Raw genomic sequence first — 144,179 nt, 5'->3', positions numbered from 1 at the left:
ATATGACTAAATAATTATTCAGGGTGATTTTTCCACAAATAGACAGGTATTTATCTCTCCATGTTAGCAAGAGCTTATCTATTTTGGCTAACTTTCTGTAAAAATGAGTTGTAGTATGTTCCTTTATTTTGTTAGGGATAGGAATAGCGAGTCTGTCCACTTCACCGTCAGACCATTTTATTGGTAAACTACACAGTAACCTAAAAGTTGTATTTTTTTAGCTATCCAGGTCCACATTGAGGTTGTGCAGGGATCCAGATTGCAGATTTAAGAAGAAATGTATGTCATCAGCATACAATGACACCTTTGTTTTTAAGCCCTGGATTTCTAGGCCCTCTATATATTTTTGTTGGATATGATTTTAATAGCTAACATTTTGATGACCATAATAAATAGATATGCCGATATTGGACAACCTTGTTTTACTCCGAGGGTCTTGGACCGAGGGTCAGGATAAAGACCCTCTGTGCCATTTTTGGAAAAAGTGGATCCTTGCCTTTTGGCTGATCCATTTGTGGTTTCAGGGTGGGTGAAAACAGATTTGGATGCTGTGGAGTCAGTGAAGGTATCCAGAAGTGGTCTTATATCAATTGTTTGTGTTTCTGCAGGTCAGAGGGCGCAGGCGCTTCATGTTAAACGAATAGGGAAAAGAGATGTGAATTGTTTTGCTCTCAAGAAAAGGGTGCCATTGAAATGACTGATTATGGGGTAGCGGGAAATGTGAAAGTTGACCAACTGAACGGGAAGATTCCTGGTGTTTGTGATGCTCTTCGTTTAGTGCGATGCAGACAGAGGGGCATGAGTGGTGAAACAGAAAAGTCATTGTCTGTTCCTTTGAGTTTTGATGTTGAGTCTTTGCCCGACAAAGGCATGTTAAGATACATAAGTTATCCCGTACAGGTTTTTGTGCCAAATACATTACATTGTTACAGGTGTCAAGCTTATGGGCATGTGGCAGCAGTGTGTAGGAGGAAGGTCCCTACTGTAGCTGTGAGAAGTGTGCAGAAGGGCATGAGACAAATTTAGCATTGGGGAAAGTAATGGTATGTGTTAATTGTAGGGGTGACCATGGGCTGGGGATCAGAAATGTCCGGTGCGAGAGAGCAAGGTTGAGGTTTCCAGGGTTAGAGTAGTGCAGAAGTTGTCGTATGCTGAGGCAGTGAGGAAAGTAGAGGAAGAAGGATCAAGGGGGAGGGATCTTGAGAGGGGTGGTGTGAGTAGTAGATCTGTACCAGTACAGAGGGATATATGCAAGTCATACATGCTTCAGTAAAATCGGATTTTTAGAGATTATAGCAATGCTTATCAACTGTACTGCAGGGATGGAATATAAATCGCAGAAATGTGAAGTTGTGGTGGTAGCTGCAGAGAGGGATTTGGGTGTACGAGACGTGATGTCAGAAGAGTTACAGGGTGTTTTGAGTGGTGGTGTCCCGTCCTTTCAGGCTGTTGACCTGAGGTAGGACTAGGTAGATTTAAATAGTGGAGTAAGGTGTGGTGGGTTTTTAGTGTAGGGTTAGATAGTAGGGATAGACAGTAGCGTTAGATAGTAGGGTATTTGTTGATTTTGTTGATCTGCTTTAAAAAAAAAAAATGTAAGCAAAGTATAAAGGAGTTGTACTCCAGTCTAGTAGGTGGCGGTAATTAAATATTTATTGGATGCCAACTGCTGTTAAACCTGGTTGAGGAAGAAGATAGAAAATAATAGAAGGCTTGTAGTTGCGTCACAAATCACCAAGAAACCGTACCAGGCGCCATGTTTGAAGACCAATGTTAACTTAAAACTATTATTCAAGGTGAACAACGTCAATATTGATTCATCACAGCTCACAATTCTGCAGTAAAGCGGGTAAGGGAATCTGCCACTAATGTCTGTGTTGTATTCTCAAATTAATATTAACTAACTTTTTGTATAGTTGTAAACTCTCCTAATAGTGTTGTTTGATTACCACTCTTTTTTTCCGGATATCAGCCATGTGAACCCATTTTGCAGCTGATAATGGAGTGCAATGCCAATACAGCCATAAGCCTACAGCAGTGGTTCTCCAGTCCTTTAGTACCTCAACAGCACATTTTTGTTGCAGTCCCAGACAAACATGCCTGATTCAACTCATTGAGAGTCTGATGATTAGTTGACAAGTTGAATCAGGTATGCTTGTCTGGGAAAACAATAAACTGTGTACTGTTGGGGGTACTTGAGGACCGGACCACTGGCCCTACAGTATGATGGCATTAGCGCAGAGTTTCCCAAACTCTGTCCTCGGGACCCCAAAGGGTGCATGTTTTGGTTTTGCACTAACACTACCCAGCTGATTCAAATGATACAAGCTTGATCTCTCTCCAACGCACCTGCTGTCTCGACCTCTGAATGCTCGGCTATGAAAAGCCAACTGACATTTATTCCTGAGTACTGACCTGTTGCACCCTCTATAACCACGGATTATTATTTGATCCTGCTAGTTATCTATGAACGTTTGCACATCTTGAAGAACAATCTGGCCTTAAATTACCATGTACTCTTATAATCTCCACCTGGCACAGCCAGAAGAGGACTTGCCACTCCTCAGAGCCTGGTTCCTGTCTAGGTTTCTTCCTAGGTTCCTGCCTTTCTAGGTAATTTTTCCTAGCCTGCTTCTACATCTGCATTGCTTGCTGGTTGGGGTTTTAGGATGGGTTACTGAAATTTTCAAACTTAATTTTGTGACATACGCCAATGTAAAAAGGGCTTTATAAATACATTTGATTGATTTATGATTAGTTGATTATTTGAATCAGCTCAGCTTTGTAGTGCTAAGGCAAAATACAAAATGTGCACCCCTTCGAGGACTGAGTTTAGGAAACCGTGAGATTAGCCTTATGGGCATTTGCAATACACCCCTTGACATTGTGCATCTGAAGCAGAGAATAGCTTAACTCATACATTTTTACATTTTGTTGAGCTACATGTTCTCATTTTAAGAATGATACCAGTAGACCAGGTATTCCCAAACTGTGGTACGCGTAATGGGGCAATAGCTGTAGGGGGTGCGCCAAATAAAAATGTGACTCACAATATATATATTTTTTATTGTGTTTTTTTTTCTTTTTTTTCTCACATTTTCAAATAGTGGATTTATATTTTCCAACGGGGCTATACATTTGAGTGAGGTTATTTCTCTCGCCTGAGTAGCCTCATTTCACTGTGAAAAATAAAATGAAACCATCTAGTGTTCAGCAAAACAGTTAAATAATTAACATCCAATCACATTAACCGTTACTTTCTCGCGGGAAGTCCAATAGTGGTCAGTATGTAGCCAGACGTAGCTGCTGCTCATTCCGTTTGCTCGAAAATTGATAAATGGTTAAAGTAAGACCTGCGTCCATAGAGACACATACCAGCTCTACTGGAAGTACTCTTACTACCAGCAGTACTATACCTGCACCTGTCGACGACACAAGTTGTTCTGCTTCCACAAACACATCCAATGCTAGCATCAGTAATTGTACATTTGTTGTTAGCCCAGCTAGCATGGACACTGACAGTTGTGAATCTGATGCAGCCGAAGAGTTACTGCCCCCTTACCCTGGAAAGTACCGAACAACAGACATGGACATGGACCATTGAAGAGATGCAAATATGATGAGAACTACATTGATTTGGGGTTCACTTATATTGAGATTAGTGCCTTTCCTCAGCCACAGTGTGTTATATGTGCACAAGTACTATCTCACAACTCTATGAAATCTTCACTCTTGATCAGACATTCAGAAACAAAACATGCCAATTTGAAAAATAAGCCACAGGAGTTTTTGAGCAAGAATTAAGAATACTTTCGAGTAGTAAGACATGTATAAAAGAAACAGATACCATTAATAAGAAGGGACTTGAAGGGTCTTATATGTTGAGCTGCCGAGTGGCTAGGACAGGGAACCCCCATACTATTGTGGAGGACTTAATTCTTCCTGCTGCCGCGATATGGCTGGGACAATGCTGGGGGAAAAGGCCCAAAAAACTATACAGACAATGTCTTCATCAGACAATACTGTTTCATGACACATCAGTGACACGGCAGGAGATGTTTTGAAACAATTACTGCTTCGCATACAAGCCAGTGAATTATATGCGTTACAGCTGAGTGAGTCAACAGACGTGGGGGGCCTGGCACAGCTGTTGTTATATTACGTTTATGGGGGATTGATTAAGGAAGACATCCTCTTCTGCAAACCACTGGGAACCAGGACAACAGGAGAATAAACTTTTATTAAAGTACTGGACAACTTTGTGACATCAAATGGACTTTGGTGGTCAAGATGTGTTGGTATCTGTACTGAATGGCGCAAAAGCCATGACAGGGAGTCATAGTGGAGTGGTAACGAGCGTTAAAGAAGTTGCTCCTGACGCCGCTTGGGTACACTGCAGCATCTACCGAGAGGCTCTTACTGCCAAAGGAATGTCTGACAGCTTGAAATACATTTTGGACACTACAGTGAAGGCCCCTGAACTCTCGTGTATTTTTTGCTGAATGCAGTAATATGGGCAGCGACCATGCAATACTTTTACAACATACAGAAGTGCGCTGGGGGGCAAAGTATTGACATGTTTTTTTTAAATTGAGAAATGTGCAAAAGGTTTTCTTTAATGACCATAATTTTCACTTGCAACAAAATTTCAGCAAACGGTTCTGTGAAAATTTAATTTAATCAGAAGCGGCTGCCAGATTTCTGCTTTGGGCTGTGCTCAGAGTATCCTGCCTTGGCCAATCGTGCTGTTAACTTCTTACGGCTGAAATCCCGTTAACGGGATCGATTTGACAACAGCCAGTGAAAGTGCAGGGCGCCAAATTCAAACAACAGAAATCTCATAATTAAAATTCCTCAAACGCACAATTATTACACACCTTTTTAAAGATAACTTGTTGTTAATCTCACCACAGTGTCCGATTTCAAAAAGGCTTTACGACGAAAGCATACCATGTTATTATGTTAGGTCAGCACCTAGTCACAGAAAAACACAGCCATTTTTCCAGCCGAAGAGAGGAGTCACAAAAAGCAGAAATAGAGAAAATGAATCACTAACTTTTGATGATCTTCATCAGATGACACTCATAGGACTTCATGTTACACAATACATTTATGTTTCGTTCGATAAAGTTCATATTTATATCCAAAAATCTCAGTTTACATTGGCGCGTTATGTTCAGTAATGTTTTGCTTCCAAAACATCCAGTGATTTTGCAGAGAACCACATCAGTTTACAGAAATACTCATCATAACTGTTGATGAAAATACGTGTGTTATACGTGGAATTAAAGATATACTTTTCCTTAATCTCCCAGTGTCTGGTGGAAAGCAGACTGAACCAGGTTTTCCTTTACGATTTTACCTGTGCTTAGCTCCATTCCTTGTATTTTTTATCCTGAAAAACTCCCCAGCCCTTAACGATTACATGCATAACCTAACTGATGCAGCCACCACTATGCTTGAAAATATGGAGTGTCGTACTCAGTAATGTGTTACATTGGACTTGCCCCAAACATAACACTTTGTATTCAGGACAAAAAAGACAATTGCTTTGTCATCTTTTTTTGCAGTATTACTTTAGTGCCTTGTTGCAAACAGGATGCATGTTTTGGAATATTTGTACTCTGTACAGGCTTAATTTTTTCACTATTTCAATTAGGTTAGTATTGTGGAGTAACGGCAATTAAACTCTGTAACTGTTTTAAAGTCACCATTGGACTCATGGTGAAATCGCTTAGCGGTTTCCTTCCTCTCCAGCAACTGAGTTAGGAAGGATGCCTGTATCTTTGTAGTGACTGGGTATATTGATACATCATCCAAAGTGTAGTTCATAACTTCACCATGATCAAAATGTCTGCTTTGTTTTTCCCCATCTACCTATAGATGCCCTTCTTTGCAGGGCCAATTATGAAACTTCAGAAGCTTTCTTTTAAAACATTTGGTCCTAGAGTCATGAAATGTTCAAAGTACATTGAGGGGGGTAAAAATAATGGCTAAAATTGAATTTGCAATGGTTGCTGCTGTGGCTAATTCTGTGGCTAATATAGACACAAGCCATTGACATTAACAACATTTTATACAACATTCTTCTTTCATAATTGCGTTTTGATACAGTTTTGGATTTAAAGTAATGGTGTTCAAGCAAAGAAAACAACATGAGCCTGGTCTTTTTGATGAGGAACAAATAAAGCAGCTAAATGCCGCTTGAGGGTAGTCGATTATTTCCTGTACAGCAGGCTGATCTTTTATTAAAGATGTGCCCCAATAGCTTAACTTCCTCCTCTCTCTTTTAGTTTGTTTAGAAAATATTTGAAAGGTGGAAACTGTATGTAAGAAACTCCATCAAACCAACCTGTGGGTTTGTGGAAAGTTTGTACACTACCGTTCAAAAGTTTGGGTCACTTAGAAATGTTGTTGTTTTTTTAAAGAAAGTGTCAGCGTCGTGTGTATAGGTGGCAGGGAATCAGGCGCAGGAGAGTCAAAATGGAGTGTAAATGGAGTCTTTTAATAAATGTCAACAGAACATGCTCCATAACACTAAAAGTACAGACATGAAAAAACATGGGTACGAGGACCCGTCGCGCACCAACACAACAAAATAACAACACTGACAATAAAACAATCTCTGACAAAGACAGAGGGTTAAATATACAACAGGTAATGAATGTGAATGAAAACAGGTGTGTGGGAAGACAAGACAAAACCAATGGAAAATTAAAAATGGATCAATGATGGCTAGAAGACCGGTGACGTCGAACGCCGAGCACCGCCCGAACAAGGAGAGGCAACGACTTCGGGCAGAAGTCGTGACAGAAAGGCACATTGTTTGTCCATTAAAATAACACCAAATTGATCAGAAATACAGTGTAGACATTGTTAAATGTTGTAAATGACTATTGAAGCTGGAAACGGCTGATTTTTAATGGAATATCTACATACAGTGCCTTGTGAAAGTATTCAGCCCCCTTGAACTTTGCGACCTTTTGCCACATTTCAGGCTTCAAACATAAAGATATAAAACTGTATTTTTTTGTGAAAAATCAACAACAACTTTTTTAACAAATCAAAAACTGAAAAATTGGGCGTGCAATATTATTCAGCCCCTTTACTTTCAGTGCAGCAAACTCTCTCCAGAAGTTCAGTGAGGATCTCTGAATGATCCAATGTTGACCTAAATGACTAATGATGATAAAGACAATCCACCTGTGTGTAATCAAGTCTCCGTATAAATGCACCTGCACTGTGATAGTCTCAGAGGTCCGTTAAAAGCGCAGAGAGCATCATGAAGAACAAGGAACACACCAGGCAGGTCCGAGATACTGTTGTGAAGAAGTTTAAAGCCGGATTTGGATACAAAAAGATTTCCCAAGCTTTAAACATCCCAAGGAGCACTGTGCAAGCGATAATATTGAAATGGAAGGAGTATCAGACCACTGCAAATCTACCAAGACCTGGCCGTCCCTCTAAACTTTCAGCTCATACAAGGAGAAGACTGATCAGAGATGCAGCCAAGAGGCCCATGATCACTCTGGATGAACTGCAGAGATCTACAGCTGAGGTGGGAGACTCTGTCCATAGGACAACAATCAGTCGTATATTGCACAAATCTGGCCTTTATGGAAGAGTGGCAAGAAGAAAGCCATTTCTTAAAGATATCCATAAAAAGTGTTGTTTAAAGTTTGCCACAAGCCACCTGGGAGACACACCAAACATGTGGAAGAAGGCGCTCTGGTCAGATGAAACCAAAATTGAACTTTTTGGCAACAATGCAAAACGTTATGTTTGGCGTAAAAGCAACACAGCTCATCACCCTGAACATACCATCCCCACTGTCAAACATGGTGGTGGCAGCATCATGGTTTGGGCCTGCTTTTCTTCAGCAGGGACAGGGAAGATGGTTAAAATTGATGGGAAGATGGATGGAGCCAAATACAGGACCATTCTGGAAGAAAACCTGATGGAGTCTGCAAAAGACCTGAGACTGGGACGGAGATTTGTCTTCCAACAAGACAATGATCCAAAACATAAAGCAAAATCTACAATGGAATGGTTCAAAAATAAACATATCCAGGTTTTAGAATGGCCAAGTCAAAGTCCAGACCTGAATCCAATCGAGAATCTGTGGAAAGAACTGAAAACTGCTGTTCACAAATGCTCTCCATCCAACCTCACTGAGCTCGAGCTGTTTTGCAAGGAGGAATGTGAAAAAAATTCAGTCTCTCGATGTGCAAAACTGATAGAGACATACCCCAAGCGACTTACAGCTGTAATCGCAGCAAAAGGTGGCGCTACAAAGTATCAACTTAAGGGGGCTGAATAATTTTGCATGCCCAATTTTTCAGTTTTTGATTTGTTAAAAAAGTTTGAAATATCCAATAAATGTCGTTCCACTTCATGATTGTGTCCCACTTGTTGTTGATTCTTCACAAAAAATACAGTTTTATATCTTTATGTTTGAAGCCCGAAATGTGGCAAAAGGTCGCAAAGTTCAAGGGGGCCGAATACTTTCGCAAGGCACTGTAGGTGTACAGAAGCCCATTTTCAGCAACCATCACTCCTGTGTTCCAATGGCACGTTGTGTTAGCTAATCCAAGTTTATCATTTGAAAAGGTTAAATGATCATTAGCAAACCCTTTTGCAATTATGTTAGCACAGCTGAAAACTGTTGTTGAGTGCCCTGAGAGTCGGGAAGCAAGTACAGGGAGTGAGTGTTTTAATAAATAAACATGAAACACAAACGCACCAACATGAAACAGAGTCAATAACACCTGAGGAAAGAACCAAGAGGAGTGACAGATATAGGGAAGATAATCAAGGAGGTGATGGAGTCCAGGTGAGTGTCATGAGGCGCTGGTGTGCTTGACGATGGTGACAGGTGTGTGGGGTAATCAGTAGCCTGATGACCTTGAGGCCGGAGAGTGTATAGGTGACAGTAGCCCCTCCCCGACACGCAGCTCATGCCGCAGGACGCTGACAAAGGGGACGAACCCAGGGATCAGGAGCGGACCGGTCACCCCTGCTGAAGCGCGGGACCCTGTCACACCGGCTGAGGCATGGGAACCTGTCGAGCCGGCTGGGGCGCGGTAACCTGCCAGACCAGCTGAGGCAGGGGAGCCTGGCGATCCGGCTGAGGCATGAGAGCCTGACGATCCAGCTGAGGCATGAGAGCCTGACAAGCCGGTGGAGGCAGTGGAGTCTGGCAATCTGGCTGAGGCATGAGAGCCTGTAACGGCTCCCAGACCAAAAGTCATTTACACTGTCACAAAAAAACACTCCCTGATGCTTCTCTTAGGTGAGGTGTTATTCTGTAATGAGTGGGCTGAGTACGGGAGTGAGTGTTTTAATAAGTAAAGAAAACAATAAACAATAAACAATAAACACGAAACACAAACAACGCACTGACATGAAACAGAGTCAATAACACTTGAAGAAAGAACCAACATATATATAGGGAAGATAATCAATGAGGTAATGAAGTCCAGGTGAGTGTCATGAGGTGCTGGTGCGCTTGACGATGGTGACAGGTGTGCGGGATAATCAGCAGCCTGATGACCTAGAGGCCGGAGAGGGAGTATACGCCACAGTTGTTCTGATTTTAAAAAAGCAATAAAACTAGACCTCTTTACACTAATTTAGTATCTGGAGAATCAGCATTTGTGGGTTCAATTACAGGCTCAAAATGGCCAGAAACTTCTGAAACTCGTCAGTCTATTCTTGTTCTGAGAAATTAAGGCTATTCCATTGCAGAAATTGCCAAGAAACTGAAGATCTCGTACAACACTGTGTACTACTCCTTTCACAGAACAGAGCAAACTGTCCCTAACCAAAATAGAAAGAGGAGTGGGAGGCCCCGGTGCACAACTGAGCATGAGGACAAGAACGTTAGAGAGTCTAGTTTGAGAAACAGATGCCTCACAAGTCCTCAAAAGTCTCAATGTCAACAGTGAAGAGGCGACTCCAGGATGCTGGCCTTCTAGGCAGAGTTGCAAAGAAAAAGCCATATCTCAGACTGGCCAATAAAAACAAAATATTAAGATGGGCAAAAGAACACATACACTGGACAGAGGAACTCTGCCTAGAAGGCCAGCATCCCGGAGTCGCCTCTTCACTGTTGACGTTGAGACTGGTGTTTTGCGGGTACTATTTAATGAAGCTGCAAAAAAGGAAGGAAGACACTTACAGGGGAAAATGTAGAGACATTGACACTGACTTTGATGGCAGACTATGCTAGCTAAGTCACTTATTGATTGCTACAAGGCTGAAACAAGGGGCAAGGTGCCTTCAACAAGATAAAACTCCTGACAAGTGCAAGGCAATTAGTGGACACACACACACACACCTGTCATTGAAAGATGCTAATAAAAGGGGATAAGGCACTGACCCACCTGTCTGCAGCGATAGCCAGCAGTGCGTTAGTGGACACGTAGAGAGACACAGTCCTGATGTAGTTGACAGAGGCACACAGCACCAGGCCATAGTCCCAGGACAACTGCTTCACCACATAGTAATCCACCAGGAACGGACAGCACACCACTGACACTATGAAGTCTGATATAGCCAGATTAGCTATGAGCAGGTTAGTGAGGTTACGTAGCTTCTTGTACCGGGCCAAAGTAGCGATAAACAGGAAGTTGCCAACACCGCAGACGAGCATAATGCAGATGAGCACCATGGCGATGACGATGGTGGCAACGAAGAAGGCTGTGCCCTGCGTAGTGTCGGGAATCTCATTGTCGGGAATACCATAGTCTGTGTCGTAGTTATCCGTAAACGGGTCCAGCTCGCTTCCTCCCAGCACGTGGCCAGGGGTCTCAGCGTACACTGCAGCCAGCTGGCTGATGTTGGGATCTCCCATGGTGAATTCCCAATAAGTTTTAGGTTTCTTGTTTTAATTTGTGTTTTCTTTCTAAATTATTTCAGTGTATTCCAGGAACCATTTCAGAAGGTTTTTGGGTCATGGTGTCAGTGTCTTGCAGGAACTATGGAGGTGGATGAGGGAGGGTCTTTTTGAGTGTAGAGAAGATCCCACTTGTCACTCAGACAGCCAAGAGAACATCTTCGACTGACCTGCAACACAGTTGTTCTCAACTTAGACTCACAGAGAGACCAGAGAATGTGTGAAAATTCATTAAACATTGATTTCAGATTCAAACATGCTCCCCGGATCAAATAAGCATGAATAAATGTAGCATCTTGTGTGTGCTGCTGTTGACATTGCAGAGCTGGTAAAATAATCATGAAAACCGCTATGACAATTTATTTTCTGTTCAACAGTTTTATTATTGGTCAATGACACAGATTCTTGCCCCCAGTCTGCTCTCTATTGAAGAGCAACCCTGGGTTATGTACCTAGCAAGTATGTTGTAAAATTATTCACTTCAATCCACATGAATGGACATTGCGTCAGAGTGATTTGTGGTCAGGAGATAGAATAACCATGACAAAGCTGAAAGATAATTAGCCAATTTACTCTCATTGTTGGAATAATAATGTGGAATAAGAGCCAGCTGTAATAACCTGGACACACACCTGGATAACACACAATAGAGTGTTATGAAACACTCAGAAAAAAGGCTTAACACTGACTCAATAGACAAGCCCTCCACAAACAACATCAACACTCTTGGCAAGGGAGAGAGAGTGTGTGTGGAGGGCAGAGGACAGGAAGCAAGTGACAGAGTGGTTGGGGGAAGAAATATCACTTGTATGAGATAGATAGATAGATAGATAGATAGATAGATAGATAGATAGATAGATAGATAGATAGATAGATAGATAGATAGATAGATAGATAGATAGATAGATAGATAGATAGATAGATAGATAGATAGATAGATAGATAGATAGATAGATAGATAGATAGATAGATAGATAGATAGATAGATAGATAGATAGATAGATAGATAGATAGATAGATAGATAGATAGATAGATAGATAGATAGATAGATAGATAGATAGATAGATAGATAGATAGATAGATAGATAGATAGATAGATAGATAGATAGATAGATAGATAGATAGATAGATAGATAGATAGATAGATAGATAGATAGATAGATAGAGGGAAAGAAAGAGATAGCGAGAGAGGGACCGAAAGAGAGAGAGAGAAATAGGAAGAGAGAGAGAGTACAATCACGCAAATAATACAATTTAAAGCTGTTGGGGAAATATAGCAACAATCATGCACACATATGCAAATCAACAAATTAAATAATCACATGTTGCAATTAAATGCATACTGAGTTTGCTAATTGCACCTTGAAAAAGTGAGGAGGTGGTATATTGCATTAAATGGTTTCTTATACAAACAGGCTCGTCTCTATTTAACCAAACCACTGGGACTAGATCATTTAGCCCTACTTTACAATGAACCATGGCATACCTGTCACCTTTGGAGTTCCAGCTGACTTCATTTACATCTGTGCTCTTCCATGATTAGACTGTTAGGCTATGTCGAATTATCAAGTGCAGAAAACATCTGATCTTTCTCTCACACCAATGGAAAACAATATGAATTAGGACTTATGCACTGTCCAATTAAGCATCACATAGACATTTAAGATTAAAGCTTTAACTTTAAAAAAGTTATTGGCCTATATAATATTTAATGAGCTGAAGCTGCACCACTGTGTTGTCAAGAGTAATCCCGACTGATAGGCTACAGACACCTGACGATGCACGCACAAGGTATTTTCCTACATGCGTTTTCAACATGTGAAATGGATTCCATCCCATTAAACCTCTTTGAATGAAATAAGCAAGTGGACGTGGGCTAGAGAAAACCAAAGAAATCCGTCACTGTGGGTACATTATTCAACAACGCAGTGTAAATGACATTTTGCAAAGATTTACCGTTGTGGAAAGTAACATTAAAACTCGTCTCTCAAAAAGATCACCAATTTGATACATAAGAAACTGAAAATATATCCAGAATACTGACTTGCTTTCAGAAGATCCCAGGAATTGTTGTCTTTTCGCATTATCAATCTCATCTTGAGCAGTTCATGTATTTAACATGTAGTCTAGTCCACGTCCCCAGGCAATGACATTCCGTAGGCTATTGTAAGAAAACAACAGGTCCTCTCCTCTTCATCCCTCCAAATGCACTGTCGCTCCTGTCTTTCCTGCTGTTCTCTCCTCTCCACCAACGTGCTCCTAGAGAATAAAAAAATATGCTTCCTCCTCCTCTCCCTCTCTGTGACACATACTGTGTCTTCTTTTCTAGCAGAGAGGCTTCCTCTCTAGCTGAGAAGATGTTATTATAAAGGTGTCCTGTCTCAATTCTTGAATGCAGGGTGAGTGTAATGTATGTGTGATATTGCTCACTCAGTCACTAGTTGGATACATCTTGTCCAGTTCCCTGTATTGACAGCTAGCACGTATGGTGGAAAATTGCAAGACTATGTTATAATACTTTTATTGCATCAAATGGTTGTTTTATGCAAAAGAATAGAGTATTCTTAACTATTGTGAGTGTGTTCTACTGAGAATTGGCCTCTGGGAGATAACACTGACAGGAGATTTATGTCTTTTGGGTGATAAAACCTAAAGAGCATTCCAGAGCATGAGTTAATGTTTCTGTTCTATACCGTACCAGGAAGAGATGGTTCCAGTTTGGAGTCAGAGGGCCAGACACTGGTCTCTACACAATGAAAACTGTTGACACAGCAGATACTGTCTGCTACGTATTAGAGGTATCTTTCATACAAATCTTAACCTTGTGACCCATTCTATATATCTGTTCGTCATGTAGGTTGAAAGGGGTGTACCTTGGCTATAAAAGACCTTTGTACTTTTGTCTCGGGGCTCTCAACGAATCATCTAAGTGTGAATCGTCGACCAGCCATGACCAGACATCATTACCGTAGAGCACTCAATCGATTCACTTTATTAATAAGTGATTCAAGATTTAGTTTAAGTATAACTCTGACTTGCGTGATAAGTTTGTCTCTCATTTGATAGTAAAGAAACTAACCACCACACATGACATCACTGGCTTTGCTAATTGAATTGTGGTGCACCTGTTATAACGTTATTGTCTACTCAATGGGGAGATTTTCCAGTACCTTTGCAGAGGTCACAGTTCGCTCACTCATGGGGCCACACTGTTTAATACGTTTCTAAAAGACAAATTCAAGACTATTCATAGGCCTAATGGGTGACTTTCTATTCTCTAAGTGACATTTTAACAAATTAGCTAGTTTGTATAATCACAAAATGTCCTTCCGATTAACACTTTGGCATTAGAGCACGCATTTTAGCAATCAGTTATGTCAATGGCCAGACTGCATGTTACCCCTGGAAGCAATTAAATTGTTTTCCATTAGAAATACATGCACTGGTGGTTGAATACATGTGAAAATATACAGATGAAGCATATACATTTTAACTCATTAGTTTTGATAATGAACATGCATCTGATAATGAATATGCATATTTAAATGTGTATGATGTGAGAATGTGTGTGTATGTTATTCTTTTAATGAAGGTGATGCCAAAGAAAAATGTCCATCCTGGATGGACAATAAAGTTTTATTCTATTCTATTGAAAGTCAACTTCCACTGTCCTCTTTGCTGAATATGTTTCACATGTTCACAGCTCATTTGTGAATGCATCTTGTTTGGAAAGCAAGTTAGTGAGGGTATTAGTTTTCCTTTGTACCAGTGATGAGAATAACTATCTTCAAAGTATTGACTCTGGACGCCGGGTTGTGAAGTGAAAGCTTCTTTTAGTAATACTACTTGTTCACGTTACATTTAACAACTTTAGATTCTACAAACAATAAAAGAAAGTTGCTAGTGAAAGTCCGGATAATCACTTGTCACTTGTACATAACTGCCGTGTTCTTCGTTTTTCTACTACCTGTCGCAAGGCATTCTGGTACTTGCAGTCAGTAGCGTAATCCAGTACTAACCAATACAACATAAATATGTATGTAGTGCTCTAAATCTCCATCACACAAATTCTAATACAATTGCATATGTAAATAACTGTAAAGAGAATATCTTTAGATACAGCTCAATGGGTTAACTTTAAACATTAACACTGTAACCCATTAAAAGTTACAACATCCTCCCCCTGATGAAAAACTGTCTTCATCTAAATCTCTAAGCAGTATATCAACTGAATAGGTCTTCTCAACAAAGTACCTGAAGCAGTACGAATTGAAAATGACCTAACTAGGCCATCAATCTTTCCTAGTTTCCAGGTTTGTCTGGGTGTGTTATCTTCTCCGATGAGTACCACGTCACCCACTTTCAGTGGGGTGGGCTGTGGTGTGTCACAGCGGTGTGCTGACTTTAGATCCAGCAAGTAGCCTCTTCGCCAGCTGTTCCAGAAGCTGGTCACAAATCTCTGCCTGTATTCCATCTGGGTGTTATTTTCTCCTTGTGTCTAGCAGAGAGGATGTAGATATCCCTAGCAGAGAGGATGTAGATATCCCTAGCAGAGAGAATGTAGATATCCCTAGCAGAGAGGATGTAGATATACCTAACAGAGAGGGTGTAGATATCCCTAGCAGAGAGAATGTAGATATCCCTAGCAGAGAGATCTGTTTTTGTTCCATTTGCAGTGTGATCATCCGGTTGTTTGCTAGTCTCACTCCAATCACAGCTCCCATGAGCTCCAGGCGTGGCAGATTCATTTTCTTGAATGGACTTGGATGCGCCTAGACTTGTTGTTGTTTCCGTGTCTTGTGATTCACCTTGTAAGTAAGCTACTGCACCGTAAGCCCATTCACTTGCGCCACAGAACACGTGTAGTTTCAGTGTGTGGCTGTTCTGTGGCCGCATGTCTGTTCTGTACCTCCTTGGTATGGTGAGCTGGTGTAACTGGGTTAGTTCTGAACACCACTGTTGCCATTCTCGTGTCAGATCAGGTGGTAATTCTTCGTCCCTGCTGACTGCCTTCTCCCATATTTCCTGGAACATGCACTTGATCCTGATGGTGAAGGGGGTCAGGAAACCAAAATGGTTGAAGATACGTGCAGACGACTGCAGAACACTTCTCGTTGTGTTTTCCTTTTGCTTTAGAATGCTCAGTAGCGGCCTGAGGTTCAAACACAAAGTAATCTGTTCCTGGTCTCCATACTAAACCTAAAACCTTCAGTACTTCTCCATGTGTTTCTAGCGCCAACGGGTGGTCAGTTGTCGTACTCTCCCATTTTGTTTTCAGTTCAGGTGAGTTGGTCATCCACTTGCAGAGGTCCATGCCTGCAATCGACAGCATTCGCTTTGCAGTTGTTGTCACAAGGTAAGCCTCTTCAACATCTCGTGAACTTGCAATGAAGTCATGTACATACAGTGACTCTCTTAATATGTCTACAACTTCTGGTTACTTTGTTTCATATTGTTTCAGGTGCTTCCTGATTGTAGCTGCCAGCAAGAATGGACTTGGGGAAGCTCCATATATCACTCTTTTTATCCTACGCACACGCAGCTCCTCTTCATTTTCTCCCCTTGGTGGGCCTGTGAGCCATTGGAATTTCATGGCGTCTCTGTCCCTCTCTGCTAGGGATATCTGCAGGAAAGCCTTCTTGATGTCTGCCATGAATGCGATCTCATGTAGTATGAACCTTATCAGAACGCTGAGCAGATCAAGATTCAGGTTTGTTCCTGTGAGTAGACAGTCATTGAGGGATGGACAGTCATCTTCATGGGACGAGGCATCAAACACCACTCTCAGTTTTGTCATAACCTTACCTTCTCAGATGGTGAGGTGAGGTAAGTAGTATTTTACGTTGTCTGTGCTTGATGCGTTGTCCTTGTGCACATCCTCTGCCTGTTGTATGTAGTCCTCTACTACTTCATTGTATCTGCTGTACAGCATCACATCCTTCTTCAGTCTTTTATTCAGTCCTTCAACCGTTTCTTGGCGATTCTATCGTTGTCTCATTTCCATGGCAACCATGTGGTATCGTCCCTCTTTGAAGGTGGTTGTTTTCTCAAACCTCTGTAGAGCCTTGTTTTCTTCTGGGTTCTGTGTTTTCTCGCTTATAATACCCAGAGACTCAAGCTCCCGGAATGCATGCAGTTGTTTGGAGACTAGTGTGTCTTCATCAAGTGGGATGAACATGCATGTTGCCTTGGCGTCACTTGACATGGACACTGGTCCCTGCACCGACCATCCAAAGGTGCTCTCTAAAGCAACCAGCGTCTCCGTCCGTCGCTCTACTCTGCCTGATACCATCTGCCAGTAGTAGTCTGCTCCTATCAGGACAGAGAGTTCAGGATCATTGTCATCTCCTGGAAAGTCTGTGAGCTGCAGTCCCTTTCTATTGAGCTCATGTTTAACCTGTTCACCGGGAACCTTCATCACAGCTGTGCACACTTGTGTGGTTTCAAATGCCTCTATTACTATTCTCTGCTGTGTGTCCCAGACATTCTCCAAGACGACTTTCACTGTGTTGCGTTGGGGCTTTGCTGAAGCAGAGGAGCCAAACGTGTGAAGAGTGAGTGCCTCTTGTCTGATTACTGGTATCATCAAGCCCTTCTCAAGGTTTTCATGTACGAAGCTTCTCTGATTGCCTCCATCTAGTAAGCAATGAGCTATCTTCCTACCCGATGAGCCTTCTACCCATACCTTTGTCGTTTGTAGCTGGTCTGTCCATCTAGTTTCATCTTCACTGAATGGGGAATAACTGAGGAAACAACAGCATCTGCAGAAACAGTAGGGGGTTGCATCTCACTCCTCTTACCAGTACACACAGCAATGCTTCCACTTGCTTCACATGACACATCTTTGAATTTAAATAATTTTGCTATGTGTTTCTGTCCTAAACATACAAAGCATCTTCCCATTCTTTAGTTTCTCTTTGCGTGTAGCAATATTGTGGTCAGGGCAGTTTGTGGTCTGCACTATCACAGAATAGACCGTTTTGTTCCTTCTTGCTGGCTGTGTGCAGTGCCACAGCAGATGGCACCTTGGGTCTTTTTATTTTAATTTCATTGGAGGAGCAAGACTTGTTCCATGGTTTGCTCTCTTTCTGTTGGTTGCATGATCTTGTCATTTGTAGTGCTCTCCCCCTGCTCTGAACCTCCCTCTGTAGGAAACTGATGATTCCATCCATCATCTACTCCCCTATGATGACTATAGTCAAGAGCTATGTCCTCTGGAATCATCAACAGTAAGATTGGGCATAGTAGGCTTCCATAGGTTTCTGACACTACACCCAGTGACTCCAAGCTCTTAATCTGAATTTCACATTCATCATATAGCTGCCTCAATGCATTTAGAACAGAGGATTTTTTCACAGGATTAAGATTCCGCAGCTTTACCATGTGAGCACTAATCACAAGATCTTTCCTTTCAAATCTGCTCTTGAGCAGAGCGATTGCATCATCATAGTTTCTGTCTGTTAACATCAGTCCTGCTACTGCCTCAGCAGCTGGTCCAGTGAGATACGTTTTCAGATAGGTAAACTTCTCTTTATTACATAGTGAATCATTGTTGTGAATAGCAGTCTCATACTTGCTCCAAAACTCCTGCCACATACTGACATCTCCATAGAATTTTTCAATAGTCAACTTTGGTAGCCTTACTGATTGTCTCTGTGATCTGTTTGAGTTAGCATCAATCACCCATGCTGATAGTGGATTGAGGTCCTGTTTTTTCTTTACCACCCATTGTGTACGGCTCTTCAGCATGATAACACGCTCTTTGTAATCCTCCATGCATGCAAACTCCACCTCCAATCCGTCCAATGGCGTTAACTGTTCAATTCCATGATCAAGTTCAAACAAGCTGTCCTCCTTAGCTGACAGCAATTCCAACAATGTACTCAAGTGATCGGTATCCGGACTTGACTGGATTATTTCCACGTCAATCTGATTCAAAATCCGTGTTGAGGCACCTCGATTGGTACCCCGCTTTCGTCTCATTCTTTCTGCATTATGCCGACGTTCCTCCTCAGCCATTTCAGCCTCTTCATCCCTATGATCTTCGTTGCAGCTCATTCTTCCCAGGTTTTGGCACCGAAAATAACTATCTTCAAAGTAATGACTCTGGACGTCGGGTTGTGAAGTGAACTCTTCTTTTAGTAATAATACATGTTCACATTACATTTAACAACTTTCGATTCTACAAACAAGAAAATAAAGTTGTTAGGGAAAGTCAGGATAATCAGTTGTCACATAACTGGCGCATTCTTCGCTTTTCTACTACCTGTCGCAAGGCATTCTGGTACTTGCAGTCAATAGCCTAATCCAGTACTAACCAATACAACATAAATATGTATGTAGTTCTCTCAATCTCCATCACATGAATTCTAATACAATTACATATGTAAATAACTGTAAAGAAAATATATTTAGACACAGCTCAATGAATTAACTGTAAACATTAACTCTGTAACCCATTAAAAGTTACAACACCTGTACAGTACTGTACGTGACGAGGAAATGCTTCCATTATTATATCAGGTCAAGTTGTGCTGGAACATGACAGTAGTAGATACAGTGAGGGAAAAAAGTATTTGATCCCCTGCTGATTTTGTACTTTTGCCCACTGACAAAGAAATTATCAGTCTGTAATTTTAACAGTAGGTTTATTTGAATAGTGAGAGACATAATAACAACAACAAAAATCCAGAAAAACGCATGTCATAGTACTTGGTGTTATGGTTACACTTGGTGTGCAGTTGTGAGGCAGGGTGGACATACGGCCAAATTCTCTTAAATTATGTTGGAGGTGGCTTATGGTAGAGAAATTACAATTCAATTATCTGGCAACAGCTCTGGTGGACATTCCTGCAGTCAGTATGCCAATTGCATGCTCCCTCAATTTAAGACACCTGTGGCATTGTGTTGTTTAAAAAAATGCACATTTTAGAGTGGCCTTTTATTGTCCCCAGCCCAAGGTCCACCTGTGAAAAAAATCATGCTGTCTAATCAGTTTCTTGATATGCTACACCTATCAGGTGGATGGATTATCTTGGCAAAGGAGAAATGCTCACTAGCTGGGATGTGCACAAAATGTATGCTAAAAATTTGAGAGAAATAAGCTTTTTGTGCATATGGACCATTTCTGGGATCTTGTATTTCAGCGGTGGTGGAAATTCAGTACTGAGAGAGACTTGGTCATTTCTTCAAACAATCATCTTTATTTAATATTGATGAATTATTGCAATAATGAGGCTGGTCAACCCCCCACCCTTGAGTGTTGGAACGAGTAACCTAACCTTTACACAAATGCATAGTACTATATATAGCTGACACTAACAATGTTCAGTCATGGTTGGTTCAACCCCCCCCCATGCAGACCAAGGAGCATCATAAGCCACTCTGGGTTCATCCTATCGTTATCTGCGCGTAGGTTGTTGTCTTATCCCCACCCTGGCTGAGTTTCCCAGATGCAAAGATGATTTTGAGACAATGAGGGATTGTTCTCCTCCTAAACTATCTCTAGTAAAACACATTATTGTCTATGTAATGCAGTCTTTAACTCACTTGTCAGCTCAAGCCATCTCTGGTGACCATACGCCCAGATTGGCTACAGGGAACTAGAGTGGAGCCCATGAAAACACAGACACTAGTAGGACAGAAATGTATTTCTATTAGTTAAATATGAATTGTTATCCATTAATATCAAATAGATCAGTTAAATATGTAACTTTTCCATCAAACAGCTCATGAAACATGGGACCAACACTTTTAGATGTTGCATTTATATTGTTGTTCAGTAATAGATTACATCCCCAAGTCCCCCTTTTAAGCAAAGCTGTATGTTTCTGATTCCTATTGACAGCAGTGACTAAACGCTTCCATTATCAGTTGTACAAATGGCACTAGGTTTGGGGATATTGTCCATTCTATTACGTTGGAAAGAATAATGACTGTAACTTTCATAGAGCCATGCAATGGATTTTGGCACTGAGAATTCTTACCTTCATCTGCTACAAGCAGAATGAGCCTCCTCCTTGGCAAAGCACTTCCAAAGGCAGCCTTGAGAGAACATTTAATGTGTGATAATGTTGTGTTTCCTGTTTACAATGATCCTTCTAGTTTTTCTCAACATGTCCTCAGCAACACAAGGTTGTTTCACAATATCTTTTGTATGCATTATTTTGATGACATGTGTTATGGACAATGTTGGTCCTTCAGTAAGAATACACTTTATATTTTACAATATTACAATAGTTCATAATGTGCTAGCTAGATATAGCTACACTACCCCATGCATGACTTCGCTGGAACGTTTCTGATTCTCTGGAGGCATAGCATTGACCAAGCTGTAGAAAGCCTTAACATAAATGTTTCTATAGTAATCCATTGTACAGAGCAGATAAACAGATGGACAGATGGCAGCTGTGGGATTTGAAAATCAATCATCATTGTCACTGTCCCCGCTTCGCTCATCGTGCTCTACCCCTCTCTCAGACGTCAAGAGCTGCAGGCCGGCTTCAAAAACCTTATTCCTTTGGATATATCGACTTTTTAAACTGAGAGTCAAGGAGGGAAAATAAATGGGTCTCTTTCATGTTTCATTTTAACTATAGAGTAAGGCATTATATGATTCCCTGCTTAGGTGCATCTACCTATTTTGGTCATCTTCTTATATCGACAGGCTGTTGTTAAGGCCTGACGCACAATAATGTAGCCGCTGGGTGTTTCTGTTCTTTATAACACCCTTAAAATTTACAGCGCCACTAACACAGCCAAAGCCTCAGGTCAAGTCTGTTGTTAGAGCCAAGCAAACCTGACGGGCAGTATAAACACAAGGCTCTCATTTCCACCTCAGACAGCTTTCTAATCTCAGGCAAGGCTCTGGATTTACGACCACTATTATCTAATATATATGAAGGACAAGTGTCCGGGAACCTAGCCTGCACCTTATCCCATTTCTCACGTGGACGCATTATGCAAACAACATAAATTCCTTCTGAAATGAATCCTGCGGATAGTTGGTGTATTTATGGCCACTTTGAGGATAGAGATCAGTGGTGTACACAGATATACAGTATATCCAGTGTAAAAATGGCCAGACTGTGGCTCTGTGCAGCCCGTTGGCTTGGATTTTGTTTTGTTCCGGGAGGCTGATTTTGCAACACTCTGTTAATGTTGGGAGTGCATGCAGAGTTTGTGTGTGTGTGCGTGCGCTATGAATGTGTCTGCAGTGACCAGTGATAGCGCATTTAAAGACTATATTGGATTGTGTGTGAGTGTCCTTCTCTGTGAAGTCCTACTTAGTGGCTGAAAGCAGTTACCTGGATGAACTGAACACCTATCATCTCTCACCTATCATCTCTCTCTCTCTGCAGGTAAGAGGTATAATGTCAGTGAGCATTTCCTTCTGAGTGCTCTGACAGGCTGAAGATCCAATGTTGAACAGAGGAGAATGAAACTGAAGCAGCCCAAACTCCAGTGGATTATGTGCAGTCCAGCCATATTTAGTTTGTTGAAAGTGCCTGTTACCATTTAGTAGACTCGCGACAAGCTAAGGGGTTAAAGCTAACCTTCACTAGTAGGAATGTATGCCTAACTTATGTTTCATTTGAACTTTTGCACAGTTTGACTGACAGCTAACATGGCAAAATATGCCATAATTAAAAGGACAATACACACTGTATACAGTATCTGTTGCCAGCAGTTTTCTTTGGAGGTTGCATTTGGCTATGGAGAATTTAAAAAAAAACATGTTTCAATGACTCCAACCTAAGTATATGTAAACTTCCGACTTCAACTGTATATTTCTCTGGTCATCCCCAAAGCCAACTCCTCATTTGGCCGCCTTTCCTTCCAGTTTTCTACTGCCAGTGACTGGAACGAATTGCTAAAACCACTGAAGCTGGAGACTTACATCTCCCTCACTAACTTTAACCATCAGCTGTCAGAGCAGCTTACTGATCATTGCAGCATACACAGCCCATCTGTAAATAGCCCACCCAACTACCTCATCCCCATGTTATTTTAATTTTTGTTTGCTCCTTTACACCCCAGTATCTCTACTTGCACATCTCCTGTACATCTATCACTCCAGTGTTAATGGAAAATTGTAATTATTTCTCCACTATGGACTATTTATTGCATTACCTCCCTAACCTTACTACATTTGCACACACTGTATATAGATGTTTCTATTGTGTTATTGACTGTACGTTTGTTTATTCCATGTGTAACTCTGTGTTTGTGTCGCACTGCTTTGTTTTTTATCTTGGCCAGGTCGCAGTTGTAAATGAGAACTTGTTCGCAACTGGCCTACCTGGTTAAATAAAGGTGAAATAAATAAAAAAATACCATCAACCCCGGACTGTCTTGTCTCATTACGCACATCAGGTTCCCATTCCCCCTGATTAGTGTATATGTGCCCTCTTTTTCCCATTGTCCTTGTCAGTTATTGTTATCGTGTCCATTAGTCTTGTGAGTACCTGTGTTGTATAGGCTTCCATGCTATGTGTTATTGTGCACTTGTTTTACAGGTCTCTTCCTTTGTATTATTTAAAGGTTTACACCTCACTCTTTTGTTTGGGTGGAGAAAATAAAAAACCCTATTACGTATTCTTGCACTTGTCTCCTATCATTATACAGTGTGGCAGTGTTATTGTAAGGTAAATCAATAGGGGCCTACAGTGGACTGAACTTGAAAATCTATAAATAACAAATTAATATATACTGAACAAAAATTTGAACGCAACATGTTCTTTCCATTTTTCATGAGTTTAAATAAATTGGCACAAAAAGCTTATTTCTCTCAAATTTTGTGCACAAATTTGTTTACATCCCTGTTAGTGAGCATTTCTCCATTGCCAAGATAATCCATCCACCTGACAGTTGTGGCATATCAACAAGCTGATTAAACAGCATGATCATTACAAAGGTGCACCTTGTGCTTGGGACAAAATGCCATATTGGAAACAAGACATTATCACACAGTAAATGTTCTCTCAAGGCTGCCTTTGGAAGTGCTTTGACAAGCAGGGTGCTCATTCTGCTTGTAGCAGATGAAGGTAAGAATTCTCAGTGCCAAAATCCATCGATATGGCTCTATGAAAGTTACTGTCCTTGCAGTTTTGTCACAACACAATGCCAAGGTGCACCTGGGGGGGGGGGCACCCATGTCTTAGCCTCTGTCCAGTCATGTGAAATTCATAGATTAGGGCCAAATGAATTTATTTCAATTTACTGATTTTCTTCTATGAACTGTAACTCAAAATCTTTGAAATTGTTTAATGTTGTGTTTATATTTTTCTTCAGTAATACTAATACTAACATATCTTTAACAGAACTCAGAGCCTATGCCTTTTTTCTCTGAACCCCTGGCTTTTCTAGGGTCAGAAGTGCTGATGTAATACATTGTGGCATGTGCTCCATTCAGCCTTATACGGGCAGACAGCCCCTCTAGATCTGTCGAGTGTGACCACCCACCACACAGGACAATGCCCTAATGCACATACACACCATTTGAACAAAATACACATACAATATATAAATACAATATATGTCAACACACGAACTGACACAGTTGGGTTAGGTCTTGAGGTCATGAAGTCATGTAAACGTACATAGCAGAGCAATGCTATCGCCCTGGAACAAGATGAGTAATTTATGCACTCAACCTGTGCTACTCAACCAACACTGGTCTGCTGCAATGTGAAGTGAGGTCACACATGCACACACACACACACCACCCACCAGACACAGTTTAAATAGCATTGCTTGAGGCACAAGCATTTATCAGTGTCCAGAGAGCCTCCCTAAAAAAAAGCTGTTGTCTGGGCTCTATTTGACATTTTTACAGTTTATGTAAACATTCAGTGAATTTCTGAGGTATTTCAGGTTGAGAGCTTTCCTTAAGGGAGCAGCAACACCATCCGCATATAAACTTAGGTGAGAGAGAGAGAGCTCTTTGGCTTTTGGTGTGTTGTTGTGAGGTGAGGGTGGATGCAACATAAGCTCATTTGTACAGATACTAGTGTTACTGTGGCTGCTCCTGGCCTTGAATTGGCTAATTCCACAGAGGAATTCACATTTTACAGTAACACCAATCCCCATATCTGAAAAAGAAGCAGGCTGTCGATTTGTGTACAGTCAATCCATTCAGAATATTCAGTAGACAAGTGGAGAGCTGTCACGACTCCGACCGAAGGACACTCCCCTTCCCGTTCGGGTGGCGCTCGGCGGTCGTCATCGCCGGCCTACTAGCTGCTACTGATTATTTCCTCCCCCTCCTTATGTGTTGATTGTGTGCACCTGTTTTGAGTTAGGTAGTAGGCTTTATTAGTCAGCCGGCCCGCAGGGTTCCTTGTGCGGGATTAATTATTGTGATCGTCTGTTTGGTGTACTTATGTGCACGTCTATTTGGGTTTTGTGTTTTCCCATTTTGTGGGTTTTCCCTGGACGGTTTAAGTCCCCCTGTTTGGGGCATTTGTTTGTTCAGTACGCCCTGTGTTTTGTGAGGGTTGGCTTATGTTCAGCGTTTGTGTCAGTGCATTAAAATAGCACTCCCCTGAACTCTCTGCTTCCTGCGCCTGACTCCTCACCCACTACACTCAGACCGTTACAAGAGCTAAACCAAACGTTCCAAGATCGTCTGCAGTTTACATAAAACCAAGCCCTTTGGTCCCATATGTATTTTTCTCATGCAGTTGATAAAAATGTTTGTTTTTTTACCCATGGGACAGTTATTCAATTGTTGTGACTCCCATCAGTGGGATTGTAATTTCGTATAATCTCTATGCAATTGGAACGGTTTGTATAATGTATGACTGACCATTTTCATTATTTGAGCTGGATCTTGGCCAATGCTGTGGGTTATTGTGTGTAATAATTTAATGTTTGCGGATCTATAAATATTCAATTCACTTGTGTGATGAATAATGTGACAGGGCTTGCCAATTTGTAACCGTTTGTATGATAATCAGTAGGAGAACAAAATAGCTAAAATCTGCTTTAGGGGTTACTAGGGTACTTTTGGCACATTAGTAATTGGCTATGGCCTGTAACAAAAACCTGCACAGCATGCTATTTCCACTTGGTCATGTGGTAAACCTAGGCCATAGTCCAAAATTCCCCATAAATCAAACCGAGATCTAGAAAAACAGTTGATTGGAAACAATGAGGCTTCTGATAATGGTCCATTTGACACAGCAATATTCTCCCTCGCCTGTCTGCCGTTTGTTTTTGTCTTTTTGCTCGATCATCAATGGCAGAGCTTTTGTAATGTCAGCCACAAAGGCTAACAAACTCTGGAAGGCCCTATGCACGCGGCTTGCGTGGGATCAGGCCAGCAGGAGATTTGTGGGGGTCTATTTCGCAGCCGGCAGGGGCCGAGCAGCCTTTAGTCTAGCATGAGACAGCCAAGGGTGAGCACCCGAGTTTTCACACACTAAAGGTGCGAAGGGGAGAACGCACTCCGGGGATAACACCAACCGAGACAGCGGGAGAGCGACAACCACCACCATGCACCAGACCAGTTACACGCACGAGGTGCGCAAGGAGAAGTATGAGCGCTCCGATGTCTTCGAGGAGCCCTACGGCCCTGACGCGTCGGCGGGCGCCTCGGCCATCCAGGGCTGGGAGAGCCTGCAGGAACTCAACAGCCGTTTCGCCCGCTACATCAACCGGGCACGCGTGCTGGAGCAGCGCAATGCCGTGTTCCGGAAGCAGCTAGAGACGCTGCAGCGGATGGAGGAGGCTAGCGGGCTCGAGGAGGCCTTTACGGAACAGATCGGCCTGAATCAGCAGCGCATCCGCGAGCTCTCCGCTGACCGTGCCAAGCTTGAGCGAGAGCTGAAGGACTCATGCCGCATGCTGGACGAGTTCACCAACAAGTAAGTGATGTCCGTGAGTTTGAAGGTGTGCGTGCTTGTATTTGTGTGCGTGCGTCAGTAAGGGTAGTGTGTTTTTTAAACTGATGTGTGGGTCAGAGAGAAGGAAAGTGTGGATGGGCCACCGCCTGTGAGTAACCGGTGCTGGGGTGAGGTGCCCTTCTCTAGACCAGATGCAGAGTAAACTGTTTGCATGCTGGTGAATGCTTAGTTTCCCAGATAATCTGACTGTGATACATTGTGATACATTGTCCACCTGTTGAAAGTCTGTCTTCAATAAAGGGGTTTATTGACATGGAAATGGCAGGTGCTGTGAATTGAGTCATGGTAAGTGTCATGGATTTCTATCTTCTAACACCAAGACAGTACTAAGAAGAATACGGCACAAGTGGTTGTGTGTTGAAAAAAGATAACAAACATCCCTTTCAAGTGCTCTCAAGGGGAGTCAGGTTGATTAAGGAAAATGAAGAGTTAATAAAAACGAAAAAAATTCTGTTTTATTGTCACACAAACATTGTAAAGCCAGATAGAAAAAAGTCGATCCTCTCAATGTGCTCAAATACACAAACTCGTGTAAATGACAGAGCAATACAAGGTAGGTCAAACAAAAGTCTTGAATTTATGTTTTGTGATTATGTTTTTGTACTCCAAAGATACAGAAATGAATGTGAGTATCAAGAACAGCTGCGGGGTACACTGGAACAACTCAACAAGGTATGTGTGTGAGTCCTATGACAATTTCACCTGTTTAATTTAATGTAAAAAAAAATCAATTAAATCCAGACAAAAAATAATTTGATGGACATTCTCCATTGGGCTTGCTTTTTAGACCAGGACTAGGCCTAATCTGTTTGCGGGAAACCTCCTAAAATGTTAAACTGTAATACAACTGCTAAACTGTCCTGCTGCATTATTTGCGCCCTAACCATAAAACACAACTTGTGAGCAAAGTTTTCTGCATAAGCTCTGTGCATGAAAGCGGCTTTGCAATGTGGAACAACAAAAATATCAAATATATTTTCTGTCTGGTTAATAATCTACAAGCTTTGTAGATTATAATTAGAATCATAATTATATTGTGTAACTGCAATCCTGATAGGACTTTGGGGCTGAGAGACAAAGCTTAAGAGGTCAGGACAATACAGTGAGCTCATGGAACTGAATTAACATGTCTTATCATATCGCTGTCTTTCTGGGTTAGTGATATCAGAGGCTTTAGACATAATGGAGGAATGTACTAGTGAAGAAAAGGCTTTGTGTGGTGTTCAGATGAATAATAACCGCAGTGTAATACTGTGTGAGGCTTTATGAGGAGTGGATATCTACCTATCGACTTGCCTCCTTCTCTCTTCTCTTTTGCTCCCATCTTCTTCTCTTCTCTTCTTTTATTTTCTCTTCCTCTCCTCTCCTTGTCCTCCTCTCCTCTCCTCTCCTCTCCTCTCTCTCTCTCCTCTCCTCTCCTCTCCTCTCCACTCCACTCCTCCTCCTCCCTCTCCTCCTCTCCTCTCCCTCTCCACTCCACCTCCCTCTCCACTTGTCCTTTTCTCCTCTCCTCTCCTAGGAGGCTGACTATGCCCTGTTGGGGAACCTGGAGTTTCAGATCCAGTCCCAGTTCCTTCAGGACGACATCAACTCCACCAAAGACAGACACAGGAAGGTAAGAGGTATACAACCTACACATCATCTGCAGTCTATTACAAACTCATTCTGCCTTTATATTGTACAATCATACAATTAGCCCTGGGGGAAGTATTTTAGGTCAGTGGAGTGTACTAATCATTAAAAAAATACTTATTGGAAAGGAAACCAGTACAGTGTGCATAGCATATCATCTTTCAACCTGCAGATGTAGGATCATAAATTGACCAGTCTCGCAACAGGAGTAACATAATCCTGCAGCAAGAGGATTTGATTATAAAAAATATTTGTTTTCATAGGCCACAGTAGGCTATTAGGTGTAGCCTAGCGCTGCATTTCTGTATACACTTGCATGTCGTACTGGAGACCAATACACTCCTTTCTGTATTTATTTAGACAGTGAAGCTACAACTTTTATTTTGACTCTATACTCCAGCATTTTGGATTTGAGATCACTTTATGTATCTATTCCCCCCATTTGAAGGTGTCATAAGTATTTGGACAAATTCACTTGTAGTGTATTAAAGTAGTCAAAAGTGTAGTATTTGGTCCCATAATCCCATCATGTAATGACTACATCAAGCTTGCGACTCCACAAACTTGTTGGGTGCATTTGCAGTTAGATTTGGTTGGGTTATGGATTATGTTATGCCAAATATATATTAATGGTAAATAGTGTATTTTGTCACTTTGGACTCACTTTTATTGTAAATAAGAATAGAATATGTTTCTGAACACTTCTACATTCATGTGGATGTTAACATGATTTCGGATAATCATGAATGAATTGTGAATAATGATGAATGAGAAAGTTACAGAGGTACAAAGATCATTCTGCCAAACTATGCTAGCCTCTCACCATTACCAGTAACAGGGGAGATTAGCATTTTTGGGGGTTATGATATTTATCCCTCTGACTTTATCACAAAGTAAAAATCCAAAATGCTGGTGTATAGAGCCAAATTAAACATTTTAGCCTCACTGTCAATATGTGACTAGTTTCAGGAAACTAGGGCATTTTTTGCATGTCACTACTTCACAGGAGAGCCTTCTGGAACATGTGAACTTTCATGTGCCTTAAAAACAAACTTGTCTGCTGTAAATACGAATAAAATATCTGTAAATACGAATAAAATTGTTAAATGACAAGCCTAGTTGGTTTAGCCACGGAAAAAGTCAACTGAGACAATGAGTGGGCTGGACATGCCGAGAGATGAGTTCGGATTGGTCTGTCGTGTAGCAGGCTTCTGTCTATAACATGAACTGTTACATGAGCTGTCAGTATGTGTAGGTAATCCTTCCAACCCAGCTTTTTTGAAAGATATCACATAGTAGAACTGCACAACTGTTGCTCTCCACTTTCTGGAGGACCGAGTGTTTAAATCAGTGGAATTAGAGTATGACAGCTAAGGAGATGGAGGAAATTCTGGTGTTTGATTGCAAATATGCAGACAGGGTCGAAAAGAGAACACACAGAAGGCTGTTGTATAAAACACCTGTTTCCGGATTACATCTTCAAAGTAAGGGCAACCATGGCATCCATGACAGAGAGGGAGAAGCGTCCATCCATTTATACAGGTAAGAGAGTCCAGCTAGCTACATTTATCTAACGTTAGCTGGCTGGCTCGCTAGCTAACCTTACATGTATGATCTGTGTAGTAATATTATTTGTTTCTCAGAGCCATTTGCATTGCTAGTTGTAGCCTAATGTTAGCTAGCTAACATTGAACCTGGTTGGTTAGCTACCTGCAAATTCATGCAGGGTAGTAACGTTATGAGTTGGTATTATGGTTTATTGTTTAGCTAGTTAGCTACATGTCTAAACAAAAGACTCCACTATGCAAGTAACCATTTCAATAGAATGTTCATGATGTCACTGTGACAACTGTCTATAGACATAGCTGCTAAATTCTCTCTGGCTATCTACTCTGATTTCAGTGCACTCTCGTCTGAGTGTAGCAGAGCGCAGAATAATAACTGAATAATTTACGAACGCTCAACATGCGTTGTGTCAGTAAATATTGGCAAAAAAGCGTAATTAAATTGGTGCCAGCAGCACAGTTGCAGTCACCAACGCTCTGGATAACATAAAAGCAGCCTAACCAGCTCTGCTAGGGTGATTAAAATGGTCAGAGTGAGCTGTTCTCTCAGTTGTGTCTGGAAGTAGCTAACAAGCTAGCCAACGTTAGCCAGTTAACTTGGGTGCTTGACTGCTGTTGTTAGGTCAGAATGCTCGGATCAACCCTACTCCTTGGCCACAGCGTCCAGTGTGATCAAAGACCAAAACGCTCTGAATTTACAAACGGACAATCTGAAAACGCTCTGAGTTTACGAATGCCCAGAGCACACTCTGGCACTCCAGATTAAATTTACAAACCCATAGTATAAACCAGCCTTTAGTCTTAAAATCTTTTGTTGTTTAGTATTCACATGTGAATCCTTAAAGAGATGGGTGAGGCTAAAACTTAACAGGGTGTGAATGATGCTGAATGGGTATAGACAAAGAAGAGCTCTCCAGTAGGTGTACTAAAACATTCAAATACCATTTTCTCAAATGTGAGGTTACAAGTTTATCAACTTTCAAAGCAGAATTACTTTCCCATTGTTCCTCAACTGTAGTGTATGATATACCATTTTCTATCTCTGATTCTCTACAATTTCAAATTTTGCTACATAAGACAGAATCGAGCCGGTCGGTCACATATATATGGGAAGGAGTGTATCTGTCTTGTGTTACTAAGCTATATAAAACAACGGTTGTCGATATGCATGTTACGAATTTTCAAAATGCATGATATCTTATGAATCCCAATTTTGTGTTGGCTAATGTTAGCTAGGCTAGGGGTTAGGGTTTAAGGTTAGGAGTTAGGTTAAAAGGTTAAGGTTAGGTGAGGGGTTAGCTAACATGCTAAGTAGCAAAGTAGCAAAAAAGTTGATGAAATTCAAACATGCAACCTTTGGGATGCTAGACGTTCGCCACCTCTGCACCCCGACCAACAACCGTACTTTTGTTTTGCCTTAAGTAACCTTCTGTCATATGTAACAATACCAAACGTAACATACTGTGTCATACTATTTTAAGTGTCCCGCGTTTACATTTACTATGTTATGTCTAGTCTATGAGACCAGGCTGGCATTTCAGGTAAACATTTTTACATTTGAATGTGGCAGTAGTAGGATGTACAGTAGTAGGATTTTTATTCTGTCTGCTGCTTTAGCTTTTGAGCGAGCAAGAGAGAAAGAGAACTGGAGGTTTTCAGTGAATTTAGGTAAATCACAAGGATTATTGGATTTTTCTGTGATCAAATTAAGATGCCACATCCGTAATGCTTTGTTTACATCCACCAGATGGACCATATAAATCCAATTAATAAATACTGAAACTAAATCAATAACTAGTGAATTTAACAACCCACCTCAATGCGTTGGTGTTTACCCTGCAAACACATTTTATTTGCTTAGGAAACATACTTAACGAGGCTATTAAATGTGTAATTGCACACATATTTACTCTTAAATTCTTAATCAGGTTAGGCCTGTACTGATGCAGGTCAGGCAGAACACCTCAGAGTCAAACAATTTAGACACATTTAAAGGCTGTAATGATGATGAGCCCAGTGGTCTACCAAACTCTTCACACCACTGCCCTCATTTACAGAGGCTACAGAGGCTGCTGGTATTGGCTAGGTCATTAACAGCCCCTTGTAAATAGACAATATTACCACTGCGTCTTTAGCCACATACTGTACCACATTTTGCTAAACCTTTTTCTAATGGACGTACCTTGTTGAAGTAGGCTACAGATGTCGGATTTTAACTTGATCACTCGTTTTTCACAGATCATTTTCCTGACTGCTCAATTTTCCTGATGCATCAGGAAATTCAAATGAGCCTTGTGATTCTCTGAAAATGAGCAGTTCTCTTTCTCCATGTGGGGGAAGTCGAGTCATTGGGATCAGAACTTGTTTTCAAAATAAGATTCTCTCTCACTCACTCAAATGCTAGGCCTAGGTCCTATTACTGCAACATTCAAATGTACAAACATTTATCTGAAATGCAGCCATACACATCAACAACCATTGTTTTATATAGCTTAATGACAAGCTAGATATTGGTCTCCACTAGGCTATGACATAAAAATGTCGAAATGAAATTAAGGTTTCAATTGAACTGTCAACATTTAGTTCAATAGTGGCCTGGGGTGGTCTAGCGGTTAGGGCTGCTGCCTTCCACGCCCACATATAGGTCTACTGTGTCGGCGTGGGTTTGATTCCAGCCATTGCCATTCTGGAACAAATAACTGGTCCTGTGTGGCTCAGTTGGTAGAGCATGGCGCTTGCAATGCCAATGGCTCAGACACGAGAGGAATGTGGCAGGATCTACAGTCAATCACGGACTACAAAAAGAAAACCAGCCCCGTCGCGGACCTCGATGTCTTGGTCCCAGACAAACTAAACAACTTCTTCTGTCACTTTGAGGACAATACAGGCCACCGACACGGCCCGCCATCAAAACCTGCGGAATCTCCTTCACCGCAGCCAACGTGAGTAAAACATGTTAACCCTCGCAAGGCTGCCGGCCCAGACTGCATCCCTAGCCGCGTCCTCAGAGCATGTGCAGACCAGCTGGCTGGTGTGTTTACGGGCAAATTCAATCAATAACTATCCCAGTCTGCTGTTCCCACATGCTTCAAGAGCGCCACCATTGTTCCTGTTCCCAAGAAAGCTAAGGTAACTGAGCTAAACGACTATCGCCACGTAGCACTCACTTCTGTCATCATGAAGTGCTTTGAGAGATGAGTCAAGGATCATATCACCTCCACCCTACCTAACACCCTAGACCCACTCCAATTTGCTTACCATCGAAATAGGTCCACAGACGACACAATCACAATCACACTGCACACTGCCCTAACCCATCTGGACAAGAGGAATATCTATGTAAGAATGCTGTTCATTGACAACAGCTCAGCATTTAACACCATAGTACCCTCCAAACTCGTCATTAAGCTCAAGAACCTGGGTCTCGACCCCGCCCTGTGCAACTGGGTCCTGGACTTTCTGACGGGCCGCCCCCAGGTGGTGAGGGTAGGAAACAACATCTCCACTCTGCTGATTCTCAAAACTGGGGCCCCACAAGTGTGTGCTCTCAACCCTCTCCTGTACTCCCTGTTCAACCATGACTGCTTGGCCATGCACGCCTCCAACTCAATCATCAAGTTTGCAGATGACACTACAGTGGTAGGCTTGATTACCAACAATGACGAGACGGCCTACAGGGAGGAGGTGAGGGCCCTCGGAGTGTAGTGTCAGGAGAACAAACTCAACATCAACAAAAGAATGGAGATTATCGTGGACTTCAGGAAACAGCAGACGGAGCACCCCCCTATCCACATCGGTGGGACAGCAGTGGGGAAGGTGGAAAGTTTTAAGTTCCTCAACGTACACATCCCGGACAAAATAAAATTGTCCACCCACACAGGCAGCGTGGTGAAGAAGGCGCAGCAGCGCCTCTTAAACCTCAGGAGGCTGAAGAAATTGGGCTTGTCACCAAAAACACTCACAAACATTTACAGATGCACAATCGAGAGAAACCTGTCGGGCTGTATCACCGCCTGGTACGGTAACTGCTCCACCCACAACTGCAAGGCTCTCCAGAGGGTAGTGAGGTCTGCACAACGCATTACCGGGGGAAAACTACCTGCCCTCCAAGACACCTACACCACCCGGTCACAGGAAGCCCAAAAAGATCATCAAAGACAACAACCACCCGAGCCACTGCCTGTTCACCCCGCTACCATCCAGAAGGTGAGGTCAGTACAGGTGCATCAAAGCTGGGACCGAGAGACTGAAAAACAGCTTCTATCTCAAGACCATCAGACTGTTAAACAGCCATCACTAACATTGAGTGGCTGCTGCCAACATACTGACTCAAATCTCTAGCCACTTTAATAAAAAAAAATTGGATGTAATAAATGTATCACTAGTCACTTTAAACAATGCCACTTTATATAATGTTTACATACCCTACATTACTCATCTCATATGTATGTACTGTACTCTATACCATCTACTGCATCTTGCCTATGCTGTTTGGCCATCGCTCATCCATATATTTATATGTACATATTCTTATTCATTCCTTTACACTTGTGTGTATAAGATAGTTGTTGTGAAATTGTTAGATTACTTGTTAGATATCACAGGTCGGAACTAGAAGCACAAGCGTTTCGCTACACTTGCATTAACATCTGCTAACCATGTGTATGTGACCAATAAAATTTGATTTGATTTGGTTAAAGATTTAATTCTCACGGGGGACCAGTATGAAAATGTACGCACTCACTATAAGTCGTCTGCTAAATTATGTAAATGTAAATCCCCCTGATTTACTAGAATCAGTTACAGATTTCAAACATGGTAGCTGGGAAGTAAGTTGCCTTGCACAAGCCTTAGTTTGGAACAGCTCATAGGAGCAGGAGCATACCTCCTGTTTTTGTAGTGTGAGGCAGCTTGATGTAGTACCCCCCTGGACAGGGAATGCTAGTCTATCACAGGGCCTAACCCCCAATCTACATTAGCTACTTAAGCTGAGTGGTTCCATGTTTACAGTTTACAGGGATTGAACTCCCAACCATGGCCAGCCCTCTATCAGGCAGGATTAGGCGGCCAACAATGGCGGCAGATTGACGAGGGCGGCATTTTCTGAGCTAAACGGACCAAGACGCACCTCCAACAAGTACAAATAAAGCCTCACGTAATTCTATCCAAAAATTTCAATTTCTCTCATCCTGTGGCATATGGGCTTTTTAGGTGGGTGCTGATGCAAACCTGTGATATGCAGTGCCCACTTTGACAAAGGCAGGGGCACAAATATTTTGCTTATCCATTCCCAGCGTGCCTCTCCAGTGTGCTGTTCTAGAGACGTATCGCTGCGGCGTCCACCAAAGTTCTGTCAAAAATATGATCTAACATACAGTACCAGTCAAAAGTTTGGATACCCCTACTCATTCCAGGGTTTTTCTTTAGTTTTACTATTTTCTACATTGTAGAAACTATGAAATAAGACATATGGAATCATGTAATAACAAAAAAGTGTTAAACTAATCAAAATATAATTTATATTTTAGATTATTTTAAGTAGCAACCATTTGCCTTGATGACAGCTTTGCACATTGGCATTCTCTCAACCAGCTTCACCTGGAATGCTTTTCCAACAGTCTTGAAGGAGTTCACACATATGCTGAGCACTTGTTGGCTGCTTTTCCTTCACTCTGCGGTCCAACTCATCCCAAACCATCTCAAGTGGGTTTAGGTCGGGTGATTGTGGAGGCCAGATCATCTGATGCAGCACTCCATCCATCTCCTTCTTGTTCAAATAGCCCTTACACAGCCTGGAGGTGTGTTAGGTCATTGTCCTGTTGAAAAACAAATTATAGTCCACTAAGCGCAAACTAGATGGGATGGCGTATCGCTGCAGAATGCTGTAAGCACGAGCCGGCGTCTTGGACATTTTTTGGGGGGTGTTTTACAAATGGTAGGCTTAACACATAGATGGGCATTCATAAAATTCATTTCAGGCAACCCTGTAGGGTACAGCTCAGTAAACACGCACCGACGCTGATGCCTTTTGGACGTCTTTTTTTGGTGCAGTCTTGACAGGCCTTGATTTCCACATCCACGGACATTGGTTTTTGATCCGGACCAAATCTGAACCAATCATAGATGTGTATGTGTTTGGTCCAGATTCTGTCCGGTCTGGGCCATCCTTGATTTTGCCCAAACATAGACGTCTATAAATGACTTATTTTCAACTTTCATTCAGAACCCAAAATTTCCCTGATTTCAACATCATGAAAATACATACAATATACTATTCTAGTTTTGTAGGGGTGACTTTTTTTGGTCTCACCTAGGGCGGCAGAATGGCAAGGACCGATCCTGCTCCTAACCTTTCGATATCAGGGCGGACCCTAACCACATGGACACTGAGTTGGTTATGGATATTGTGTACTCTACAGACCCTGGATTCAAAATACACAGTGCACGCACATGTAATACTGAGGAAAATAAAGGGATGACATACAGGGTGGGTATATTTAATAAAGTTAGGATTAGAGTACATAGACGTTGTGTACTTTACTCTAATCCCAACCATATTAAATACACCCACCCTGTATGACAGTCCCCTTTATTTTTTATAGTCCAGGATCTAATATTGTATTGGGGAACGTCTTAAATGCAATGTTTGTGTTTTATTAAAGGCAAAGTTTATTTTTCATTTGATACAGCAGCAGTATGTATACAAGATCATTTCAAGTAAAATATAACGTGAACTCATCCCCTCTCCTCCTCTATTCCTCTCACCCCACCACCCTCTCCCTGTAGAACCTGGCAGAGATCCAGACCTACGTGAACATCCTGCACCAGATCAACCAGACAATATCCCTGGTGCCCAATGTGGCCGTGGGCATCTCTGAGGTAAGGTCACCAGGCATCTTTCTGTGTCCAGGGGAAACAGCTGAGTCAGACCAGGGGTGTCAGACCAGATAACAATAAAGCCCCAAGGACCACCAGTGGAATCAGCTATGTGAGCTGAACATTGTGTCTTTGAATGGAAAATGTGTTGTGATGTGTTCCAATGTGTTAATGTGTGACATTTCTGTGAAATAATATACTTATGTTTATTATTATGACAGTTAATCCCAGCTCTGTGTGTCATGTTGTCCCTTTATAGAAAGTATGTTGATGCTGTCAGTCTGTAAGCTGTTTGCTTGTCTGTCTATGAAGTTGCAAGTAAAGCACTGTAATCTAATGTACACTGAGTGTACAAAACATGCTCTTTCCATGACAGACTGACCAGGTGAATCTAGGTGAAAGCTACAGTGCCTTACGAAAGTATTCGGCCCCCTTGAACTTTGCGACCTTTTGCCACATTTCAGGCTTCAAACATAAAGATATAAAATGTGTTTTTTGTGAAGAATCAACAACAAGTGGGACACAATCATGAAGTGGAACGACATTTATTGGATATTTCAAACTTTTTTAACAAATCGAAAAGTGAAAAATTGGGCGTGCAAAATTATTCAGCCCCTTTAAGTTAATACTTTGTAGCGCCACCTTTTGCTGCGATTACAGCTGTAAGTCGCTTGGGGTATGTCTCTATCAGTTTTGCACATCGAGAGACTGACATTTTTTCCCATTCCTCCTTGCAAAACAGCTCGAGCTCAGTGAGGTTGGATGGAGAGCATTTGTGAACAGCAGTTTTCAGTTCTTTCCACAGATTCTCGATTGGATTCAGGTCTGGACTTTGACTTGGCCATTCTAACACCTGGATATGTTTATTTTTGAACCATTCCATTGTAGATTTTGCTTTATGTTTTGGATCATTGTCTTGTTGGAAGACAAATCTCCGTCCCAGTCTCAGGTCTTTTGCAGACTCCATCAGATTTTCTTCCAGAATGGTCCTGTATTTGGCTCCATCCATCTTCCCATCAATTTTAACCATCTTCCCTGTCCCTGCTGAAGAAAAGCAGGCCCAAACCATGATGCTGCCACCACCATGTTTGACAGTGGGGATGGTGTGTTCAGGGTGATGAGCTGTGTTGCTTTTACGCCAAACATAACGTTTTGCATTGTTGCCAAAAAGTTCAATTTTGGTTTCATCTGACCAGAGCACTTTCTTCCACATCTTTGGTGTGTCTCCCAGGTGGCTTGTGGCAAACTTTAAACAACACTTTTTATGGATATCTTTAAGAAATGGCTTTCTTCTTGCCACTCTTCCATAAAGGCCAGATTTGTGCAATATACGACTGATTGTTGTCCTATGGACAGAGTCTCCCACCTCAGCTGTAGATCTCTGCAGTTCATCCAGAGTGATCATGGGCCTCTTGGCTGCATCTCTGATCAGTCTTCTCCTTGTATGAGCTGAAAGTTTAGAGGGACGGCCAGGTCTTGGTAGATTTGCAGTGGTCTGATACTCCTTCCATTTCAATATTATCGCTTGCACAGTGCTCCTTGGGATGTTTAAAGCTTGGGAAATCTTTTGGTATCCAAATCCGGCTTTAAACTTCTTCACAACAGTATCTCGGACCTGCCTGGTGTGTTCCTTGTTCTTCATGATGCTCTCTCCGCTTTTAACGGACCTCTGAGACTATCACAGTGCAGGTGCATTTATACGGAGACTTGATTACACACAGGTGGATTGTATTTATCATCATTAGTCATTTAGGTCAACATTCGATCATTCAGAGATCCTCACTGAACTTCTGGAGAGAGTTTGCTGCACTGAAAGTAAAGGGGCTGAATAATTTTGCACGCCCAATTTTTCAGTTTTTAATTTGTTAAAAAAGTTTGACATATCCAATAAATGTCGTTCCACTTCATGATTGTGTCCCACTTGTTGTTGATTCTTCACAAAAAAATACAGTTTTATATCTTTGTTTGAAGCCTGAAATGTGGCAAAAGGTCGCAAAGTTCAAGGGGGCCGAATACTTTCGCAAGGCACTGTATGATCCCGTATTGATGTCACTTGTTAAATCCACGTTAATCAGTGTAGATAGCTTAAAGATGTATTTTTAAGCCTAGAGACAATTGCAACTCAATATTAGGAAGTTCCTAATGTTTGGTATTCTCAATGTACATGTTGAATGCCTGTCTAGTTGTTCAGTGTGTATTATAACTGGCCTGTGGTCCCTTTGTGTGATCTCTATGTGTTATAACTGGCCTGTGGTCCCTTTGTGTGATCTCTATGTGTTATCACTGGCCTGTGATCCCTTTGTGTGATCTCTATGTGTTATAACTGGCCTGTGATCCCTTTGTGTGATCTCTATGTGTTATAACAGGCCTATGATCCCTTTGTGTGATCGCTATGTGTTATAACTGGCCTGTGGTCCCTTTGTGTGATCGCTATGTGTTATAACTGGCCTGTCTTGTCTCTGTGTGATCATTGTGTATTATAACTGTCTCTGTGTGAAGGAGCAGGAAAAGCAGCTGGCCCAGAGGAGAGTTCCAGCCCTGCAAAGCCAGCTGGAGGAGTACAAGAGCGCCCTCTGCCAGCTCCAGGCACAGAAGCTGCATCTGCAGACCGAGGTAGGTTCCTATCCATTACTATGATAACTTAGCGAACATCTCATGCTCAAGTGTTTGAAAGTGTCACATTCCAAATCAACCCCTAGGCCCTACTCTCTATGCATATTAGTGAGGAAGGGAGATGAGGTAGCCACTTGAATTGAGTTAGACAGTTTACATGTACCCATGGAGGAGAGGACATAAACTGGTTGTAGTTGCACAGGGGCGCCAGTAGGTGTCAGTCATCACCTTTAGATTAGTGAGTAAAGATGAAACAAGCAACAGAGAAGCGGGGAAATACAGGTGTATCTTAGAAAAATACTAGTAAAAACTAAAAGACATAGAAGGACAAAAAAACAACTCTCAATGTCTACCTCAAACTGATGCATAAGTCCATGTTTATTTTCTCCAAAAGTTGTGAATCTATTGAATCATTTCTTAAATGAGCATCCCTTCATTTTAGTTGTTTGGTCCCTACCTCTGCTTTTTTCCCAAATTATGCTTTTCACTTTGTTCATTTTCTGTAGCCTGTACCTCATGACTGTTTGTGTTTCCTAGCAAAACATTTTCAAATGGCATTCTATAACTCAGACTTTTTTAAAATTTTGTGACTATAATTGCAAGAAATCTGAATATTTTCATGAAATAATTATCATATCTCTAAAAATTCTAAAGGCTCAATTTTCAATCGGAGACAGGTTGCCATGAAGGTTGAATATGTACGTGGGTTGAACACCTGTGTAGTACTACAGTTGTCACCACAACATCCTCAGAGAGTACAGTAGTCATGATGTTCTGATTTATTCTGTCTTTTTAAAGTCAGACAGCTGGCACGTTAGCATAGTTCGATGACCAAGCAGGAATGACAACGATCACTTAAATAATAAAAATTAAGTTGAACTTTTCTATATGACATCTATTCTGTTTTTTATTTGATTTTTTTAATAAGCAGTGTACAGTAGCATACCATATGATAAAATGTTTCCCACCTCTATATTGAAATGATAATCAGATTTCTCTCTCTCTCTCTCTCTCTCTCTCTCTCTGTGTCAGACCTCAGTGTTGGAGAATTCCATCAAGAGCACCCAGGAGAGCTATGACGATGAGATCCAGCTGTACAACGAGCAAATTGAGTCTCTGAGGAAGGACATTGAGGAGGCCGAGAGGTTCCTGGAGAAATACACCAACGAGTGCCGCCACCTGGCCATGTACCAGATCTCCCTGGAGAATGAGCTGGAGAGGTACAAGAGGATCATTGAGAATGAGGACAACAGGTAATTACTAACCACAACACACCAGTGTCCTGCTACTGGATATTAGGAAGCACTTCAATGTGTTGACTCTGCGAAATCTTGTAGTAGAATATCAGCCACATGGTGGCAGTGTTGGATATTATATTTGTGTGTTTTCCACATCAGATTTGTTCAATCATGGTTGAATATCTCTTCAGGAAGGTTATTTATTTTTAATGTAATATTTAATCCCCTTTAATATGGCCTAATCCTTCTTTTGTTTACTTTATCAATACATCTTTTCTTTACAGCCTCACAATACAAAAATGGGAAAGTAATTAGAAAAAGGACAAAGGAATTTTCCTCTTAGAATTACTAATATAATGTTTAGTACCAACACATACAAATACACTATCACATGCTGCTTCTGTGGTGATGTCCTAACTGATGTTTCTTCCTCATTCTCTTCCACAGATTGAATTCAGCGATAATTGGGACTCCCATTACCTTGTTCACCACCAATTACCGCTTTACCCACACACCCACTGTGTCGAGCAGGGGCAGAGGTGAGGAAATGGCCACGTCTCATTCCACAGCTTCTTCACACTGATAGTTTCCATACATACAGAGCAGACACGTAACAACCCATCGTCATCATAGGCTATAACCACACTAGCTAGAGCCCTAATGACTGCAGCCACACAGTGATGTGATTCCCACCCAGTTAAAACAACAAACAATGGATCCTCCTGAGGTCTATACATGGATAATGGTGATCGTGGTTAGGAGGATCCAGGTTCTGCAGGAGTCCTTTCCTCCTTCGATAGTGTGTTTTGTCTTATATAAAGGTTTCTATTCATGATCCAGGTTAGGATGATACAGGTCCCGCGGAAGTCCTTTCCCCCTTCAATAATATTTTTTAGAATTTTGAAAGTGTTTTGTCTCATATAAGATGTTTATTTTGTTTATCTGCCAGACATCACCCAAGCCGTCCAGGACATCAGCAGTGTCAAGCCTCGCCAGAAGAACCTGGCCAAGAAGGTCATGAAGAAGAAGGAGATCAGTCCCAAAGACGTGATGGACAGTGGCCAGGACGAAAGAGTCGGTGGAGCTGAACACATGGAGGATGAGGAGCGAGGGATGGAGGAGGAGGAGGACAGGGTGAATAGGGAGAAGCAGAGTTCGCTGTACACGGGTGTGTCCCCCCAGGACGTCCCAGACGGAGCTCAGATCAGCAAGGCCTTCGACACGCTCTGTAACATCGTCAGAGACCGCATGAGGAAGTACAAGAAGCCAGAGCCAATTGCTGACTTCTATACTAAGGGGCGCTATGTGTTGGTGACGGGTGACGGCAGCTACCCCCACCCCCATTTCTACACCTCCAGCCCCTCTGCTGGACACGTCTTTGTCACGATCTGCGACGGCATGGTCTCCCCTTATGACCCCTTCAGCCCATACACCCCCTCCCCTGACCCCCCTCATCCACAGCCCATGCCACCCCCTTGCCCCTGTATTCCCACCCCACCTTCCGACGGAGAGGGTGGTAAGGGTGACGATAAGGGCGGAAAAGGTGGTGGGAAGGGGAAATCTAGGGACGTAGATCCTACTCCCCCCCCACAGCCCAACCCTGCCCCAGCTCCAGGCCCTGACCCCAAAGACCCCAAATGCCCCAGCAATCCCTCCGGACCCAAGGGGGGTAAAGATGACAGTCGCCGTAGGGGCCTTCCTCCCATGCCCTCCCCCCGTGGCGCTAGCAGCATGCCCCCTGACTCCATGAGCTACGAGAAGGTGGAGATGGTGGAGTCAGTGGAAAGGTTCTCCAACGACCGCAAGACCAAGGGCTATGAGGAGACGGCCATGGTGGTGGAGACCATGATTGAGAAGACCAGCAAGAAGAAGCACTGAGTCTGAGGAGATTGACCTCGACCAAAAGAGCTGGACAGACTCCTCACAAGTTCCACCTCACCTTATGCCAGCAAGAACAAACAATGAGACCAATATGAGACTCTGCTAAAGACATTCTAAAAACACTGTTCAACCGTGGATGAGACCAACTGCTATGAGCCAGTCCTCACATAGGAAACTGCTAAAGACTCCTTCCACATTCATGATACTGCTCCTCCATTTAAAAAGCTCTCTGGCTTTGTGTTCAGCAAGAGTTAGCTGGTTCCATAATGCTGCTGTTGTTGTTTCTACCTACGCCAATACCTTATGCCTTTACTGTCTGAAAACTCAAAGTACCAGCATCGAAACAACAGAACAAGCCCTCTCGCCCCCCCCAAAAAAAAAATTAAGTGAGCAAAAACATGACTTTGATGTGTGAAAAAAATGGATTACATGCTACTTGCCCTCATGGATGTTTGCCACCCTTCCAAATCAAACCTTAACCCAAACCTCCACCCAAGACTTAATGCTCAATTGAATGCCATTGACCTCCCTCAACACAGTCTTGCTGTGTATAAAACTGCTTTAATAATAAAAAATAATCACGTTTCACAAGCATAAAGCTCTCCTGTCTTTGTGTTTTAATGTTAAGACCGCTGTTATAACACACGGTTGCTTTACAAACAAACGCCCCCAGTCCTTCTCATCATCTCATGTAGTTCCAAGAAAGATGAAACGATTCATATTATATTCTTTGAATAATAACAGCTGATGTTTCATATTTGTACTTTCTATCTACTGTATGCAGTTTAAGCACTCTTTACCTGCTTTATAAAGATGATTGAAGGGTAGAGGCGATGGATGCCTCGTTTTTTATCTGATCACCCTGTTTTACTTAGATACTGGAGGAATATTAATTGCACCAAAGTGAGGACACTACACTAAGTAAGCTAGTGCAGTGTTTAGTAAACATCGGGAGTCTCCCAGCCCAGAGTGAAAGGTGTTACCTTGAACTCTGCAGCTACTGAAGGAAAGACATGAATGTTTCATCGGGGTGATCTGGAGGAGCAGACAGTGACCTCTGAACTCTGCATAATCCACTCTCCCTTAGAGGGACAGACAAGAGAGAGAAAAAGAGAACGAGAGGGAGCATGTGTGTGTGTGTGTGTGCGTGTGACAGAGAGGCAAAAGTAAGACAAAAAGGGGAGAGAAAGAGAAGCTAATAGTGTTTTATACGATATAGTCTCTTTACACAGTGTGTGATCTAAATGTCCCTGTGCTTTGTGCTCTCGAGTTAACAGATAAGGGCTTCCCATTGGCGCATAGGCTTCAGTTGACTGGCAATGACCATTGTAAGGCAAAATGACTTACCTTAAAAAGTGGAATTGGAATACAGAGGCACGTACGCAGGTTCTGACCTCTATCTCTCTGCTGGTCTTATTTCTCATCCTTATTCAAATGACAAAGAGACTGAAGACATGTCTGCTACCTGAATGTGCATTGCCGAGTGAGGCAAATCACTTTAACAAACAGCTGAATAGATTTATTATGGTATACTTTTTTAGGTGCACAGGCGTCAAAATTAATCACACGTTCCTTGTCTTGTTTATATAGAAACAGTTGCTTGTCACAAAAATATAAACAGAAAGAAGTATCACTGCTCTGATTGCAAGATATTCAACTTTAAGAATGACACAGAAAATTGTTTACAGTCACAAACTGTACAATAGTTGTTTTACCAGAGGTGGAGGGGCGGGGAAATGCAATAACACCATATAGTGGATATATTCTGTTTATATACATTTTAGTAAAGTGTAAAAAACATAGACAGAAAGCAAGATGGGATCTTTTAGTTTTCTCTATAGAACAGATTATTTGAAGGTTACACTTTTATCATAATCGGATTACAAGAAACATCTATCGAAAGTGGAGGGCTAATATAAACACAGAAAAACAAAAAGCTGAGAAAAGGGAGGGAGGGGAGAGAAGGAGAGAAAGTCAATGAGAGAGAGGAGAGAAAGGGAGGGAGGAGAGAAAGTGTGAGAGAGGGCAAGAGAGGGAGAGAAAGTTATTTGGTGAGAGAAAGGGAAAGTGAGAGAAAGATAGGAGAGAAGAGAGGGGGAGTGAGAGAAAGAAATAGAGAGAGAGAGTGGCCCGGCATGCTGACCTGACCAGACGGTGTTTAGTTAGCTACGTCAGCTAGTTTTTACTCAGCAGGCTCTTCAGGCTCCTCTCCACCGCCTCGTCCAGCTCTTCCTCCAACTCCTCCTTTTTGGACATGGCTAATTTGGACTGGTAGTCACGCACTATCTGGTCTATGTAAGGAGCACTTTGTGTTCCGTGCAGCATGAGGGTCCACTCCTTCAGGACACCCCTCTGTGGCTCGTTTCCCTGGAAGCCCACCTCCAGGACCCAGGTCCCGCGGGGGTCCTCTCCCCAGGTTTGGGTAGTCATGAAGGGCCACTTGTCGAAGCCCACCTTGGCATCGTCGTCCCGGGGCCGGCGGCTTAGTAGGATGGACTTGGTGCCCATGGGGGAGGTCATGTTGATGTTGAGGTCACCACGGCGACTGCCATTGACGGTGATCACGGCCTGAACATGCTCCAGGTAGCGGACAAAGTTGTCCTTCCCCTGGCAGGAGTCAGTGGAGATGGCCAGGATCAGCTTGTCACCCGACTGGATCTTACTGCAGGGAGAGAGGGTTGGAGGAGAAAGGAGAGAGAAAGATTAGGAAGGTGAAGGCAGAAGAAGAGTCAAGAGAGACCCAAAGGGAAATAAGAAAGTGATAAAAGTAGGACAATGATAAGGGACGACAGAAAGAGAGATGGAACGAGGGATTAACAAGACTCGTGAAAGGGAGACAGAAGACGAAAGTTCGGAAAGGGAGGGTCAGAGAATGAGAGAAACACCGGAAAATGGAGAAAGGAAAAACAGGACAGAAATAAATTAAAAGGAAGATGGAGGTAGCAAAAAAAGAGGCTAATATAAAGATGTATTAAGGAAGAGAGAGGGGAGAGAGAGAGAGAGAAAAATAGCAACATTATCAGTATTCTGGTCAGCTCCTTGAGAAAGCTGGTGTCCCTGTATCTAATTCAATCTGAGATTTAGCCTGGGGGTGCAGAGTATTTACCATAGCCCAGTCGGTCTAGTTCTGTCTACGCCTCCACCCTCAAATATCCTGCTATTACCTGACCTACTTAGCATGGACCCAGTAGACCTTGATACAGCACTGGTGGTGCCTCAAATCCTGATCCCGCACAGCAACACAACAATGACAGAATCAACGCTTTCTTTGCCATTCAATTATTAGAATAAACCGAAGCGTGCAGGTTTTTTGGTTAGACTTAGACTCATATCTTACCTTCCTGCGACCACTATCTTAGCTGCCAATCTTTATTACAGATTGAGATTCACTTGATACATCAAAATAAAGCATTTATATGTAATTCTGATGTAATTGTATGAACTTAAATACTATGGCTAGTACCTGAAATAACTCATGCATTTCAAAATGCTTTGAGGATGTTTGTCTCAAGGACACATCACTGTTTGTGTCCAATAAAATACCATCGACAACACCATTACCCTTTCCCAGAGAGACTGGCTGAAAAATACACCAATATTCTAGCCCTTTTTGAATAAGCAAGAACTGTTTAAAAATGTTAATGACTAGTGTTGAATATTGAATGGAGGAGAATGAGAATGTGTGTAGCACAGTAGAACTCCATGGAGTCACCCTGAGGCCAGCCACAGGCACTAGGACCACCCTAGAAAGAACAATACTATGACAGAGCCTGTCTCCTATTGCCTACCATGTAGTTCTAACAGATATTAATAAATGGATGGATAAACAATCTAGGTCCATTTCAGAAATCTGCCAGTCATCTTCATGATATGTAATTCAGAATAATATGTCATGTCATGAAAGCTCATGCCATTTATTCTTACTATGCTATGTAATGTTTAGGATTAAAAAAGACTTGTGGTTTATTTTCCTTTCAAATATTGAACTTGCATCCTACTATTGAACTTGTATTTCAAAAGGAACATAGATTAAAACAAGAAAAGGACAGAATAACATTTACATAAACTAAATGTCACTCTATTCAACAGTTTTTTTCTCCATCTTGCCCAAAGCAACAGGCTCTACTACACAATCACGCCCACCGCATTTCACTGTTCACTCCAGGATTGCAAGGGCCTACAGTAGCTAGCAAACTAGCCAATGTTAGCTTGGGTGCTTGACTGCCGTTGTAAGGCCAGAACGCTCAAATCAACCCTACTCCTCTGCCCGAACGTCCAGTGTGCACTCCGAGAGCGAAACGGTCTGAATTTACAAACGGACAATCTGACAACACTGAATTTATGAGTGCGCCATATTTCTATTCCATCCTAAAGGAAACCCAGAGGGTTTTTCATTTTTCATGGAATAGAAACACCATAATATTAATCAAATTAAGTAAGTACCAGTCTGGACACACCTACTCACACCTACTCATTCCAGGATTTGTCTATATTTTTACTATTTTCTACATTGTAGAATAATAGTGAAGACATCACAACTATGAAATAACACCAGTCTCCCGCGTGCCACGCATTCTGTAGTACAGACATGGCCTGCTCTCCCTTATGTAAGGAATTAGGCACTTTCCCATGTTTACCACAGTATGTATGGTAGACTGCACAGTAGCCTAATAAACAAATAAGCACATTTTGTTAATAAATAATGATAAACAAATACTCTTTCAAAATACAGATGTTGATTTAGTTATGGATCCATAACAAATTACTATGGGAATAAATATCACTGAATTACAGAAATATTGGAACAAAGCTGTCTAATGAAGGAAAACAATTTAGAATCCTCCAATCCTGTAGCCTACTCCCGACCTTCACATTGTAGAGCGCCATATTTTCCATTCCATCCTAACGGAAACCCTGAGGGTTTCATTTTTCGTTTTTCTCTGAATAGAAACACCATAATATTAATCAAATGAATTAAGCCAAATGTCTTCAAATCAATCCCATGTACTATGTTAGTACAACAAAAGGTTTTAAATTCTCTGGTAATGCCAATACGGAATACTATCAAATGCTTCTCAAAGATGCCCTCTGGTGGTCAAACTAGCAGTAACAAAAGAAATGGCTGAAAATCACATGACGGGCCACAGAATGCTGCGGCAGCACGCAAGGTCTGCCGCAGTATGACGCAACTTTTAAAGGAGGAACCACTATAGCAACCCAAAGTCATATTGGACCACCTAAGAATTATATTATCTTCCTTCCTATTCAACTCATGGCAGAGAGCTGGTGCAGGGAGATTGCCTTGTCCAGATTGAGGGTCCCAAGCCAAAGCCTTGGAGCAGGGATGTTCTGTTGCTATTCTCTGGTTCAGAGGCACACACAGGAACCCTGCTGACTCCTTGCTTTGTGGTGAGACGGTGAGGGTGTTAAGAGCTCACTCGGGCAGGGGTGGACCACTGGGTAGCTAGAAAGATGGGGAAGCTGAGCTGAGGAGAGGACGATGGGGGTAAAGTGGACCTAATGGCATTATTAGAGTCAGAGGCCAAATCTCTGGCCCATTACAGCTCTCTCAGATTAGCACAGCACACAAGAGAGAAGGACAGAGAGAGAGAGAGGGGGGGGGAGAAAGAGAAAGAAAGAAAGAAAGAGAGGTATGTTCTGGGAAGCACATTGGTTAGAATATTATCCTGAGCAGAGATGTGTGCTGAGGTCTGATGGTGAGGTGGTTAAATTAGTGGTAATTTAGTGGGTCAATGGGATTCAGTACAATACACTGTCATGTGGTTTAATTGAAAACCAGATGTAGTCTGTTACGGCTCTGACCTACAGTTAACTTCTTTGGGACTGGGGGGCAGTATTGAGTAGCTTGGATAAAAAGGTGCCCAGAGTAAACTGCCTGCTACTCAGGCCCAAAAGCTAGAATATGCATATAATTAGGATTTGGATAGAAAACACTCTGAAGTTTCTAAACCTGTTTGAATGATGTCTGTGAGTATAACAGAACTCATATGGCAGGCAAAAACCATATTCCCGGAAGTGGGAAATCTGAGGTTTGTAGTTTTTGAAGTCATTGCCTATCGAATATACAGTGTCTATGGGGTCATATTGCACTTCCTAATGCTTCCACTAGATGTCAACAGTCTTTAGAATCTTGTTTGAGGCTTCTACTATGAAGGAGGAGAGAAAGAGAGCTGTTTCAACCAGGTGTCTGGCAGAAGGCCATGAGCTGATCACGCGCGTGCCCGTGAGAGGTAGCTGTGTTCCATTGCATTTCTAAAGACAAAGGAATTCTCCGGTAGGAACATTATTGAAGATTTATGTTAAAAACATCCCAAAGATTGATTCTATACATCGTTTGACATGTTTCTATGAACTGTAATATAACTTTTTTGACATTTCGTCTGAACAAGTGATCACGCATTATGCATTTGGATTACTGCGCTACACGCGTGAACAAAAAGGAGGTATTTGGACATAAATTATGGACTTTATCGAACAAAACAAAAATTTATTGTGGAACTGGGATTCCTGGGAGTGCATTCCGATCAAGATCATCAAAGGTAAGTGAATATTTACAATGCTATTTCTGACTTTTCTGACACCTCTCCTTTGGAAAATGGCTGGACGTTTTTCTGTGACTAGCGCTGACCTAACATAATCGCAAGGTGTGCTTTCGCCGTAAAGCCATTTTGAAATCTGACACAGCGGTTGTATTAAGGAGAAGTTTGTCTATATTTCCATGCATAACACTTGTATATTTTATCAATGTTTATTATGAGTATTTCTGTAATTTGATATGGCACTCTGCACTTTCACCGGATGTTTGTTTGAGACAATGCATTTCTGATCATAACACACCAAATTCAAATGAGGTTTTTGGACATAATGATTAACTTTATAGAACAAAACACTTTATTGTGTAACATGAAGTCCTGTGAGTGCCATCTGATGAAGATCATCAAAGGTTAGTGATTAATTTAATCGCTATTTCTGATTTTTGTGAGCCCTCTCCTTGGCTGGAAAATGGCTGTATGGTTTTCTGTGACTAGGTGCTGACCTAACATAAACATTTGGTGTACTTTTGCTGTAAAGCCTATTGGAAATCGGACACTGTGGCTGGATTTACAAGAAGTTTATCTTTAAAATGGTGTAAAATACTTGTATGTTTGAGCAATTTTAATTATGTGATTTCTGTTGTTTTGAATTTGTCGCCCTGCAATTCCACTGGCTGTTGGCGAGGTGGGATGCTACCGTCCCACATATCCCAGAGAAGTTAATGAGTTTTAACAGTGAATTAGTTGAGAGCTTTTCTTGTTTTCTGATAATTCATATGATAGATTATCAACAATACCTTTAAGGCCACTATGTAATATGTAGATGCTTTGATGTAACTGTATCCTGTAGATCCATAACCCAGAATACATTTCAGCCAGGTGGCCCAGCTGGGAAGTTAATGAGTCGAACTGTGAACCTCATTGGTGGCCTCTGTCCGCCACCAAAATGTCACCGGATCACATCACATCCTGAGACAGGAGGGATATTGCATTCTGCACTGATATGACAGTATCTATCATTGAAAAGCAGAATGTGTGTATGTGTGTGTGTCTGTCTGTGCATGTGTGTGCACGAGTACATAATATGTGTTGCTCTGTGTGTGTCTGGGCTCATGAATGTGTGCAGAAATCAATTTGTCGCCAAAATGATTTTCCTGAACAGCAGGTGCAGCAATCTCATCAGATAATGTATGAGAATAATGACTCCCTATGGTCATAAACCCCACCACTAGTGCTTCCCACACCTCATCACAGCAACGTCACACTTCCTCACTTCCTCGTTGTCTCCATGCTGCTGTGCTGTTTGATGCGTCTTGGTTACCTGCAAACTTTTCATTTTTTACATTTTTTATAAACGTTTAATCCAAACTCTGCATTTAACACATTTGCCAACTTTTTGTTTTTTCCTCGCTTCACTTTTTTCATTCAACTTTTTAACCCGAACACTTTAGTACCTGGATACCAACAATCAAACCAGGCAACCAAGAGCTCCAATCATATAACGCTCTCTATAGAACTATTTCCATCATGTGAATGTGACTACAGTTGTTGGCCAGGACATGCTGTAATTGTATGTTTTGTGTTTTGTTCCCCACGACTATAGACACTGGGGACAGGCCCAACACGGCTGTGAGAGGCTACACCAAACGCTACCACGCAGCCGGACCGGTGCGTAGCAAGGAACAGCCAGCGTCCTGCCACTGACAACCGACGTAGCATCACCTGGCCCCCTGCGCTTCTCTCTCGCTCTTCACATTCAACGAGAAACCGATAACAACATAGTTGTGCGAGGCACAATGAAGCGTTGGTACGAGACAGGTATTATAGCGAAGCCGGGAAAATGTTTGTTCCCTTTGATTGTTGCCGTTCAGCAGTGAAAACTCCTTTGAATCTGCTGGGGACCCATGTGCTATTAAGTGTATAATCTGCGACATGTTCGTAGTTGTCACGGGTAAAATGTATTGAACTTCATGCAGATAAAGAAAGGATTATTACTCTTCATGAAAAAACATTTAACCAAGCACCTTGAACTGAATAAGGATTCTATGAGACTATCGGCATCTTTAAATGCTTCCAATCAAAACATCCAAGAGGATCATAATGGGACCATCCTAGACTATGATCAATTTCCCACACTGCACCCCTCTACTAACTTGAACCAGAAAACGACTGCTCATTGTTCGACTCCAGGTGAGCGTAAATGGATGCGTGTCGAAACCAGAAAGAAGTAGAATAATCGTTCTCGGCGTGCCTGCCTTCTTACCCAGCATCCGGACTTAAGACTTTCAAATCGCTTAGAGCCTCTGTACCAGCTGTCTTCTGCCGTGGACTTAGATGCTCCATGGCTGTGGATGCCCCTCCAGCAACCTCCCCCTGTCCTAGTCAATCAATTGTCTGGGCACAGCCTGGTCCACCTTGGACCCCTCCGCTAGGTTGCGCTCTCTTGATGCCTTTGGCTGTTGTGGCCTGCACGCAGCTGGCGTCTCAGCAGCTCTCTTCTCAGGGGAGTTCTGTGACTCTGGCCTCGCAATCTGCTTCGAGACACGTTAGAGGCCGGATCATTCTCGCGATTGTGATAGGAGTTTAATTGTGAGGCATATATCTGTACCTGGGGCAAATACTTGGTGTCTTCCTGGGGCAAAAGTTCAGGATATCAATAGGTTGTTCCCGAGACTGTGCGTCAGTCACCCTGGACTGATACTGTCATGGTTCATGTGGGGTTGAATGACATTATGAAGGGCAGCTCAGAACAGCTGAAGATGGATTTAAAATAACTGATTGGGCAACTCCTTGACACCAACAAGATGACGCCGGTAGAGATGGTAGCTTTGCTTCAAGTCCTTAGGAAACTGTGCAGCATTTTGTTTTTTGTATGTATTATTTCTTACATTGTTAGCCCATAAAACCTTAAGTGTTATTACATACAGCCGGGAATAATTATTGGATATCAGAGATATGTCAACTTTGCCAGCACAACCAGTACTACAACCATGAATACGACTTTCCCAAAGCGGATCCTTTGCCTGCACCTCCCAGGGCATTTGAACTGATTCCAGAGGCCGACCCAAAACAACGCCGTCGAAGGAGGAGAGGATGAGCGGATGAGCGTACACCACCCACAGCTTCCGAGTATATTACACGCTAATGTCCAGTCCCTAGTTAACAAAGTCAACAAAATTAGGGCAAGAGTTGCTTTCCAAAGACATACCTGAGATTGTAACATACTCTGTTTCACGGAGACATGGCTAGCTGGGAACATGCTGTCAGAGTCCGTTCAGCCAACGGGATTTTCAGTGCATCGCGCCAACAGGAACAAACATCTCTCTGGTAAGAAGAAGGGCGGGGGTGTATGTTTCATGATTAACGACTCATGGTGTAATTGTAGCAACATACAAGAACTCAAGTCCTTTGTTCACCTGACCTAGAATTCCTCACAATCAAATGCTGACAGTATTATCTCCCAAGAGAACTCTCCTCGGTTATCGTCACAGCCGTGTATTTCCCCCCGCAAGCGGATGCCAAGACGGCTATCAAGTAACTTCACTGGACTTTATGCAAACTGGAAACCATATATCCCAAGGCTGCATTAATTGTAGCTGGGGATTTTATTAACGAAACTAATATGAGAACAAGGCTACCTAAATTCTATCAGCATATTGATTGCAGTACATGAGCGAGTAACACACTCGACCACTGCTACTCCAAATTCCGCGATGCATACAAGGCCCTTCCCTGCCCTCCTTTTGGCAAATCTGACCATGACTCCTTCTTGTTGCTCCCCTCCTATAGGAAGAAACTAAAACAGGAAGTGCCCGTACTAGGTATATCCAATGCTGGTCTGACCATTCGGATTCCACCCTTCAAGATTGCTTTGATCACGTGGACTGGGATATGTTCGAGGTAGCTTCAGACAATAACATTGACATATACGCTGACTCTGTGAGTGAGTTTATAAGGAAGTGTATAGGAGGTGTTGTACCCACTGTGACTATTAAAACCTTCCCTAACCAGAAAATGTGGATTGACGGCAGCATTTGCGCAAAACTGAAAGCACGTACCACTGCATTTAATCATGTCAAGGCGACTGGAAACATGAACGAATACAAACATTGCAGTTATTCCCTCCGGAAGGCAATCAAGCAAGGAAAGCGTCAGTATAGAGACAAAGTGGAGTTGTAAATCAACGGCTCAAACATGAGACGTATGTGGCAGAGTCTACAGACAATCATGGATTACAAAAAGAAAATCAGCCCCGTTGCGGACATCGACGTCTTGCTCCCAGACAAATTAAACAACGTCGTTGCGCATTTTGAGGACAATAGAGTTCCACTGACGCGGCCCGCTACCAAAGGCTGCGGGCTCTCCTCTGTGGCCGAAATTAGTAAAATACTTAACTTCTTGACACAACCCATCCCGTTAGCGGGATAATTGTCAACAACCACTGAATTGCAGAGCGCCACATTCAAATAATATTACAAAAAATATTTTAGATTCATGATATCACAAGTGCAATATAGCAAAACACAGCTTAGCTTTTTGTTAATCCACCTGTCGTGTCAGATTTTGAAAATATGCTTTACAGCTAAAGTAATCCAATCGTTTGTATAAGTTTATCGATCACTAGACAAAACATTATGAACACCTAGCATCAAAGTAGCTTGGTCACGAAAATCAGAAAAGCAATAATATGAATCGCTTACCTTTGATGATCTTCGGATGTTTTCACTCACGAGACTCCCAGTTACACAATAAATGTTCCTTTTGTTCCATAAAGATTATTTTTATATCCAAAATACTGTTTTTTTTGGCGCGTTGTGTTCAGAAATCCGCGGTCACGACAACGCAGACGAAATTTCCAAATAGTATCCGTAATGTCCACAGAAAAATGTCAAATGTTTTTTATAATCAATCCTCAGGTTGTTTTTAAAATATATAATTGATAATACACTGCTCAAAAAAATAAAGGGACACTTAAACAACACAATGTAACTCCAAGTCAATCACACTTCTGTGAAATCAAACTGTCCACTTAGGAAGCAACACTGATTGACAATAAACGTCACATGCTGTTGTGCAAATGGAATAGACAACAGGTGGAAATTATAGACAATTAGCAAGACACCCCCAATAAAGGAGTGGTTCTGCAGGTGGTGACCACAGACCACTTCTCAGTTCCTATGCTTCCTGGCTGATGTTTTGGTCACTTTTGAATGCTGGCGGTGCTTTCACTCTAGTGGTAGCATGAGACGGAGTCTACAACCCACACAAGTGGCTCAGGTAGTGCAGCTCATCCAGGATGCCACATCAATGCGAGCTGTGGCAAGAAGGTTTGCTGTGTCTGTCAGCGTAGTGTCCAGAGCATGGAGGTGCTACCAGGAGACAGGCCAGTACATCAGGAGACGTGGAGGAAGCCGTAGGAGGGCAACAACCCAGCAGCAGGACCGCTACCTCCTCCTTTGTGCAAGGAGGACCAGGAGGAGCACTGCCAGAGCCCTGCAAAATGACCTCCAGCAGGCCACAAATGTGCATGTGTCTGCTCAAACGGTCAGAAACAGACTCCATGAGGGTGGTATGAGGGCCCGACGTCCACAGCTGGGGGTTGTGCTTACAGCCCAACACCGTGCAGGACGTTTGTCATTTGCCAGAGAACACCAAGATTGGCAAATTCGCCACTGGCGCCCTGTGTTCTTCACAGATGAAAGCAGGTTCACACTGAGCACGTGACAGACGCGACAGAGTCTGGAGACGCCGTGGAGAACGTTCTGCTGCCTGCAACATCCTCCAGCATGACCGGTTTGGCGGTGGGTCAGTCATGGTGTGGGGTGGCATTTCTTTGGGGGGCCGCACAGCCCTCCATGTGCTCGCCAGAGGTAGCCTGACTGCCATTAGGTACCGAGATGAGATCCTCAGACCCCTTGTGAGACCATATGCTGGTGCGGTTGGCCCTGGGTTCCTCCTAATGCAAGACAATGCTAGACCTCATGTGGCTGGAGTGTGTCACCAGTTCCTGCAAGAGGAAGGCATTGATGCTATGGACTGGCCCGCCCGTTCCCCAGTTCCCCAAATCCAATTGAGCACATCTGGGACATCATGTCTTGCTCCATCCACCAACGCCACGTTGCACCACAGACTGTCCAGGAGTTGGCGGATGCTTTAGTCCAGGTCTGGGAGGAGATCCCGCAGGAGACCATCCGCCACCTCATCAGGAGCATGCCCAGATGTTGTAGGGAGGTCATACAGGCACGTGGAGGCCACACACACTACTGAGCCTCATTTTGACTTGTTTTAACCTCTAATGTCTCCCCATCCCGCATGAGGGAGCGTAATCATCGACTGACACTAATTAGCATAACGCAACAGACATAAATATTCCTAGAAAATATTCCTATTCATGAAAATCACAAGTGAAATATATTGAGACACAGCTTAGCCTTTTGTTAATCACCCTGTCATCTCAGCGCTTTAAAAACTTGAGGCACTTCCGGATTGGGTTTTTCTCAGGCTTTCGCCTGCAATATCAGTTCTGTTATACTCACAGACAATATTTTTACAGTTTTGGAAACTTTAGAGTGTTTTCTATCATAAGCTGTCAATTATATGCATATTCTAGCATCTTGTCCTGACAAAATATCCCGTTTACTACGGGAACGTTATTTTTCCAAAAATGAAAATACTGCCCCCTAGTCACAAAATGTTTTAAGGACATTACATCAAAGTTGGATCAGCCTGTAGTGTGGTTTTCCACTTTAATTTAGAGTGTGACTCCAAATCCAGACCTCGATGGGTTGATAAATTTGATTTCCATTGATAATTTTTGTGTGATTTTGTTGTCAGCACATTCAACTATGTAAAGAAAAAAGTATGTAATAAGAATATTTCATTCCTTCAGATCTAGGATGTGTTATTTTAGTGTTCCCTTTATTTATTTGAGCAGTGTATATCAACCGGCACTGTCTCTTTTTCAGTAGGAGAGGGAGAGTCAATGGCTGCCCCACTGTGTTGTGCAAGCAAAACTCATACGAACACCCAGCTATACACTACGCGATGTTATCTTTCTCACTCATTTTTCCAAATAAAAACCTGAAACTATGTCTAAAGACTTTTGACACCTTGAGGAAGCGATAGGAAAAGGAATCTGGTTGATATCCCTTTAAATGGAGCGAAGGCAGGCTATGGAACATGGAGCTTTCAAAATAGAAGGCACTTCCTGGTTTGATTTTCCTCAGGTTTTCGCCGGCAATATCAGTTCTGTTATACTCACAGACAATATTTAGCCAGTTTTGGAAACTTTAGAGTGTTCCTATCCTAATCTGTCGATTATATGCATATTCTAGTTTATGGGCCTGAGAAATAGGCCATTTACTTCTGGAACGTTATTTTTCCAAACATAAAAATAGTGCCCCTAGCTGAAAGAGGTTAAACGTGTTAACCCCGCAAGGCTGTCAGCTCAGACGGCATCCCTAGCCGCGTCCTCAGAGCATGCGCAGACCAGCTGGCTGGTGTGTGTATGGACATATTCAATCAATTCCTATCCCAGTCTGCTGTCCGCACATGCTTCAAGATGGTCACCATTGTTCCTGTTCCCAAGAAAGCAAAGGTAGCTGAACAAAATTACTATTACCCCGTAGAACTCACTTCTGGCATGAAGTGCTTTGAGAGACTAGTCAAGGATCATATCACCTCCATCGTACCTAACACCCTAGACCCACTCCAATTTGCTTACCACCCCAATAGGTCCACAGATGACGAAATCGCCATCACACTGCACACTGCCCTATCCCATCTGGACAAGAGGAATACCCATGTAAGAATGCTGTTCATAGAACACAGCTCAGAATTCAACACCATAGTACCCTCCAAACTCATCATTAAGCTTGAGACCCTGGGTCTCGACCCCGCCCTGTGCAACAGGGTCCTGGACTTCCGGACGGGCCGCCCCCAGGTGGTGAAGGTAGGAAACAACATCTCCACTCCGCTGATCCTCAACACTGGGGCCCCACAAGGGTGCATTCTCAGCCCTCTCCTGTACTCCCTGTTCACCCATGACTGCATGGCCATTTACGCCTCCAACTCAATCATCAAGTTTGCAGATGACACTACAGTGGTAGGCTTGATTACCAACAATAACGAGACAGCCAACAGGGAGGAGGTGAGGGCACTCGGAGTGTGGTAACAGGAAAATAACCTCTCACTCAATGTCAGCAAAACAAAAGAGATGGTCGTGGACTTCAGGAAACAACAGAGGGAGCACCCCCCTATCCCCATCGACGGGACAGCAGTGGAGAAGGTGGAGAGTTTTAAGTTCCTCGGAGTACATATTGGCAAACTGAAATGGTTCACGCACACAGACAGTGTGGTGAAGAAGGCGCATCAGCTTCTATCTCAAGGCCATCAGATTGTTAAACAGCCACCACTAGCACAGAGAGGTGTCTGCCTACCTACAGACTTGATATCATCGGCCACTTTAATAAATAAATACATATCTCGCATTACTCATCTCATATGTATATACTGTATACTGTATCCTTCATTATCTATTCTTTACTATCTATTGCATCTTAGCCGCTCTGTCACTGCTCATCCATATATTTAATGCTTATATATTCTCATCCCATTCCTTTACTAGATTGTGTATATTAGGTTTTGCTGTGGAATTTGTTAGATATTAGGTTTTGTTGTAGAATTTTTAGATATTACCTGTTAGGTACTGCTGCACTGCCGAATCTACAGTAGAAGTATTTCGCTACACTCGCAATAACATCTGCTAATCATGTGTATGTGGCCAATAAAATTTGATTTGATTTGACAAATGCACCATAATATCTGTCCCTCTGCCCTCCCTAAATCGTGTCAATGAATGGTTCAAAATGGTTTTAGCCCTCCATAACTGGCTACGAGACAATTGCAGCTCTGTGGGTGTAACATTTAATGAACATTTTGATACCTTCTGGAAACAAAGCTTGTATTATAAGGAGGATGGGATCTACCCAGATCATTTGGGTTCCTGGATCTTTTCACAGCATTATAAGGCTGCGTTGAGACAATGACTTATCAATGACCCAAGTCCAGATAATTGAATCCCTACCATTGTGTCGCTGAGTTATCATAATGCTTCAGCAAATGTACATTATCCTAGGGATGTTGGAAGACACAATGTAAGGGTAGCCTAGTGGTTAGAGCGTTGGACTAGTAACCGGAAGGTTGCAAGTTCAAACCCCCGAGCTGACAAATCTGTCATTCTGCCCCTGAACAGGCAGTTAACCCACTGTTCCTAGGCTGTCATTGAAAATAAGAATGTGTTCTTAACTGACTTGCCTAGTTAAATAAAGGTCCAAATGAAAAAAATGTATGCCCCTCTTACTGCCCTGAATGCCTCTGCTGATCCTACAGCTATTGTATGCAGTAATCATGTGCCTATGAACCAGAGTTATACTGTTAGCACTGAGGTGGTGTGGGCTAGCAGGAAGTCCACTGTGTGCAGCTCACCCTGCACTAACATAAATAACCTGAGCATGTCTACCTCTGCTAAGCTTCCCAGTAAAGCAAGAAAAACAATCAATAATCCCAGAAAAGTGTTACAAATAGCACACGTTAACATATGTAGCTTAAGAAACAAGGTTTGTGAAATCAATAATTTGCTAGAAACAGATGACATTCATATTCTGGCAATCTCTGAAACTCACTTAGATAATACCTTTGCTGATACAGTGGTAGCAATACATGTTTATAAGATCTACAGGAAGTATAGAAATGCCAAAGGTGGAGGTGTGACTGTTTATATTCAGAACCACATTCCTGTAAAGCTTAGAGAGGATATCATGTTAAATGCTGTTCATCTGCCTCACCTAAAGCCCATTCTGATGGGAAGCTACTATATACCACCAAGTGCTAACAGTCAGTATCTGGATAACATTTGTGAAATGATTGATAATGTATGTGATATTTTCTGAGTGATTTAAATATTGACTGGCTTTCATCAGGCTGTCCCCTCAAGAGAAAGTTTCAAACTGTAACTAGTGCCTGCAACCTGTTTCAGGTTATCAATCAACCTACCAGGGTAGTTGCAAACAGCACAGGAATGAAATCATCAACATGTATTGATCACAAGGCTGCACCTGATATAGTGTATAAGAGGTCATACAATAAGTTTTGTAGTGATTCCTATGTTGTTGATGTAAATAATATTTGTTGGTCAGTGGTGTGTAATGAGGAGTAACCAGATGCTGCACTTGAAACATTTATGAAATTGCTTATCCCAGTTACTAATAAACATGCATGTCTGGCTGTACAAACGATTGGCAAACGTACTGCAAATTGAGAAATCATGTGAATAAACTGAATAAAAAGAAGAAGAAACTAAACTATGAAAGATAAATGACATAAGAAAGTTAAATGACAAATAATGATAGTAAAAAGCTTTGGAGCACCTTAAATTACATTTTGGGCATAAAGTCCATCTCTGTGCTACCATTAATTTAATCATATGGCTCATTCATCACAAAACCCACTGATATTGACAACTACTTTGGTGTTGGAGGGCCAGTAGGAGGCACTCTTTCCTCTGGTCTAAAAAAATATCCCAATGCCCCAGGGCGGTGATTGTGACTACACACTGCCCTGTGTAGTCTGCCGTCTTTCGGATGGGACGTTAAACGGGTGTCCTGACTCTCTGAGGTCATTAAAGATCGTAAGAGTAGGGGTGTTAACCCCGGTGTCCTGGCTAAATTCCCAATTTGGCCCTCAAACCATCACGGTCACCTAATAATCCCCAGTTTACAAATGGCTCATTCATCCCCGTCCTCTCCCCTGTAACTATTCCCCAGGTCGTTGCTGCAAATGAGAACGTGTTCTCAGTCAATTTACCTGGTAAAATAACGGATAAATAAAATGTTTTAAAAAAAGACTTTTTCATTAGCAAGATTAGCAAATTTAGGCATGGCATGCCAGCAAAAAACACTGACACTACATATCCAAGTATATCTGACCAAATGATGAAAGACAAGCATTGTAATTTTAAAAGTAAGTGTGGAAGAAGTGAAAAAATGATTGTGGTCTATCACCAATGAAAAGCCACCGGGGTCTGACAACTTGGATGGAAAATTACTGAAAATAATAGCGGACGATATTGCCATTGCTATTTGCTATATCTTCAATTTAAGTCTACTAGAAAGTGTGTGCTCTCAGGCCTGGGGGGAAGTAAAAGTTATTTCCGTACCTAAGAATAGTAAATCCACCTTTAATGGCTCAAATAGACAACCAATAGACAACCCTTAGTAAACTTTTGGAAAAAATTGTGTTTGACCAGAAACAATTTATGCTATTTTGCAGTAAACAAGTTGACAACAAACTTTCAGAATGTTTACAGGGAAGGATATTCAACAAGCACAGCACTTACACAAATGACTGATGATTGGCTGAGAGAACTTGATGATAAATGGATTGTGGGGGCTGTTCAGTTAGACTTCAGAGTGGCGTTTGACATTATCGATCATAGTCTGTTGCTGGAAAAACATATTCGATCAAGCTTTATACCCCCTGCTATGTTACCTGTGTAACAGAACACGGAGGGTGTTCTTTAAGGAAATCCTCTTCAACAAAATCTCAGTAAAATCAGGAATTCCCTCTCTAGGCCCCTTACTTTTTTCAGTCTATACTAATCTTTGAATAAAGCCTGTGTGTCTATGTATGCGGATGATTCAACACTATACACGTCAGCTACTACAGCCGACGGAAATTACTGCAACACTTAACGAAGAGCTGCAGTTACTTTCAGACTGGGTGGCAAGGAATGAGTTAGTCTTAACCTTTCAGTGTGGGTTCGAAATATCTCTAACCGTAGCTCCTGCTTGAGTTTTTTCATGCGTGTGATGTTAGAATGCTCTCACTGTTCCAAAATGTGATCGTTACGCAATAGGACAGTTACCCGTGCTGCCCTCAAACCAAGGCACGCTGCCTGCTAATTATCAATAGGCTATGTTTCAATTAGTCCATTTAAAATTATTTTCTAACAAGTTTTATTTTAGAACAACAGTTTGAATTGAGGTGTGTTCCGCCTCCTCGTTAATTCGCATGACGTAGCCCATTTCACTCTTGCGGACAATTTATGTTTGAGGCACTACTGAGCAGACAAACTTCTCTCTTCAACGAGAGCCCAAGCACTTCCCCAGTGTTTCCCCAGATCAAGTATGAAGAAATTGCAGATCTCTAGTCAGAACAGGCCTTGCAAAAACGTTTTCCCCCAGCACATTTTCTGACTGGAGCCCGCATTGCCTTCATGGTTGTTTGTCTTACAAATTGGACTTTGGACAAGTGTGCGTTCCTATCAAAGTAAGTGGCTTATTTTCAGTATAGAGTGTTGTCATTTCTGCTGTAGCACACCTTACGTATATATGGATCATAATTGATTTACTGTTTTATTAACATTTTCAAGTACTGGTGACAAATCATGCATTCCGATTCTTGAATAGATTGTAATGGACACATATGATGTGTGTAAAATACTTGAATGCTGTACTGATTATGATGAGCTAATGCTAAGCTATTTGCCGGCTATTTGTGGTGCCATGTTTCTTGACATCATACAATGCATTCTCTTTGTCATATAAGTGTCCGTCAGACCAAAGATGTTATAACAAGGGATAGTTCACTTGACTGACTTATGGTGCTTTCAAGACAACTGTGAAATGGGAATAATACTAGGTAAAATCATGAAGTCAATGATCTTCAATTCGAAAATTCGGAGCTTTAGAAAGAGGCCTGAGCTCCCCAGTTTGAATTCCAAGTTGGATGACCATTCAAAACTGTTTTTCCCAGTCGGAGCTCGTTTTTTCCAGAGTTCCCAGTTGTAACTTTGGTACCTCAGGGTTGCCAGCTCAGACGTTTATTTTTATTTAGCGTATAAACTTATAGTGTTTGCCCCCCGTTTATTGATAAATCCCCAATCATAGTAATATTCCCTGCATCATATCCCCCCACGATATCTTCCCCCATTTCTACCCCCAAGGACTTGAAACCCCCACAAAATTAAATTAACCCCCACCACAAACCGCCCTATAATGGTTTCATCCCTGTTTTGTTTCGCGCATTGCTTAGGCTAGACAGTACACTTGTATTTGATGTGATGATCTGTGAGGTGAAAACCTTTTATTTGCTTTGTGATTTTATAACAAGTACATTGACGATATGCTGAAAGTGGCTAAACTAAGTTCATATTTTTCAGGCAATGAGCACAGCCATCTGTGCACAGCCATTTGACTTTGTTTATTTACGTCTTATAGTGAATGGCATTCTGGGATTAGGGAGTTTTCGCTTGTCAAATGTAAACAAACATGGCTGCCATCATAAAGAATTTAGCTGCTGTTAGTTTAGCTGACACATGTTTATTTTCTAAACAACATTATATTAGTATCTTGTGCTTACCAGAGATGTGGTACATTGTAAACAAGTCTAGCTGTTAGGTCGCTAACTTATGTTTAGTTTTTTTGTCAGCGCCGCCTGTTATTTAGACTGGTTTATGGAATGAGTTTGGCTGTGGATGTGTTCTGTGTGATGCTTGGATAATGAAGTTCGCATTTATCTTTTACAATAAAAGGTCAAATTGAGGAATAAAGTTCAAGACCTTTATTTTCCATCAGTACAAAAGAATTTCAGATGCTGTTCAGACAACAACGTTGTTCAGACGCGTTTGTTGTGTCATACGTTCTGTTGCTACTGTTCCAATCACGTATTTGAGATCGTACGCTGCAGGGACCACTCAACAACGATCACAAATACGTGATTGTACGCATCAAATGGTTAAATATTTCTAAAACTAAAAGCACTGTATCATTCGCTAAACCCTAAACTTCAACTAAATATTGAAATTAATCATGTGGAAATTGAGCAAGTTGAGAAGAATAAACTGCTTGGAGTAACCCTGGATTATAAACTGTCATGGTCAAAACATATTGATACAACAGTAGCTAGGATGGGGAGGAGTCATGTCTATAATAAAGCGCTGCTCTGCATTCTTAACAGCACTATCAACAAGGCAGGTCCTACAGGTCCTAGTTTTGTCTCACCTGGACTACTGTTCAGTCATTTGGTCAGGTGTCACAAAGAGGGACTTAGCAAAATTGAAATTGGCTCAGAACAGGGCAGCACGGCTGGCCCTTGGAGGTACACAGAGAGCTAACATTAATCATATGCATAATATGAATATTATGTCAATATCATCCCGCCTCAAAGTAGATAGAATCCATCACTACTTACTTGTATTGTGAGAGGTATCGACATGTTGAATACACCGAGCTGTCTGTTTGAACTACTGGCATACAGCTCGGACACCCATGCATACCCCACAAGACATGCCACCAGAGATCTCTTCAGTCCCCAAGTCCCCAGAACAGACTATGGGAGGTGCACAGTAACTACATAGATCCATGACCACATGGAACTCTATTCCACATCAAGTAACACATGCAAGCATTAAAATTAGATTAATATAAACAGATACACATACACCTTATGGAACAGTGGGGACTGTGAAGCAAAACAAACACACTATAACCTACGAATTATACACACACGTACACATGGATTTTGTGTTTTAGATATGTGGTAGTAGAGTAGGGGCCTGAGGGCACACACTTAATATGTTGTGAAATTTGTTGTAATGTTTTTAAAATGATATAACTTCCTTAATTTTGGCAGCAGCTAATGGGGATCCATAATAAATACAAATACAAATACACAGAGGAGAGGAGAGGAGAATAGAGGAGAGAAGAGGTATCTGAAATGAGACACCAGGCGAGATTGTAAAACCCAAACCCAGCCGAGGACACTACAACAGCAGGACTGATAATCAGAAGTTCTGACCCAGATAGCCGGACCAAAACGCACACAGCAGTCAGTGATGTTAAGTAGTGGTGTGTGTGTGTGTCTGTGTGCGTGCGTGCGTGCGTGCATCTGTGTGTGTGATGTGATACATTCTCCATTATCATAGGGGCTATCCAGTCCTGATGCTCTGTATTAAAATTCATTCACTGTCACAATGGGGACTGCTGCACTTTGATGTAGCACTGGTACTAGATGGAGTCCTGGTTGTACTGCGCTGCAGTGCTGATTCAGAGGGGTTGGGTTAAATGCGGAAGACACATTTCAGTTGAAGGCATTCAGTTGTACAACTGACTAGGTACCCCCCTTTCCCTCTACCTCATATCAGCCCAAAATAACGTTCTTATCAAAGACCCTCTGCATTTCAAATGGTGGCCATGCCACTGTATTTGACTCAAACAACCCACGTATGAACAGAGCACATTCCACCCACATGTCTATTCACTAGAGATGTGTGTATGTGTGTGTGCGTGCATGCGTGCATGTGTGTGTGTCTACATGTGTGAGGGCAGACTCTCTTTGTGTCATCTCTCTGTGCTTATTTAACAAAAGACTCCACTATGCAAGTAACGGGTGCATATGTAAATTCAGTCTGGCCATCTCGGGGTGTTGAGCACTCTTGTCTGAGTGTGCCAGAGTGCAGAATAACTGATGAATTTACAAGCGCACAACACCCGTTGAATATGGCCGGTGTCGGTAAACGTCGGCAAAAAAACGTAATTAAATTGTTGCCAGCAGCACAGTTACAGCCACCAATGCTCTGGATAACATAAAAACTGCCTAACTAGCTCTGCTAGTGAGAGTAAAATGGTCAGTGGTGTGTTCTCTCAACTGCAGTCTAATTTACAGTAGCTATTACAGCAACAAAAACACCATGCAATTGTTTGAGGATAGTGCACAACAACAAGCCACTTTTATCAAGGCAACTGGTTTGATACATTCACCTCTGACAGTACATTCAGTAATGTTGCTCTGATTTGTCATCCTGTTGTCAATGTAGCTTTGTTTAATAAAATCCATTTTTATACCGTGTTGCGTTTCGTATGAATTCCGACTCTTTCAACATGCAACAAAACAATCTATGAAATCTAAATGGCTAAACTTTGTTTTACCCAGTCAAGTTCGGTTTCTGTGTAATCCTCAGACACTCTAGAAGGCAACCAGACATTGTTTCATCATTCCACATTAGGTATTGGCTACACAACACGTCTATTAGCTCACGAAGGACAGCCATCATTACGCACCAATGAGACGGGCGGTGGTCACTTGATTGACAGTCTCTTGGTTCAATGACCACCTATCATTTTGAAACATAGCTAGCTAGATAGCTAATGAGCTGGGCTTTACATGGGTATGGGATGTCCCTTTGTAGGAGTAATGGCCATTGATTTATGGCTGCGCGCAATGCGATTAATTCAGTTTACGTTGCGCAGCACTCGCTTTCTTCTACAAAGTTTTCTCAAACTTAAAAAGTACAACATGGCTAATAAGAGTATAAACGCTGAATCGAACTTCAAGTATACGCATTTGGATGAGATTATTGTAGAAATTGACCGGGAGAGCGACATGAGGAGTCCTGCGCGCAAGAAAGATTGGAAGGAGAAGGTAACCTTACTTTTTAATATCGGTAAGTAAAATACGTTTTTGCTTCTCGTGCTAATCCATTTTTTAAAAAATGGTTTCATATTCATGTAAGATATTTGTATTTGATTTCTATATATGTTTATATAATATATAGACCTGAGGCATACAATATATTAGTATAGTCTATGCATCTTATTGCCTATTGATCCACATATTTCATTATAGTGATTGTGTTCCCCATACTCTATATAATATATGTTTATAGATATGTGTTGTGTATTTGATGTATTGATGCAGTGCTCACCCCCTGCTAAAATAAAAAATAAAGGTTAAATAAAATAAGTAATAGAAAACTTGTGTTCTAACAGAATTGTTCTATAGTGGTAGGGAGTAAGATGACTTGTGGGAGCCGACTTCCAACACCACATTCAAGTCCATTCCCCACTCATTCAAATGTAGGAACTGGCTTCTCCAGTCTGACCCCTCTGCTCTCTCTAGCTCCACACCCACCCCACCCGGCCATCTAGAGGTATGAGTACCTTTTTTGTGGCGAAGCTAATGATCCATCAAGTATCACATTCCTGGGAGTATGTAAACTTAAATGTTTTATTACCATAATATTTTTTGTATATTCTCTATAGTTATGTACTTGGAAATGTATCAGTTGACCAATTCGGCCACTTGGGTACATTTGGGCAAACTCATGAGGGACACCTGGGAGACTTGATACAAAATATTATGTAGAGCTGTCATTCTTGAATGTATCAGTCTGAAACTTTGTACACACAATGCCACCCTCTTGTGGACAACATCTAAAGTAGTTTCCTAGGTCAATGTATGGCCTTTCTTTTGCATTTCAAAGATGATGCAAAAAACAAACAAAAAACAAGTTTACCAGATCTAATGTGCTATATACTCCTACATTAATTTCACATTTCCACAAACTTAAGTGTTTCCTTTCAAATAGTACCAAGAATATGCATATCCTTGCTTCAGGTCCTGAGCTACTGGCATTTAGATTTGGGTATGTCCTACTTCAGGCCTGCTGTGTAAAAGCAGCCTCTTCTACACTGGACTTAAAGGCTGTCATTACAGGAGCTTAGATACACACCTTATCTTCACACACACACCAGCGACTGACTCTGCCATGACTGGGCTCCTCTGAGACACACACACACACACACTCTGGTTGCCATTCTGCTGTGTTGCCATGGCCGTCCCAACTGTGGACCACAGATTAGGAAGGAAAATGAGAGGGGTGATATCTATTGAAAGGTCAGCATAGGAAGATGTGGGCAGTCACGCACACACATGTATGCACACACACACACATCGACCTCGCCCCCAGACACACACATAGAATCCACCTTCACACCCACAGACAGTCATGACGTCCCTCCACGCCTGTTACTCGGTCTTATTGACAGGGTTGCTAGGGCAAGCTGTGCCAAGCGATGTGTTGGGGTCTAATTATAGTGTGTGTGTGTGGGTGTGTGTGGGTGCTTGTGAGCCTCACACAGGGAGACACTGGAGGACATAAGTCCAAAGCTCCGGAAACGGGCTGATGCAGAGGGTACAGTGAATGAGAAAGTGGGGGGGAGTGAGAGAGGGAGGTAAGGGGAGACCAAGGGCAGACATGCAGTTGTAACAGGTAGGTATGGATCATATCACTGAGGCTATCACCCCACAGCACAGACCAGATAAACCCACTGTAACCAGCATCAAAGCACTTTGTAACACACAGGCCTATTCTACAGACAGATAGAGGTAACAATTTGAGTCTAACTGCAGATGAACCACACAGTCAGGTACTGGAGCAGACTTAGCTAAATACAAACAAACCTATCAAAACAAACTAACATCTTAGTACTAATTCTAGTTTCAGCCTGGTCGGTAATTTGCTAAGTCTGAAGAGAACCCAGTCACTTACTGGACATCCTGCAATGATCCAGCCACGCAGTGAAAACGCTCAGGGACGGTCTTCCACTCCTTGGCCATCTTGACCATGCCGCCAGCGTCCAGCACACCGTAACCAAACAGGTGGTTGAACTCCAGGCCCACGCCGTTCCTCCGCCACTGGTGCACCTCATCATGAAGCTGGTTTCTCTTGGAGGTCAGCACAGACAGGTGCTGCATGTCCCTCCATGTCAGGTTGGGGCTGTGGGGTGAGGAGGGGAGAGGGAGGGAGAGGAGAGTTAGATGTGTGTACCAGGTGGACACAGGTGTGTGATCAGGGATTATGGTTACAATATACGCGTTCAACACTACAGTACTTCACAGACAGGGGCAGTAGATGATAGCATGTTAATGAATCTATTCTATTCACCTTGACAAGCAAGCTATCAAAACCACCCATCTACAGCACAGCACAGCACAGTACAGGAAAATCCGATGGAGTGGAGCGGCAGGTAGCCTAGTGGTTAGCGCGCTGGACTAGTTACTGAAAGGTTGCAAGATCGAATCCCCGAGCTGACAAGGTAAATATCTGTCATTCTGCCCCTTAACAAGGCAGTTAACCCACTGTTCCTAGGCCGTCATTGAAAATAAGAATTTGTTCTTAATTGATTTGCCTAATTAAATAAAGATAAAGTCCAGCAAATCATGTGCTAGATCTCCTTCTAAGTCACAAAGTAAGAGAAATGATCAACACATCCAATAGAAAAGACTGAATGGATTCTGGTGCATTTTGTCATAAAAGCGATGAATGGAATGAAGGTCTGATCTCTTGATACACTTTGATGATAACTTCCTCAGATGTGTGAACATTAAAGGGTCTGCTTTGAGACGGCTGGCCGCACGTCTCTACTGCTTATCTCTACTGTGGAACAACAGCTTTATTCTGTGCTGACTCACTGAATCCTGACACCACACAGTCCAAGTGTGTTTGGCCAATAAAAAGGGTCTCGGCACTCACTAACACACACCAGCTTTATACCTCTAGCCAGTGCTAGCATCCGCTGCCCCTGACACTAACATCATTATTGTGTATTAAGCAAACAGCTTCTCTTTACACAGTCCTGGTCTGTGCCATTGGCTAATGGCATAGAGAACAAAAACACCAGCCCTTAATATGGCAAAAGGGCTGTCTGAGTTAAAAGGATTGAAAACGATTGGGGACAGTCTAGAAACCCTTGTACTTGCATCTTGTACGTGAGATAGAATGTTCAGAATATACTACTTTTATATAGTTTTTTGGTCTTCCGGGAGCAGCTGGAGTCTGGCCTAGCTCTGGTCTGAGGCAGGACTTCACTTTACATGCTTTACACTTTACACTTTACACTTTACATCCCATACTATCTAAAGTAACTATCAAGTCAAATTTATTATATTATTCAGATCAAATGTGCCATTTGACTTCATTAGCATATGTTTTACATTTTCGAGACCATAAGGACCAAATTAAGATAAGTTTTCACATCAGCAGTGAATTCGTGATGTATGAAATGAAAGACTTGTAAATGTTGCTGTTGCCACAGTGTAATCTTTGTTGAACATAATAAAACCCCAAAACAAAACGTTGCATTATTAATTATGGATTTTATCATCGTCTAAATGGGCTGAGGTATTTGTACGGTTCACTGGGCAACATTGTGACATACGCGTCCCGGCTGGCTATGCTGGGAGAACACTTCACCATCATCTTACATCACCAGCTAGCGCTGAGTTGCTCTGGTTCATGTATATGGGCCATTTGGTAATTCATAAAACATGAACGTGCACTTTGGGCCAAATCTACAATAGAAACCTTGTGTTTCAGCCATGTAACGAGGTATAAAGAACACACGCCGGGCCAAATATGATTTGTATCCCTGGCACGAACACAGAGACTTAGTAATAACTGGGCAAGACAACAAACATCTTTCCCTTTTATTCATGGAGTAGGTCTGTTGGCCTAATGGTAGCTTTGTTTAATAAATGATTCTGTGAAGAGGGAAGATATGAAGTGTTCTGGAGAGAAGGATAGAAACAGAGGGGGGAGAGTGAGAGAGAATATGGGAGAGAAAGACAGTGAAGGGAATAGGTCGTATGTAATGAGACAGCCAAGGTTTCAGTCAGTGTGGAGCTGAAGTTATGAAACACATCTTGTCCATGTTAACAGAGTTAGAACAGCCATATTCTCCTCTGATTGTAAGACCTTCAGGCACTGACCAGTAATGTGTGTGTGTGTGTGTGTGTGTGTGTGTGTGTGTGTGCATACTTGGCCTCCAATGCCAAGGCAAACACTCCGGCTGCTTCAGGAGCTGCTGCTGATGTTCCAGAGTGGCGCAGGGTGCAGTTTCCATACAGGTCCGTGGTGGCCTGGTATAACACAACCATGGAAGACTGTAATCATATCAGTGGAATAACAACATTCAATGAGAGGAGTGGAGTGGAAAGTGGAGAAGAGAAGACTTCAGAAATGCAAATGATTCAGTAAACATGTGATTCATAATGTGTAATTTAATTACAGATAATGAGAGATAATATACAATTAGTCAGAGAGAGAGAGAAGCACACGAGGGAATTCCTGTCTCTCTCAACCGTCATTGGCTTCCTGGTGAAAGTCAAAATACCAAATACAGTTCTCATATTGGAGAAAGACATCTCTTGAAAATCAATACACTGAGAGGGGGATTTATTTGTCCGAATATTCTCTATGATTGAATAGCCTTGACTGAACACAATCAAATTAAATTGTATTTATATAGTGCTTTCTTAAAAAGTTGCCTACGAATTACAGAACAACGGATGAACAAGCTACCGTGGGGCAAAGTGGCAAGAGAACTCAAAAGAGTGAGTGAAACAGAATAGTATGACCAGAATGACTGTAGTATGACCATCAAGGTCAGATGGTATTCTCTCTCTCTCTCGCTCTCTTTCGCAGAGCATTTATCTAAGGCACAGATGATTCACACATTGTCTTGTGATAACTCTGCCCGGTGACACAATTCCCCAGATAAATACTGAAATAACAACAAAGCAGACAGTTGTAGCCCATGTGTCTCTGCTAAGTCATTGTCCCAATCCTCTACTCTGATGACAGATATGAAACAGTCACAGGGTTGTTGAGCAACTGGCTTGTCTTCTAGACCCACAGATCATTTCAGGGACAGAGTTTGTTCTCGATATATATTCTATGTATTCTAAAATGAACAATAACCTGAACAAATCCCAGACCACATACAATCTACAAATGGGGAACAATAGTAAAATATACTGTGTCTTGTCTACATCTTCCTTATAGTAAAATCCTATTTTATACTTGTATGTCCTGTTTCACAGTAAGCAGAGATGAAAAGGGTTTAACAATCTCCCTCCTTCCAGTCCTCTTTTCTATCTTCTTTCATTATCCATGAAAACTAGACCATGAGGAGACATTAAATCGGGGACCACTAGATTGTGAGCTGTCTATCTCAGTGCCTGATACTTCGAGGACCCCAGATGTTCTTTGTTACACTGTGTTAGAAAGTGGGATGTATAACTAATCACACATCTGCTCCCTCAATCTCCACCTGATATGTCACACCCCCAGTGAAACCACAGGCTTATAACCTCCCCTGTCTCATCCCAGAGCTTTTCTTCTGCTGAATGGGCTGACATACATTGAAATAAGGAATAGATTGAGTGCCGTGTTTCCATCTCTGGGGATTGTTCAAATGAAAGAGAATAGAACAATCCCTCAATCAATCACAGAGAAAGAGTGCATACAACTAGGGATAGGTATTCAGTCTTCAGTGAATAGTTAATGTCTCGTAACGACACAGAACAATGGAAAGTTGGCTGAAAAGACCACATCATTATGCAACCTTGTCTTTGTAGGGTTGGATTCAGGGATAGAAATCATACAAATCTGAGCACTCAGTGTACTCAATGTACTCAGACTGAGGATAACAATGAGATGAACTTGGTCAACCACACACACATGCTCTCTTTTTCTTTTTCTCTCTTTATCTGCCATTCACACTCTTTCTCACACACTCACCACGCCAGCTTCAGGGTTCCTCTTGCGCCCATTGCTGAAGGTGGATGCGAGGGTGGAGGAGCAGCTCTCGTCGTACAGAGCTGTACGACCATCGTTGATTGCTGAGTTGATGGAGATGGTCCACATGCTGGAGGCGTAACCGTCACAGTTACAGTCGTCATAGCTACCGCCGTCTCCAGATGCCCACACGTAGATACTGCCTTTCCCTCCTCGGCCCTACGAGACAACACATCAACTGACTTCAGCATGTGTGATAGTGGTAGAAACAGTGGTAGTGGTAGTGGAAGCAGTACATTATCAGTAGTGCTGTAGTAGTAAAACTAGTTACATTATTTTACAATGTTCCAACAATGATCACAAAAACTGCTTATAATGATGACTACAATCATGCTATACTGAAAAAAGATATAAACGCAACATGCAACAATTTCAAAGATTTTACTGAGTTACAATTCCTAGAAGGATATCAGTCAATAGAAATAAATAAATGAGTCCATAATCTATGGATTTCACATCGCTGGGCAGGGGTGCAGCCATGGGTGGGCCTGGGAGGACATAGGCCCACCCACTTGGGAGCCAGCCCCAGCCAATCAGAATGAGTTTTTCTCAAAGGGCTTAAATTACAGACAGAAATACTTCTCAGCCCCACGTGGTCTGTGTTTGTGAGGCCGGTTGGACGTACTGCCAAATTCTCTAAAACTGACATGGTAGAGAAATTAACATTAAATTATCTGGCAACAGCTCTGTTGGACATTCCTGCAGTCAGCATGCCAATTGCACGCTCCCTCAAAACTGTGGCATTGGGTTGTGTGACAAAACTGCACATTTTAGAGTGGCCTTTTATTGTCCCCAGCACAAGGTGCACCTGTGAAATGATCATGCTGTTTAATCAGCTTCTTGATATGCGACACCTGTCAGGTGGATGGATTATCTTGGCAAAGGAGAAATGCTCACTAACAGGGATGTAAATGCATTTGTGCCCAAAATTTGAGAGAAATAAGCTTTTTGTGCATATGGCAAAAAAATATATATTTTATTTCCACCAACACTTTACATGTTGCGTTTATATTTTTGTTCAGTATAATTAAACATTGCCTGACTATCCCTACAACTGCTACTATGACAATTACCACTGCTACTATTATCAAATAATACAGCAAAAAAATTGCAATTGCTTATTTGTTTATTTGGATCCCATTAGCTTTTAAACAAGCAGAGCTACTCTTCCTGTTGTCCACAAAAATCACAATACATGACAAGTAACAAAACACTGATACACTGATAGACAAGAAAAGTCACACAAATTTAAAATAAAACAATATACAAACAATGAAACCAAAAACAGTATACAAACAATACAACTAAATCATAGTGTGTGTTAGAGTGTGTCTGTGTGTGTGTGTGTTTGTGACACCACCCCCCCCCCTCACAGTCCCCTCCATTCCATGAGTTGTTTTTTAATCTGTTTTTTAAAGGTTATTTTGCTGTTTGCTTGAGTAATTGGAGATGGAAGGGGGTTCCATGCGATCATGGCTCTGCATAAAAATGTAAGCTGCTGTGAATTCGTTTTGGACTTGGGGACTGTGACGAGACCCCTGGTGGCATGTCTTGTCGTGTACTGTATGTATGGGTGTCTGGCTGAATGTTATTTGATTATGCCGACAATCTGGAAATTTCATCACAGTATTAATTCTCATAAAAACTCAAAGAGAAGTTCATCTCTTGTCAACCATCAACCAGAAAAGACTGGCATGCATGTTGTTGATGTTAGTTCTGAATGTGCAGTGTGAATGAACATTTTATGTTTGTGCTTTCCAATAACCAATTCGACTGGGTTCATGCAAGTGACTGATTGACCGTGCCTGGGAGGAATCCTCGCTATCAGTGCAAGCAATTTGGCAGTACGTCCAGAACATTGCTTTGAGAACAGAACGGGATATCTCAGTTTTAAGGTCTCAGCTTTGAGAGAAGAAGCCTCGTTAGGTATTGGTCGGTCACATGCATGATCCAAAAGTTAATTTTGAATGAAGAATGAATACTGTAAATCATGCAAATATAACTTGTCTGCGTAAGCAGTTTATAAGAGAACTAATGGGACTGCCCCGACGGAGCTCCCGACCAACGTGTAATATGGTGCATTAAGTTTGTTGGAACCTCTCCAGATTGCTGTCAATAAAGAATGATTCATTTAATATTGACTTCAGGTGTCCCTGGTGGTCGTTTCCACGACAGCAGTTAAGGGAAAGGTGTGCTGCTCTGTTTTGAGACAGTTGCAGCTTTGCTATGTCTTTCTTTGCTGTACTTGACCATATTGCCGGAAAGTAATTCATCGTTTTTTTTCTCTCGCTTTGGTACTATTTTCACAAGTATGTGGTAAAATTTCACAACTATTAGTACACAACTCAAAACAGATCATCAAAAGTCTGTTTTTTTTCTAAACGTTAAGCACAACACACAACATCCTATAGTAACTTTTTCAGCAAACCTAATGAGTGTTTCATCTAGAAATAACTTTCATACAAAGTAATTGCCTTTCACAATGCAATGCTCAGAATACTTTTCATATGATTCGCTTCTCATTTGTTTAAATACATTTGACTGTCACTTAATCCAACTGTGCTTAATGGTTGGTTAATCACTTAACTGTTTGGTAAACCTATAGATTTTAAACTGGTGTGTCTACTATAAATGGAAATTGAGAACTATAGAAATAAAATGTGTGTTTGTAAAGTATAAACATCTAAATTACATGTATGATAGATGATTACCATACATAATGACTACTTGTTATTGCTAATTGACTTAACATTCTGCTAAGCACAATGGGTCATCATATAAAAGGGTCTGTGTGAACACTTGCAATGTCTTTCAACATGGAGCAGGATAGAAGGAATAAATCAAAAAGATTGTGGACAAGAGGCCCGTCAGAGAGGTGGGCATGGGACCCATCAAACAGGTGGGCATGGGCCCCATCAAAGAGGCCAAAGAGGTGGGCATGGGCCCGAGGACATTTTTTAATCAATTGTTGTCTGGTGGAGGATCATCACCGATCCTCCACCAAATTCCACAGTGGGTGCGAGACCTAGAAAGGCCTACAAGACACAGTGTCTCGCACCCACTGTGAAATTTGGTGGAGGATCGGTGATGATCTGGGGGTGCTTCAGCATGGCTGGAATGGGGGCAGATTTGTCTTTGTGAAGGACGCATGAATCAAGCCACGTACAAGGTTGTCCTGGAAGAAAACTTGCTTCCTTCTGCTCTGACAATGTTACCCAACTCTGAGGATTGTTTTTTCCAGCAGGACAATGCTCCATGCCACACAGCCAGGTCAATCAAGGTGTGAATGGAGGACCACCAGATCAAGACCCTGTCATGGCCAGCCCAATCTCCAGACCTGAACCCCATTGAAAACCTCTGGAATGTGATCAAGAGGAAGATGGATGGTCACAAGCCATCGAACAAAGCCGAGCTGCTTGAATTTTTGCACCAGGAGTGGCATAAAGTCATACAACATCAATGTGAAAGACTAGTGGGTGGCATGCCAAGACGCATGAAAATCAGGGTTATTCCACCAAATATTGATTTCTGAACTCTTCCTAAGTTAAAACATTAGTATGGTGTTGTTTAAAAATGAATAGGAATTTATTTGATACAAATGAATGCGTACTAAACGTTGTGTTTTACTTTCATTCATTTCATTTCTTACATTTGATTTGACATTCAGACAGCACACCTATGTTTCAATTCTATCTGAAAAATATATATAAAAATTGGCATGAATAATTGTCGAGGATGTCTTCAATGACCACACCTTTGATTTCCCATTGTATAGATTTTATGGAAATTATATTTTTTCTGTCAATTTTGTTGGGTAATGTAAGTGTATTGCCTAATGTGAAAATGGTCAAATTTACAGTTCTGTAGCATATTACTTTCAACACTTCTAAGGGCAATTTGAAATGTGTATCTTGCATTGTTTGCTATTTGATTAAATGATCATTAAAACGACTAAATTGAAAAGATATCATTATGTTGCATTTGTTGATTAAGACAATTTTCTCATTACATTTCACAATAAATGCATATTTTGAATCAATGGTTGTCTGGGGAGAGATGTTTACAATCCAAATGAATGCAAAATGACAGGTTTTGAATTAAAGACTGGCTGCGTTACAAATATGGCCAGTTTGAAATTTTGTACTAAGTGTTGTGAAAATGTACAAATACTTGTGAAAACAGTACCAAAGCGATTTACAAAAAAACTCAGATAGGACGAGACCAGAGCCTTTACAACTAGTAGTTGATTTTTGTGTGAAAAATTCTGAATATCTTTTTTATGACAGTATCGCTCCCCATCTTCACAACAACGTTGTCAATAACACTTGCGCATGATAATTGACCATCCAATGTTATACCTAGGAGTTTAGCTTCCTCAACTTGCTCAATGAGCACACACTTTATGTACAACTCCAGTTGAGCTTTAGATCTTAAGAGAATGTTTTAAATGTATTTAAGACCAGTTTATTATTAATCACCCATTCTGATACTGACTGTATCTCCTTATTTTGAATTTCAGTGAGTTCACTGACTTTGGGTGCTGACTTGTAGATTGTGTCATTCTAGCTTTGTGTAAGTCATTTGTAAAAAAAAAATTTTAAAAAAAGAGAAGAGTAATGGCCCAAGGAACTGCCCTGAGGGACGCCGCACTGTACATATGTGATGTTAGAGAAACTTCCATTGAAAAACATTCTCTGCGTCCTATTGGATAAATAACTTTCCAACCATGTGATGGCAGGTGATGTAAAGCCATAGCAAGTGAGTTTTTTAATAACAATTCATGATCAATAATATCAAAGGCTGCACTGAAATCTAACAGTACAGCTCCAACTATCATCTTATTATGCATTTATTTTAAGCAATCATCAGTCATCTAAGTCAGTGCAGTACAAATTGAGTGACCTTCTCTGTATGCATGCTGAAAGTCAGTAGTTAACATGTTCTGTGAAAATAGCATTGTATTTTGCCAAACACAATCCCCTTCAGTTTACAAAGAACTGACAGCAAACTGATTGGGTGGCTTTTAGAACCAGCAAAGGGTGCTTTCCTATTTTTCGGCAGTGGATTTACTTTAGCTTCCTTCCACGCCTGTGGACACACACACTCCTTTAGGCTTCAGTTAAATAAATAGCAAATAGTGGTGGCAAGACAGTCTGCTACCATTCTAAATAGTTTCCAATCAAGGTTGTCTATACCTGGTGGCTTATCATTATTGATGGATAACAATAGTTTTTCCACCTCTTCCATACTAACTTGACCATATTCAAAACAGTAATCCTTCTCTTTCATTAGTAAATCTTTTATACAAAAATCTGATTGTTAAATGATCAACGTTCTCATCTCACTTCTGAGTTTTTCCACTTTATTAGTGAAATAGTGATTGAAATGATTGGCAACATAAATAACCCATCAACTTCAACGAATGATAGAGATGAACTGGGTTTTCTGCAGCTGATATAATTTAAAGTAATCCAAAGTATTTTTCCATTGTGTTTTATGTCATTTCTCTTTGTTTGGTAATATTATTGATTCAAATTTTTGTTAAGTTCAGTCACAACATTTCTCAATTTATAGTATGTTGAGCAGCCTGACTTGTTTGCCACCTCTTTCGCATTTTTCTTTAAGCAGTTCTCACAGTTAGTTTTTGAACAGGTGCATGCTTGTCAACAATTGGTGTGAATCATTTTACAAATACTTCCAGTCCTGTATTTATATTCACTTTCTCATACACATCAGACCAACAAACTTTACATTTTCATCAAAATAATCCTGAGTAAACATTTTGTATGATCTCTTATAAATTACTTTAGGCCCCACCTTTGGCACAACTCTTTGGCTTTTCTTGTTATTTCCACAATGTTATGGTCACTTCAGCCAATGGAAATGTATTTTCCTTTGGAGCAAAGCTCTGCAGCATTAGTGAAGATATGATCAATACAAGTGGATGTCACAGATGCAACACTATTGGAATGCTCTCTAATTGGTTGAGTGATAACCTGGGTCATATAGGCAGCTTCCTCTTGGGTCACAGTTACAAGCTTCCTCTTGAGAGGACAGCTAGTTGCTAACCAGTCAGTATTCAGGTCACCCAGGAAATAGACATCTCTGTTAACATCACACATTATCAAGAGAGGCTTTAGATGTAAACTTGCAACCACAACACTTCAACGACATTTGACAGGAGATCTTCTCTAAGTTCACAGGAATAAGGCTCTGAATATATACAGCAACACCTCCCCTAAAGGCATTCCTTTCTGTAGATGTTATATCCTTGTATTGCTACTGCTGTGTCATCAAGGGAATGATTTAAGTGACTTTCAGAGATGGCAAGTTTATTAATGTTATCTGATGTTAACAAGTTAATGATTTCATTAACATCATTTCTAAGGCAACATATATTAATATGGGCTATTATTAGCCCTTTCCTTGGTAGTTTATCAGTGATAGATATAAATTGGAGACAACATAAATGTGTATGTCTGATGTAAGGCTGAAACTACCGACCCTGAGGCTCTCTCATTCCTCCCAGGCATTTGGGAGGGAATGTGGACAATGAGCCTGTCATAGCAGATGTAAGCAATGTTCTCTTGCTCTCTGACAGCTTCCATAGTTGGGTTAAGTTATTTCCGCCTCTGGATGATCATATTTTATGGTTTTTATACCAAGACCTGTAGCTACCTTGTCAGAGAGACATCCATAACGGTATCATGTAGAGAATCAACGGTGTCAAGCTTTTAGTTTGTGGTTTATTTTCCTCAATCTCTAATACCTGACACATATTTGTACTATGATAGCTCTCATCCTCTGTTGCTGACAATCAGTTACATAAAGAACGCGAGAAAGAGGTGGGAGTTTGAAGAGTCGTGCAGAGGAAAGATGTTAGAGGGAGGAAAATGCATTTTGGAGAGGGAGAGAAAGACCGTCTTTTATTCACTCCAGCAACAGTACAGATAGTGTATTTTAGTGCTAGTGTCACAAACCAACCAAAACAAATCTCAGGTTTAGTCAAAGCACTATAATTGTTTACTCATTAGCTCTAGCTGTTGAGCTAATAATGTGGAAAGATGTGGGAGGGAGCCATTCCTGGTTGTACAAACATACCAGAGCTGTATCCCACTGGGCACAAACTGGTTGAATCAACATTGCTTAATTTGTCAACGTATTGTGATGTGGAATTTATGTTGAAAATACATTGGATTTGAAAAAATGGTAACATTTCTACCACCGAATTATGTCATTATGGTAACCAAATGTCAACATACACAAACCTTATATAAAATATGTTGAATTTGTTCCTTAAAACAACGTCAGATCTTCAATGTTATATCCACTATCAGAAAAGAAAAAAAACAATACAGTTGAAGTCAGAAGTTTACATACACCTTAGCCAAATACATTTCAACTTAAAAATTCCCTGTCTTAGGTCAGTTAGGATCACCACTTCATTATAAGAATGTGAAATGTCAGAATAATAGTAGAGAGAATGATTTATTTCAGCTTTTATTTCTTTCATCACATTCCCAGTGGGACAGAAGTTTACATACACTCAATTAGTATTTGGTAGCATTGCCTTTTAAATTGTTTAACTTGGGTCAAACATTTAGGGTATTTTTAATTTTTCCTTTATTTTACTAGTCAGTTAAGAACAAATTCTTATTTTCAATGATGGCCTAGGAACAGTGGGTTACCTGCCTGTTCAGGGGCAGAATGACAGATTTGTACCTTGTCAGCTCGGGGGTTTGAAATTGCAACCTTCCGGTTACTAGTCCAACTCTCTAACCACTAGGCTACCCTGCCTTCCACAAGCTTCCCACAATTTCTTTTTGCCCATTCCTCCTGACAGAGCTGGTGTAACGGAGTCAGGTTTGTAGGCCTCCTTGCTCGCACACGCTTTTTCAATTTTCCCACAAATGTCCTATGGGATTGAGGTCAGGGTTTTGTGATGGCCACTCCAATACCTTGACTTTGTTGTCCTTAAGCCATTTCGCAACAACTATGGAAGTATGATTGGGGTCATTGTCCCTTTGGAAGACCCATTTTTGATCAAGCTTTAACTTCCTGACTGATGTCTTGAGATGTTGCTTCAATATATCCACATAATTCTCCTTCCTCCAAAAATTTAGATATTTTTGTACCTGTTTCCTCCAGCATGTTCACAAGGTCCTTTGCTGTTGTTCTGGGATTGATTTGCACCCTTCACACCAAAGTACATTCATCTCTAGGAGACAGAACGCATCTCCTTTTTGAGCGGTATGAAGGCTGAGTGGTCCCATGGTGTTTATACTTGCGTACTATTTTTTGTACAGATGAACGTACCTTCAGGCGTTTGAAAATTTCATCACTGCTCTAGAGGAGATCTGCATGGAGGAATGGGCCAAAATACCAGCAACAGTGTGTGAAAACCTTGTGAAGACTTACAAAAAACGTTTGACCTCTGTCATTGCCAACAAAGGGTATATAATAAAGTATTGAGATAAACTTTTGTTATTGACCAAATACTTATTTTCCACCATAATTTGCAAATAAATTCATAAAAATCCTACAATTTGATATTCTGGATTTTTTTTTCTCATTTTGTCTGTCATAGTTGAAGTGTACCTATGATGAAAATTACAGGCCTCTCTCATCTTTTTAAGTGGGAGAACTTGCACAATTGGTGGCTGACTAAATACTTTTTTGCCCCACTGTATGTAAACTTCCGACTTCAACTGTATATAGGCTGGGCATCACCTCCTACTGGACAATGTGCTATCAATGTGCATGAGAATAATTGTAGAGTGATCTCCACATAAAAACTCAATAGGTTTACTGTTGCTAACAAAGTCATTCCAAACGGTAGGTTTAACAGAGCAAATTAAATCTGACCATACCCTATCATTCAGACAGTATATCATCAATGATTTTATTTAGTACTACAGTATATAACATTTGCAAATTCATCAACAGCTATTGTTTCAATTTAACCTGAAAAGCTGAAATGTCTTGGGGCAATAAGTATTCAACCCCTTTGTTATGGTAAGCCTAAATAAGTTCAGGAGGAAAAATGGGCTTAACATGTCACATAAATTGCATGAACTCACTCTGTGTATAATAATACTGTTTAACATGATTTTTGAATGACTACCTTAGCGCTGTATCCCACACATACAATAATCTGTATGGTCAGTCGAGCAGTGTATTTCAAACACAGATTACCCCGCAAAGACCCGGGAGGTTTTCCAATGCCTCGCAAAGATCGGCACAGAAAAACAGTATATTATTTTCACCTTCTCATAAAACCACCAACATTAACAGTAGTTATTTCATACAGCTTCACTTCTTATTTAGGTAGATGGGTCAAAATAAAGCAGACATTGAATATTCCTTTGAGAATGGTGAAGTTATTAATTAAACTTTGGATGTTGTATCAATACACCCAGTCACTACAAAGATGCAGGCGTCCTTCCTAACTCAGTTGCTGGAGAGGAAGGAAATCGTCAGGGATTCCACCATGAGGCCAATGGTTACTTTAAAACAGTTAGAGTTTAATGGCTGTGATAGGAGAAAACTGATGATGGAACAACAACATTGTAATTGCTCCACAATACTAACCTAATTGACAGAGTGAAGAGAAGGAAGCGTGTACAGAATAAAAATATTCTAAAACATGCATCCTGTTTGCAAAAAGGCACTAAAGAAATACTGCATATGTGGCAGGGTCTACAGACAATCATGGGTTACATAGGGCAACCCAGCCACATCGCGGACACTGACGTCTTGCTCCCAGACAAGCTAAACACCCTCTGTGGGCTCTCATTCTCTGTGGCCGACATGAGTACGATATTTAAGCGTGTTAACCCTCGCAAGGCTGCAGGCCCAGTCGGAATCCCTAGCCATGTTCTCGGAGCATGCGCAGACCAGCTGGCTGGAGTGTTCACAGACATACTCTACCTATCCCAGTCTGCTGTCCCCACTTGCTTCAAGATGTCCACCATAGTTCCTGTGGCCAAGAAAGCAAAGGTAACTGAACTAAATGACCATTTCCCTGTAGCACTCACTTCTGTCATCATGAAGTGCTTTGAAAGGCTAGTTAAGAATCATATCACCTCCACCTTACCTGAAACCCTAGACCCATTTCAATTTACTTACCGCCCCAATAGATCCAAAGACGATGCAATCGTCATCGCATTGCACACTGCTCTCTCCCATCTGGACAAGAGGAATACTTATGTAAGAATGCTGTTCATTGACTATAGCTCAGCCTTAAACACCATAGTACCCTCCAAGCTAATCATTAAGCTTGGGGCCCTGGGTCTGAACCATGCTCTGTGCAACTGGGTCCTGGACTTCCAGACGGGCCGCCCCCAGGTGGTGAAGGTAGGAAACAGCACCACTATGCTGATCCTCAACACAGGGGCCCCACAAGGGTGGTGCTCAGCCCCCCTGTACTCCCTGTTCACCCATGAGTGCGTGACCAAGCACGCCTCCAACTCAATCATCAAGTTTGCAGACGACAGAACAGTAGTAGGCCTGATTACCAACAATGATGAGACAGCCTACAGGAAGGAGGTGAGGGCACTGGCAGAGTGGTGCCAGGAAAATAACATCTCCCTCAAAGTCAACAAAACAAAGGAGCTGATAATGGACTTGAGGAGACAGCAGAGGGAGCAAGCCCTTATCCACATCGACGGGACTGCATTGGAAAAGGTGAAAAGCTTCAAGTTCCTCTGCGTACAGATTACTGATAATCTGAAATTCTCCACAACACAGACAGTGTGGCGAAGAAGGCCAAACAGATGCACAATTAAGAGCATCCTGTTGGGCTGTATCAATGCCTGGTACGGCAACTACACCTTCCGCAGTCACAGGGCTCTCCAGAGGGTAATGCGGTCTGCCCAACACATCAACGGGGGCACACTGTCTGCCCTCCAGGACACCTACAGAACCCAATGTCACAGGAAGGCCAAAAAGATCATCAAGGACATCAACCACCAGAGCCACGGCCTGTTCACCCCACTATCATCCAGAAGGCGAGGTCAGTACAGGTGCATCAAAGCTGGGACCGAGAGGCTGAAAAACAGCATCTCAAGGCCATCAGACTGTTAAATAGCCATCACTAGCCGGCTACCACCCGGTCACTCATCCTTGCACCATAGAGTCTGCCGACCTATGTACATAGACATGGAATCACTGGTCACTTTAATAATAGAACACGAGACACTTTAATGATGTCTACATACTGTTTTATACATTTCATATGTATATACTGTATTCTACTGTATTTTAGTCAATGCCAGGCCGACATTGCTCGTCCTAATATTTTTCAGTATATTTCTTAATTCCATTCTTTTACTTTTAGATTTGTGTGTATTTTTGTGAATTGTTAGATACTACTGCACTGTTGGAGCTAGGAACACAAGCATTTCGCTACAACTACAATAACATCTGCTAAATATGTGTACTGTATGTGACCAAGAAAATTTGATTTGATTTAATCTCATTGATCAACATCTCAATCAAATAATACCCAATTATCCAGGTTGAAATTATGTGGTGTGCCCAGTCGGATGCTATTAGTTTTCTTGATTGCTTTCATTTTCTCCTCTCCTTACATGTATGGCCACTGAGCTCATAGGAGTGGATACAGAGAGGTAATGTGGTGGAAAAGCCACTGAGCTTGACCCCCAGCATCAAGGCCAGGGTCAGTTCCATTTCCGGTTAATGCAATTGAATATGGAATCTGTCCATGGATGTAAAATTACAAATCTGATTGAGCCCTGTTGAACCCAATCCCAATCTAATCCGAATTAGCATACTGGTTGGTCATTTCAGTAACGGGTTGAGAAAGGGGCTAAGAAAAGGGGACTAAGTGTTCCAAGAGGGCATTCTCTGAACAAGGTATTGCATTGTATTATATTGTTCCAAACCTTCGTATTTTTTCTCTCTCTCTATTATAGCGACTTTCTTCTCGACCATAACAATCAGATACGAAACAGATACACCATGTGAATTGAAAAGAGCAAACAACATATCCATATCATAAAGCAGTTTGGGGATGACAAATGGGCTCTCACTGGGCACACAATGCCATTTCAACATGGATCATTGGGTAATATTTGGTTGAGACGTTTATCACAGAGATTACAGCCTAGACTCACCCACTCAAAAAGACAGCCAAAGTTAGTTGAATTTCCAATGTGTATCACTATGCTTTCAGCCATCTGAATGCACAAACAAATTCCAGATATTTTGTTTATTTGTACAACAGATGAAAATGTCACTGTGCTTCATCTAATAGCAGAACCAAATGACCTGGATTGCAGTTGAGATTACATTAAAAGTACATGGTTCAAATGACCAATGCCGTTCAAGATTCTGCACAGATTATTGCAGCAATTGTGAAGATCCAAAGACCTGTGACGATATTTGTATGCTATCCTGAACATGCACACTTTATATGATTACATAAAAAGAAATGTATAGTTACAGTAAACACTGACTTAGTCCTCAAAAGAATAGGACTAAATCAAATTAAATCAAACTTTAAATTCCTTTTTAAATAAAGATTTAATTTAGTCCTACTCTTTAACTTGGATTTTTGGTTGAGATGGAGATGTAAATCTAATGATTAATTTGGAGACAAACTGGAATTAAAGCCAGGCTAATTATTGGCAGAGATGGAATTTTCCAAGCAGAAGATACAGATCCTGCAAATGTTTATATTTGGTTGCGTTGACAACGACACACAATTCAACATCACCAAATAGTATCACATTTTAAAGAGCTTGTAACCTTAGACCTATTGTATTGTCTATTTTTATTTGAATTCTGGGTTGAATTGAAGTGATTGCTGTTGGTGACTTTACAAATGCTAGAGGACTAAATAGCACATTTAATTGGCTCTGTTAAACCTACCCTTTGGAATGGCTTCGAAAGCAACAGTGAATCTATTATTTTTTTAAGTGGGGAGTGCTCAACAATCATTCTCACGATAGTACATTGGTAATAGTCAGTAACAAATATCATAGCTAAGCAAGGTTGGGCTTGGTTAAAACCTTGGGTGGGAGACCAAAGGGTAGATGTTGATAGATCCAGTAGGAGGTGCTGCCAAGCCTATAGTTTATTTTCTGAATGAGATATAATTTAGAAAATCTGGTTTCAAGGTACTAATTCAACAAATGTTGTAAAAGGTTTGTCTATGTTGACATTTGGTTACCATAATGACATCATCCTGTGGTTTAAATGTCATCCTCGGAACAACAGTTTACGGTGATTACCTTTTTCAAATCCAATGTACAGTATTTTCCACTTAGATTCCACATCACAATATGTTGACAAATGACGTTGAAACAATGTTGATTCAACCAGTTTGTGCCCAGTTGAGTGATATGAAATACTTAGTATCCCACTCCAGTTGAAGATTTAGCACGAGAGGTGTCTGCATCTCAAATCCCTTCTGTTTATTTGTGGAGGATCTAGGTTCACCAGAGTTACGTACGTGTCCCTCTCTCCACATCTATACCTCCCTTTCCATTTACATTGCAAAGTGCTGTTTGAAATATGGTGAGATCACCTATGTGCACGGCTTGTGTCTACGGCGCTCCAACAAGCACTCTCATATATCTAGCGCCGTCCCGGAACATTCCGTGTGATTTGTTTCCATTATCCACATCAATTTGCAAAACGAAGCCGCCTCGCTCAAGATGCAAACTAAGTGACTCGTTTAGAGTGAAGTGATTGGACCAGGGTGGGGGTGACAAGTGTTCCCTAACTGTTGAAGAAAATTGAGGAAACATGCATGGCTGTTCAATGGAAAAAATGCTAATTGAATGATTCTCATCTTGGGTTGTTGTTTTACAATGTACATCCTGCCTAACCTACGTAATGGTGTACATATTGTATATATATACATATTAGAAGGCTGAGTGAAATACTGCTTGATTAGTTGTGCTTATCTTAGCCAGGCTTAGAACACATTTTGCACCTATTCAGTAATGCTGCTTGAGATCTGGTCAGAGCAGACCAGACTACCCCTCTGCATGTGGTATTATGATTAATCAAGCAGCTAATTGTCACTGGCACAGGCAGTATGCTAAATAACGGTGTGTTCCAGGGTGTCTCTGAAAGTGTCTAACAGCAAGGCTGTTCTTGTGTAAAGCTGTTCTTTTTCCAATTTTATATATATCCAATATATATACTTATATACTGTGTGCCTATTCAAAGAACCCAGTTATCTGAGTAAGACAAGTACTCTACAACCCTGCTATCCACAGTTAGACCAGTGTTTTTGTGTTTGTGTGTGTGTGTGTGCATGTGCGTGTGTGAGTACCTTGTTGACTCCGTCAGCCATGGCCTGCAGAGTGAGCTCTCGGGGTCCGTCTACTGTCTTGCCGTCATCGGTGGGCCCCCAACTGGCACTGTAGATGTCAATGACCTGGGGCATGTGGCTGATGGACGATGCCTCGATGATGTCCGTCATGAAGGGTTGGTCTAGCATGCGGATACCTGGGGGGGAGGGGGGAGAACAGTAGGCAGGTGTGGAGAGACAGAGAGTGTAAGGTACACACTATTACAATTCTAAGCCACTGTTGACTGAATATCCCCAGCTAGCACATTTGGTTCCTGTTTTTGGTTTCAAATTGGTTGTGGGAACAAACCATACATTTCCTGACTGGTAAATCTGAATGTTTTTTAAACGTTCTGAGAATGTTTATTTTTAGTTTGCAGGGAGGTTCTGAGAACGTTTATTATGGTTCCTTGAAAGTCTTCCTGGGAGGTTTTATTAACACTCTGAGAATGGAAATTATAGGTTATCAACATTGAAATGAAATGTAAACATTTTTTAACTTTTAGGAAACGTAATGAAATACCAAGAAAATAATGTTTTTTTGTCAGGTTCCAAAAATGCCAAGCAACTATCCTGCACCATTCCCACAAAGTTGTTGGAAGGTTGTATGCAATATAACCATAAGACAACCACACTTTCATCAAGCTCTAAGTAACATATGGTTCTCAGGAAGTTATGTGACAGCTGGGAATTTTCTTTATGGCTTGACTATCATAATTATAATAACTAACATAGCTAACATAATGTCACGACTCCCGCCGACAGTTGGCTCCCCTGCCTGTTCTGGCGACGCTCGGCGGTCGTCGTCACCGGCCTAATAGCCGCCACCGATCCTTTTTCCTTTTCTGTTAGTTTAGTCTTATTAGTTGCACCTGTTCCTATTTACATTTTCTTGATTGGCTCGCCTATTTAAGCTTGTGAAGCCCGCTCTTGTTTGTGCGTGATTATTTTGTGTTCACGCTTTGAGTTGGAGGTGTTATTGTGCTCCGGACCGTGTTACCCTGTGTTTTGGGTTGGTCAGTGTTTTTCGCCCGGTGTTTGGGCATGATCATTTTGTGCCGGAATAAATTGCCATTTGTCCTTAAACCCTCTGCTCTCTGCACCTGATTGCTACCTTCCACTCCTAGTCATCCATGACACATAAATAGCATTCCTCTCTGTTTGAGCCAGATGTTTGAGTAGGATAAGTAAGCTCGCTGCATTAGCTAGCTAAGTAAGTGAAAGTGAAAAAAAATACAATGAAATATAGCTCTCTCTCGGTCTCTGTCTCTCTCTCTCTGCGGCTTCTCCTACATTTTTTAAAAATAAATACATTTGTTCAAAAAAGACCAACTATTGTCTTTCCCTCTCTTTGAGTCAACTACTCACCACATTGTATGCACTGCAGTGCTAGCTAGCTGTAGCTTATGCTTTCAGTACTAGTTTAATTATCTGATCCTTTGATTGAGTGGACAACATGTCAGTTCTGATAGGTTGGCGGATGTCCTCCGGAAGTCATCACTTGTTAAATCCACTTCAATCAGTATAGATGACGGTGAAGTGACAGGTTAAATTGAGACATTGATTGTGTATGTGTGCCATTCAGAAGGTGGTATGGTAGTAGGTGCAAGGCTTGACACAACTGTGGGAAGCATTGAAGTCAACGGGGGCCAGCATCCCTGTGCAACGCTTTCGACACCTTGTAGAGTCCATGCCCCGATGAATTGAGGCTGTTCTGAGAGCAAAAGGGGAAGGTGCAACTCAATATTAGGAAGGTGTTCCTAATGTTTGGTATCCTCCGTGTAGATAATCTTTGATCACTGTCACCAGCTATCACTAGCTACAAGGGCGGAAGAAATGGCTATGTAGCCAACTTGATTCTTCCTACATCTACTACTAAAGTTAAAAAGCATTGGATAGGTTATTATGACTGCCACTTTTACAAGTTTTCAAAGATGACTGTGATCACTAGTACTTTTACATCCAAGCCAGCTGTTATTTACCACAGTATTAGAGTAGTCTACATACCTGCCACCTTAGAGTTGTAGGCCACTCCGACTCCGCAGATGTTGTTGTTGGCTGCTGCAGACACCTCACCAGCACACCTTGTTCCATGACTACACACAGAAACACACAGATAGATTGGGGAACGGGCTAAGGTTGGAAAACATATTGGGAATCGATGTATTAGGTCAATGTACCAGGTCTTTAACCACCTATTGTAGACTTTGTGACTTCTGTTTAAACCTATTATGTCTATCAGGAATAGGATTACCGGTTGGAAGACACAAATTACCGGTTGGGGCACAAATCAATAAGAATTAGAATGAGGAATCAGCCCATTGCGCCACCTGGATAACATTAGCTTCAACAATTCCTACCACATTCATTTGAAAGAAGATTAAGAAATTGGTAGAATCTCCGATTTGCATTAAAATCCGATGTTTGGTTGAGGAGATGGCATTTTAAAAGGTCATACGAAGGCAAAATTGCGTTGTGTGTGTGTGCACATGCCTATGTGCCTGTGTGTTTGTGTGTGTGTGGGCTTCCCACAGGGTAGATGCAGTGAGCCCTCTCGGCTTTCCCAGCATGCCTTGCCACAGAAAGTCTGCTATTTATAAACAAACAGCTAATTAGCCACCGAGTCCTGCACTGCACTAATCCAGCAGCGGCGATGCTACACCACACACACACACACATACACACACATACACACACATACACACACATACACACACACACGTGTGGTGGAGAGTGGAGAGCAGTGAGGGTAGATGGTGTTCTCTATGTTTAATCGTCTAGTCCTTGAGGTGCCCTCGGCAGCAGTGGGTCATGAAGTCTGAGTTGGCGATGGGAGAAAGATACGACGCTATCGGACACAAGGTCGCCCCTGTGAGCACTGCAGACAGGAGCGAGTGGACAAATGCCAATCTAGCCACCGTATCTCTGTGTACCTCTCATACCTGTAGAAGATCTCACAGAGTGCATTGTCTAGGTAGATTTACATCACTGGAATGTAAAGCAAGGTTGCCTACTCATCCAAATAAAGAGTACATTTAAACTGTGTCTAAATACTCTACAGATGACAAGCTACCAAACTAAATGAATCCATAATTTATCAGCCAATCTTCACTTCCATTCATACAGATACGCAGGAATAAATTGCAACACACAATATCTTCTAACTCACAGTACCTACCTCGCATGATATATCTCCTTAATAACTAGTCTGGGCGGTATATGTTATGGACTGCAGTAATGCAGCAGCTATGAGTGCCCAAAGATATTAATGACTAGAGCTACGTGGCGAGATTCTTTTATATATATTTTTTATTTCACCTTTATTTAACCAGGTAGGCCAGTTGAGAACAAGTTCTCATTAACAACTGCGACCTGGCCAAGATAAAGCAAAGCAGTGTGACAAAAACAACAACACAGAGTTACACATGGGATAAAGAAACGTACAGTCAATAACACGATATAAATATCTGTATAGAGTGTGTGCAAATGAAGTAAGGAGGTAAGGCGATAAATAGGCCAATAGTGGCGAATTAATTACAATGTATTACAAATTACATTGGAGTGATAGATGTGCAGATGAGGATGAGCAAGTAGAAATACTGTTGTGCAAAAGAGCAGAAAAACAAAAACAAATATGGGGATGAGGTGGGTAGTTGGTTGGATGGGCTATTGACAGAGGGGCTATGTACAGCTGCAGCGATCGGTAAGCTGCTCTGACAGCTGACACTTAAAGCTAGCGAGGTGTTGGCTTTAAGGATGACGAGTGGAATATACCTGCTGGAGTGCGTGCTATGGGTTGGTGTTGCTATGGTGACCAGTGAGCTGAGATAAGGCGGAGCTATACCTAGCAAAGACTTATAGATGACCTGGAGCCAGTGGGTTTGGCGATGAATATGTAGTGAGGGCCAGCCAACGAGAGCATACAGGTCGCAGTGGTGGGTAGTATATAGGGCTTTGGTGACAAAACGGATGGCACTGTGATAGACTGCATCCAATTTGCTGAGTAGAGTGTTGGAGGCTATTTTGTAAATGACATCGCTGAAGTCAAGGATCAGTAGGATAGACAGTTTTACGAGGGTAAGTTTGGCAGCATGAGTGAAGGAGGCTTTGTTGCGAAATAGGTTAGCCGATTCCAGATGTAATTTTGGATTGGAGATGCTTAAATGTGAGTCTGGAAGGAGAGTTTACAGTCTAACCAGACACCTAGATATTTGTAGTTGTCCACATATTCTAAGTCAGAACTGTCCAGAGTAGTGATGCTAGTTCTTGATTATCATGGATTTATCAGTGGTGACAGTGCTTCCTAGTCTCAGTGCAGTGGGCAGCTGGGAGGAGGTACTCTTATTCTCCATGGACTTTACAGTGTCCCAAAACCTTTTGGAATTAGTGCTGCAGGATACAAATTTCTGTTTGAAAAAGCTAGCCTTTGCTTTCCTAACTGACTGTGTGTATTGGTTCCTGACTTCCCTGAAAAGTTGCATATTGCGGGGACCTTTCGATGCTAGTGCAGTTCGCCACAGGGTGTTTTTGTGCTGGTTAAAGGCAGCACAAAATCAATACAGACAAGGGGACTTGCTACACCCTGGCCAAGCCAAGGAGAACAGAGTTTATCAGACACAAAGCTCAAACTCACTCCTCTGCCTCACTCCTCTGCAAACACACATTCATGCATGCCCACACACGTATACACACACACACACACACACACACACACACACACACACACACACACACACACACAATTGAATACACTGACAGGTTGCACAGACATGCCCACACAAGTATACGCATTCACACATATATAATTGAATACACTAACAGGTAGCACGCGCACACACACACACACACACACACACACACACACACATAATTGAATACACTGACAGGTAGCACACACATGCCCACACAAGTATACACATTAACACACATATAATTGAATACACTAACAGGTAGCGCACACACACACACACACACACACACACACACACACACAAACACATACTCAAATGGAAAAACAGAAATAAAACTATAACTGTGTGATTAATTCTTATGGGGCAGATTACTTTAGAGGGGTGAGGGGCAGCTGGTTTTTACCTGTTAAACCAGTCGTCAGTGTAGCGGGGGTATGGGTATGGGTCATTGCTGCTGAAGTCATAGCTGGCCTCGGCGTTCTGAAAAGACCGAACACAAACAGTTTAATCAGACAGGCTACAAGACACAACAGGAAGAAGAGAGAGTGAGAGAAACAAGAAGGTAACGGTAACACAAAACTACAGAGCATCCAATAGAGGTGCAGTGACCTTCTCAAATCTAGTCTTGTCTTGTCCAGACCCAACCTAGACCGCTGTCATGTGTCACTTTACTAACGACTCAACTGATGTTCTTGTTGTTGCAGCCTCTGTATACTGGGTGTGGTTCACTGTGTTGTGACGTTTCAGATTCTTCTATTCATTTTCCTCTCAGTTACGCAACGTGTGAGTAAAACACTTTTCTGGACAACACTGAGTCCAATTGTTCTTAACCTGGCAGAATAATTAAAAGGTCGATTGCTTCGAGAATTTTCTTGTAGAATGTCCTCATGCAAAAACATGCTATAATGAAGACCTTTCAGTCTGATGGAAGCATGTCACGTGGAACAGATTAACACGAAGAAAATATCCAAAACGCTCACTCGCACAAACATACACGCACACAGTACTAATATGATGGTAATGCATGGTCACAGCAGGGAACAGCGGCTGAGACACTGACACACCAATTATTCCCGACATTTAATTCCACGTGGCCAAAAGTAATAGAAGCGGAATTAACAGCGGAAAAGCAGGAGAAAACAGATGCATTAGAAGCACATCTGTCGGAGAGTCATCAATCCATGCTGCGTAATCAGCAAATGGCCTGCCCTGCAGCCACACTCACTCACATAGGCACGCACACACAAACAAATCTACAAATCCACCAACCATTACAGGAACCTGATTTATTTTCTCTCTCTGTCTCTCTGTCTCTCTGTCTCTCTATATAGACCCCTCCCTATTTTCTGTAACACTTGCTTCCCTTTGAGATTGTCATTTCAGAAGCCATCTTGAAAGGACGTCTCTCTCAAACTTTGTTGTCTGGAAGCCACTCTGTTTTTCATTTTCCTCTTCCTATTTTTCCACTTTTCTCAACCCAAAACAGTCAACTAGTCACCTTCAAGTCTCTTCCCACTGGGCAACAACTGGTTTAATCAATGTTGTTTTCACGTCATTTTCTTCAACAACAAAATGTAAGCTGATCAAAATCAAATAGACAAATGTGTCACGTGCCCCGAATACAACTGGTGTCGACTTTACCATGAAATGCTTGCTTATGAGATCATAGTCTTGTGAGTGTGCGTAGAGTCAGTGCAAGATATTGTCAATGCAGATAGTCCGTGTAACCATTTAATGAACTATTTAGAAGTCTTATGGCTTGGGGTAGAAGCTGTTTCGGAAGCCTGTTAGTCTGAGATCTGATGCTTTGGCGGACGGCAGCAGATTCAACTGTCTAGGCTTGGGTGGCTGAATTCTTTGGCAATTCTTCCTCTGACACCGCGTGATAGAGGTCCTGGATGGCAGGGAGCTCGGCCCCAGTGATGCCCTGGGTAACACTTTGAGGTCGAAGGCGGTGCATTTGCCATACTAATTAGTGATGCATCCAGTCAAGATTCTCATCATGGTGCAGCTGTAGAACCTTCTGAGGATCCAAGGGCCAATTTCAGCCTCCTGAGTGGGAAGAGGTGTTGCTCTTTACAACTGTGCGGGTGTGTGTGGACCATGTTAAGTCCGTAGTGATGTGGACGCCAAGGAACCTGAAGCTCTTGGCCTGTTCCACTACAGCCCCATCGATGTGGATGGGGGCGTTCTCTCCCCTCTTTCTCCTGTAGTCCACGATCAGCTCCTTGGTCTTACTGACGTTGAGGTTGTTGTCATGGCACCACATTGCCAAGTCTTTGACCTCCACCCTGTAGGCAAGGGGTTCCCAATTTTTTTTAGTCCATGACCCCATTTTGATATCTCAAAATTCTGGCGACCCCAACCATGTGAAAACCATTATGTAATTAACAACCAATGTTTACTTTTTTAATGTGGGGCTATGATGGTCAATCTCAAATGTGTCTGACATAATGTCTCTGTCGCGTTCAAAACAACTGGAAACTGGGAACTCATAAATCTCTAACTTCCGACTTCAGTGCGTTCAAGACAACTGGAACTTGGGAGAAGAAAAAAATAGCTTTGAACAGTCATCCAACTCCAAGTCGGGAACTCGGGCCTTCAGACTTTCCAACCTGAAGATCACTGATGTCATGATTTGACCTAGTGTTTTTCTGAGTTTCCAGTTGTCTTGAAAGCATCATTATCTCACCACCACTAATGAGATGGGTATGCTTGATGCATGTCACGTCAGAGCTTCTCAAAGTCAGGGGCTGTGATCAACAGTGTGCATCTCATCTCTGCTGTCACATCCAACCTGGTTTGATATTTGGTTTTAATGCAGACAAGAGCAGTGCTGATTCCAGCTTCACACAGATATGAGCTGGTGAAGGATACAATACGTTTCAATGTTCTGAGGGAGATGGCAGGGTATTATTCCCTTTGAGTCAGGAACCAAAACAGCTCGAAAGGCTCCACTTAACTCGACCGATCGAAAGGCCCCACCGCACCCCTGAAAGTGGCCCCCCCTCCCCACCTGGGGCCCGCCCGTCAGGAAGTCCAGGATCCAGTTGCAGAGAGAGGTGTTCAGTCCCAGGGTACCTAGCTTGGTGGTGAGCTTAGAGGGGACTACGGTGTTGAACGCTGAGCTGTGGTCTATGAACACCATTCTCACATAGTTATTTCCCCTCTTGTCCAGGTGGGAGAGGGCAGTGTGATGCGCAATTGCGATGGTGTCATCTGTGGATCTGTGGGGACGGTATGCAAATTGGAGTGAGTCCAGGGTGTCTAGGAGGATGGTGTTGTTATGTTTCTTGACCAGCCTTTTAAAGCACTTCTTAATTACAGATGTGCGTGCTACAGGGCTATAGTAATTTAGGCAGGTTCCCTTACCTTGGAGTTCTTGGGAACAGGGACAATTGTGGTCAGCTTGAAACATGTTGGGATTACAGACTGGGACAAGGAGAGATTGATGATGTTGAATCAACATGGAAAACTGAGTCATCAATGTTAGGGCATTTCATCTATTTTTCATCCGACTTTTAACCTAAATCCATGGTGACAGATTTTGTTGATTTCCCATTGAATTCACATTAGGTGACAACTCAACCAAATCAAAACTAAATGTTGAAATTATGTCTGTGCCCAGTGGGTTGTCACTGTGTTTCCCCTGTTTTTATGTTAGACAGTCTCTCTCTCTAACTCTCCACTGCTGTCTCTCTCATCTTCCTCTCTCCTTCAGCTCAGTCACATTCAAAATCCCCTGTCGTTCTAATCACAATTCCCCGTCATTTCTCTATTTGTAGCTTGTCTGTCTGAATGGCATTTATGACTCGTGGAGTTTTTACAGAGCAGCGTGCCCAGACACCAGAGACACGAGGGAGATGGCGGTGAAAGTGTGGTGGTGATCATTAGAAGTATAGAGCTAAACCCATCAAATTTTACCGGGTGGACTGGCCAGGTCAGACCTTAGTAAGATACCAGCTGACATTTCCCAGTGAGGATATAGGGATGACTCAGTGAGGGACAAAGAGATGCCAAAACACTGCACCCTGCTGCTCTGCTGCTCTGCTCTGCTGCTCTGCTGTATCAGCCGAGTGGAGCAGGAAACCAGGTAGTAACAAGGTGAAGAGAATGACTTCCAGCACCGTGGCTGTAGTGTGAGTAAGATTGTCTGGAGGGGTTGATACCTCTGTATCAGTGGAGGCTGGTGGGAGGCGCTATAGGAGGAAGGTCTCATTGTAATAGCTGGAATGGAATAAATGGAAACGTTTGGTTTCCATATGATTGATGTGTTTGATACCGTTCCATTTATTCCATCCCAGCCATTACAATGAGCCTGTCCTCCTATAGCTTCCTTCCATCAGCCTCCTCTGCTCTGTATACAGAGAGGGTTGAGGCTGAAGGTTGGTGTTAGGACAAAAAGTTACTGGTGTTAATTTATTTGTCACATGCGCCGAATACAACAAGTGTAGACCTTACCGTGAAATGCTTACTTACAAGCTCTTAACCAACAGTGCAGTTCAAGAAGAGTTAAGAAAATATTTACCAAGTAGACTAAAGTAAAAAATATGAATTAAAAGTAACACAATAAGAATAACAATAACGAGGCTATATACAGGGGGCACCGGTACAGAGTCAGTGTGCGGGGGTACAGGTTAGTTGAGGTAATTTGTACATGTAGGTAGGGGTGAAGTGACTATGCATAGATAATAAACAGCAAGTAGCAGCAGTGTACAAAACGTAGGGGTGGTGGTCGACTTTATTAATTGTTCAGCAGTCTTATGGCTTGGGGGTAGAAGCTGTTGAGGAGCCTTTTGGTCCTAGACTTGATGCTCCAGTACCGATTGCTATGCGGTAGCAGAGAAAACAGTCTATAACTTGGGTGACTGGAGTCTCTGTCAATTTTATGGGCTTTCCTCTGACACCGTCTATTATATAGGTCCTGGATGGCAGGAAGCCTGGCCTCATTGATGTACAGGGCCATTCACACTACCCTCTGTAGCACCTTACAGTCAGATGCCGAGCAGTTGCCATACCAGGCGGTGATGCAACCGGTCAGGATGCTCTCGATGGTGCAGCTGTAGAACCTTTTGAGGATCTGGGAACCAATTTCAGTCTCTTTAGGGGGAAAAGGTTTTGCCGTGCCCTCTTCATGACTGTCTTGGTATGTTTGGATCATGATAGTTCATTGGTGATGTGGACACCATAGAACTTGAAACTCTCGACCTGCCCCACTACAGCCCAGTCAATGTTAATGGGGGCCTGTTCGGCTCGCCTTTTCCTGTTGTCCACGATCTTCTCCTTTGTCTTGCTCACATTGAGGGAGAGGTTGTTGTCCTGGCACCACACTGCCAGTTCTCTGACCTCCTCCCTATAGTCCATCTCATCGTTGTCGGTGATCAGGCCTACCACTGTTGTGTCGTCAGCAAACTTAATGATGGTGTTGGAGTCATGTTTGGCCACACAGTCATGGGTGAACAGGGAGTAAAGGAGGGGACTAAGTACACACCCCTGAGGGGCCCCAGTGTTAAGAATCAGCATGACAGAAGAGTTGTTGCCAACTCTTACCACCTGGGGGCGGCCCGCCAGGAAGTCCAGGATGAGCTTCGTGGGCACTATGGTGTTGAATGCTGAGATGTAGTCAATGAACATCATTCTCACATAGGTGTTCCTTTTGAGTATACGTCAGCACAAAATGTACAGATCATTCAACATAATACAAATACTTGGTGGTTGTATTCAAAACCACTCACAAAAAGTCCAACTTAGGACAGACAGAACTTAATGTGCTCGTGCAGGCTTCCGCTGGATTTCTTAAAACGCGACACACGGGAGTTTACATGTGTGTGTTATTAAAACTTGATTGCAACCAAAACTTGATTGCAACCACCCACAATAATAAACAAGGAGATCAGTTGATCTCTCGCTGTTACCGTGTCAAGTGATTATGATACTAGACAGCTGCGTCTAGGTTCTCTACTCCCACCCACAATGAAATATCAACCTATCAGGAGTATTTTAAACTGTAAAAAAAAGTATACTTATTCGAGTATAAGAATATAGAAGGAGTAGGCCTATATTTCATTTAAATGTTTCACCTTAAAATGACAAAATAATATGTGTGCTGTTTGAAATAACTTTATTAGACAGCCTTTTATTTTGAATAAAATAGATAATATAGACCTAACGCATCATGATTGACTTGATTCAATATACATTTCAAATATGGACAGTCCGGGATAGTTTTCCCCGAGCTTGATAAGTAACGACCATACTATTCAACAATAACTTTATTTTTAAAACAATATGTAATTAAAGGATTACATAAAATTATAATAAGAATAGGCAACGCCAAAAAGTAGTGCAACTGAGATCAGCTGTGTGGGTGATTTTTCCACGTATTGATGGTTTAACGAGAGATTACCTTGTGTTAGTACACTGGCTAATGTTCGTTGCTATAGGCCCCTTATATTATATAAGGTCAAAGCCCTGCTTAGATTTTCAATCCCCTGCTGTATTGAATATTACCACATCCTCAAATTAACTATGCACTAGAAATGCTCTCATGCCTCTCTCAGAGTACCACTTATGATATTCTCATTATGAACAAAGGAAGGTCGTTTGATATTAAAAAAGTATAAATATTCCAAAGCTTGGCACAAAGCTTTTGAATATCGAGTGTCCTCATATACCAGTTTGGAAACACATACTGTGAAATTTGTTGTAGACTAATTTACATCAATAGCCTACTAATTGATATTCTAAGTGTGAATAAAAAAGAGTTCTCTCTGGTTCCTTATTAAACTCATACGTCATGATTATCTTTACCACACCATCTTCGTCATGCAGTACTTGCCAATACAAGAGACTCAGAATCCCTTAACAACCTAATAAAATACAGGCACACGCACACTAAAACACACACTGTACGAGATGAACCCTTGTGATTATGTGACATCAACGGGCGTTGGCATGGTAATTTCCCTTGGAGGAAAGAAAGTAATCCTTGAACAATATAAAGACACAACATCCAATAATACTGCAGTAACAACATCCCAATGCAACATCCCAGTGCAGATATGGGCACTGAGAAACCTCCAGCTTGCTAGAGACTTCCCAAAGACCAGATAGGAGAAAAGAAATCACATTGTCAAAAGTCCTTCAGATGATAACATTGATAACTGCTTTAAGTTAGTTACATTATCAAGAGTAGGATGTCTGTCGGAACGATGCGTAAGAGGCGCTAAACAAGATTGTCCCGGCTTTACCTGACATCTGCTGCCCTTTGATAATGGCATCATATTATAATGATGACTACGGCACCGTAATTTCTTATTTCTGTTTTAAATTTTGATAAATGTGCAAAAATTTCAAAAAAACTGTTTGTGCTTCGTCATTATGGGGCAGTGTGTAGATTGATGAGGGGGAAACAATATTTGATACATTTTAGAATAAGGCTGTAACATAACAAAATGTGGAAAAAGGGAATTGGTCTGAATACTTTCCAAATGCACTGTATAACCGTGCGCTCTTGCACATACTAATGCAGACCAATCAATAGTGGCTGATTGCAGTGTTTGTAGTCTTCTGAAAAATAGGAATACATAAACCAACAACAGCTTCGGCCCTGGAAGAGAGTGAAGATGCACTAAATGAGATTATCAGCCTCCTACACACACACACACACACACACACACACACACACACACACACACACACACACACACACATAAAGACACACACACACAAACCCACAGGAAGTGTATAGCACTAAGTCAGTTTTAGATCGTTACACAGCATGATCCATCAGCCCAGTAGAGCATGCATGTCCTGCATCATCCTGACTGCCACGTTCACGACAGGCTATTTTTGGGGTAAGACTCATCCCAGTTAACAGGCAAGAAACATACACACACACACACACACACAGGCATCACACAGGAACCACAGAGCTTATGTCAAAAAGCTGAAAAGCTGAACAGAACTGCACACAGTATCAAGTTTCCTTGCCTATCTTAAAATAATTCCCCTTTTTCCAATATCCTCCGACTGAAAGGAAATAGTTTACATTTAATCATCTCTCTCTCTCCCTCACTCTCACTCTCTCCCTCTTCTGCCGTCTCATCTTTCACCTTCTCTGAAGCTCTGAAATCTTTCCAAGATGAGAGGAAAGAGAAGGGAGGAGAAGCAGAGATGAAGGGATAGAGGAACAGCACTGTGTGTATGTGTATGTGTGTGTGTGTTTGTGTGTGTCTAATTGCATCCCACAGCAGAGATGCAGCATAGCCTTTCAGTACCGTTCATTACTGTGTCTCTATGAGAGAACATATTACTGGATGGTGCTGTGTTACAAAAGACATGACTGGTTTCCTGTATCAGTATTGGGCACCCTGCTGTAAACGATTCTGTCAGATCCGATAACATTCACAACTCTCACTATCAGTCAAAACAACAGCCATTTCAACAACAGCCATTTCAGAATTTCAGCAGTTGGCCAGTTCTGTTTACCACTGAACACTGAGCTTATTGAGTACATAGTCCATAGATGTTCACTAGTACTGCAGTGTTATTAGTTAAATAATATATTTTGTAATGTGAGTTCCTTACTTTTACTCCTTAGTCTTTTTCCTGTTTCTGGCCAGCAACACTAGCAGTCTTTTGAGGTGTTATTATCAGTATTCTGGAGTTGGAATATCACAATATGCGGTGCTAGCTACCCTGGCATTATCTGTACCAGTGACAGATCGGCCTGCCATCCCGCCTGCCACAGTGCTGTACGCATTAACATTAAACAGCTTGGCTGGCCGGATGCCTGTCTCCCCGTCCTCTAAGGATTCAAGGAGACTTGCCAACCATGAAGGAAACTTGGAATACACCTGCCACTGGCACTGCCACTGGCACTCAACAACAGACCTGTGACAAGTGCCATTTCAAGGCCTGATTTATGTCAAAACAGCAATACAGGGAATTAACGGAGAGGATTGTGAAATGAGAACAAAGATTAAGCACTTACGTAGTTTGATGCAAGATCTGGGTGGAGATAGTCGATCCCTGAAACATAATTTCAACATAAATTAGTGAGATAATGCTATACATTTTTCCTCAAATGAATTTAGGTCTTGAGGGGAGGTTTTGAACTTTATAAGAAGATGTCAACCAATAAATTGTCACTTATTTTACATTATACTTATTACATTCTAATGTGGAGCTGGTCGGTACTTGTACATGTCATTTATTCAAATGGTATTTAGTTCATTAACCATGTGATACCTTGTCGTCATGAACTATAAATAACCACAATAATAAGTGGATGACTAATACCTTTAAATCTTTATAATTGACACATACTGTGTAGTGGCCACCAATTGTTATGAATGGCTACCAACTCGGGTCCTGAATAGCTACAGGTAGTGGTGGAAAAAGTACCCAATAATCATACTTTACAAACACAGTATTTGTGTTTCGTGAGTCCGCCAGATCAGAGGCAGTAGGGATGACAACGCGTTATATTGATAGGTGCGTGAATTGGACCATATTGCTGTCCTGTCTGAGCATGCAAAATGTAAGAAGTAGTAAAAAGTACAGAATTTATTTTGGAAGTAAAAGTAAAAGTTTAAAAAATATATAAATAGTCAAATAAACTACAGATAGAAAGAAATTACTTAAGTAGTACTTCAAGTTTTTTTTTACTTAGTTCCTTAACACCACTGGCTACAGGGTATAAAGTAGGGGTATCAAACACACAGCCCCTGTGGATGGTATGACAAAAAAAAGCCCTCAATCTACTGTGCATTTAAATGATTAAAACCAAATCGAAACTGTGTATAAATTACATTATACAGTCTCTTCACTCTGTCCAGCTCACTAACAGTCACCTGATTAAAAGCTAAACAGTCAGAGAGAATCAAAAAATCCCCACAAAAACATGGATAGCTGACCTTATGTTTATTGCAAATTTTGACGGTGAGGAAATATAACACATTTTCAGAGTGAACCTCTGGACCTCGGTGGAGGCCGAATGTATAGGGCTTTAGCCCAGAACTACAATCCCAGTGATGACCTCTATTAAGATACTACTCTGGACTACTCACTATTCTGGACGGTTCTGACTTAGAATATGTGAACAACTATAAATACCTAGGTGTCTGGCTCGACTGTAAACTCTCCTTCCAGACTCATATTAAGCATCTCAATCCAAAATTAAGTCTAGAATCGGCTTCCTATTTCGCAACAAAGCCTCCTGCCAAACATACCCTCGTAAAACTGACTATCCTACCGATCCTTGACTTCGGCGATGTCATTTACAAAATAGCCTCCAACACTCTACTCAACCAATTGGATGCAGTCTATCACAGTGCCATCCGTTTTGTCAGCAAAGCCCCATATACTACCAACCACTGCGACCTGTATGCTCTCGTTGGCTGGTCCTCGCTACATATTCGTCGCCAAACCCACTGGCTCCAGGTCTCAGCTCACTGGTCACCATAGAACCACCCACCCATAGCACGCGCTCCAGCAGGTATATTTCACTGGTCATCCCCAAAGCCAGCACCTCCTTTGGCCGCCTTTCCTTCCAGTTCTCTCCTGCCAATGACTGGAACGAATTGCAAAAATCATATCTCCCTCACTAACTTGAAGCATCAGCTGTCAGAGCAACTTACCAATCTCTGCAGCTGTACAAAGCCCATTGTTAAATAACCCATCCAACTACCTACCTTATCCCCATATTTGTTTTTGTTTTTCTGCTATTTTGCACACCAGTATTTCTACTTACACATCCTCATCTGCACATCTATCACTCCAGTGTTAATTGCTAAATTGTAATTACTCCGCCACTATTGGCCTATTTATTGCCTTACCTCCTTACTTCATTTGCACATACAGTATACAGCTTTTTCTATTGTTTTATTGACTGTACGTTTGTTTATTCCATGTGTAACTCTGTGTTGTTGTTTTTGTTGCACTGCTTTGCTTTATCTTGGCCAGGTCGCAGTTGTTAATGAGAACTTGTTCTCAAATGGCCTACCTGGTTAAATAAAGGTGAAATAAATAAAATAAAAAATAAAATGATAGTGATACAACTTCAACCGTAAGGTCTATACTGGTACCTACCATCGTCCATGATGGCTATGGTGATGCCTCTCCCGGTGTAGCCCAGTCCCCAAGCCTCGGCCACATTGAGGTCCAGTCCAGGGGTCCCATCAGCCTGGCCCGTGTTGATCTAATCAGTCACACAAACAATATGGAGACAGGCCGTGACGCAGGACACCCAGCCGAGCGGCCATTAGATGATTAGTCAACATGGAGGAAGATAGGGGTAAGGAAGGGGGGAGGAAGAGATGAGGTGTGGAGGATGGGAGGGATGGGGAGTAAATGTCACAGATATGGCACTTAGCTGGGATCCTACTGCGGAGCGTTTAATCTGACAAGTGGAACAAAGGAAGGCACGTTGGCCCTGGTGGAAAGGAAAGTCACGCTTGCCAGTCTAGGGTAAACACTGGGGGAGGAGGCTGACATAAACAGGGAGATGAGATGGTGTGGGCAATATTGACTGGCCTAATGAGAAGACTTCATCTCCATAGGAGGAGCAGCAGTGAATATGTCTGTGATCAGTGGTCAGTGAGTAAACAAGTATAACGGACGCTGATGACAACTCACCAGATACCACTGTTTGCTGAATAGGGGGTCGGTAATTTTGACGTCAATTTCGTTGATGCTTCTGTAGCCTCGCTTCTGTCGGCCGAAGCCCTCCTGGTCCAACACATTCTTTACCTGAAAAAGGAAATGCAAATATTACACTATGAGCCCTTTATATTCAGAGTAATCTGAATCAATATAGTCAAAATGTATCATTACAATGTACTTCAGGTGTATATGGTGACTATACAAGAAACCCACTCATAAACACTTTACCTATAAGCAATTTGCATAACTGTGCAAAGTGTACATTGGAGGGAACTACTTTTAATTTGTTTGAACTGAACATCCATTCAAAGGGAATATTAGCTGACATATGAAATTGTTTGAGATGGTCATACTATAGATTATTTAGCTATATGATTTTGAATTTTAGGACCCCTTTAGGTATCAAAAGTTTGGACACACGTACTCATTCAAGGGCTTTGCTTTATTTTTTACAAATTTCTACATTCTAAAATAATATTGAAGACATCACAACGATGAAATAACACATATGGAATCATTGAGGAAACAAATCATTGTTAAACAAATCAAAATATATTTTAGATTTTAGACTCTTTAAAGTATCCACCCTTTGCCTTGATGACAGCTTTGCACACTCTTGGCATTATCTCAACCAGCTTCACCTGGAATGCTTTTCCAACAGTCTTAAAGGAGATCCCACATATGCTGAGCAGTTGTTGGCTGCTTTTCCTTCACTCTGCAGTCCAACTAATCATAAACCATCTCAATTAGGTTGAGGTCGGGTGATTGTGGAGGCCAGGTCATCTGATGCAGCAATCCATCACTCTCCTTCTTGAACAAATAGCCCTTACACAGCCTGGAGGAGTGTTGGGTCATTGTCCTGTTGAAAAACAAATGATAGTCCGACTAAGCGCAAACCAGATGGGATGGCGTATCGCTGCAGAATACTGTGGTAGCCATGCTGGTTAAGTGTGCCTTGAATTCTAAGTAAATGAATGACAGTGTCACCAGCAAAGCAACCCCACACCATCACACCTCCTCCTCCATGCTTCACGGTGGGAACCAGACATCTGGAAATCATCCGTTCACCTACTCTGCGTCTCACAAAGACAAAGCAATTGGAACCAAACATCTCAAATTTGTACTCATCAGACCAAATGACAGATTGGTCATGTTCATTGCTCATGGTTCTTGTTGCAAGCAAGTCTCTCCTTCTTTTTGGTGTCCTTTAGTAGTGGTTTCTTTGCAGCAATTCGATCATGAAGGCCTGATTCATGCAGTCTCCTCTGAACAGCTGATGTTGAGATGTGTCTGTTACTTGAACTCTGTTAAGCATTTATTTGGGCTCAATTTCTGAGGCAGGTAACTCTAATGAACCTATCCTCTGCAGCAGAGGTATCTCTGGGTCTTCCTTTCTTGTCGTGGTCCTCATGAGAGCCAGTTTCATCATAGCATTGATGGTTTTTGCAACTGCACTTGAAGAAACTATAAAAGTTCTTGAAATGTTCCAGATTGACCTTCATGTCTTAAAGTAATGATGGACTGTCGTTTCTCTTTGATAATTTGAGCTGTTCTTGCCATAATATGGACTTGGTCTTTTACCAAATAGGGCTATCTGATTTGCTCAAACGCATTAAGAAGGAAAGAAATTCCACAAATGAACTTTTAACAAGGCCATCTGTTAATTGAAATGCATTCCAGGTGACTACCTCATGAAGCTGGTTGAGAGAATGCCAAGAGTGTGTAAATCTGTCATCAAGGCAAAGGGTGGATACTTTGAAGAATCTCAAATATGAATTTGTTTAACACTTTTCTGGTTGCTACATGATTCCATATGTGTTATTTCATAGTTTTAATGTCTTCACTATTATTCTACAATGCAAAAAATAGTTTTAAAAAAATGTAAAAACCTGGAATGAGTAGGTGTGTCCAAACCTTTTGACTGGGACTGTATATCATTTTTTGGGATCAAATATAGATTTTGGCCTTTACTACTAAAGCCCATAGAAACGCATTGAATAATACATTCATAAATGGCAAAAAGGACAGTCAAAAAATACATCATAAGGAACAAGGTTTTGAAGTGCCTGTCCTAAATCCAAGAGATATACAGCATATTTTTTTACACATATTTAATGAACTCCTTTTTTGGGGTAGGTACAAAACAAGCTTTATTTTTTTATTATGTAACATAGATTGACACACCGGTGCAGCAATCGACTCTCGATAACCTGACATTGAATATCCCTTTGAGCAAGACAAAGTTAATAAATAGACCTTGGAATGCTGTATCAGTGCACACCCGTTTCTACAAAGATGCAGGTGTCCTTCCTAACTCAGTTGCCGGAGAGGAGGAAACCACTCAGGGATTTCACAATGAGGCCAATGGTGACTGTAAAACAGCTACAGAGTTTAATGGCTGTGATAGGAGAAAACTGAGGATAGATAGAAAGTATAACTGCAAAGAATGTGGTAAAGAAATGAATGTTACAGCATGTCCTGAATACAAAGCGTTATGTTTGGTGCAAATCCAACACAACACATCACTGAGTACCACTCTTCATATTTTCAAACATAGTGGTGGTTTTATCATGTTATGGGTATGCTTATCTTCGGCAAGGACTAGGGAGGTTTTTAAGATAAAAAGAAACGGAATATATCTAAGCACAGGCAAAATCCTTGGAGTAAAACCTGGTTCAGACTGCTTTCCAACAGACACTGGGAGACAAGTCCACCTTTCAGCAGGACAATACCCTAAAACACAAGGCCAAATATACACTGGAGTTGCTTACCAAGACGACATCGAATGTTCCTGAGTGGCCTAGTTAGAGTTTTGATTTAAATCGTCTTGAAAATCTATGGCAAGACTTGAAAATGGCCGTCTAGCAATGATCAATAACCAACTTAACAGAGCTTGAAGAATTGGAATTGTTAAAAAGAATAATGTGCAAATATTGTACAATCCAGGTCTGAAAAGCTCTTAGAGGCTTACCCATAAAGACTCACAGCTGTAAACACTACTAAAGGTGATCTGACATGTATTGATGTGAATACTTACTTAAATTAGATATTTCAGTATTTCATTTTCAATAGATTAGCAACATTTTCTAAAAACATGTTTTCACTTTGTCAGTATGGGATATATTTTTGTTTAATCCATTTTGATTTCAGGCTGTAACAGAACTAAGTGTGGAATAAGTCAAGGGGTGTGAATACTTTCTGAAGGCACTGTACATTCATAATGCCCTACCCCGTCCACCTGTGTCTCTAGTGTAGGGATGGAGGGGGGCGTCACATAAATCAACAGGCTAATTCTATTTGTCTCAGTGTGAATAATCTGAATCATACATGCCATGCAGCTGGGTCCCTACAGTACCACACACACACACACAGGGGAATTTGAAAGAGACTGTTTCAGAGGGTGCCCTGGCAGACAAAAGAACTCCCCAATTAGCCTGACAAAGTCCTTGTGTTTGTTCCCATCATCAAAGACACTTTGACTAAAGAGCTTATTTACTGCTGCAACAGGGACACTTTTGCAAAAACAGGATCAACAACAGAGGGTGTTTTTTTTCTCATGATTTCATAAAGATTTACAATGGTGTTTCTAAAGGAGTGGTTTGTTAATATCTGGGTTATATGGTCTGATCTAATCAAGATAAACTAACTGTGGACACAAACGGTATTCAAGATGAAAGGGAGACATTAATGATCTAGTGAGGGGGCAGTGTGTTTTTCTAGAGGCAATGTAACTTAAGCCTATTTAGTATAAAAGCTGGAGTTGAATTCAAGGAGAATTGAAACAGTAACAAAAGGCCATCTCGCCTGTTTTGGTAAGAAGCTGAGGGATGGGCCTGGAGAAGTGTAACCACTCAAGTTCATAGACAGAGCAAGGGATTCAATGACCGACCATCCATGGTATCAAAATTATAGTTTTAACCATGTTTTGAGGCTATACAGTCTTTGTTCAGATTTACGTTGTTTACAAACATTGCATTAAAGCAAGCGTTGCGTTCTGATGGGTATGACAGTTGAACTAAGCTCATGAGGCATTTAGAAGTTATATTCTTCAAGAACCAATGGTATACTAAATTAATTTATACGTCCAAAACTTGATGTAGCAACTAAGGATTCTAGCTTTAAGTCCAAAAATCCCATTAGGAAATAATTGAACAGTCAAGCATAAAAAGCAGGTATCTCCACATTGGCAAATGTATTAAAATATACATGCTTTGTCTATCATTTACTGTACAGCAAAATGCACAATATAATATAAAGCTCAAGTTAATAAAATCGAGTCTAAAAATATCATAACCAATATTGCTACATGAAATTGTGACCTGGCTGAATATTATATTAGACATCATCTAACAGATCAAAGCCTTGAATCCTCTCACTCTCCCTGTCATTCTCAGCGACTCTGGGGCAGTTAAACTAAGATAAAGGTATATAGCAATGAAAGATGACTCAGACAGTGACCAGAGCCAAATCAAGTGCCTGTACAGTAATGCTTTATATTCTCACTACAGCCTGGGCTACAGCCTCATTTTCAGTCTGGAGTAGGTCTCTCTATCTGGAAGTTATTAGGAAGAGTAAAGGACCTTGCTCTACTTGTCACTAGCTGCTCAAGGACACTAATTTAGTTGGAACTCCTTGCTCAGTATGACTGGTAAAGTACACGGTGCTGTCTTAAGATGAGCTCTATAAATGTACCTCTCTCCAGCTAATAGCTCATCCTCAGATGGAATTTACATTATTTTGCATAATGTCAAGGTAAGTTTCCATCAAGGCACTACTATTGAATTCCAAAATCTTTCAACTCCCTTTACAGACTTAAAAATATAACAACTTGCAGCTAGTGGCTCAATTTGGCCAAATAGCAAGTCAACCACAGCTAGGTTACTTATCACATTGATGTTAAGTTCATAATATTGAGTCAATATTTTATTTTCAACTGCATGCTTGTTGAATAGAGTCAGATATGCAATGAAAGAAAGTCCTTCCTGAGCTTACATGTGTAAACACACATGATGGAGAGCGGACTAGGCATTGTCCGATGTGTTTTACCACCGTAGATAAGGGATCCGCGGTTAAGCATGCTCTTTACAAGGCTAGAGGACACTTATTGTTGGCTTTAAAAGGGACCAAGCCCATAAAACACATCTCTTCTTTCACTGCCTAAGTACCTGCGACAGATATAGCAGTCAGTGTGGACCCCTGACGATCCTATGTTACAGATAGATGCGAGCAAAGCGTTTTGCATTTTGTCACAAAACACTTTTCAGACTCAGAGCATTGTGTTTTCTATCCTGTATACCTTTTCATTTTGCTAAACTGTCCAATATAGATGGAAAATGGACTAATGTGCACTATATAGCCATTTAATGGAGCCACATAGCACATCTCAACCTGGTGACGTAAAGGGGAAGGTAAAATAACCATCCATCTTCCTTCATCTCTCTCCCTCTCTCCTTCCATCGCCTATCTCCCTTCCTCCCTCCCTCTTCCTTCCTCCTTCCTCCCTCCATACCCCTCTATCCGTACCCTCCATTATATGACTAGCACTGGTGTTTCCCCTCGAGACAGCCCTCGACCCAGTGTCTCATGTCGCCCACTCACATCATCAGAAGGCCGTGCACAATCACCCTCCCCGCGCTCTGCTCCCCACCTGCTCTCTGCCCGTTCCCTGTTCCTGCCAACTAGAAGCACCACCAAGCAAGGCTTCAAACGCCACCTCATTTCAAAGGGCTGAGCTGTCCTCCATCTTTCTCTATCTTTCTCTCCCTCCCTCTCTCTCTAAATCATCTCTATTTCAGAGCACCAAGACACAGCACATTTAGATGGATTAATTCCCTTCCAACATGGTACTGTCTTAACAACGAAGTGGATTTTTAGATGTAATGGCAAAATGTAGATTTCCACCTAAATAGATATACCCAAAAGTAACTGCTATTCATGTGTAATTACATGATTCCGACATGCCAAAACATGGTATATCTGGAAAGAACGCATCTGGGAGATTATGAGGAAATTATCAGACGATAGGTAGCCGTTACATAGTTCAGAATACACAAGATCAAGCACACACAAAATAACTGTTTTTTTATATTTTTATTTTGAAAGTAATCTTTCATTGACAAGCTGTAAGTGAATTACTGATCTCCAAAACTGGAAACACATCAGATGGCTTCCACAACATGTGAATAACATCAGAAAAAAATGGGATTGATAGACCTAACAACTAGAAATGGGAAGACGTTTTAGTAAGTGGTGTCAGGTGTGGTCACGGGACTATTCCAGGTATCCCTAAACCTCTCCAAAGTGGCATATTAAATTAGATAATTCCATTGCTATTACATATTTGTAATCCCTAAATGCTATTTGTTAAGTATAAAAACACAATTTCTACCATATCAACCTCACTCAAATAGTGGTGGTGTTATGGGGTATCCAGGGTACATTCAAGTGTCCTTTCAACCTGTCACGACTTCTACCGAAGTCAATGCCTCTCCTTGTTCGGGCGGTGCTCGGCGGTCAACGTCACCGGTCTTCTAGCCATCATTGATCCATGTTTCATTTTCCATTGGTTTTGTCTTGTCTTCCTACACACCTGGTTCCAATCCCATTCATTTATTGTTGTGTATTTAACCCTCTGTTTCCCCTCATGTCCTTGTCAGAGATTGTTTATTGTTATGCTCGTGTTTTATGGATTGGTGCGCGACGGGTTCTTGTACCCATGTTTATTTTATTATGTACTTTGGTTTTGGAGTTTTGTTTTACGTTATTAAACTACTCCATTATACCAAATCTCCTGCTCCTGACTTCCCTGCCACCTACACACACGGCATGACAGAATATCTGACCATAAATATGAAGTCAGCAGGAGTAAGTACCCCGGACATGGAGGTGGAGAAACGCGTCCAAGAGCATACGGAGAAGCTTTACTATCTGGGCGTCGCCATGGATCACGTTGTCCAGAACATGGACCGCTGGGAGAGACAGGGAGTTCTTCCAATGCCTCCACCAGCACAACCGGGGTCTATCCTGAGCGCCCCTTTCCCGCCTGAACCCAGTGGGATCCGTCTATCCATGCCACAGGGGTACGTCGGAAATGCTGCCAACTGCCAGGGTTTCCTCCTCCAATTAAACCTTTACCATGTTTTTCACCCGTTTTGTGTTTACCCTCTCTTACAGACCAGGCTCCCATAACGTTAAGGCAGACGCACTGTCCCGGCTGTATGACACAGAGGAGCGGTCCATGGATCCCACTCCCATACTCCCAGCCTCTTGTTTGGTGACGCCGGTAGTGTGGGAGCTGGACGCGGACATTGAGCGGGCGTCATGTGCAGAGCCCGTTCCCCCTCAGTGTCCAGCTGGGCGTCTGTACGTTCCGTCTGCTGTCCGCGATCGGCTGATCTATTGGGCCCACACTTCACCCTCCTCTGGTCATCCTGCGATCGGTCGGACAGTGCGCTGTCTTAGTGGGAGGCACTGGCGGCCCACTTTAGCTAAGGACGAGAGGGTTTATGTTTCCTGCTGCTCAGTGTGCGCCCAGTGCAAGGCTCCTAGACACCTTCCCAGAGGTAAGTTACATAACCGATCTTCCACCTTCACAGGTTAACACCATGATCCTGGTCGTTGTGGATCGTTTTTCTAAGTCCTCTCGTCTCCACCCTTTGCCCGGTCTCCCTACGGCCCTACAAACTGCGCAGGCCCTGTTTACACACGTCTTCCGGCACTACGGGGTGCCTGAGGATATAGTGTCTGATCGGGGTCCCCAGTTCACGTCAAGGGTCTGGAAGGCGTTCATGGAACATCTGGGGGTCTCGGTCAGCCTTTCCTCAGGTTTTCACCCCAAGAGTAACGGGCAGGTAGAGAGAGTTAACCAGGATGTGGATAGGTTTCTGAGGTCTTATTGCCAGGACCGGCCGGGGGAGTGGGTGGCGTTCGTGCCCTGGGCAGAGATGGCCCAGAACTCGCTCCGCTACTCCTCCACTAATCTTTCTCCATTTCAGTGTGTATTGGGGTATCAGCCGGTTCTGGCTCCTTGGCATCAGAGTCAGACAGAGGCTCCTGCGGTGGACGACTGGTTCCGGAGCAGGAAGAAACATGGGAGGCCACCCACGTCCACCTTCAGCGTGCCGTACTGCGCCAGAAAGTTGTCGCAGACCATCACCGCAGTGAGGCAGGGACAGGGTCTGGCTCTCGACCCGAAACCTGCCCCTCCGCCTGCCCTGCTGGAAGTTGGGCCCGTGGTTTGTGGGGCCATTTAAAGTCCCGAGGAGAGTGAACGAGGTATGTTATAGGTTACAGCTTACCCCCGATTACCGTATTAACCCCTCGTTCCACGTGTCTCTCCTCAGGCCGGTGGTGGCTGGCCCACTCCAGGAGGCTGAGGTGCGGGAGGTTCCTCTGCCCCCTATGGACATCGAGGGGCCCCGGCGTACTCCGTTTGATCCATCCTGGATTTGAGACGTCGGGCGAGGGGCCTTCAGTACCTTGTGGACTGGGAGGGGTACAGTCCAGAGGAGAGATGCCGGGTTCATGTGGAGGACCTGTAAGATCCTTCTCTGCTGCGAGAGTTCCTCCGTCTCCATCCGGATCGCCCTGCGCCTCATCCTACGGATCATCCCAGAGGCCGGTGGGATGATCCAACACCAACCTCTCTCAAACACTGTGGTGGTGTCGGAGGACATACAGGGGATATCCAAGTGTTTTCATCATTTTTTCATGCGCAAAGATATAGTCACTCGGTGGACATTCAATGTTGCCATTACCAACCTAAGGATTAATTTCATACCCCCCATATAGCTATAGCTCAACCACCGACCAAATCAAACATTATCTTGTAAGATGTATGCTGTTTGGTGAAAACGTTTTGACTCTCTGGGCTGGTGACGAATAACGGTAGGTCACAGGCAGACAAAGAAGACATCCACATGATCTGTAGAGTCCAGGCTTTCGGTGTGAATCAACTTATTCCGTGTTTATTTAGTTTAATGTTTTTATAATGTTTACATAATGCTTTATTCATCTTATATGTATATAGAGTACCAGTCCAAATTTTGGACACACCAAGTCATTCCACGGTTTTTCTTTACTTTTACTATTTTCTATGTTGTAGAATAACTGTAAAGACATCAAAACTATCAAATAACACATATAGAATCATGTAGTAACCAAATACGTGTTAAACAAATTAATATTTGAGATTCTTCAAAGTAGCCACCCTTTTCCTTGATGACAGCTTTGCACAATCTTGGCCTTTTCTCAACTAGCTCCATGAAGTAGTCACCTGGAATTGCATTTCAATTAACAGCCTTGTTAAAAGTACATTTGTGGAATGTCTTTTCTTCTTAGTGCATTTGAGCCAATCAGTTGTGTTGTGACAAGGTAGGGATGGTATACAGAAGATAGTCCTATTTGGTAAAAGACCAAGTCCATATTATGGCAAGAACAGCTCAAATAAGCAAAGAGAAATTACAGTCCATCATTAATTTAAGACATGAAGGTCAGTCAATATAGAAAATTTCAAGAACTTGTGTGAAGTCGCAAAAACCATCATGCGCTATGATGAAAATGGCTCTCATGATGCTTCAAAGAGTTCAGGTAACAGAAACATCTCAACATCAACTGTTCAGAGGAGACTGTGTGAATTATTGCTAATAAACCACTACTAAAGGACACCAATAAGAAGAAGAGACTTGCTTGGGCCAAGAAACACAAGCAATTGACATCAGATCGGTGGAAATCTGTCCTTTGTTCTGATTTGTCCAAATTTTAGATTTTTGGTTCCAATCGCTGTGTCTTTGTGAGACACAGAGTAGGTGAACAGATGATCTCTGCATGTGTGGTTCCCACCGTGAAGCATGGGGGATGAGGTGTGATGGTGTGGGGAATCTTTTTCTGGTGATGCTGTCAGTGATTTATTTAGAATTCATGGCACAATTCACCAGCATGGCTACCACAGAATTCTGCAGCGATACGCCATCCCATCTGGTTTGTGCTTAGTGGGACTATCATTTTTTTTAACAGGACAATGACCCAACACACCTCCAGGCTGTGTAAGGGCAATTTGACCAAGAAGGAGAGGGATGGAGTGCTGCATCATATGACCTGGCCTCCACAATCACCCGACCTCAACTCAAATGAGATGGTTTTGGATGAGTTTGACCACAGAGTGAAGGAAAAGCAGCCAACAACTACTCAGCATAATTGGGAACTCCTTCAAGACTGTTTGAAAAGAATTCCAGGTGAAGCTGGTTGAGAGAATGCCAAGAGTGTTCAAAGCTGTCATCAAGGCAAAGGGTAGCTACTTTTAAGAATCTCAAATAGAAAATATATTTTGATTTGTTCAACATTGTTTTGGTTACTATCTAATTCCATGTGTTATTTCATACTTTTGATGTCTTCACTATTATTCTACAATGTAGAAAATAGTAATAAAAATGTAAAAATCCCTTGAATGAGTATGTGTCCAAACTTTTGAATGGTGCTGTATGTATATACTGTATTGTAATCTACTGTACATTAGTCAATGCCATTCCGACATTGCTCGATCTAATGTTTATATCTTTCTTAATTCCATTCTTTTACTTTTAGGTTTGTGTGTATTGTTGTGAATCATTTTTAGATACTACTTTACTGTTAAATACTACTGCACTGTTGGAGCTAGGAAAACAAGCATTTCGCTACACATCTGCTAAATATATGTATGTGACCAATACAATTTGATTTGATTTGATTTGATGTATGCTTGACCATACAAACCGGAATGTAGGTAGCAGCCATTTTGAAATGAGGTCATCGGCTCGGCCTGCTCTTATACATTCATATACAGTATAGTAAGCCATACCAAAGATTTTAAGGCACAAATCAATAGCCAAGATACTGTACTCCGCTTTCCGCAGACACCCTGCTTTTGCAGATCGTTCTCATACCAGACTGAATTTATTTTTTAAAAATCAAATAGGGTCCTTTACATTTAAGAGGATAAACTACAAAGATAGTTTAGCACATTTTATAATGTGAAAAAAAAATGTGAAAGCACATTTTATATTCATGGTCAGAAATGTAGCACTATGGATTACAACTCAAAGGTCATGTTCCCCAGGTGGAACAAATGTGAGGTTTATACCAAGACATGAATGAATAGGGAAGAGGGATAATGTCAAAATGAAGACACAAGCAGACATGTGTCACAGATCTATCTGTAGTTGGCTTGAGGAAGGAGTAGCCCTTAACCACAGATCTAGGTTAACATTGTCCTACCCCCAATCCTAATCGTTTCTATTAGAGGGATGGAAAAATATCTGATCCTGTGTCAGTGGTTAGGGAAAACTCAGAGATAACAGAGCTGTGTGTATAAACCAACCTCCACTTTTTACCCGAGGACATAAACAGAATCTAATCAATACTCTACTTCAGTCAATAGGGCCACTAGACAATCTGTTGGTTTTCTAAGGAACCTGTAAGATCATGATTACTCCTTATGTCGTCGTAAATGTATTTGAAAAGGCTCATAAATTCAACAAAATTGCACCTTCTTAGCTATCCATTTTTTATAATTCAGAATAATAACTAGAACCTAGAAGAATTTTATGTGGTCTTCCCTAGCACAAGAGTGGCAAAAAGGAAAGTTATAGAAAATTGCTTTCAAAGTAATCGAAGGGGATTCTATCTGGGTCATCCTCCACAATACAACCCATTGTCCTAGGAGAAACACTCAAAGCACAACAGGAGAACAAGCTAGTAATACTTTAAAAGAGACAGAGGCAGCAACAATGTGCAGCTAACCTCTCCCACTATTTCAGAACCACAGAAAGCTGAAAATATGAGCATGTTGAGCAGAGAGCATCCCAGCTGTAGAGCTTACGGGGTTTACACTATATTTCCGCCCTGCGGGAATCTAATTAACATAATTTAAAAAATCCCATATACATCTGTCAGTTTAATAACCTCTATAGGATCGGTGTGTCCCCCATGGAACGGTTAAGCTAACGTAGGCTAATGTGATTAGCATGAGGTTGTAAGTATCATGAACATTTCCCAGGACATTGCCATATCTGATATGGGCAGAAAGATTATATTCTTAATTTAACTGCACTGTCCAATTTACAGTAGCTATTACAGTGAAATAATACCATACAATTGTTTAAGTAGAGTGCACAATTATGAACTTGAAAATGTATTAATAAACCAATTATGTACATTTGAGCAATCTTGATACAACATTTTGAAAATATATGCAATGGTTCATTGGATCAGTCTAAAACGTTGCACATATACTGCTGCCATCTAGTGGACAAAATAATACAATATGGCCTTTCTCTTGCATTTCAAAGATGATGGTACAACAACAACAAAAACGCATGTTTTTTTCTTGGTGTTATCTTTTACCAGATTCAATGTGTTATATTCTCCTACATTAATGTCACATTTCCACAAACTTCAAAGTGTTTCCTTTGAAATTGTGTCAATAATATGCATATCCTTGCTTCAGGTCCTGAGCTACAGGCAGTTAGATTTGGTTGTCATTTTAGGTGGGGAAAAAATAGGGGGGAAAATGGGGGGATCCTTGTGAGGTTGCATGCACTTCCGAATCTGGGGTGAAAGATGACAGAGCTAGAGTGGTGTTTGTCAGACCATAAGACATCCCCAAAACTATTATGGAAAGATGAGACTATCTACGACCCCCACAAGTGTCCGAAGCTGCTTGGTTTGTTTCTCAAGTATTCCCGGAAGTCTTGCGAGGTTGCGCCTCTGGGTTTAGAAACTCTGTGGTTAGATTTGGGTCATCTTCAACAAAATTGCTTTCACCCATAAACATAGAAATTTCATGCGATATAAAGATGGAAAATTGTCATTCTATCTTCCTGATAAAAGCATCCCATTCATGAAGAAGTATTGATATTCTGCTCTTCTTTTACATTTCTGAATGAAATCTGCAGTAGTTTTGAAATCATTACCATATGCTTGGTATAACCTACTTTTGGTGCCTATTTTCTGTAGGCATTATAAAGTATATCCAAGTCAGTAACCAGGGGCTGTGTATGCCTTTTTCACCTTTATATCTATGTGAATAAATGTGGCTAGATTGAAAGAAAGGTGCAAAACCAATTTCTCAGTTTGACATGAAATATGAGATTAAAAAGAAGTGCATTATGTTTAAATGTTATATTTAATTTAAGAACTGAATTAATACTTTCCTCGTGGTACACGCTGGATGGAATAATGCTGTGTAGCTTTCTGAAGTGATTATGTGGGCTACTATAAGAAATCACATGGACTTCAGCACTAAACATACAAGTGGCATGACTAACATCAGTTTTAATCATAGCTTGTTACAGCCCAAGCCTCTCCTGATCATCATATTCATACTGCAAAAGAATGAGTGATTTTTAAAAAAAGAACACTGTATGCAAAGACAAGATAATAACTTTGATAGATAAATTTGTTAGGGGCTAGTATGTCCCTTGAGGAGCCAGCCTCAAATTGTAATAATTTTTTCGGGGTGGCATTGGAACTAGGCCCGTTTCCATGGGAGCCTGGGTGTCTGTGTGTGTGCGTGTATGTTGTGTGTGCATGTGTGCGTGTGTGTGCGTGCGCGTGTGTGTGTTTTACTTACCCTGCGGTCTTTCTCCAGACGCTGTCTGTGCCGAAGGCTGCGTTTGCTCCTCCTCTGAGGGGTGTCCTGGGGGTAGAAGTGAAAAAGGCCCTCTCCAAAGGGAAGCTGGAAAAGAGAGAGAATAATTGCGTGAGACAAGGAAAGAAAGAGAGAGGGAAGGATTGAGTGAGAAAGTGTTGGAGAGAGAAGGAAGGTAGAGAGTGGGAGAAGAAAGAGATGAAGTTATGGAAAGAAAAATGGGGGAATGAGAGAGAGCAGTTGATGGAGGCACAGAGAATGATGGAGGAAGGAGACAGGTGAGAGAGGAAAGATTAAGCAATGGACCGAAATATATATATAGAAAGTAATGGAGTGAATGGCAGAATGGCAGAATGGAAAGAGGGGGAGAGAGAGAGAGAGAGAGAGAGCATCACTCCATTCTGTGGAATCACAGGGTCTATTTTAAGAAAGTGTGCACTGCTGGAATGAACTACCATAAATCACAGAGGGAAGAAATGAGATGCATGGTACGAGCAGTGCCTAAGGCTCCCTAGTAAGATTAAAGACCTCCATACGCTGTAATAAAGGCTGGGATGCCAGGTCACAGTTTTCAATGAAACACAGTCTAATGTGCCTGTCTGATCTATGTGAATCAGTATGTTTATGCAGCTATGGTAATGTATGGTTACCAGGGTCCACTGCACTCAGCCATCGTACAATACAGTAAGACTTGCAGTAAATAGCCGATGTGAGAGGATGTTCAAGAGTAAATCCTGGCTTCCCTTTTCACAGGATGTTATGTACAGTAAATGCTGGTGATTCAAAGTAAACATTAGGGAATTGGCTTAATGTGTGTGTGTCACTGCACAGATATTGTTTAATGGTGTGTGTGCTATGGAGACAAACATAGCTGGATATTACATAATCTAGAGAAGGTGTATGTGTGAAGCAGTGAAAGAGTGGATGGAGGGGGATAGCCTACTGTATGGAAGTGTCTACAAGGAGAAAGACTAGCAAGCAGACACTTTCAGAAACCAGTTAGAGATTCTGCCATTAAACCTCAGTCAAAACAACACACATTCAGTATCTAATCATCCCTGTCAAACTACACATCAAGTCTTCAGTAGCCAAGAGGAAAATGCCATTATTTTGAATGCCGAAGTGAGAATTTTAATTCACAAAACCACAGTAACCTCGATTTTTATGCTTCGCCTCAATGCCTTGCTCCCCAGCCAATTGCACCCACGCTCTTATTCTGACATCTGACAAGGCAGTTCAGTCAGGGGGATCATTTTTCCTGTTGAGACATCAATGGCTACTTAAGGTGTTTGATGTGTGATGACAGGGCCTGCATTCACTGGGCTGTTTAAGAGCATTGGGCCAGTAACCGAAAGGTCGCTGGTTTGAATCCCTGAGCCAACTAGGTGAAAAATGTGCCCTTGTGCAAGACCCTAATTGCTCCTGTAAGTCGCTCTGGATAAGAGTGTCTGCTAAATTACTAAAATGATAAGTATAAACTGCCATGTCTGAAGACAAAGTATTCTGCTGGTTTCTGATCAAATTGTTTTCTACATTGAGAATTCAGTGAATTGATTTATGATAAAGTGTATGAAGAGTATACAGACTTTAGAAACGGACTCTTATTTAGATCATCTTGCTGACCCGGACAATGCTCGGTCTAAATGTATGGAACAAACACATAAATGCAGTGTAGGCGTACTTGACACCTTGGCATGTAATTCCAAAACAAAGCACCAGTGCACAAGCAATTGAACATGTGTGTGCAATATACACTCAATGAATGGGCTCAAGGATAAGAACATACTCAGGCTTTCACATAGCAAGTGAAAGGATCTTCTGTGGTCACACGTTATTTGGATAGTCCGGTCTTTCCATACGTAGATGCTCTACAGATGGTGATGCGGTCAACAAACTATATTTTGATAAGCAAATGCTTGCTAAGATTACGGTTAGGGTTAGGTTTAGAATAAGGTTAAAGGCTAAGGTTCGGGTTAGGGTAAGGGTTAAGTTTAGGGTTAGGATGAGGGTTACGGTTAGGGTTAGTAGATAGTTAGTTGAAATGTTACTGATGGTCTGTAGAGCATCTACAGATGGACTTTCCCAAAAAAGTGTTACATATTCTGTTAGCAGGTATGCATGTGTGAGAACATAGTGACCTCATCAGAATCCTTATGTTTATTCCTTGGATAATATCCGTATGTTTATTCAACCCTGAAGAAGGCACTCTGTGCCGATACGTTGGTTAGGTGTACCCATTAAATTGTTGAGAGCATATTCAGAGCGTGAAACTTTCTTTCTTTCTTTTTATAGTTACCCTCCGTTAGTCAGTAACTCTACAACATTTTTTGGGTGTGTGTCAGCTCAGGAAGCCTAGAGTGTTGGGCCCATAACCAAAAGGTTGCTGGTTAGAATCCCGGAGCCAAAAAGGTGGATAAATCTGACTTTCTGACCTTGAACAAGGCAGTTAACCTCCAACAACTGCTCCCTGGGTGCCGATGACGTCGATTAAGGCAGCACCCCGCACCTCTCTGATTCAGATTGGGGTGGTCTAAATGCGGAAGACACACATGCCGTCCCTGGGAGCGATGCGTCACTTGAATGGGTTGAGTCACTGACGTGATCTTCCTGTCTGGGTTGGCGCCCCCCCCCCTTGGGTTGTGCCGTGGCGGAGATCTTTGTGGGCTATACTCGGCCTTGTCTCAGGATGGTAAGTTGGTGGTTGAAGATATCCCTCTAGTGGTGTGGGGGCTGTGCTTTGGCAAAGTGGGTGGGGTTATATCCTTCCTGTTTGGCTCTGTCTGGGGGTATCATCGGATGGGGCCACAGTGTCTCCTGACCCCTCCTGTCTCAGCCTCCAGTATTTATGCTGCAGTAGTTTAAGTGTCGGGGGGCTAGGGTCAGTTTGTTATATCTGGAGTACTTCTCCTGTCTTATCCGGTGTCTTGTGTAAATTTAAGTATGCTCTCTCTAATTATCTCTTTCTCTCAGAGGATCTGAGCCCTAGGACCATGCCTCAGGACTACCTGGCATGATGACTCCTTGCTGTCCCCAGTTCCACCTGGCCGTGCTGCTGCTCCAGTTTCAACTGTTCTGCCTGCGGCTATGGAATCCTGACCTGTTCACCGGACGTGCTACCTGTCCCAGACCTGCTGTTTTCAACTCTCTAGAGACAGCAGGAGTGGTAGAGATACTCTTAATGATCGTCTATGAAAAGCCAACTGACATTTACTCCTGAGGTGCTGACTTGCTGCACCCTCGACAACTACTGTGATTATTATTATTTGACCATGCTGGTCATTTATGAACATTTGAACATCTTGGCCATGTTCTGTTATAATCTCCAACCGGCACAGCCAGAAGAGGACTGGCCACCCCTCATAGCCTGGTTCCTCTCTAGGTTTCTTCCTAGGTTTTGGCCTTTCTAGGGAGTTTTTCCTAGCCACCGTGCTTCTACACCTGCATTGCTTGCTGTTTGGGGTTTTAGGCTGGGTTTCTGTACAGCACTTTGAGATATCAGCTGATGTACAAAGGGCTATATAAATAAATTTGATTTGATGTTGATTTGATTTCAGTTAAATGAATTCAGTTATGCAACTGACCTGTAGCACCCTCTACAACCACTGTGATTATTATTATTTGACCCTGTTGGCCATCTATGAACGTTTGAACATCTTGGCCATGTACTGTTATAATCTCCACCCAGCACAGCCAGAAGATGACTGGTCACCCCTCAGAGCCCGGTTCCTCTCTAGGTTTCTCCCTAGGTTCCTGCCTTTCTATGGGTTTTGTCCTAGCCACTGTGCTTCTACATCTGCATTGCTTGCTATTTGGGGTTTTAGGCTAGGTTTCTGTATAGCCCTTTGTGACATCAGCTGATGTAAAAAGGGCTTTATAAATACATTTGATTGATTGATTGATTGATTGATTGATTGATTGATTGATTACAGTGTTTGACAGAGACCTATATTTATGAACTGACAACAACTATATTTTTAGGCTGAGGCTACAGGTCATCAACTAACTAAATTAGTTTTCAATGATGTCTTGAGTGGGCAGAGTCCTCAATGATGATCCCAGTGGAACTGATGTTAGGCTGCTATTAGCCTGCCCTAATTCACATAATCTATTCAGGCCACATTTATAATTTCCAAAATTACTGGGGACCAAGAAATGTACTGGCAATATGGTGCCAGTCTTGGAACAAATGTAACTGATTGACAGTTTCAGTGATATCATTCGAAGAAAATGTTAGATTACAGCAGCAATTTAGGCTCAAGACATATTTATGTATCGAATATGAAGATTAGGCGACATAAACCGATATATTATATAACCAAATAAATGATCGAGATCAACTTAATTGACGGTCGTCTGAAAAACAAAACAAATAGGCCTAGGCATAATTCAAATAATATACTATAAATTAAAAACATGTAACTGAAGTCAAAACAAGTATTTATGTTTCTAAAATGATAGCCCAAATAATATGTATAATATTCTAGGCCATTTAGAAAAGAAAAATAACAATAAGAATATTATTTTTTTTCAAGTGGAGTTTAGCGACAAAAACTGGGCATGTTCATCAATGAAAATCGAATTAGCCTTCATAATCCTAATTTTCTGCACATAATAGCCTAACGTTACGATTTACCTTCCGGGAGCTTTGAAACCCGTGCTCCGTTGCAAGTTGGTGCGCTTCATCGTGTGCGCCTTCATGCAATTGAACCAAGAGATGATTTGTAAATATCCCTTCCTCCGTGGATTGAGATGCACGAACCAGCGAGTTTAGTAATATCAATCCAACTGCTGTCCCATATCTGAGAGATCCGAGCATCATGTCTGGCATGTATCAGGGTGCCTGTCGGAGTGAATTCTTCGGGCGGGATGCTCCTCTGAAGAGATGTCTGAATCAGACCTTTTGGGGATACATCTCCTCGGCTGCTGAGGGCTAGTGGAAGTTGGATCGTCCTTCGGGTTTTAGCGTCTCTTTGCTGTGTGGGCGATGCTACGAGACCAGTCGACGGGTGGTTGTGTTTCAGACCAAACCTGCATCCTCAGCTCTCTCTCCTTCTTCATCTATCATTTATCAGCTCCTCCGTTCAGGTCCTCTCCGCGTGACGTTCCACCAATCGGCGCCGGCGGGTGTGTCTCCCTCTTCTCTTCCTCTCTCTCAGCTCTAGCGAGTCTTAGTGGAGAGGAGTAGGACACTTCCAGGACACCGGAGAATTCCTTCTCTGGTCAGATTTGGTGGTGAATACCTAAGTAGGAAAAGTCTGGTAGGAAATCCCTGAATAGAAACACCTACAGCAACTAGTTCTACATGGTCCTCCTTAAATAACTTTGTGAATGATTCCTTGCTTTATTAGACTCCTGGTGTGCAGAAAATTATACCAGTGTCCAAGTACAGTGCCAGGCATAAACATTTGCTGCATCTTAGTCATTTAGCAGACGCTCTTATTCAGAGCGACTTACAGCTGCAATTACAGTTAAGTGCCTTGCTCAAGGGCACATCGACAATGTTTCTCCTAGTTGGCACTCGGATTTGAATCAGTGACATTTTGGTTACAATCCCAACACTTTTAACTGCTAGGCTGCTATCCCAACACTCTTAACTGCTAGGCTACTAACCCAACACTCTTAACTGCTAGGCTGCTATCCCAACACTCTTAACTGCTAGGCTACTATCCCAACACTCTTAACTGCTAGGCTACTATCCCAACACTCTGTAGCCTATACTTGAATGGACAACATATTTTACTGCAATATGGTGAAGGGCTGTGGTCTCTATGTGAGCAGCTGGTTCTTAGAAACAGGGAACATGGCAGCTTCTCCTGCAGCTGAGCACCAGAGAGGGAGGAATGAAAATGGTGGAACAGAGAAGAGAAGACTGTAATGAGAGGCAAAAGGATACAACAACAAAAAATATGATCAAATTTGTTTTTATGAAATACATAGCCCATCTGGTATCAAAGTTCTTTGTAGATATCAGTGCAAGTACTTGTGGAGGAGATTTGGGAATGTGTGTTTGGGATTGGGCTCCCAGATACAGACAGATGATATTTCCCTTTCTCTCTGCTTGCTGTGTGATGGGTCCCAGGCTATATCTTCTGCTGTGTGATATGAACCACAACTGGTCATTCAGCTCTCTAAAGTGGGCATTGATTCTAGGTCTGGACCCAAAACAAACCAGGGTACAGGTCTTTGAGTCCATAACACAATACCATGTAGACAATTCATTGCAATGACAAGATGATGTGAATCATATAAAACCAGCCATGAAAATGTGGTTGTTTTCATTACATGTCATTGAAAGGAGGCTTGTCGGTCGATAGAGCATATCAGGTCTTTGACTCTTTATAGCCCAGAGCAGACAAAATGGTGCTCCTTTGGCCTTGCATTGGAATCAACAAGAGAATGGAGACAATGTAAGGAGCTTGCAACATCACAACAAACAGACAAAGCAATCTTTTCACCATATCTTGCGCATTATTCCAGAGCTGTGTTGTACACGACATGCCGTAGATCAGCGACATCCCACACTGCTTTATAATTGGCCACATCTTACAATGTGACTGCCCATGGAAAAGTCGATTTTCTCAAAGAGAGAGCATTATCTGGAGTTGAGCGCACACCGAATGGCGATTGGTTTTCATGCTCTGCAAGCTTACTCGATGATTACTTCTCTCATTACAATTCGCAGACACAATCTTAAATAAGGACAAGCCGAAATGTGTGTCATGATTCTCAATTGAATGATTCCGTGATATCTGTAGCAGTATTTCTCTCAGGTACAGTGACCTCATCCCAAAGGTGTAGGCTATCTGAGAATCAATACAGAGGAAACCAGACATGTGTCATCTTGGACTGCTATAATCTTATTTCTTTGACTTTCTATTACATCATCACACAGGTGTTCTATCGATCACCTAAAGTAAAGCTGTGGCAATTACAGTAGATACCATTAAAAAGCAACATATCACATAAAGGCTGGCATGATGGATCATGAAAAGGAATACCTATGCAGTATTATCCTAGACAGGGACTGGCCTGATATCATCATAGGGAAAGAACTAGATCCTACTAATTTTATATATATATATATATATGTATAGGATCTTCTCCATTAATCAGTGTTTTCATCATCCCTACAGACTCCCTCCCACACACCTGCCTTTTTACATTGGTGAGACAATGATTTATTTAGCCAGACAAGATAAGCCTCCTGTCACGACTTCCGCCGAAGTCGGTCCCTCTCCTAGTTTGGGAGGCGTTCGACGTCACCGGCCTTCTAGCCATCAGCTGATCCACCTTTCATTTTCCATTGGTTTTGTCTTGTCTTCCCTCATACCTGGTGTCAATCCCATCAATTACATGTTGTGTATTTAACCCTCTGTTCCCCCCATGTCCTTGTCCGGAATTGTTTCTTGTAGTGCTTGTGTACGTTATGCTGGTAGATACCGGGTTTTGTTTGACCCATTCATTGATTGTTCTGTTTACGGTGGTTTTTATGTTTATTAAATGACACCATTGTAAATCAGTTTTTGCTCTCCTGCGCCTGACTTCTCTGCGGCCATGTAGCACTCCGTTACACCTCCTTACTTCTTCCTGCGGCAAAAAACCCCCTGCTTGGTTTCCTCATTGATTGATGCTCACTTCCATTTTGATTGGCACATCCTCTGGTACTTTTGGTCACACACTAGGCACACCAGGCAGCTGAAAGCTAGTGTTGACAAACCTGCCAGGGAGAGTACAGTACATTCTGTTTTGTAGGTCTGAAATAGCAACTCTTTGACTCTTTTGTCTCACAAAATGTCAGTCTATTTCTCATTAAAAGACTGAATCAATGAATGAAATCCCTTAATCCTTTCATTAAAAAAGCTATTTGATTATAATGACAACAATACAGTGTTCAATTAACATTGCGTGGGGGTGTTCATTCATGTCTAATCAAGGTGAAGATAAGACGTCATCCCCATGGATGCAAAGCCTCAGTCACATAACACATGACAGCCTAGTTCTCTCATCTTTCTCAAATCCTCTCATGCCACCTCTAGAAATACATTTGTTTCAGAGGATGACGTCAGTATACCATGAGCTCTTCTCTAGGTAGGACAAATGGCTTTCTCTTACTGTGTGTGATGGTTACATATACTACAATGGCTTGATTCAATCCATTGCGATAAAAAGCGCTGAACTACAGCGTGATAGAAATGGAAAGGCAATTTTCCTGGCTTCCCACGTCAGCGGAGAATGTGTTCACGGTAAACGTTGGATATTTTGGCTCAACCGTTACATTTCAATCGCACTATAATACTGAACTTCAGCTCTACGGATTGAATCGGGCCCTAAGTCTCAAAAGGCTATAGGTTTTCAGAGACCAGCTGAGCTAGGGGGCTAATGCCGCCTTCCCCAGAGAACTCAGTCCTGTGAATAAACTCACCACCTCAAAGAGACGTTTTATGCATACTGAAGCATGCATAAAACATGCCAAAGATGTCGTTATAGAGAAGATAATGCAGAACATATAATGCTATCTAATGACTGAGTCATCACCTTTTTACTGTTCCATTAGAGAGCATTGTATGAACATTGCAAGGTTATAACCCTAGCCTATTAACTGGGTGTAGCCTCAACACGGCCCAAGTCATTCCAAAAAGATCATACAACTTGTATGAGGTCATTGAAATGCATGGCATCCCTCAGAACAACACTTCAGATGCTAGCTCTGGGGCATGGCTGTATTTGGTGGAGCTGTATGTGTGCATGTGTGTGTGCGCGCGCGTGTGTGTGTTTGTACGTGCGTCTGTGGTGTGTGTGTGTGGGGGGGGGGAGTCTCACCCTGGCAATCCTGGCCTTCGATCTTAAGGAAGAGCACTGCCCCAGACCTGTACCACACACACACACACACACACACACACACACACAGTAAACACACTACACACACACCAAAACCCCTGCTGTTGTTTTCAAGACTGGAACCCTCCAGGTTTGACCTTTCAGACAGACTATAGATCGTTTTAAAAGGGTCAATCTGTAATTGGTACACACAGTCATTTTTTTAAAGGAGCAATCTACAATTGGTACACACATATTTTTACTTTTAAATGACTGATATTGTTACAGTCATAGGTCACATGTGTTCATGTCTGCTATCTGTGTACTGTATCCTATCTGGGAGAGTTGTTATCCGACTGAATGAAGGTGAAATTATGCTCGCATGGCAGTGCATGATGGTGGATAATGTCCCTTTGTGCTAGAGTTACAGCACCTGCATGTAGAAGTGAGGGTATATAAAAAACCATAGATTTGTGTTAGTATACTACATTGTCGTGTGATATTGCGCCTCCTGTGAGTATTAGTTGTCATCTAAATGGGATGCTATCTCTAGATGACATAACGCTCTAGTAAAACCACAACAATATATCCCCACTGACTCGTGAAGAATATAACTTAAAAATGCCTCCATTCAACTGCCGTAACCCATCAGCACACAAAATATGAGCTTTACTCCATTGTTTATTAACAATGCAATTGTAAACAAACCATATATAGCCTCAAAACACAGTTGAAACTATAATTTTTATTTCATGGATGGTCAGTCCTCAAATATTTAGCTTTGTCTATGAATTTTACATTTCTCCAGTTCCATCTCTCAGTGTTTAAGCAATATACTAGTGGGTTGGCCAATTGTTTGAACTGCAGACTGCCACTTTTTAATATATATATATATATATATATATATATATATATATATATATATATATATATATATATACATATATATATATATATATATATATATATTATTTCACCTTTATTTAAACAGGTAGGCCAGTTCAGAACAAGTTCTCATTTACAGCTGCGACCTGACCAAGATAAAGCAAAGCAGTGCGACAAAAACAACAACACAGTTACACATGAGATAAACAAATGTACAGTTAAAAACACAATAGGTACAAATGTACAGTTAAAAACACAATAAATCTGTATACAGTGTGTGCAAATGAAGTAAGGAGGTAAGGCAATAAATAGGCCAATAGTGGCGAAGTAATTACAATTTAGCAATTTACACTGGAGTGATATATGTGCAGATGAGGATGTGCAAGTAGAAATGCTGGTGTGCAAAAGAGCAGAAAAACTAAAACAAAATATGGGGATGGATAGTTGGTTGGTTGGTTGGATGGGCTATTTACAGGGCTATTTACAGCTTAAAGTTAGTGAGGGAGATATAAGTCTCCAACTTCAGTGATTTTTGCAATTCGTTCCTGTCATTGGAAGCAGAGAACTGGAAGGAAAGGCGGCCAAAGGAGGTGTTGGCTTTGGGGATGACGAGTGAAATGTACCTGCTGGAGCACATGCTACGGGGGTGTTCCTATGGTGACCAGTGAGCTGAGATAAGGCGGCGCTATACCTAGCAAAGACTTATAGATGACCTGGAGCCAGTGGGTTTGGCGACGAATATGTAGCGAGGACCAGCCAACGAGAGCATACAGGTCGCAGTGGTGGGTAGTTGATGGGGCTTTGGTGACAAAACGGATGGCACTGTGATAGACTGCATCCAATTTGCTGAGTAGAGTGTTGGAGGCTATTTTGTAAATGACATCGCCGAAGTCAAGGATCGGTAGGAAAGTCAGTTTTACGAGGGTCTGTTTGGCAGCATGAGTGAAGGAGGCTTTGTTGCGAAATAGGAAGCCAATTCTAAATTGGAGATGCTTAGTGTGAGTCTGGAAGGAGAGTTTACAATGTAGCCAGCCCAGATACCTGGGTATTTATAGTTGTCCACATATTCTAAGTCAGAACTTCCAAACAACTCCCAGGCTTGATTTGTCAAATGTCAGCGATCGGTTGAAGAGCATGCATTTCGTTTTACGAGGATTTAAGAGCAGTTGAAGGCCACGGAAGGAGTGTTGTATTGCGCTGAAGCTTGTTTGTTAACACAGTGTCCAAAGACGGGTCAGATGTATACAGAATGGTGTTGTTTGCGTAGAGTTGGATCAAAGAATCACCCGCAGCAAGAGTGACATCATTGATATATACAGATATATTCTCGCCCCCGAGAATTGAACCCCGTGGCACCCCCATAGAGACTGCCAGAGGTCCGGACAACAGGCCCTCCGATTTGACAGACTGAACTCTATCTGATAAGTAGTTAGTGAACCAGGCGAGGCAGTCATTAGAGAAACCAAGGCTGTTGAGTCTGCCGATAAGAATACGGTAATTGACAGAGTTGAAGCCTTGGCCAGGTCGATGAAGACGGCTGTACAGTACAGTCTTTTGTCGATAGCTGTTATGATATCGTTTAGGACCTTGAGTGTGGCTGAGGTGCACCCGTGACCAGCTTGGAAACCAGATTGTATAGCGGAGAAGGTACGGTGGGATTCTAAATGGTCGGTGATCTGTTTGTTCACTTGGCTTTCGAAGACTTTAGAAAGGCAGGGCAGGATGGATATAGGTCTGTAACAGTTTGAGTCTAGAGTGTTTCCCCCTTTGAAGAGGGGTATGAGCATGGCCGCTTTCCAGTCTTTAGGAATCTCAGACGATCTGAAAGAGAGGTTGAACAGACTAGTAATAGGGGTTGCAACAATGCGGCGGATAATTTTAGGAAGAGAGGATTGTCTAGTCCAGATTGTCTAGTCCAGCTGATTTGTTGGGATCCAGATTTTGCATCTCTTTCAGAACATCAGCTGTCTGGATTTGGGTGAAGGAGAAGCGGGGGGTGCTTGGGCTAGTTGCTGCGGGGGGTGCAGAGCTGTTGGCCGGGGATGGGGTAGCCAGGTGGAAAGCATGGCCAGCCGTAGAGAAATGCATATTGAAATTCTCGATTATCGAGAATTAAGTTTGAATGGGTGATTTAAAAAGCAGACAGTACTCCATCAAACACTTAAAATATTGTTTCAATATCACAAATAACTCTCAAATGTTACCTGTCTATCTACAAGGTGTCGCAAAGACTTCCCCAAAGGATATATATTTTAAATGGAAGTTTACCAATAGCTTCTGCACCCAATACTATGAGTTTTCTGCTTCTCTGCTTTTCATACAGACATGACTGACTGCTGTTTGAACTCATAGTGAAAAGAAACTAACACACCAAAGAGAAGTCAAAATAATCAAACTATTTCATTTCTGTTGCCTGAGAAACCATGAATAACCCTCCAAAAATAAAAGTTCCCAGATGAAAGTGCATTATGACTGTCAGCTAGAGAGGAGGCATAAGCAAAGATGAACTAAAAACGATGGGAGTTCAGTTGCTACTAGTTGCTAAGCTTTCACTGTGTGAACTGCTCTTTGTGTCTGTTGGGTAGTGAGGCAGACGAGGGGGCGTTAGGGTAGAGGGGATGATCATGGGTATCACACCTGCATTGATTACTAGGCCACAAGTGCCACAGGAATTGCACATTCCGATGATGTTTTGCTCTCTCTCTCACTCTGTCTCGCTCTGTCTCTCTCTCTTTCTCTCCCTCGGAAACCACTGCCTCAGACTCTGTGAGATTAGATATCTGATGTTTGTGGTGGTTTGGGACATAGGGAAAAGTCAGAGATTTCAATACACGTCTTGAGGGTGGGACGGTAAGCCGCTCAGATTGCATCTGACAATGACATAGTCATTAACTACTACAGTATCCTGGAGCAACAACAGAACAGGAGCCTTTAGATCAGTGGTCACCTCATTCAACTAAATCAAAAAGACCTCGATTAACTGATTGCCTAGCCTGCAGCTCTAAATTTTTTATAGCTACCCTCAATCCCTCCCATCTATCTCTGAAGACCATACAGTCTAGCTGTCATATATTGTTCCTCTGTGCTGTGATGTTTCACAAAAGTTCAGAACCTTTCCATTCTCATAGTTTCTACAGATTGTAAATTAAAGATAAAAAACCTTTGCTAAGAGTATTATTATAATATTGATCGATTGACAGTGACTTATCAAATCACGCAGCAGTGCTATTGCAGAGTTAGCTCCAAGTAAATGTTGCATTTTAATAGCCATTTCTGAACCTGCAACCAAAAACAAGCTACATATGGGCAGTACCAAAACAAGTGGTCTAATGATTCTGTCTCTTCGCAGCAAAATCTGCAGAGCTGGGATGGTTGTATCCCCCATAGTACATATATATTGGTTGCAAGAATTTTGTATAACAACTGAAATTGAAAAAACTCTATGTTTTGAATCCGGCGTCATTTTGTGTATCAGTTCATACTTAACCCATGTGCCATGAAATCGGTACATCAAAAATCTCATCCCAGCTATTTTTCCAGCTGTATGGTGGAGCTGTCCATTTTTGGGTCCTTAGTCCTTAGTCCTTTACTGCATTTATGACATAACTCCACCAGTCCTATTTATGATATAATTTAGAAAGATTATACTGGGTTTTTAAAAAGATTTTGTTATCAATTAGTATATTTGAGTTTAACCATCATATTTGTTCTCATATTTGTTCTGATTTTTTTCCGGTGGATTAAACTAAACCAGCTTTCTATTGCTTGTTTTAAAAGTAGCAATATTTTGGAGATTATTTCATTTTCAGATAACCCGAAAGTCAGAGGATGTAATCTGAATGAGGGGACAAATACTGTTTAATTCCTTCTATGATCAACAATGAACACCAACAGTGGTAAAGTACACATTATCCTCTGTTTAGTGGTTTGTGCACACATCACTGTTTGATAGCATCACAACAACGTTTTTTTTAAAAGCACATATTTTGTTATTCCAAGAATACCTGTGTTGTTGTCAGGGTTATCTGCCTCTAAAAACAGTGGGTTGGCTAATCACAGAGAATGTATTCCCACTTGAATAAACGTTGTTTCAATGTAATTTGTCAACAATTTGTGACCTGGAATCTAAATGGAAAATACATTTAATTTGAAAAAACTTTTGTTGAGAGGGTGACATTTCAACCACAGAATTATGCCATGATGATAACCAAATTTCAACATCGACAAACCTTGTATAATACAGTGGATCAAAAAAAGTATTTAGTCAGCAACCAATTGTGCAAGTTCTCCTGTAAGGCCTGTAATTTTCATCATAGGTACACTTCAACTATGACAGACAAAATTATTTCAAGAAATCCAGAAAATCACATAATGAATTTATTTGCAAATTATGGTGGAAAATAAGTATTTGGTCACATACAAACAAGCAAGATTTCTGGCTCTCACAGACCTGTAACTTCGTCTTTAAGAGGCTCCTCTGTCCTCCACTCGTTACCTGTATTAATGGCACCTGTTTGAACTTGTATCAGTATAAAAGACACCTGTCCACAACCTCAAACAGTCACACTCCAAACTCCACTATGGCCAAGACCAAAGAGCTGTCAAAGGACACCAGAAACAAAATTGTAGACCTGCACGCAAGATCTCACCCCGTGGGGTCAAAATGATCACAAGAACGGTGAGCAAAAATCCCAGAACCACACGGGGGGACCTAGTAAATGACCTGCAGAGAGCTGGGACCAAAGTAACAAAGCCTACCATCAGTAACACACTACGCCGTCAGGGACTCAAATCCTGCAGTGCCAGAAGTGTCCCCCTGCTTAAGCCAGTACATGTCCAGGCCCGTCTGAAGTTTGCTAGAGAGCATTTGGATGATCCAGAAGAAGATTGGGAGAATGTCATATGGTCAGATGAAACCAAAATATAACTTTTTGGTAAAAACTCAACTCATCGTGTTTGGAGGACAAAGAATGCTGAATTGCATCCAAATAACACCATACCTACTGTGAAGCATGGGGGTGGAAACATCATACTTTGGGGCTGTTTTTCTGCAAAGGGACCAGGACGACTGATCCGTGTAAAGGAAAGAATGAATGGGGCCATGTATCATGAGATTTTGAGTGAAAACCTCCTTCCATCAGCAAGGGCATTGAAGATGAAACGTGGCTGGGTCTTTCAGCATGACAATGATCCCAAACACACCGCCCGGGCAACGAAGGTCCTGGAGTGGCCTAGCCAGTCTCCAGATCTCAACCCCGTAGAAAATCTTTGGAGGGAGTTGAAAGTCTGTGTTGCCCAGCAACAGCCCCAAAACATCACTGCTCTAGAGGAGATCTGCATGGAGGAATGGGCCAAAATACCAGCAACAGTGTGTGAAAACCTTGTGAAGACTTACAGAAAACGTTTGACCTCTGAAATTGCTAACAAAAGTATTGAGATAAACTTTTGTTATTGACCAAATACTTATTTTCCACCATAATTTGCAAATAAATTCATTAAAAATCCTACAATGTGATTTTGTGGATTTTTTTCCCCTCATTTTGTCTGTCGTAGTGTACCTATGATGAAAATTACAGGCCTCTCTCATCTTTTTAAGTGGGAGAACTTGCACAATTGGTGGCTGACTAAATACTTTTTTGCCCCACTGTATATGTTGAGAATTTGTACCTGACCTTTACAATGTCAGATCTTCAATGTTATATCCACTACCAGAAAAAAAACAGTGAGCTGAGCAACACCTCCTACTGGAGAATTGATCTTTTCAGTGTCCCTTTGGTCTCCCATCCAGGGATTTAACTATACCCAGCCCTGTTTAGCTATGATATTTCCCATTGGTGACAGGCATCAATTCAACGTTTATTCCACATTGGTTCAACGTAATTTCATTGAATGACGTGAAAACCATGTCGTTTCAACCAGTGTGTGCCCAGTCGGTTGTCACTGACTATTACCAATGTGCTAGCGTGAGAATTATTGTTGAGAGATCGCCGCTTTAAAAGTAAATAGATTGGCTCACTGTTGCTATCAAAATCATTCCAAAGGGTAGGTAACAGAGCAAATGAAATGTGACCTTCCAGACTTGGAATTGTATCAACTTGCCGCCCAAGGCTTTTACTTGTGACATATAGATAAATACACTGAAGAGGATCAATGGGTATTTAATGAAGATGCACATGATCATCCCCAGAATGTTTTCATGTATCTATTTTCAAAGGATAAAGATAAGAACATGAATAACTGCATAGTTGAGAACACTATAACAACATGGAAAAAAAATCCAACATATTGTACAAGTACCAATATCACTCCCTAAACATAACCCTATGGAACAATCCTTGGATAGCTTTTCCGAATTCACCCGTAATTTTGGTAATAGGAAATTAATTTATTTACATGAGAGCATTAATAAGCCATTTTGGATTGACCAATGTAGATATTTTCAAAATACATGCAACTTGGAGAAACAGGAAAAAGCTACTTAAAAATGCTATATCGATGTCGATATAATGTCGATTTGAAATCTTTCGGACATCAGAGCAATCTTCAAGGAATCCTATTTGAGTCAGAAAAGGATATTAATATGATAGGTAAGCTATACAAAATCTTGCAGAGAGAAACAAATACACACTTTTGGAACCAAGAATTAAAAATAACTGATTTTGGCACAAGATGGAGGGAATGTTGGAACATAAATAATACAATGACAGTTAACTAAAATGTATGCTTAATCCAGTATAAAATAACGGATAGAATGTATAATACAAGAGACAAAATTCACAAATTCTACAGCACAACGCCAGAGTCATGTCTTAAGTGTAAAACGAACAATGACTCAATAATCCATGCCTTCTGGGAATTATATAAAGTCCAAAAGTTATGGGCGGAGTTAGAAAGTATTACAATGTCAATTTTATTTGAATCCCATCTGTCTGTATATTTCAAGACATGGCATATAAGGGTGAAGTGAGATATCTGATGGGTTGGACGATGCTCTTCTCGTCAATCATCTTGAAAAAAGGTATACTTAAAAACGGGAAATCAACCAATCCTCTGTCGTTAACACAATGGAAAGGTCAATGAGTTGAAAGGGCGTGGGCGACGGAGAGAAACAACATGGAGCAGTTTGAGGCCATGTGGCAGAGAGTGATGCGGGAACTAGAGATGTGAGTATGTGGGTCTGGGCAGGTGTGATGTTAATGTTTGTGTGATGTTGTCGTTTGTATGTTATGTGTTGTAAAAAAACAAATAATAATAATCTTATCAAAAATAAAGAAATGTGACCATACTTTGTCACTCATATATAATCAATTATGCTATTTAGGCCTATATAGCATTTGCAAAGTCATCCACAGCTATTGTTTCACTTCAACCCTGAATTCAACTAAAAATAGGCAAAAATAGGCCTAGTGTTTCAAGCTCTGGTTGATTTAAATGTAAATATCAACATTTGAAGGAGTATCTTCTGGTTGGATTGTTATTGTTAATTGATATTGAAAACCAAACACAATTCAATATCACTGTGGAAATACAATATATAGCATATTAACTTGTCAAAAATGTACCAAATGATATGTTGGATTCACGTCTCCAACTCAATCAAAAATAAAAGTTAAATAATAGGATAAAAACATTGGCTCAGACAGAACTATCTAAGCAGTAGATACCATTTATACACACACACACATATATATATATATATATATATATATATTTTGAAGTGTATACTGTATATGTTTTTCACCTTTATTTAACCAGGTAGGCTAGTTGAGAACAAGTTCTCATTTACAACTGTGACCTGGCCAAGATAAAGCAAAGCAGTTTGACACATACAACAACACAGAGTTACACATGGAATAAACAAACATACAGTCAATAATACAGTAGAAGAAGTCTGTATACGGTGTGTGCAAATGAGGTAGGATAAGGGAGGTAAGGCAATAAATAGGCCATGGTGGCGAAGTAATTACAACATAGCAATGTGACACTGGAATGGTACACATGCAGAAGATGAATGTGCAAGTAGAGATACTGGGGTACGAAGGAGCAAGATAAATAAATAAATACAGTATGGGGATGAGGTAGTTGGATGGGCTATGTACAGGTTCAGTGATCTGTGAGCTGCTCTGACAGCTGGTGAAGGAGATATGAGTCTCCAGCTTCAGTGATTTTTGCAGTTCATTCCAGTTATTGCCAGTAGAGAACTGGAAGGAAAGGCGGCCAAAGGAAGAATTGGCTTTGGGGTTGACCAGTGAGATATACCTGTTGGAGCGCGTGCTACGGTGACCAGTGAGCTGAGATAAGGCGGGGTTTTACCTGGCAGAGACTTGTAGATGACCTGGAGCCAGTGGTTTGGTGGTGAGTATGAAGCGAGGGCCAGCCAACGAGAGCGTACAGGTCGCAGTGGTGGGTAGTATATGGGGCTTTGGTGACAAAACGGATGGCACTGTGATAGACTGCATCCAATTTGTTGAGTAGAAGGCTATTTTGTGAATGCCATCGCCAAAGTCGAGGATCGGTAGGATGGTCAGTTTTACGAGGGTATGTTTGGCAGCATGAGTGAAGGATGCTTTGTTGCGACCTATCCTTTAAAATGTTGATATTTGGCTGTGTTGTCAACCAAACACAATTCAATATTACCTTTTTAATACAGTAAATAACCGGAAGTTAAGCCTATCTTACAAACTAATATTCAACCCTACAATGATCAACACATTCATGGCCATATTTTTAAGTTACTGTAACTATACATTTGTTATTATGTACTCATATAAAGCATGCATGTTCAAGATAGCATGCATAGGTCATCACAGGTCACAACTGTTGTAATAATCTGTGCAGAATCTCGAACAGCATTGATCAATTAGACCATGTACAGTATACTGAACAAAAATGGAAACGCAACATGCAACAATTTCAAATATTTTACTGAGTTACAGTTCATATTAGGAAATCAGTCAATTAAAATAACTTAATTAGCTCCTAATCTATGGATTTCACATGACTGGGCAGGTGTGCAGCCATGACTAGGCCCACCCACTTGGAAGCAAGTCCCGACCAATCAGAATTCGTTTTTCTCCACAAAAGAGCTTTACTACAGACAGAAATACTCCTCAGCACCCCCCTCCCCCTCTCAGAACATCCCAAAGATGAAGAAGCTGGATGTGGAGGACGTGGGCTGGCATAGTTACACGTGGTCTGCGGATGTGAAGCCGGTTGGACGTACTGCCAAATTATCAAAAAACAATGTTGGAAGTTGCTTAAGGTAGAGAAATTAACATTCAGTTCTCTGGCAACAGCTCTGGTGGACATTCCTGCAGTCAGCATGCCAATTGCATGCTCCCTCAAAACTTGACATATCTTCAGATGTGTGTTATGTGACAAAACTGCACATCTTAGAGTGGCCTTTTATTGTCCCCAGCACAATACACCTATGTAATGATCATGCTGTGTAATCACCTTCTTAATATGCCACACCTGACAGGTGGATGGATTTTCTGGTCAAGGAGAAATGCTCACTTACAGGGACGTAAACACATTTGTGCACAACATTTGTGAGAAATACGCTTTTTGTGCTTAAGGAAAATGTCGGGATTATTTATTTCGGCCCATGAAACATTTTACATGTTGCGTTTATGTTTTTGTTCAGTGTGCTTTTGTAATCTTAACTGCAATCCAGGTCGTTTGTCTCTGCTATTATATGAAGTGCATTGAAAACACATTAGACTGTTTTATAAATAAAAACGATATATGACATTGTACTACCATTTTAACTTTGCTGTGCTTTAAAATGGAACCCAGTTAGGCACTGAAAAAGAATACGTTGAACCCATCCATCACTCTCTCTTTGACTGTTTCTCTCTTTGTTCTTCCCCCTTCTTTTTCTCACTCTCTCTTTTTATCTTAATTCTTCTTATTCTCTCTTTCCACCTCTCTCTCTCCCTTATTCGAAAACGTAATTGTTGTGCTATCATGTAAGTGCTATTCATATTCCTCACTGCAGGTCAGAGACAGACTGAGGGCCGGGAGATTCCTTTGTCCAGCGGGTGATTCGCTGGTTTGTTGTCATAGCCCGCTGGGACTTAATTTGTGATGTTCACCTCCGCTGTGATGTTTTCATTGCCTTCGTGTGAGGATTGAACAGACATGTCTTGTTACTGTATTCACAATGAAGATCATTCTGCTGAAGACCAATGACTCTTACCATAAAGCAGCAATCTAGTCCATGTCGGTCTAAAACCCTTTGTCACCAACTCTGTTTGTGAATTATTTGTTCAATATATCATGTACTATTTCCCATAAACTTCAAAACAAGTATATTTTTGCAACAAAAATACTAATATTTGGCTGTTTTTACAGTTATATTAATAATGGGTGTTGAATGTAATTGTGATACCAAAGGAGTACAATACTGTGTAAATGGGCTTTATATACACTGAGTGTACAAAACATTAAGAGTAATTGCTCTTTCCATGACATTGACTGACCAGGTGAATCAAAGTGAAAGCTATGATCCCTTATTGATGTCACCTGTTAAATCCACTTCAAACAGTGTATATTAAGGGGAGGAGACAGGTTAACTAAGGATTTTTAAGCCTTGAGACAATTGAGACATGGATTGTGTATATGTGAAACAAAATATTTAAGTGCCTTTGAATGGGGTATGGTGGAAGGTGCAACGCGCAATGGTTTGAGTGTGTAAAGAACTGCAACGGTACTGGAATTTTCATGCGTAACATTTTCCCGTGTGTATCAAGAATGGTCCACCACCCATAGGACATCCATCCATTTTACACAACTGTGGGAAGCAATGGAGTCAACATGGGCAAGTATCCCTGTGGAATGCTTTTGACACCTTGTAGAGTCCATGCCCTGACAAATTGAGACTATTTTAAGGGCAAACGAGGGGGTAGAACTCAATATTTGGGATGTGTTCCTAATGTTTTGTAAACTCAGTGTATATGAAGCATCTGACATGCCTGTAACTGTTGCCTTATTTTCCCCAACGGGTAGCAAGGTCAACTCTGACTTCTGTTTTCCTTTCTGGGCGTGAAAAAACTCCACCGCATTGGTTTCTTCATTCTATCCTTCCTTCCTATAAATCAGTGTAAATGAAACGTAAACTGGCTCTTGCCATGCCAAGGCTTAGCATCAATATAGCCCTACGTCTGGAACAAAAACCTCCGTCTCACAAACAATTTCCATTATTAATGATCTCCAGCAAACAACCGCCAACGCATCCCAGCAGCAGTGCTGTTCTCACCTAACCTCTATCTCTGTCGGGGGGAGACAAAGACTGAGAGAGTTCCAGAGAGATAGAGGCAAAGAGAGAGAGAGAGAAAGAGAGAGAGTAAGAGATATAGAGAGGTAGACAAAGAAATACAAGTGAGAGAGAAGGAGAGGGTGAAATGGAGAGGTTTGAGTAGGAAGAAAGGAGATATAGCGAGAAAGATGGAGCTAGGAGGAAGACAGGAGAGACACAGGAGAGAGTGTGGAGGAGGGAGAGAAAAGATAAATAGAGGAAGTGAGGAAGAAGACAGGTGGTGGCAAAAAAAGACAGAGACAGAGATATAATCCTGCCATTGTTATTCCACACACATTCTCAGTGCGAATGGAGGATAATTGGAAAGGGAGAAACATGCAGGAGAGGTGAATACGTTGTGTCCCTTAATGAATTAACTTCCTCTGAAAAAACCTTGACATGCAAATCAGGAGAGGGAATGAATCAGTCATCCCACTGGGCACACACACTGGTTGAATCAAAGTTGTTTCCACGTCAGTGAAATGACGTGGAATAGACATTGAATTGACGTCTGTGCCCAGTGGGATCTGGAGAGAGAGAGAGAGATTAGACACAGAGCGATAAAGAAGAGACCGTGGGAGAAAGACAGTAGGCAGAGATAAAGAAGAGAAACAGAGAGGCAGAGAAGGCAGCGATAAAGAAGAGAGAAAAATGGGAAGAATGACAGTAAAGATAAAATAAAATTACTATAGCTTCACAATTAAAGACAGTTCATCGTTAGATTTGATTAACTTTGGCTGATTCACTGTGACTTGAGTGTACCTTCAAGAGGAAGCCTCATGTAACCTCATATAGCCAGACAGATGATGTATTGAACCTGTGTGGAGAGGCATCCATATAGCCTACAATGTTTGACAGGGGATCCCTTGTCACCAACCTTGTTTGGGCAGTAATGCTCTATATCCTTGGTATTCATGTATAATCAATGTCTATCATATTATTCAATCACTATTTAAGCATTGTAAAATGACCGTGGAAGGTGTTGCTACCCATTGTCATCAGACAGGGAGTTTGTCTGGGTTATTACTGGTCTGTTTTAATTGCCATTACCGGTGGAGAATACTGAGTGCCCCTGCTTGCCAAGCTCCTCAGAGTCTGAGTACCAGGCCCAGCTCTAATTAGGCAAATATTTTTCTGATTTACTCTATGAGCTAGATGAGGTCCTCTGATACTGAAATAGGCACTCTCATGCCAACGCACCCATTCCAGCACCTGACTAGTTAACGCATAGGTCAACCATACCTATCCTAGCCCTTCTGGCCAATTACCAGACGAGCTGATAGGTGTCATAATGTGTAGCCTTCCTGTATGTATGTGGCTTTAATGGTACGTGAGGGATGTCTTGACAGGCACAGGAAAGAGTGCACTTGACCTATGACTGTAGGGTCTCTGGTGTGAGACTTGCTCTGGCTTTCCCCACTGACTTGCTTGACATGCACAAAATGTAGAATCATGATTATGACAGTAAATGTAGATATTACTTTCATTTACCCGTCAAAATATAAAAAATTATGTATACATTTATAAAATATATATATTTGTTTAAAATCAGCTTTTACTGTCAGTTAGAGAGGTATGTTTCATTTTCTTCGACAGTGCCTATCATAAGTATTCACCCCGCTTGGATATCTTCACATTTTATTGTTACAAAGTGCGATTAAAATGGATTTATTTGTCATTTTTTTTGCCATCGATCTACAGTGAATACTCTGTCATGTCAAAGTCAAAGAACAATTATAAATGTAAAAAGATTAATGAAAATAAAACACTACTATACCTTGATTAGATAATCTACTCACCCCCCTGAGTCAATATGTGTTAGAAACATCTTTGACAGCGATTACAGCTGTGAGTTTGCTTGCGTAAGTCTCTAAAGCCTTGTTCACACTGCAGGCCGTAATGCTCAGATCAGTTTTGTTGCTTTAAATCAGTTTTTGAATACTGACTGTCAAAACAGCAAATAAAATGTGACCAAATCAAATGTGTGTGTTCAGACAGCAGTCATTTTCTGGTGCGTGCGCAGTGGTGTAGGCTGATTGGTGGTGGTGATCGTGCTTCCTAGCACTCAGAAGTTAAGTAGCAAGCTAAAGGGACAACAATGCCTGCTCTAGATGTTTCCTAGTTGTTTGAATTTTAAAAATCATAGAACACCTTTAAAGCCTCAAAGGGTAAGATGACCCAACTTTCAAAATGAGACCTTAATGGCTAGCCACAGCAGTCAACTAGCTAGCTGTTAGCTTTCTAGCACATTCATGAATTTGTTTGTAAACATTTAACAAAATAGTTAGCTACCACGTGTGAATGTCAAACTGTCAACACAGCAGATTGGAAGCAACAAGATATGCCTAATAACAATCTAAAAACCACTTGAGGACAAATAAATCAGATTTGTATGAAATGAGGCTGGAAGTATCTGATTATATGTGTTTATTGGCTGTTCAGAATGCAGGAAAACAATTTGAATCAGATATGCAAACAAATAGGATTTGAGTCACTTCAAACTGTCAATGTGAACCTTACTGTAAGGGCTTTGCAAACCTGGATTGTGTAATATTTGTCAATTTTTTTTTTTTTAATTCTTCAAGCTCTCAAAGTGTTGGGGATGAACTTGGCCACTCAGGAACATCCACTGGATTCTTGGTAAGTAACTCCAGTGTAGATTTGGCCTTGTGTTGTTTGTTATTGTTCTACTGAAGGTGAATTCCTCTCCCAGTGTCTGGTGTAAAATAGACAAACAGGTTTCCTCTAGGAATTTCCCATCCCATTTCCTTTTATCCTTATAAAAACTCCCCAGTTTTTGCCGATGTCAAGCATACCCATAGCAGGATGAAGCCACCACCATCCTTGACAATAAGGAGGCAGAGATTGGTGCCAACATAACATTTTGCATTTAGGCCAAAAAAGTGTATTCTTTTGCTGTGTTTTTTCCCCCAGTATTACTTTAGTGCTTTGTTTTGTATATTTTTAGGTCACTACATAGTTGTTGATCCATCCTCTGTTCTCTCCCATCACAGCCATTGAACTCTGTAGCTGTTGAAAATCACCAATGGCCTCATGGTGACATCCCTGAGCAGCTTCCTTCCTGTCCTGCAGCTCAGTTAAGAAGGATGACTGTATCTTTGATGTGTCTGGGTGGTTTAATACATCATCCACCGCATAATTATTAACTTGACCATGTTTAAAGAGATATTCATTGTCTGATTTGCTATTGTTACCCATCTACCAATCACTGCCCTTCTTTATTAGGCGTCCTGGTCTTTGTAGTTGAATCTGTGCGTGAAACTCACCACTTGACCTTTCAGATGTTTTATGTATGAGGGACAGAGGAAGGGGTAGTCATTTAAAAAATCATGTCAACCCCTATTATTTAACATAGAGGGAATACATATGTCATTTATGTCATTTGTTAAGCCACATTTTACCCCTGAACTAATTTATGCTTTACTAAACAAAGGGGGTGATTGAATATTTTATGCAATAACTGTATTTTAGTTACTGAATTTTATTCGTATTTTGTGTAGGACAATGACAACAACAAAAAAAATCACAATTGAATCTATTTCAACAGAATTTCAAAAAAATCCAAGGTGGTGAATACTTATGATACCCACTATATCTGTATTTCAATGGCAGATTGGGGACTCTACTGCTACATCTGTCTGTCTCTCCCAGATGGGGGTGAGCTTTTCCACTCATGCCACAAGACCAGCTGAAGACCGCCTGTCAAGACCTGACGGTTAGGTAGGTGTTTGTGTGCATATTTATTTATTTATTTATTTATTTATTTATTTATTTATTTATTTATATGTGTGTGTGTATGTATGCTTTTCAGCCTAAGCCACAAAGCAAGCGACACCTGCTTTTACTTAGTCCACAAAGACAAATTATTCAGTGGGCTAATAGAATGATTACACAGCTAAACAAGGGCAAATAAACACTTGGTCTGGAATGTTCTATTTACATTACCCAACGCCTCATCATATGCTTATATACAGTGCACAATGTACTACATTCTGCCAAGTGGCTAATTGCTCATGTGAGAGAGCTCTGACGAAGGTAGGAACCGGGAGGACAGCTGACCTTGTACAAAAGGAGATGACGATAGTACCGCATCACGCAATCGCCACAAAGCAGCACGCAGAGCAGCATGTGTGTGTGGGCCCTGATGGTCTTTCCCTTTTAAAAAGACATTAGACCTGACGGTAATGGTATCTCCAAGCTTTCCATCTTCTCTCCAGTACCGCCACATCAATTGTAGCCAGGCAGCCACAGAGCACAGTCCATTAGGAAAGTAAACAGCAGGTATTTTTCATAGGTAAGAATCGAGGGTCAACATGGCTAAACCAGACTCCTGGGATACAGTCTGTGATGGTGCTGTAAGTATGATGATAAGACAGGCTTTTAACAACACTGATAAACGTGTGGATGGAAGGAATAGAAAGGGGAAATGGAAAGTTAGAAAGTGGACAGAGGACAAAGGCAAGAAAGATGTGAGAAAGGTAAATAACATCCGGTTTGCATTTCAGCTGTGAGAAAAATTATAATACAATGTGATAATGTATGTGCCACCAGTCAAACATTGTGCCTCACGTAGCGACATCTGAGGAGCTGTCACCAGTTTGATTTTATACACGCCTTGAAAGATCTTGCGTTGCTGTAGGTGTGTGAGTGTGTGTGTTTGTGTGTGTAAGTTTGTGTGTGCAACTGTGTGTTTTTCCATGGCATGGTGTCCCCTGGCTTTCTCTGATTCCTCATGGTCCCATTGTGGGTTTAGCCTCCAGTCACCACCCTCTGTCCATCTGTCCATGGGTCTGATGGAAACGAGAGACAGAAGGTGCACTAACAGGAGAGGCTCTTAGCAGAGAGGTGAGAACATACACACTGATCCCCTCTGGATTACTGCTGGTCACTGTCTCTCTGTGACTCAGGGCCTGCCTGCACTGGATGGTGGAAAACACAAGAAGCTCTCCAATGTATATAGTGGCTTTATATATGACCTTTTCTCTTCATTTCAGTCATATACAGTGCCGTCGGGAAGTATTCAGACACATTCACCTTTTCCATATTTGTTTACATTAGTCTTATTCTAAAAAATGATTACATTCAATTTTTTTCCTCATCAATCTACACACAATAACCTATAATGACAAAACATTTTTTGAAAAGAAACAGAAATAACTTATTTACATAAGTATTCAGACCCTTTTCTATGAGATTTGAAATTGAGCTCAGTTGCATCCTCTTTCAATTGATCATCCTTGAGATGTTTCTACAACTTGATTGGAGTCCATCTGTGGTAAATTAAATTGATTGGACATGATTTGGAAAGGCACACACCTGTCTATATAAAATCCCACATATGACAAAAACCAAGCCATGAGGTCGAAGGAATTGTCCGTAGAGCTCCGAGACAGGATTGTGCCCAGGCACAGATCTGGGGAAGGGTACCAAAACATTTCTGCAGAAGTGAAGGTCGCTTCTTCCATATTTCTTAAATGGAAGAAGTTTGGAGCCACCAAGACTCTTCCTAGCGCTGGCCACCTGGCCAAACTGAGCAATTTGGGGAGAAGGACCTTGGTCAGGGAGGTGACCAAAAACCCAATGGTTACTGACAGCGCTCCAGAGTTCCTCTGTGGAGATGGTAGAACCTTCCAGAAGGACAACCATCTCTGCCCCATTCCACCAATCAGGCCTTTACGGTAGAGAGGTCAGACATAAGCCACTCCTCAGTGAAAGAAAAAGGCACCGAAAGGACTTTCAAACCATTAGAAACAAGATTTTCTGGTCTGCTAAATTGAACTTCTTGGCCTGAATGCCAAGCGTCACATCTGGAAGAAACCTGGCACCATCCCTACGGTCAAGCATGGTGGTGGCAGCATCATGTTGTGGGGATGTTTTTCAGTGGCAGGGACTGGGAGACTAGTCAGGATCGAGGGCAAGATGAACGGAGCAAAAACGTTTTCCTTGATGAAAACGTGCTCCAGAGCGCTCAGGACCTCAGACTAGGGCGAAGGTTCACTTTCCAACCGGACAACGACCCTAAGCACACAGCCAAGAGCAATGCAGGAGTGGCTTTGGGACACGTCTCTGAATGTCCTTGAGTGGCCCAGACAGAATCTGGACAGAATCTGGACCTGATCGAACCCCTCTGGAGAGACCTGAAAATAGCTGTGCAGCGAAGCTCCCCAACAAACCTGACAGAGCTTGAGAGGATCTGCAGAGAACAATGGGAGAAACTCCCTAATTACAGGTGTGCCAAGCTTGTAGCGTCATACCCAAGACTCGAGGCTGTGCTTGCTGCCAAAGGTGCATTAACAAAGTGCTGAGTAAAGGGTCTGAATGTAAATGTGATATTTAAAAACATATATAAATTAGCTGTTTTTTTTTTTAAAAACCTGTTTTTGCCTTGCCATTATGGGGTATTGTGTGTAGATTGATGAGGAAAAATGTGAAAAAAGTCAACGGGTCTGAAAATTTCCGAATGCACTTTATTTAGTGCTATTGAACTGATATCACTGTAAAAGTTTTACCTATCGACTATAGGTATTTTGGCCATGGTTTTCAAATGACTTATAGTCTTACATTTCTGTGTGGAGAATGTAATACCAATCTCCCAGGCTGCAATTTATAAGCCTTTTGTAATGTTGATTTAATATAATAGACTCTGCAATGTTCAGAAAAACAAGCAACAGAGAAAATAAACCAACAATGAACTCTATTTGGAAAATTCTATTTGGTATATTCTGTCTAATATTTGTTAGAGCATGGAGATAATCTATCCAATAGACCATTTAAGATTCATCGTCCCCTTGTTAAACGGACACACAAACACAGAGGGATATAATGGCACTCCAAACAAACCCTACATTATCCATTACGAGGAGGCCAATAAAACTAGAGTCTGGATTGTGTCTGGATATGTTGAATAAGAATCCCATTGCTCAATCCCTGGCTGCGATGGGGAAGGATACACAAACCAATCAATACAAGGACCATTAGGCTTAAACCCAGCTCATCCATAAACTGCAATGCAGAAGACTGTAAATGAGCAACAGAATACCCAGGGACACAGAGGTAGGATCCTGGGTTACTCATACAGTTGGAACATGAGGGGTTTGGTGATGGTATTGCTGCAGCTAGTGCTGGCAACACTAGCTGCAGTAACCCATGGGGAGGGGGTCACAATTGGACAATTAGAGAGGGAGCATATTATTGTGGCCCTGGTTTC

At 41.6% G+C, this 144,179-nt stretch overlaps 3 protein-coding genes across 5 annotated transcripts in view; 1 reads left to right on the top strand and 2 right to left on the bottom strand.

Moving 5' to 3' along the window:
• Nucleotides 1-10,855, bottom strand: part of prokr1b (prokineticin receptor 1b) — a 15,237-nt gene extending 4,382 nt beyond the window's left edge. Inside the window, exon 1 of the mRNA XM_024425403.1 lies at nucleotides 10,386-10,855. Coding sequence (XP_024281171.1) covers nucleotides 10,386-10,855 — 470 coding nt within the window. The remainder of the gene's footprint in view (nucleotides 1-10,385) is intronic.
• Nucleotides 10,856-26,145: 15,290 nt separating this feature from the next.
• On the top strand, nucleotides 26,146-43,205 carry LOC112253024 (filensin). Of its 2 annotated transcripts, none has more exons than XM_024424881.2 (8): nucleotides 26,146-26,767; nucleotides 27,418-27,478; nucleotides 28,326-28,421; nucleotides 36,790-36,882; nucleotides 39,385-39,492; nucleotides 40,525-40,745; nucleotides 41,178-41,269; nucleotides 41,680-43,205. In XM_024424881.2, exons 1-8 carry the CDS (start codon nucleotides 26,397-26,399, stop codon nucleotides 42,606-42,608), a joined length of 1,971 nt encoding a protein of 656 aa, XP_024280649.1. In that variant the 5' UTR covers nucleotides 26,146-26,396; the 3' UTR covers nucleotides 42,609-43,205. The 2 variants fall into 2 exon arrangements, with proteins under 2 accessions (XP_024280649.1, XP_024280648.1); XM_024424880.2 differs by having other exon boundaries at nucleotides 26,152-26,767; nucleotides 39,379-39,492.
• Nucleotides 43,206-44,115: 910 nt separating this feature from the next.
• pcsk2 (proprotein convertase subtilisin/kexin type 2) lies at nucleotides 44,116-121,020 on the bottom strand. Of its 2 annotated transcripts, none has more exons than XM_024424878.2 (12): nucleotides 120,584-121,020; nucleotides 115,933-116,037; nucleotides 102,300-102,413; nucleotides 101,754-101,862; nucleotides 99,655-99,692; nucleotides 91,063-91,139; nucleotides 87,976-88,064; nucleotides 85,951-86,126; nucleotides 71,586-71,801; nucleotides 69,822-69,946; nucleotides 67,554-67,781; nucleotides 44,116-45,273 (listed from the first exon to the last, which is right to left on the bottom strand). In XM_024424878.2, the coding sequence occupies exons 1-12, from the start codon at nucleotides 120,776-120,778 to the stop codon at nucleotides 44,787-44,789; spliced, it is 1,959 nt and encodes a 652-aa protein (XP_024280646.1). In that variant the 5' UTR covers nucleotides 120,779-121,020; the 3' UTR covers nucleotides 44,116-44,786. The 2 variants fall into 2 exon arrangements, with proteins under 2 accessions (XP_024280646.1, XP_024280647.1); XM_024424879.2 differs by having other exon boundaries at nucleotides 69,822-69,922; nucleotides 120,584-121,019.
• Between the last annotated feature and the right edge of the window lie 23,159 nt (nucleotides 121,021-144,179).

Source organism: Oncorhynchus tshawytscha, linkage group LG06 (assembly GCF_018296145.1).
Source record: "Oncorhynchus tshawytscha isolate Ot180627B linkage group LG06, Otsh_v2.0, whole genome shotgun sequence".
NCBI lineage: Eukaryota > Metazoa > Chordata > Actinopteri > Salmoniformes > Salmonidae > Oncorhynchus > Oncorhynchus tshawytscha.
The sequence above is the reverse complement of the archived record's forward strand: the minus strand, read 5'-3'. Positions and strand labels throughout refer to the sequence as shown.

What these genes read in the sequence shown, in the direction of transcription:
- LOC112253024 (XM_024424880.2), top strand. Translation starts at nt 26,397, where the DNA reads ATGCACCAGACCAGTTACACGCACGAGGTGCGCAAGGAGAAGTATGAG. An exon ending in CACTGGAACAACTCAACAAG is followed by an intron (nt 27,479 to 28,325) that starts GTATGTGTGTGA and finishes CTCCTCTCCTAG; the next exon opens with GAGGCTGACTATGCCCTGTT. An exon ending in TGGCCGTGGGCATCTCTGAG is followed by an intron (nt 36,883 to 39,378) that starts GTAAGGTCACCA and finishes CTCTGTGTGAAG; the next exon opens with GAGCAGGAAAAGCAGCTGGC.
- pcsk2 (XM_024424878.2), bottom strand. Translation starts at nt 120,778, where the DNA reads ATGCCAGACATGATGCTCGGATCTCTCAGATATGGGACAGCAGTTGGA. An exon ending in TGGCTGACGGAGTCAACAAG is followed by an intron (nt 71,802 to 85,950) that starts GTACTCACACAC and finishes GTTGTCTCGTAG; the next exon opens with GGCCGAGGAGGGAAAGGCAG. An exon ending in GGAACCCTGAAGCTGGCGTG is followed by an intron (nt 69,947 to 71,585) that starts GTGAGTGTGTGA and finishes ATATGATTACAG; the next exon opens with TCTTCCATGGTTGTGTTATA.